We start from the raw sequence: 144,179 nt of genomic DNA on the forward strand, positions 1-144,179 counted from the left end.
AAATGGAGGTACGTGGACCTGCTAGTTTACAAACTCTGCTCGTGACAAACGTGCACTGTAAACTAACTCTAACGTTACTACATCGGCACAGTGACATTGTTGGTTGTCAAGTATCAGAATAACGGTCCCAAAGTATCTGTCACAAAAATGTAACGTGAAATAATCCAAATGTTTTCAGTGCCATCAGCTGTGCTCCTCTGTTATGTATTACGTCAGACAAAACTCTTCACAAGAGTGTAACTATAAGACAATAATATTTTGTGATGTAATTTTGAATTACAATTTCCTCAGTTTCAATAATTTGGACAACATAACTCACAATATCGTCACTTCACAATAAGAACCTAATAGAAGTTGATAAACAACAGTGTTGAATATTAGAATGTGAAGCTGTATCCTGTCTCATTGGATAAGAAAGTGTAATGTTCTTGTGTTTTGTTTACCTTTTTGTCGTATACAGAAGAACATGCTGGACTTTGTGTTTGCGGTGGACGACCCGGTGACGTGGCACACCATGAATCTGCTGCAGAATCGCAAACACTACTCCATCCTCAAGCTGCTGGGCCCCACTGCGATCAGCTCCGTACAAAGTGAACACGGGGCCTCTGTATACTACAACACACTGGTGCCTGTGGATGGAAAGGTACTTACATTTACACTCAAGTCTCCTCGTGTTTTTCTCAGGCAGTCATAGTTTCTCACGCTGTATTTGCTTCTCACGTTCATTTTTATTAATTGTCAGATTTTAGTGTTTGTTTCGAACAATACTATCATTATTAGCAGACGTAATGTACCGATAGCTGCTGAGTTTGAGGCTGGACAGACATTGTCTTAACATCATAAAAGGTTTGGGTAGCGGTAATTCACTACATCTCTGGCTAAGATTATTTCATTGTTTTTGTCTGACTACACTTGATTAACTACATACTTTAATGACCTTCTCCTATTCTTCTCAGATAATCAAATATGGTGTGATCAGTACAGAGTCTCTCATAGATGACCTGATGCACTGGAAGACCATGTATGTTGCTGGACGCCTTCACAAACCAGTAAGTCTCATGAATAACTGTTTTGGATCAATCAGAAAAAACTGAGCTGATTATTTTATTGTACAAAATTGTTTGGACACTAAACTATTGGACACACTCTCCATTCCAAAGTTATTTAAGATAGGTTGAAACAGTGGAATGCATTATTTATTTTTCTAAAAGACTACAGGACAGTCTTGTTGCACAATCTTGGGACTTTAAAAATGGACTACCTAGTCAGTTTAATCTTCAGGTTGCACAAATGTACACATTCATGCTTGTGTGTGTTCATGCGTGTTCCCACGCAGGTGAAGATGCTGCTGCAGAATGAGAACAGAAAGCTCCGAGCTGCTCTGGTGGCCAACCTGAAGAGTGCTGTGACGGCCTCCTTCCTCATGTTGCCGGAGAGCTTCACCGAGGAAGACCTCTTCCTGCAGATAGCTGGTCTTTCTTATGCCGGTAACTCACCCACACAACTCTAAAAGCCAGATGAAGAATAAACACGTACACGTATATAAGGTGCACGCATGCTTGGACACAAATGTACTGAATCAGTTGTAGTAATTGCACCGAGATGAGTTGTAGGTTTAGATATGAAAATAATTCCCCTTTTTCTCCTAATTACACACACTGAATTCATGTTAAACCCAACAAATGTTTTCCTGCTAACAATGTGCTATTAAACAAGGGGAGTGTTGCTATGTAGGTTCCCTACAGAAGCAGATGGTCATGAATAATGTGCTAATGAGTGTTGTATCACATTTTGCACTGGGAACTGAACACCAGAAGGAGTTTAATATCTCGGTGTGTAATACTGAGTCCTATTTATATCCTTGTGCTACTGCAACACCTGGATTTTCCTCTCTTGGGATCAATAAAAGCGTGAATCATCTCATCTTACTACAGCAAAGATGAAAAACTGTAAAGCAAATATAATACGCTTCAGGGAAAACATTGCGTCTGTGCCTCTTCAGGGGATTTTCGAATGGTGATCGGAGAAGATAAATCTAAGGTGGCCAATCTCGTCAAGGACAACATTCAGCACTTCCGGATTCTGTACAGCAACCTCCTGCGGGACTGCCCTCAAGTGGTCTACAAACCTCAACACGGGAAGCTGGAGGTACACACGCGGCACACTTAAATGCTCCAAACACGACACACTTGTATTGTCTTACTTGATGTGTGAGCAACACTAGAGCGCACTGTGTGCTGTATATACAGTTTTTCCTTGTCACTCATGTGTCATTTACCTGTGTGTCTCAAAAAATCCATGGGTATCAATGTGAGAAATCGCTCTTGATGTTTCATTCCTCTTAAGCAAAGTTTGTGGATCTACAAGGCGTCTGCGGTATAAAGGTGTACTCTACTTCTGCCTTGGCCAAATACATCTGTAATTCTGAATGTAATACCTTGAAGCTCTTTCATGAAAACGGTGACAGAAATGTAAAAAAAAAAAACTTACCGATTACCATAACTGCCTTAAAATGCGTGTCTTGTACTGCCTTTGAAAAAAGATGTTCCATGTGTCGTGCCTTGTCAGTGAAACTGGCAAACACATGTTTAAAGTAACAGGAGCACAGCTTTGGCCTGATGAGCACACAGTGTGCTCACAGCCTTGGTAGTAAACCTTAGATGGGGTGTGACTGACCTGGCACTGTTACCTCCTTTAATACATTATCGACTACCTCAACATGTGTCTCTGTTTGCATATTTAATGGTTTAATATATAATCCTCTTTCATGTTTACTGTGGTAAGGTTGTTCATCTTCTTTTTGTATTATTACTACTATTAAATGTCTCCACCACTTCCTGTTATTATACCAAGGAAACACTCGTCACACCATCCTGGAATAACAGGAATAAGTGATTCGGAGGGTTTTTATGTGTGTGAGTGACACACTTTGCAGTGAACAGTGCTTTGGGGGAATTATGCGCCGTTAGTGTTGCATATGGGAAATACACTTGCGCCCTTGTACGTCGTTAGACTGTGCGGTAGAAGTCCCACATGCACGAACCAGCTCCTTCGTACAGCGACAAGAAGTTTCCAACTTAGTCGTTGCGAGGCTGTAATTAGTGTTTTTAAATGTTGACTGTTTAAAGTCAATATAGTTTCACCCACTCCAATACTTTCTTCTACACATCATAGTTGTATTATCTTGAGATAGATTTATACAGGCTCCTAACAACAATGCACTCTGTTTATTGGACTACATTAGTGTCACATGAGACCTGTGGATGCGATAGTGCTGCTCAGCCCACTCTAGGCATCGCTGTTCATTTATTCTCCTTTGTGCGCCTGCAGGTGGACAAAAGCCCCGAGGGCCAGTTCATCCAGCTGATGGCGTTGCCCCGGACCCTCCAGCAGAGGATCACAAAGCTGGTCGATCCTCCGGGGAAAAACCGAGACGTGGAGGAGATTCTGCTGCAGGTCGCTCAGGACCCAGACTGTGGAGCTGTCGTTCAACAAGGTTCGGACTGACGGGCGGGTTCAGTGATGTAGAACAGGAGGACAGGAAAAGTCATCACTCTCATTAAAATTCATTCATTAAAATTCACTCGGTGCGATCTGAAATAAAGAGCACGTTGGTTTTACAGATCACGGCTGACGTTGTGTAGGGTGAATAATAATGATGGTAGAATTATGCAGCAAATGAGTAAAGTTAGGAATAAATTATACCATATTGTCAAAAGACGACCCATCGGTTCATCAAAATCAAACATGTAGCACAGCTAGTAAATGGCAATTATTTATTTTTTTGTGATTGTGTCCACAAGTAGCATATCACAAAATCATATTTCAGAGTGATGAGATGTTAGCTGTTGTATAATTGCATGTTTGCGCATGTTTTTGTTCCTCCTCAGGTATTTCATCTATTGTGAAATCCTCCAGTATAACACAGAGTATCAAAGGCATTGCTACAGCAGGTGGGCACTCTTTGTTTCTTCATTGTATATTTGGGGAAAAATCCTACATTCTTCACTGTCAGGTTTTGTTAGTAAATGCTGATTTGGCGCTCATACGTTATCCTGTTTTTGCCAAGAGGTACAGAGGAAGATTGATACCACTCTCTGTATGGTAACTGCACGGCCAATTAACTTATTTCATGGCCTGTACGCGTTGTGCGTGTCTTTGGATAAACTAGTTCTTAAACCTTCCACTGTGTATTAACTACTGTTTGAGTGCAGAAATAATGTTCTTCTAATATTCAGTTAACTGTTTCTTCCTCCCCAGGCTTGTGGAAGACGGTGTCGTACAGCTCCAAGAAGCTGAGGAAGATGTGGAAGGGTTGGAGGAGGAAGCCGTCTGTCTCTCAGATGTCCTGATCCTGTCGGTTTACCAGGAATCCGTCTTTCTCTAGAAACTGTCAGCCAGACAACAGACATCCATCCTTTGATTTTTACCCTGACACACTGTGGCTGGACGAATCACGCACTCCCCTCCTGGTTGAATCACTGAGCAGGCGTAGGTCTGTGTTTGAATAGTGTAGAACCGTCTGTACAACTGCCCTTTGTCATGCGATTCATAAAAGTTGTAGAGAAAGGGTGACATTTCACGAGCCTGACTAAATTACGGCTGACATTTAATGGTACTACAGACTGGACCTTTCTGCATAATGACTACAGTGACTGGCTGGGGAACTGGCTATCGCTCTAGAGCCACGGCACTGGATCGGTGTGAGCACAGCATGCAGGAAGGTTCACAAGTATAGAAAAGACTTTGGTGTCTTCTGTCATCTTTTGACCGCGAGTGTGCATTTTCCATGTGAACGGTCAGATGACGGGCATGGAGATTGACAATGATATTTCTGAGAGAGCCCTTTATTGAACTCACAGATGTGGACTGGTGTTGCATGTTTTACACACACACACACACACACACACACACTTCTTATCCCCTTTTGAATGTCCCCAAGATCTCCAATCTTTGTTCTCTTGACATTTTACCAGCAGTTTTGATGTTTGTACTATAATTATGACAGTGTTCATGAAATAAAAGATAGGCTCACATTTATTTTATGATAAAAATGTTGCTCATTATGAACAGTGCACCTGTTGTAAGCAGGTAAACTGTAATTGATTCTTGCTGTAATGTTATTTACTTACAAGGGTGGGTTGGGATTGATAAACATTTGAATACAACAGCATCCATGATGACTTTGTTTTCAGTTGTATGATTTTCTTTTCATATAGTTGAAGTCACATTACTCGATTTTTTTTTTCTTTGCTGATTGTTATACCAGAGGAGACTGTTTGTGTCACTATTGGGCCTTTTAATTCAGATTGCCTGGCTTTACTAACTGAACCGACTTTATTCATAAGATATGACACCTCAGCTTTTTTACAAAATGTAACTACATCTATTATCACACATATTAGATTATCTCTCTTGTTGATACTATTCAGGAGGATTAATGAAGAACAAACGTGACTAAGTTATTCTAATATTTGTATTACTTTATAGTATTAACAGTGAATTGTGATATTCATAAGCTTTTTTTCACTGCCAATATTTTGAGGTTATAGCAGGTAAAGCACAGGTGTAATTAATGACATTACTAATGTAATTCCATTTACTCTCAGTTCTGTGGTCCTGGTGCTGTGCCATTGGCTCAGTACATAAAGGCTCTAAATGTGTGTAGAATTTTGCCGTACAAAATAAGGTTAATCATATCACTTTCTGTTTTACTAAAACAAGAATACATTTGAATGTAGTCAGTGCTGTCACTCAGATATACTGGTCCTTCACACTGCAGTCAGTAGTGAAATTACCAGTTACTTCCTTTTACTGTCACCTGTTTTTGTTCGCTACTACATCATGAGTCACGCTTGAAAATGACTTCAGTTACCTCATGAATAATTTAAAGGTATAGACTCACAATGACTTGTGTGATTTGTTCTGTACTTCTCTTTTTCACTGGTAATCACTGGCATTTTTAAAACAATATGTACTTCAGGACAGTTTTCTGACCCCACATACATTTCATTGGCCAGATTCAGGTTTTAACATTTGTGCAATCCACACATAATCCCACCACAACTGAGATAAGTACGTTTACAGTTCTACATATCGGAGGGAAATCTTGTATTTTTCCTCCGCTACATTCGTCTGACAGCTATAGATATTGGTCCCGTTGCAAGTTAAGGTTCTAAATACAATACAAACGATCATTTTACAAAACATAATGCATGAGTGCAGATTACACTACCTAACAGTGTACAAAGCAGCAAAAAATTAGCTTCACTACAACATAAAACGCTGAACACTGATGCATTGGTAACAAATCCAGTCAATCTGCCTGCTTTATATACACACCACTATAATGTAATGTATTATAAATACGCAAGGCACTTAGAAATGACTGTTTAGCTGCATGTATCTTAAATGTTTATATGCTGCTTATGAATGCTAAGTAATGGACTGGTGTCAGTGTAAACCTTTATACAATATATTTAATATGGACCTTTATTAGGTTTAACAACTAATGGGGTCACACATACACATTAAACATTGAGGGTTAACTGCCTTGCACAAAGGCACTTATAAAGTATCTGTTGAGGGCGGGAGCTCTCCTTAATCACCTACTAATAATGTTTCACCAGCTCGGAGTAGTAAAGCCTGTGACAGCAGCCCTGACTCTCAGGAGGATGTGATGCAATGGGTCATTATCATAATATATGCTGATATCATCGCTTCGGTCCTCCACCAATCAGCGCGCTTCACTTTCACCACCTGCTAGGAACTGAATTCCATCATTCCAGGCATTCCTGCCCTCCTCCTCCCTCCCTCCCTCCCTCCCTCCTCCTCCTCCTCTTCCTCGTTTAGCCTACAACCAAGTTTGTCCCGACAGCTCTGCTACTATTGTGTTGCCTCGTATGCGGCACCGTTTGACCGCGGCTTCTGTTTTGCGTCTCTGTGGGATATACCCTGTATCTTGTGTTTGTTTTTTTTGTCTGTGTGGACATTATCATACTGGAGGATACCAAGGTGGCGCTTGAAGGAGGTATGTGTGCTGCTAAACATGAAGTTGCGTCTGACTGAAATTGTTTCGCGTTTGTAGGATGAGAGTGCGCTCTTTTTTTTCGTCTTCCCCTGAGAGTCAGTTGTTGCGAAACACCTAGTCCGCATGTAAACGAAAGGCAGCGATGTAAACACGCGCATACGACCGCACTGGAGTAACATCCGCGTCGTTATATGAGATTTCATTCAGGATCGTGAAGCGGCTCTGGCGGCTTCACACGTCCCCAAACTTTCTCGCGTCTGGAGACCCGCTCGAGCCGCACGCTTTCTTCCTCGTTTGGGGACATTTAGTTGTGCGACTACTGTGAGTGTGGTGGAAAGAAGTGAAACGTAATCACTTTTATTTAAGTAGCAATGCGTTTCTTTGGTATTTTGCCTGGACACCTCTTAAAGGGCAGACGAGGAAGAACTGAGTCACGCTGATATAAATACACCACTGGTGAGAATAAAAGTGGACGCACTTGCCACCACCACCACTACAACTACCACTACTACTACTACTACTGCTACTACTAATAATAATCGGTTTCATTATTGCCCCAGTTGGTCCCAAAAAGCGTGTCGCTGTTCCACGTACACAACGTTGTGTTGTGACGAGCGAAAGGACAACAAACCTGACGTGTTTGCAGTTTGGTCTGAAGATTCAGAAAGTGTTTTGTTTTTTAATGACAATCGTCCTTAAAGCGCTGTTTTCCTTGAGGAATGAGGAGAAATGAGGGAACGGTATCTCAGGAATGCAGAAAGAGGGAAGAGAAGCGCGCTGGAGAGTTTCTCTTTTTCCCCACAAATACCTCGCATAGTAAAGCCACACTGAAGGCTCGATACTGGAGGACACAACCCCCCAACATGCTAAAAGTGCAAAATGCTCTGTAGTCAAAATATCACAGGAAGGTCACAATTAATACAGCAAACTAGAGGACAATAACAGTGAAGAAGTATTCCTACCATTTTTTTAAAGAACAACCCTACAAGTTTAAAATACTACAATACAAGTACAAGTCCTGCATTCAACCTTTAATAAAAGTACAGAAGTATTATTGGCAAAGTGCAATAGATATCAAAATTACTCGTTCAGAATGGCCCCTACTACACTCTTATTGATTAATTGAAAAAATAACAAGTAAAAATAATTGTTATTTGTGGCCCTCATATAATATCCGATATTCGTACATGTAAATCAAGGAAGACTGTATTCTGCTGAGACAAAGTTCCTTTTTAGCTGCTTGCATTCAGAAGACGATATCAAACACCGATGCACCGAAAAGTTTGGCATATATTCAACTTTTATTTCCAGACACATAAGTCCATATTGTAACAGAAAACAAATACAACAACAACAAAAAACAATGCAGTACGCCAAAGTCACCCGTGGTTAAAAAAAACATACTGACATTTGTTCCAATGTTTCCAAAAACAAGAAGAATACCTGGTGTCACACTGTTGGCTCAGTTAAGGCCTTTATGCTTACATTTTCTGATTACATGTCTATGTATGAATACATTTTATGATTACATTTCATGTAGTGTATAAATGTTTAACATTTTTAATATAACTACGCTATTGATGAAAGTCTCATTTTGGGGTCCGTACCAAAACTGGAGTTCTGGTGTTGGCAGATTTCAAATGTTACCGCTTTATGGGAACAATCGTGATTTCCTTTGCGATTGTGGCGACAGAGCTGTGGAACTCTGAATGACTTGGCATCTATCAAATATTAACTTAGTTGTTGTATTGAAAGCCGCTCTCATGCTCAGCACAGTGCCCCCCCCCCCCCCCCCCCCCCCCATCCTCTGTCCCACAGGCGTCCAAGCATGGAGACACCACTGGATGTCCTGTCAAGAGCCGCATCATTTGTCCATGCCAGTGAAGAAGAGAGTAAGTTTCATCAGACTTCCAGCTCCTTCTTGTGTTTGTGTGACAGCAGTTTTGCTCCCACCCTCTCTGTCTTGCTGTTAAAAGGTGCCCTGTGGACAAATGATTTCAACGGTTAGAGTCGCCGTTAAACATCGACGAGGTGCAACGATATGTTGAGCCGTAAGCCTCGGCCCTGTTTTCTACCGTGAGACAATGGCAGTCTTTGTGCGTTGCAAGCTTGCAGCAGCAGACACACAGGCAAATAAGACCAACCGCACTCAACTGCCATCAGCGCTGCTTTCTTTAACTTGGCCCGCTTGCTTGTGTTAACCTGCTTTCCCTGGAATCAGGGTGGGGTGGATCTACGTCTCATTATCTGGCTCCACCACCATGTCAGTGTCTTTCCGTCTCAGCCTATCACTGTCTGTCTCTAACTTTATGTCCGTGTTGCTGTCGTCTTGGTAACTCTCCATCTTTCATTCTCCTCTTGGTCTCCCTGCCTCCGTCTTCTTCTTCCGCCTTTTCCCTCTCTCCTCCTCTAATCATGTCTGAGGACTTTCTGGAGGCCTCTCCTCAGCCAGCAGAGGGGCTGCCACTGATGATTGATCTGCACTGTTTGGAGCTGGATGTTTAGTTTGTTGTTTTTATAGTATTCCCTTCTGCAGTTTAGCAGATCGTGTGTCATGTATTTAATAATTGCTCCTAACCTAATTTGTTGCTGTAGAGGAAAAACAAGCAGGTGGATTTTTTTCATTTTCTATTATCTGAATTTGTTTGTGTGTGAAGGAATTTGAAGCTCCTCAATCATCGGGGAGCATACATATTTTAAATGAAAGCCAAATAATGAATGGACTCAATTAAGAGAAATGTTATAATTTGGTAGAAGTGCAAGCTCCATCCATGTCAGTTGGAGTTTTTCAAGCCTCTTATTTAAAGTCTTTTCAGAGAAGCATGCTAATTGATCAACGTAGAATATTCAGTGTATATACACAGGAACATTTGAGATAATCACTCGTGTTCATTGGTGTACTGAGAGAACAAGAATATTTAGAAAGAGCTTCAGCTGTAACGTCTCCCATGTCACCCGGTTTGTTCCCACAATGCTTCGGCTTAAGTGAGCTTGAATATCAGCTTCCTCGCACTAGGAGCCCTCCTACCCTCCTCCCCTCCTTCCTCGCACTAGGAGCCCTCCTACCCTCCTCCCCTCCTCCCTCGCTCCCCTGCAGTGTTTTTTTTTTTTTTCCCTTTGCGCTGATGTCAGTTTTTGTTGCGGGTCGTGCATGGCCTCTTTGTTCAGAGACAATGCACTCGACCTGCTTCCACAAAGGTGCAGGAGAAATGGGTGAGCCAGACAACCTACTACGCTGGTCAGCCAACCAGGCCAACATGCAGCTGAGTCATTAACCTCTGCCTACTTGTTTGCATTTATGACGAGCCTTCGCACTGCCTGTGTGCAGCACTTGATGCCAGAGCACAGAACAGGGAGAGGCTCGGATCTGCCTTCACAACAGCCGCTCTAACTCAGGAGGACCAAGTGGGGCTCGTCAGGGCCGGTGCTGTAGTTCACAACCTCGAGAGCTTAAAATGAAAAGCCCTGTTCAATGTATTTAAACCACACTCCTGCAGATAACACGTCTCTGTTGGAAATGAATTTCTCAGGAAATTACACAAATTTTGTCTTGATGGAAATGGAATTACGGTTCATGAATAATGTATTAGTCCAAGGTTGCTCTGTTTAGTGGAAAATATACTATAGTAATATCCCAAAATACAATTGTTGGCCGTGGCCCAGATTAATTAAGGCTGCTTGAATATGAGTGCTTATCTAAAGAAAAAAAACTGTCTATGTAAAATTTGGACTTTGTAAAACCTTTGGGTTTTTCTCTGCTTTCACTCACACACACACACACACACACATACAATGCTTGTGATGACAACATCCCCCCTTACTTTTACCGCACAGTCTGATACTTTCACTAAAATCTCTTTAAAACTGTGGCGTCTAACCAACCACTATAATCCAGATGAGGAACGAGAGTACGCGATATAAATGTTTATCATTGTTATTTTTATGCACACACAGGATATAAGCGTTAGCAAACTTTGTTATTTTCTAGATTGATATGAACGTAACAAATAAGTTACGTTCCCTCCACTTCTGGAACCACACATTACTTACACGCACATGCACACGGCTGTGCCAGTAAGGCTGATCCTTGCTGTCAGTGAGTTTGAAACAAGCTGCATGTGAACAACACTAATCACAGGTCTTAAACCAAATAGTCCTGACCCTGAATATACAGTAATTACTCAGGCACTGAAGAAGCGGTGAAGTAATCTGTGCCTTTTATATTTAATGGTGAATGTCGGGGGAAAGCTACTTGCTGTCACCCGTCCATAGCAATTTTGGTGGCTACTTGGAAGATGTTACAGTGCGCTCCACCCTTCCTGGAAGCAAACCTGTATATGAGATCAACCTTAAACAGTCTGGATTGCACTACAGGCCCAGCTCCAAGGACAGATTGACATAACTATTTTGTTTGTAGCTCAGTTTTTTTCTAGATTCTAGCAATTTTTTAGTGTCATTTCTCTGGTTTTAGTGTGGCTTTAGCGACATTGCCAGTCAGCAGGCTCTGTCAATGCTTGTTGGGTCTAGGACGATGGATCAAAGCCAGTCTTTTTAAAGAGGACCAGTGGTTTAGGTCCCGATTGAAGAGATGGAATATGGATATTTAGTTTCTGACAGGAACCAACCAACCACAACAAAAGAAGAACTTTTGTTGTGGTTGGCTGAGATCTGCACAGTGCCCTCTGCTCTACTTCTGCACACGCACAGATACACACATGCTGTTCTCTGAAATCCTGCTTGTTTGTTTTCGAGAAAACACAAAAACACACTTTGACAGAATACCCCGTTCATTGTTATAGTTTCCATGGTTTGTTCAAACACCCCAGTCTTTTCCAAGCTCTTGGTGAAGGGAAGCAGTCCATTAAAACCGACCCTTCTATAATGTTCTCTCTAATTCTTGCGCTGAATATTCTGTAGATTGTGGACAAAATCATTCAAATTAAAATAAATAATAACCTTACAGTATTATATATTCTGATACAACAACATCACAAACTTCAGCAGCGAAAATCAACTGAGCTGATTCAACATCAGTAACAACAAAGAATGAATATTCTGATCTTAAATGTATCGAATTGATTGCAAGGCTGTGTTTTACTGTGTGATTTGTCCATTTGTTCCAGTTATTTTGTCCATTTCCAGTACAAATATCAGGTCTTGGGTTGGTTTGAGTATATCTGGTCGTTGCTTACTCGTAAATACTTGATCCCCCCCGTCTAAATCTGCTCAACGCCGTGTTGAAATTGAGCTAGATTATTTTCTTTCAGGAATAGACAGCTGGGTAATCTGATTTACCATTGATTACTTGCTAATGTGGTATTGATCAAAATGAGGCAGAGGTGGCACCACAGCCATTATATTTTGTTTAGCCATGCTAGTGGCATTGATGAATCCTATTGACGTAGGCGATCACCTGATATTTAATATAGTGTTATTTTTTGTTGTCGTCCAATAATACTTTGTGTATAGTGGTAAAATGTTAGCATGCTAACAAGCTTAACTGAGATAGTGATGTTTGGTTAACATCATGCCTGCTAATCATCAGCGCGTTAGCATTAGTCAAAGCAGCACTGTGCCTAAGTGCAGCCTTGCAGAGCCGTTAGCGTGGCAGTTATTTTTATAGGAATATAAATTCACACGTGCGACAGGCGCTCGGCTCTGCTTATTGCAAGCGACGGTTATGACTGAGCAACTGTGACTTCCATCGCTTTGATCTTCGTTTTGTTGGATGGCCTACTGAGGGCAACATGTGGACAGCGTTGTAGTGTCTGTGTTGATCTCTTTTATGTTTATTGAATAGATTTCATGAAATCTGATTTTGAATTGACAGGTGGGCGAGCTGTAATTCAATCTGGTCAATTTGATCATGGAGTCCTAGCCTGTGAGTGTCTTCAGCTGTATATAAATGAACTACTGCAAGCTTAGTTAATCATTTAAAACTTTTTAAGGGTGGCGTGTTAGTCCGCTCAGTAGGCGAGCAGTCGAAACTAGTCGAAGCTTGTCGATGCTCGGTGGTGTATAGACACATCAACACTGAAGGGGAAATTGGAGAGCTTGCATCACTTTGTCTAAACCTCGCTGGAGGCAAACAGTATTCTCAGTGGGAGGTAATTTGACCGAGGAGGACTCATGCTTGTGAGTGGGTTGGGTTGTCGGGTTGTTGGGTGTGTGTGTGGAGTTTTTCCAGCAAGGAGTGGGTTTGCCCTCCAGCCTGTCCACGTTTTTGACAGATATTCCTCTGTACTTCCTGTGTGATATGATACAGGTGTTAAGCAGCTAGTCATAAATGTGTAAGCATACAGATGGGGAGCAGATACCTCCATTTCTGTAACTCATCTTCCCTGCAGAGAGCTTAAATTCAAACACATGATGTGGTCTTTGGATGTTTTAGTAACCCAGTCAGTCACATCAAAATGATCCTTTTTGCAGGACTGTTAAAGCCATAGGCTGTATACAACATGGGAAAAGTCTCCGTGATGTCACCCACAGGTTTCTGAAGAGCCGCTTTGAAGCTCAAAGTCGGCGGTTCCGGCCGTCGCCATCTTGGCAGTGACAACACAGCCTAATTCCCAGCCTCTTCAAAAAATGGGCAAAGAGGTGGATCATCGATGAAGCCGAGGCGTGCCCCTGCCACTCAATTATAGATAACTTTAACATAAGATAACTTATTTTGTACCAGGCTGTAAACATATGTATTTCTGCTGCAAAGTTGGGCATTTTAACAACTTGCTTCTTTTCTCAGCACCTGAGGTTGCGGCTTTGTTAAAACCAGTACAAGCAAGTGTGAGTGGGTTCAACATGTAGGGTAAATAAACAATGTTTTAGAGATAGTTCCTGGAGGACCTGCTGGTTGTTTTGGCAACCTCATGATGACAACAAAACTCCTCGAAGTCACTGCTGCCAACCCAAAAATAGCCGGGCACATCATCTTGTGTAAAACTACAACTTGTAGTGTTTTTTGCATAAATTAAACGATTAGTTTGTGAGCTTTGGAGGTGCTGTCAGGGCGGACTCTTTAACCTTTGGACGGAGGTAGGCTAGCTGTTTCCGGTCTTAATGCTAAGCTAAACCAAGCTAACTGCCCTCTGGCTGTTGCTCCATGTATACTCCATAGATATAAAAGTGGTATCAATCTCAGCAACTAAGCGGCCACAGTGCTACTTTTACTACTTCAATACATTTAAAAGTAGAGACTATAAATATATAACCAAATAATTAAAGCCAAGTGACCCATTCAGAAGTAATTTCCCATGTCTAGGCCCAGAGTTTGAGAAGGGACTCTTCACACAGTACATCATTTTTAGTAAAGCTCGAAACCTCCCTAATGTCCTGCACCAATGTCACTGATTCCTGAGGAGGAATCTCCAGCTCCAATTGTTTCTTAATCAATTTAAAAATGCTTTGCACCAGGCAGCTGATTGATAAATAAATAATAAAAGGTAGTAATTTGACCTGTCGACAGCAGGTCCCTCCTCACCTGCGATGGTACTCCCACAGTACAGCTGTACTACAGCCCAGTGTTTTTATTCTCTTCTCAGAATCTTGGTGGTTTTACTGGAGCACCACTGATGCATTTGAAACACGTAATTAGACACGGTGCTGCTTCCACCACTGAACAAACAGCCTGGTCTCATTCCTAGGTCATTGAATACCAAATCTTTGTCACGCCCCTCAGCATCTGATACCGACGCACAAGACACCCTTTAGTGTCTGTATGAGAAGTACCGGGCTTTCAACTAACTCCAACGTAAACCCATCCGCGGAAATATTAGACGCTCAGAGAAACTGCTGCGGCCCTCCATGATGTTAATGTCTATATCTTGACTCGTATCCGATTAAAAGTTCATGGTAGAAGTCTGCAGCAAATGTAACATAGATAATACAAAGGAAATAGTTGAGGACAATGTGGAGCACACTGTCATTTTGTGTGTGTGTGTGTGTGTGTGTGTGTGTGTGTGTGTGTGTGTGTGTGTGTGTGTGTGTGTGTGTGTGTGTGTGTGTGTGTGTGTGTGTGTGTGTGTGTGTGTGTGTGTGTGTGTGTGTGTGTGTGTGTGTGTGTGTGTGTGTTTTACGGCCAAGGTTTTACGGCCTATTTTACTGTCGGTGACCGTTGCATTGATGAATGGAGTACTATGATGTCATTAATTGTTAACAGTGTTTGAGCTATCGCCTGCTATCGGTGTGTGAGTGTCTGTTGGGGGGGGGGGGGGTCAACGAGTCTGCAGTAGATGACTCTTGGTTATCAGCAAAAGTTTTATGAGTGCGATAACGATGTCATGATGACTGGGTCAAAGTGATGTACAGACAACGTGCAGGGTAACGCTCGTTAAACTTTAACGGTGACTTCATTGTTACATTCCTGCTCGTTTTCTCTCATAAGTGTCTAATCTCTTTTTTTGTGTCACCACAGAAGACTTACAAGATGTGAGGTATTACTGTAGGAATCTTGCCCTTGACTGAGGCACTGGCCTCAAAACAGGAGTCGGTGCACTGTGGGTGCTCCTAAATGGTTGGGTTGGGTCAAATGATAAAGCATAACTGGGGCTGCACTGTAGTTAATTAACCATGCTGTAGCACTGTGATGGACAGAGTTGACAAACATCTGCCATAGTGTAATAAAAAATGAGGGAAGAAGAGCTTTTATCTGACAGCAATAAAACACTCAGCAGGAGCTCCTGATGCATTGATAGGCAGAATACTGTTTACCCCCCCCCTCCCCAAAAAAAACCAAGGCACACTGCTTTATTATGTAATGATCCGATAGTATGGTGGACCCAAATGCGAGACACTGACAAGAGGTAGGTGAAGTTGTTGACGATTTATTGTCAGACCACAGTGAAGGAAGGTGGGGTGGAGTGGAAGTGATGGTGGAAGACGGACTGCAGGCAAAAGTTCTTAAAGAAAACATGGAAGCTACTGAAGCGTGAACCCGCACAGTAACTGAGACGATGATCTGGTGAGGAGTAGGCGTAAAGCCAGAGTTGATATACTGTAAAGTTGATGAGTAGATTGCTGACAGGTGTGTGCAGAGCAGAGCGATGTGACGAGCTGATTGATGGCAGGTGTGCAGGTAGACTGGGCGGAGATAGACGGCAGGACAGTTTTTGTAAACCATGGCTAGATGACATTTTGCACCTCAAACTTCCTCAGGGTCAAACTAATTTACTTTAACGAAGCAGCATGTCTATTCATATTTGTAGTAGTTTGTTTTTGTTTACTTGTTGCTCAGTTCCAGTCAACATTCAATTTGATGTTTGTAAGAATATATTCAATTCAGCAGCAGCTTTTTTTTCTTTCTGTTTTATTGTTGGTAAGTGTTTTTACAATTTGGCAAATGACAGAACAAATTGCTTTAACAAATCCAACTACTATAATAGTGTGTATGTTTAGTTTCTATAAAAAAGAATAGGGATTAGGGCTGTTAAATGCATCAGTCACTCTCGGGTCGGGTTGTCTGTGCTGCTCATTAGACAATCGTGCTTCTCAAAGCGAGCTTGGTTTGAATGTAAAATATGTATAAATAAATCTGTTCATTGCTTCTCATTCAAGATGAATAAAAAGCTGGTTGTGGGAAGTGACGGCTTCCCAGTCACTCCTCCTTACAATCAGTCTATCTGTTGTTGTCTTACCCTCCTCCCACATTCATATCTTTGTGCCTAGTCTAGCTCTGCAGTTTAACACACACACACACACACACACTGCTTTGCTATCGTCATGGTTTATTGGGCGGCCATTCAGAATGAAGGGCCAAGGGGCCACCTTGGTCACAGGGTCAAAGGGTCACAAGGTTAAATACAATCCAACCTTGTTTTTCAAGCATTTGCTGTTTTCTTCCACATGGATATTTATATACCAGTAATCATGTTTCCCTCTTTGCTGGTTTTTGTCGCAACAAGCCAACAGGTTTTTGCACTTTGTCTGATTTCTAAAATAGTTTTGTGTAGCTTTAAAAAAAAAAAAAATTAGATTCTCAATTTCAAAATACAGTACAAAACAATCCACCCTGCCCTCCCCCGCTGGCTGTTTTATATATAAAGATAAAAGAGTGTATACAAAGATAGGTGGATATCTGGTCATCCACCACACTGTACAGGTCAAATCTTTAGCCACTACCTTAATAGATGGAGCTTCTCACTCCCACCTGTACATCAAAATACCTGAGTAAAACATGTGTTCAGGGTCCTCACCTGACAAAAGTGATTGCTTGCATTTGGGCTTGCATATGGCTACTTTTCTTAATATTGTCTAAAATGTTAAATAACTCATGTACCACTTTTGCCCTCAGTAAATTCCATGCTTGCTGGTCCCAAACCAGCTCTGCTGTGTTAGTGAGGGAACTTTTTCTCAGAGCTGTGCTGACCACACATACTTTGCATGCCTCTCTTTTTGATAGCATTCACCATAGTTACTGAGAATTAAATGAAACGGGATCGCAAAGCCATTCACACAGTTAACCTTTTTCAGTGCTAAAAAAGTGTTCCTGCTGAGACAGACTGAGCTTCAGTGAAACCAGTTGATTTGATTAATGACTCAGAGAGTTGTATTTATCCCATATGTGCAGGTATTGAGAAGGAAGAAGTTAGCACACAACATGAAAAGAGATTTAGGGTATAAATTCTCAAGGTAATTTTGTCCCAAATGCCGTTGGAGAAGAGGTCTGATATTCTGTGAACATACTCCTCTCAGAAAAGTATGTATTTGTAGTCTCGGCATCCAGAGATAAAGGTTTGTTGACGACATCTGAGCATGCCGAGGCTGTAATCCAGGCACAGATGCAGAACATGAGTGTGGTAATGGCACAGAGCCTGCTGTCCCACGTAGGATCTGTCTTAGCCAATAACCCCCTGGGGTCAGATTGTTAGCGCTTAATTGTTAACATGACAAGAATGTTATCACAGGGTCCCATTGGCCTATGAAAGCATGGATCATTCTCCAATACCAGAAATAAGATCTGTTTCATGTTATGTATTTCAAATTGCTTGATCTTCATTCAGTTATTAACAAAACAGACATTGACCAGACTCGCATTTTCATGTCAAAGTTATACAACATAATTTTCCCAAGTTTTATTTCATGAATGTTCTGTTCAAACAGGAGTCACTGCTGCGTAGAATAAATACGTTGCGCCTTTCCTGTTGCCATACGAGACATCTGAGTCTCTGCTGTTCTGAAAAATTTTGCATCTCACAATCGAGTCCGAGTTGTGTTCCAGGCAGTTGCATACTGTGTAATAACACACCGTAGATATCTAACCTCACAAATCGCCCGAGTGTGAGAGCGCAGCCACCGTCTGCCTCGTGTTTGTTTTGTTTGTGTTGTAAACAAAATTTGGCAGGCGAGCTATAGGAGGGAGGGGGATGCGGAAAGAGATGGAGAGAGGAAAAGGGATTTGGAGGAAAGAAGAGGTTCAGGATGGACGTTTAGATATTGCATTGTGAGAGAAGAGATTTGTTAAATCGACAATGAGTGCAGATTAAAGAGCAGATAACACAACGGTGGTAAATGACAAACCGCTTCACTTTCACAATATCACCTGTTAACATTGTTTCGGTGGAGTAACCTGATATTTCCTCCTCTGAGTGTTTTATTCAAACACTCCCATGAACTTTGTGCTGCTGTGTAATTTTGCCTCTGAATACGGTGAAGATAATGTAAATGTCTTCACAGAAAGATGACAATTTGGTTCTTCGTCTGGTGGCTTTTAAAAAGCAGGGACATTTAAATGTAAAATCTGATTAAACCGTCCAGGATTTGTAAAAATGTTGTCTTCAAGAAGGTTAAAGATTACCCCGCGCATCATGACTTGTAATACAGGTCTTTCCTACTCGGGTGTTTTGAAGACATTCTATATGTAACCAAACCTTTTATAGCCTCAAGGTTTGTGTAAAAGTAACAGTTATGTAACCGCCCTGATAACAAGAGCTGAGACAAGAAATTTCCGAGGGGATAAACGTCTTCAATGCATTATGTCACCATGTAAACAAAGCCTGTAATAGTGTGGCGGTATTTCAACAGAAGGAATCAAGGATTTGACCTTTGATCTCTGCCAGTGTATAAGTTGTTCTTCCACTCTGGCTTGTTAAGAATCGTGTTTATAATAAAGTCTCAGGCCAACTTGAGGAACCTACAACAACGTTTTTCCTCTTTCATTCATTTTCAACAAGCCATAAAGATAGTTTAGTTATGTAAACAAATGGAAAGACTGAATTCTAGGAAAGGAAGCAGGAAAAGGTGAGAAAAACGGAAGCAAGTTGGGCTTTCGTTACACTCTACCATCATCCTATGGTCTTTTATTTGCTCAGTGTTTGTGTCACAACAGCGGAGCGTGTTAATGAAGCATTAGAATGAATCACCACCTGGCATGTGTGCTGTTGTTATCCAGACACACCCCGCTCCCTGGAGAGGCCCAGGCCTGTTCAGAGAGACACACAACACCGCAGAGGATTTGGTAGGTGTGGTAGCACCTTGGCATGATATATTAGATAAATAAATAAATAAGACATGCAGGAAGTAACGAAGATAATGACAGGGAGGCAGGAACTCTGTGCTGTAGATGAAGGGCAGTTGTATACCCACACCGCTAAATGAAACATGGGTGAATGGGTGAGTGCATTAATGGATCCTATATCCATTTCATTTTTAAACTAAATAAAACGCTGCTAATCAAGTGCTCCAGAGTAGAAATCAAACTATATTACCACGGTGCAACTCAAGCAGATTATTTTGTAAGGGCTTCAATTACGCGGATACTTTTCTAACAGCGGCTATCCCTATAGCTGCAGCCGGGCATCACAATAGATTATCTGCCCCACAGCGAGCTCTTTACCTTTCAGTCATGCTGACGAAGGCAAGATGTGGAAACGGTGGTGAGGAAAGATTATTACCACTGCAGGCCATGTTATTTGTACCAACTTGTCCCTATGGAAGAAAGGTGGAATTTCACCAACTTGTTGTGTAACCATTAATCTCCTTAGTATACTTATTCAATCTTTCAGCATGCAAGCCAGAACAAAGACACTGTGTTCAACACTGTTTCTTCCCTTTTTTTTAATGTACATTTGAAGTCAAGTGTTTGTGATAGTTGCAAGACAAATGAGCACGTTGACGCAAATGCAGTCACAGGGAAACACATTATGCGTCTGGTAACCAGCAGCAAGACTGAACTAAGCTGATGTACAGAGGTCTGGCGGACATATGCGGGCACTAGTCTGTTACTGACTGTCTTTCATCCTTCTCTCCAGTAAAGAGAATGACTTCTTGTTTTCAACATGTTGAACATGAAGACGTTTAGTGACTAGTGCCACCTGAACCAGTTAAGCCGTCTTATCACAGTTTTGTTGTTTACACTTCCTGAAAGGTTGGGACATCGACCAATCTTCGTAAAGCCTTTGCCAATTTTATTTAGACTTGCCAGAACAAATTCGTGTATGTTCTCACGCGCAGTACAATGTGAATTGTGCAACAACTTTCAGCCTACTTTTTTCGATGCACTGCTTTGAGTTCAGCCCCTCTGAGTTGGTTGTAATCTGCAGCACCAGCTGTAGTAGAAGCAGTCCCACTGAATGGCCTCTCTGTCTGCACTGAGCCTCGTTGTGTGTGTGAAACTGGAAACAATGGGTATCCAATGAGACAGGAGCCGTGTTCCTTAGTTCTGAGCTGCCGTTAGAGGGGGAGGACTGGAGGGGAGAGGCCTTTTGTTTATGTGCTTGTGAGTGTATGAGAGAGGAAGGGGGAGGCGTTAGAGATAGGTAGGGTATAGATATATGGGTGTTCGGGCACACATTCTGTCTTTGTTTGTTTTGTTGTTGTGGCCTGTGTGTAGACGAGAGACCAGGCGGGTAAAACCCTCCGTATAATTAGTCTGTTAATCCAGTTTTGAGCCGTGTTAGAAGTTCGGAGATGCATGTTTTAGTGAGACCGAGGCCAGCGAGGCAGCCACAACTTTCCCTCTGACTTTGTCCCCTTAAATGTAGTCTACAGAGCTTTTAGCCTGCATGGACCCCTTGATATAAAAGTACATCCAACTGCCTGAAACCCTTTTCTCCTGCTTTGGGTTTCTCGTGATTTATTATCACTATATCTTATTCTTTCTTTGATACATTTGCTCACAGGTATTAAAGAGCTTTGGGTGCAAGACTGAATGAAGGCACGGCAATACAGAACTTTCTGAGTCATTTCAATTGCTTTGAGGAGTATTCCATTTTTACTTCAAAGCTGGGTCTTACCTATTAAGAATGCAGTACTTTGTAAGTGATTATTATGTTGTCTGAGCTTTTCTAACGTCTCTCATTTCCCCGGTCTGTGTGTTTTGTGGGTATGTGTCACACGAAAGCACACGCATGGAAAATGCGTGTGTGTGTACAAACCCATGCTCTAAAGCTCAGCCACACCCTGCTCATTATGTTCTCACCCAGAGGAAGCTGTCCACACAAACCATGTAATATTCACATTATATGCATCTTTGGTGAGGCCACCTATTTCCTCTTTTCATCCCGTTTGCCTCCTGCTTTATCCACATCGGTCCCCTTCATTGAAGACAGAACCTGGGAGTAGCCTTTCTTAAGCACCAGAGGGCAGGAGAGAACCACGCTGAGACTGAGGATAGTTACTGGGCCTGGGTAACTTTTCACATGTACATGGAAGTTTACCCTCCACTTATAAGGCAACTATAGGCAATTTAAACACGTTTGTTGTCATTTTGCACATAGCATATATAAATCGACATTGTTTTTCCTTTTAACATGTTTAACTTAATGTCCTTATACTCTACCAGAGGGGTAATCTTGGTATAAATAATCATCCAACCTTAATCTAATATTATATTCTGTTGAAAGACTCCTGACAATTAAAAAAACAAAACAATGTAGATTGAGGGAAACCACCATCTTTGTCAAAAAAAGAAAAAAAAGATTACAAGCAAACGTTTTCCCTTCCCTCTCTTTTCATCTAACCTTTTATTTTTCTCACCTTCACGCTCTGATGTCTTCAAATATTCGCTAAAATATTTTTTTATATACTTCTCTGCTATCACTATATTAGTCCTGCAGGGACTCACACCCCGTGATAAAGTTATACTAATCTCCTCAGTTATCACTTCTATATTCCTAGAGGGACTTCATGCAGCACCTCAATAACCGTCCCTTTTTAATATTCTGTGTCAAAACTACAGCATTTGGTCTTTATTATAGGCCACTCTTTTGTTATACCTCCCTGCAAAGTTAACATGGGATGGCTGCAGCGCTTTGGGTGTCCGGATGTGTTTGGAGAGACTGATCTTGCACGTAAAACTTCCCTGATATTTGAGGCGCTCCAGGGATTTATGGAGCATGCCCAGTGCGCTCCTCTCTGCTCCAGAGCAAACCGCTGGTGCAGCGCAGGAGTCATACCGAGCATAGCCTGCGTGTCAGTGCAGTCGACTTACAGCTGGCTGTGAGGACAACTGACGCTACTCTTCTGTTGCTCTTTTATCGCCGCGATACATTTGACCCATATTTTCTTTTCTTTTTTTTGAAAAAGTATCCTTGGCTCGCTGTCAATACTCTTCGGGTTTAATTGTATTAAAGTGGTTTCTCGAAAACAAAAGTTGGAGGCTGGGCCTTTAGCTTTTTGACCGTCGCTTGAGAGTTGAAGAAGGAAGAAAAAGAAAAAAAAAAGCTGGTCTTTTTTTTTTTTTGGGGGGGTAACAACTCGATAAATGCTTCTAACGAAAATGGACCTGTTGAACTACCAGTACCTGGACAAAATGAACAACAACATTGGCATTCTCTGCTACGAAGGTAAAGTGAACGGTTTGGCCGGTTTATTTAAAAAAAATAATACTCTGAGTTAACCGTTAGCGACGTGGTGGAGCGAAGTTTTCACTCAACTCACCGAAGCTTAACGTTTAGCTGTTACTTTCCACGAGCCCTGCAGAGAGAAGTTGTTGCTTTCAACACATGTTGATTAATTTAGCTTGTAACGACTTATGAATATGGAGTTAAATGAGTTATAACCCTTTCAAACTGTTTGAACTTGGTGCTAACATGCTATTGGAAACATTAACTTATATTTCCCATGGAGCGTAGTTTTACCCGTTAGCAACGTAATTGCATGGCTCTCCTCCTATGGCTGGTTCCCACTATATTACTCACGGTAGTTGCTCAGTTATTCTGAGTTTTTACTGTCTATTATTCATATCAAGCTCTTGCATTCCTAACGTTGTGATATATCTGATTAAATGTGTGGTTTTAGCTGCATCAGGATGTGACAATATCTCGCGTATTGACACGGTGTGTGTAGTGATTTGACCCAGTTGTCTATTAGATAAGGGCTGGTATTTATCTTTCTCTTCTTTGCTCTTGTCTTTTTTTTTAGCATGAGCAGTGTATAATTTATTGTTATGTCATGAACACACAGAGCAGAAGCTCATTAGCAAAGTGACAGACTATTGGAGTAGTGTAACTCTTGTCCTGCAGTCAGTGCTCCCATGTATGTAAAATATTCTTTTTGGGGGATTAATACAAGTTGTGTCCTCTGGTCCTGATTTCTATCACAACATGCAGGAATCAACTCCAGCACTGAAAAGAAAACGAGTCTACTCAAGTCAGCTTTTTGTCATGAACTGCAACAAATGCACAGGAGCTAGTAACAACTGTTAGGATTGTTCATTACAGACTGATCAGCAGGCTTTCTTTTCATCTCCTCCCTCCCTCTCTGCTGCTGTGCCACAGTTAGCAGCTCTTCTCTACATGTAACAAATCATGAACTTTTAATAGCTCTGCTATTAAGACTGTGCGACTGAAAACCAGTTTTGCAGATTTGAGGGAGGGTCACAGAGGCAGTTTGGCAGGTGGCCAAGTGCCATTTTATAGGAGCAAGTAGAAGAAACATGTTTTTTTTAAGTGGTTGAGCATGTGATTAATGGTGTCTGTCAACAGAGCTGTACTGTTGTCTGTTTCACTGCTTTGTGGTGGGGGGGGGGGGAGTGTTGTGTTGTGTTGCAATTCCTGTTTGACCCAAAATGATTGCTCTTTTAGGCATGTGACTTTTCAAGTTTTGAGAAAGATCATTCTTCAGTGCAGTGATGGTGCAGCAGATATGAGGGGTTGAAGTCAATCAGAAGGGTTTTCTGTATCACTGCAAATCATCTTTCTCAGGTGTAATCCTGTCTTTCTCAGTGAAGTGAATATGGGAGGATGCTACTTTATTTTAGTGGTGTTTCTATACTTTTATATCCTCTGGGTGTCTCATGTAGGTGATGTGTTTGGACACAATGCTTTATTTCTACCTTAAGCTCATCTCTACATGATTAGCCCATCTACTGTATTGGTTCTTCTGTTTGTTTTTTATTGTGTGCGAGTGTTTTTTTTAGCTGACTGAGCCAAAAACTGACTCCATCACGTGCCCCGCGATAAGAAAACAAAGATAAATCAAGAGGGAAAAGAGCCAACCCTGGAAAAAAAGAGTGAAAGAAAAGCCGTTCATGTTCAAACATGTCGAGCCAAGAAGGGGGTTGGATGAGCTTTGTGATATTGTGGGTGTGCTGACTTGTTGTTGTATGCATGAGCACACATACTCACAATACATTCCCCGTCAAATAAATGCTCATATATACTGGTACTTCCTTTTGTTTTCTGAAATCTTCACAGTGTTGTCATCATCGACATTTATTCGCAAGTGCAGTTTAGGGATGCACTGATCAAGTACTTTTGATTCGCCGATACCGAGTACCAATATGAGTACTTAATAATACCGTTACAGTTCTAAAAGTAACTTTGAAAACATGTTTTAGTTTCATTAGATGTTCTTTGCTTTCTGATTTATAACAAATTCAATATACAACATGATGCTGGTGCTGACATTTTAACATTCAACATGGTGCTTTCATGATACAAACAGAGTTAGCTGTTGCTGACTTTGGGGCTAACCCCCTTCACCATGATCATCAGCTGGCTGACATGCAAGACACGGGAACTTAACTTGGGTCTCCTCACGACAAACGCACTGTGCACATACTGCACTGCTACTGTAGTGACCATGAGTCCCGTGCTTCAGCTGCTGACTGATGTGAAACGTTACGACATGAATTCAGAAAAAACATACACAACATTACCAATACTCTGTGTCCATAGTGAGTATCCATCACGTCCAATGAGTTTTATAACAAACAACCGCCACATCGTGTTAAAAACTAACGGTGACACCTGCGATTAGTGGCATGGACTTAAATAATTGGCTTTATCAAACCACCACCTAGTGCTTTGAGGCTTATTACACTTAAACACAAATCCTCCTCTGATCAAGTCTTCTGTGTGTTCATACAGTTTGTGACAAAATACTAATTAGTTTGAGCATCGGGTCAATTCTTGGAATGATGTGAAATGGAATACAGCAAGCATCTAAAAGCAAGAAGCCTTTCATCGACGCCTGTTCTTCTGGGGCTGATGCGTAGACGGTCAGTTATTATAAAGACATTGATCCACACTGTGACTCTTCTTGTGCATGAATGCAAAATTGAACAACATTAAGAATCAGACATTGGTGTGTGTATAGGCGACAGTTGAAAGAAAGGTTGGTCGTAAATCCAGGTGTTACTTTGGTTATGGACACACCCATTCTGACATTGATTTGACTGACAAAGTTAAGTTTAAAAACCAAACTGTGACTCTCAACCTTATCCTGTGTGCCCTTTAGCGCCCAGTATATCATACATTATTACATTGTTGTGACAGTAATTGACGAAGGAAGTCCATTGATATAATAATAAGACGTGCGTCATTCCAAACAATTGCTCCAATCTCACAGCAGCTGATTGCTCTCATTTAATTTCAAACTATTGTATTTCCCAACCACATTATACTGTGATGTCGACTTACATATTTGAAAATGGCTGATTTTAGCCAGCTGGGTAATTGATTTGGATATATATATATATATATATATATATATATATACATATTAGGATCTGTGTAATGTTTTCTCTTTCTCTGTCAGTCTGTCTGTTCATGCGTCTCTCTCTCTCTCCAGCTCTCCCTTTCTCTTTCTGTAAAGCTGCTATCAGTTGTAGGCCTGCAGGGTGGGAGGGGTGCCGGGGAATGCTGACTGTCGCTTTTTGCTGCTGAGCGCTGGGAAATAAACAAGGTTGAAAACCTCCTTAAGGCCATCTACTTTTGTAAACGTCTCCTCCTCTTTGTCTGTCTGTCTTGCTCTCCTTTTCTCTTGTCTGTCAGAGATCAAACCAATCTGACATCCGGTTTAAAAGTTCAGCTCACACAGACAAGAGCTTTTTTTTTCTTTCTCTATGTCCTTTTTAAGGGTTTAAAAGCCTAAAACCTGAATGGACTTAGAAAAATACAGGCAACCCAGAGGGCCAAGTTCAGGTTACAGAGAAACTGAGCCAAAAATAACCGAGTTGCTGCTTTGCAGAGAGAGAGAGAGAGAGAAGAAGAGGGCATGCTCCGACTCATCCTTTTTTAAGTACCTCAAGGGGAAACAGGAGAGAGGGAGAAAATGAGAGGGAAATGAAGAGATAGAGGGGTTGACCTCTTTTTGTAATCCAATCTCATCCTGATTCCAAGCTGTTTGAAGTTCTGTCAAGAAAAACAGGCTTTGATCACATGGACCTGGTGAGCTGAGAGGGCAGAGAGTGGAGTCTTACTTCTGTGCTGCAGCTCTACTTCCACTGATTGTCTGCTCATTGAACAAAACAAATGGCGTTTTATCCAGTGTCCTTTATCTAATGAACAAATATGTATACCAGATAGAGTCCTTTCTCGGTTTGGCGTTTTGTGCTTCTACCTATTTCTACAGTTTATTTTGCATGCTGCTGTGTGCACATATCATCAGGTTACAATGATATGTTTACATTTTACTATTAAAATTCTGTATTGGTGGAAGAGGCATGACTTACACAGGTTAGTTTTTTTTTTTTTTTAAGTAAATCTATACACTCAGTTTCCAGTTTATTAGGGATCCTTAGCTAGAACTAATGCCGTCATCTCTGAATGTAGGATTCATTGCAAGGCTGCAGTAGTTTTAGACAGGAGCACCTAACTGGTACCTGAGTGTACTGTTGCTCAGGTTAACTGTTGCGCAGCAGTTAGGTCTTCAGTGTTTGACTCTAAACGGCCAGATGTCCCGTTTGTTCTCAGGGATTCTCCCCTTGTTGAGCACTTCACTCCTGAACCTCTAACAAGCCGCTATGGGTCCTGGATCCTGATTGGACCGTGTGGTGTCACAGTCTCCCTTCTTTTTATTGCCAGCCCTCTGTCCTGCCAAAAAGAATGATGTCACCCTTGTTGCCATGGTACACTGCAGGGCTAGCAGGAACATGCTAGGGGGAGGGGGGGAGCTGCTGCTGTGTTTGGGAGGCCGTGCTCAAACTAAACATACATAGAGGAACAGTGGAGGAATAGAGCACACCAGCACAAAGCATTTTCATTGTGTGTGTGACTTAATGATACAGTTGTTTACGACCGCATGCACCCAAAAAGTCCCTGTTGTCTCTCCTCCAAAAGAACTCTGTCCACTCTAGTTTACAGGAAACTTCCTCGAGTGATTTACAACATGAATGCAGTGAACAAACAGTGCAGTATTGAGCTGCTAGCAGTGTTTAAAGTATCACTTTTGTTGGGAAATAAACACCATTTATTTAGATCCTCACAATCTATTATTACTACGTTGTGCCTTTTGGTTTATTCATGAATGCCTGTCCAAATTGTAAGTCGAGTCATTTGTAATAATAGCAGAATGAGCACAAACATTAAACATTGATGTGTGTTAATCCTCCCAACGCTTGAAGAATAACAGCATTTGTAATATTAAATTAGTTTAAAATTAAACGGGGGAAAAAACACTTGGTGTTGCTAAAAAGTATGAGAGCAGTTGTGGAGAAAAGTGCCTGTAGGAATGGGTTTCTTTTACTCTGGGCTTTATGTTTTGTTTGGGGAAAGTCAGACGGATGCATGAGGTTGAAGCAGTGGAAAGTCCCCGAGCTGAGACGGAGCCAGTGGTAGTTTTCCTGATTCTCTCTTGCTCTTACTCCCACTCACCCACGGCTCTGTAGGCCTCCTGTACCGGGACAAGACTGCAGGTTAGCAGAGAGAAATAGTTCACACACCACATTTAAACGTATGCAGAAGCCATCCACAACTATTTCCTCCAAAACATTGCTAAACCAGATACTCCAGTTTGTGCCAGAGGTTTGCGCCTCACTCAGCAAACTGTACAAGTCAACACAAATTCAGAAGTTTGAGCAGGAACACAGCATGTATGGTAACGCTGTCATGAAGTAGTGTTTGTGGTCAGCGTGTTTAAAGTGGCAATAAAACAGTTGCTTTCTACTTGAAAATACTATAATTTTGACTAATTACCATAATTGTACACCCATGGCTAAGCACCTTTTTTTTGGAAGTGTAAGCATGTCAGTTGACAGGAACCAGTTCATACTCGGTCATGTTTTGAAATGACCAAAAGTATTCAAACTTAATTGTACTGTTGAAAGTGTTTTGATTGTGCTGGTGCTACACTTTCCATTAAGAATATCTTCCTCTACGCTTTGAACTCTAATAGAGGTTCAACATCACTAAATACTCTCTCCCTCTCTTGTATCTTGTCTCCTCTTCTCAGGTGAAGCCGCTTTGAGGGGGGACCCCAGACTCCAGTCCCTGTCTCTGTCCTCTTCCTCCTCCTCCTCCTCCTCTTCGTCCTCGTCCTCCTCATCGTCCTCTTCCCTCTCCAACCACAGGACGGGTCCTCCTCCCATCAGCCCCACCAAGAGGAAGCTGAGTGGGGACCAGGGGGACAGCGACATGGACGACAACGAGCACGTGGCGAAGATGAGCCGACTGTTTGCCGCTCAGCTGTGAGTACAAAACACTGAGAAACACTTTCTAACAGACGCCATTATAGGCTCGGAAGATATGACGAGATTATCGTTCAACACAATGTTGGTTGGTCGTGATAACGGTCCTCACGTGTCCACGATAACGGAGCGTAATCCATTACACAATGCCTGTAATTCATTTTGCAACATAACATAGCCATGGTTATGGCAACATCCCAACATCCTTAATCACTGCACCCTTCTCTTTTCTGTCTGTCTCTCTCTCTCACACACACACACACACACACACACACACACACTATGTGGCCATTGAAGAGGCCCCCTTGCTGCCGAGAAGCTACATACACACTGCCGCTACCGTGTATGCCAGGGTTTCTGTTGGCCATGTGTTTTGCGGGCTCCTTGCTTGTTGAAGCTGTGCACAGACAGACAGGCTTTCTCAGAAGTCCCAGTTTGGACTCCAGGGTGCTATGCCAGGTTTAGCTGGCTCCACGCTGTTCTTCTTATAGCCACACGTCTCTGGAAGCTTGGAAACTGGGACTGCACAACAGAAAGATTACTCACATCTATAACGTTCCCACATTCCCACTTCCAGAGATTCCGGGGATTCTGGAGCACTTACTGGCTGTGAAGGGACCTGTCTCAGTTCTTCTCAGTCATGGGACTCCAGCCATTGCTATTTCTTGTGGAGGCAGGCAAGGAGATGTTAGGTGGAGCTGTGCAGTTTAAAGTAATAATAATTATATACAAGTAATGTTATGAAGTCATGTTGTTTTTGCTGCCCAGTCACGTTTATTGTACTGCTTTTCTTATTATTAGGATTCTATTATATCCACTGTTGCTGTTATCATCAGGAGTGATCATCTTCTATGTACATGTATCATTTCTGTCCTATGTATTGACTCAATTATAATTGTCTTGTGTTCATTCTGTACACAACATGTATTGCTTTCCTGTCCATCATGGGAGAGGAATCCCTCGTTCCGTATCCGATGTTGGGGTCCAAGGACAGATGATCTCATGTCTTCTGAGGCTCAGCTTGTGATTTGTGGTATTGGGCTATACAAATATAATTGAATTGTTGCTTCGCAGTCCACACGGCTGTGAAATGACACAATGGAACACAATGCTGGATATACTTGAAGCCCTGGATTAAGAGTGGAGCACAGTGACTGGCAGTGTGTTGTGTGGTTAAGCGTGTGTAAACACGCATGTGTCGTACATACTGTCATGTGTTCACGCTTGCACAAACACCTGCTGCACATTAAGCAAATAGTTTGATTGAAATCACTGTTGAAAACCAAATTCTTCTGAGTGACAAACACTTGCCACATTTAGATTGTAAAGGTAACTTTTAAGTGACTGGTTATAAATCTATCTGCTCACTGGCCTGTGTCCGGGTGCAGGGATTTATTTTTGTTTCACAGATATAACTCTCTTGACTTCTCGTGGCACAGGGGGAAGGGTCTCTGTTCCTTCATCTTGTGACCGTCTGGGCTCGCATATCAGAGGATTAGCTCGTGTGTGTCTTGACATTTGTGCCGAGTCATCTTGTTTTTCTGTTGTGAATGTGTCAGTGGCGGGAGAATTAACATTGTTCTCTTCAACCAGGCAGTGAATCGATCTGACCACTTGGTGTTTTATTCCGTTGTTTGTCACTCTCTGTGAGATATTCGTTTTTTTTATGCACATTGCGGTTAACGTCTGCTTACGTTGATAAGCAAAAAAGCTCCGACTCGTGTGTCCACGAGTCGGATTTTATTATGTAAGTTGCTCTGCCGTAGTACAATGGGACTTATTGTCATATCAGCTTTCGGTTAGTGTCGGAACTCCTCGCCGCAGCTTCTAAATGCAACCACTCTGTGGAGTTACACTTCGGTTTAAGACTTTTCAAACTGCTTATTGTACCATGATCATTTCCTAGAAGTAACACATAATAAGCCTCAATCCCCTTGTTTAATCTTCACTTTAATTATGACCGTGGAGTTATTTGACTCTAGGGCCTGCAGGTTAATCTCTACCCAAGAAAAGTCAATTGCTAGTTGACTTGCTGCAACTTGAAGTTAAATCCGGTGCCTTCATCAAGATATACATCTTTGAAACCCATTTCCCTTCGGGCCATCCTAGAGGTATATTTATTGTTATCATTTGATTTGAGGTTTCTCTGAGGGCATTCTTTCCCTGGTAAAGATAGCTGCTCAGTGAAACCTTCAGTAAGTCAGCTTGAACTATTGTGTTTGTCCATAAAAACAGCGATTACACCAAAGTGGAGAGAATGATGGGTGGGTGTTACAAAACACAGTCGAGCTTAAAATAGTGAGTGTTTTATAGAAAACATTGAAGGGGACTTCACACTCAACTCACCTTTATTTAAAATGCATGAGCTTCCTGCTTCATTTAACTCATCCGTCAATCGTAGGAATTAAGTTTAATTTGAAAAGGTTGGACTTGTTTCTTGGGGAGGGGAAGACGCTAGACAGAAAACAAGAAAATGAGCACTGTACACACACACACACACACACACACGCACTCAATTAAAATGTCCAGAGATGGTTATCTGACACCCTTCTAGCTGTTGGATTCTGCGGGCTGCTTCTATCTGTGTAGCTTGTTTTTTAGTCTGCACTGATTGCTCTTCTCAGTGTTGCCTATTCCTGCATGTTTAGGGGCTTTTGTGTTCATTCCTCCTCTTAAACAAAAAAACACATTTTCTCTGTTATGCTTTAGCGGCAGTTTTCCTGTGCACTGACTGCTTCGGTTGCTATATAATGTGTGTTGTTGTCGAGCTGCTTGTAGTATATAGCTATATTTTGGGTGTCAGGTGTCTGTCACGCAGACAGACACCTGACACCTTAGACGTGAGGTGGGGCTATGAAGGAGGAAGCTCGGGTTTCTGTTGTTGTCCAATCACAACAGGCTGAAGTCAGGGGGAGGCACAGGCTGTGGTGAGAGGAAACAACATTCTGAACCGACTCAATCTTTCTTTTTCATGTGGGGCAGTATTAACAGGCGCGATAAATTAGCGGATTTTCTCTTTTGTCAACAGCCTGTGTATTTAAGGATGTGGTTGTGAGTGTATTTCTCTCAGCCGTCTTAGTGTTTTAACAGTGAAGTCACTATTGCCTTACAGAAAAGTTTATGGCATGGTAAATTCTGCAGATAAAAGTCAGCAGCAGGATATGTGGATGTGATCTCCCTGTTTGTGCTGACTCTGCATGCGTTTGTGCAGGTATGCACATGTGTCGTACTGTGAACTGTCCGTGCGTGTGCGTGTGTGTGTGTGTGTGGTGAGAGGGCTCCTTGTCAGGCAGCAGGGGCTACTTTCTCATTTTCTCTGAGGAGTAGGAGGAGTCTGGAACAAAGAAGCCTTATCCTGTCCACTGGAGCCTGTGGGCTGGAAGCTTGCTGCTGCCTGCTCGCCTGCTCGCCTACCCGCCGCTCCGCAGTTGTAGACCCGCCAGTATAAAAGTCCTCATGCTCAGCTGTTTTATTCCTCCTTAAGAATAAGAGCCAGTCACAGAGCAAGGTTAAGGCTTTGTAATTGGGGAATAGAACTGCAGGGAAGTGTATTTGCAGCAGCCCGGTTACATGTGACTCAGTGGGCACTGGGTTTGTTGATTTCCTCAGGGAACTATATCAGAATTAAGAATTTATTGTAATATTGTGAATTATTTTGTTTAACTTACCAATGACGCATACTAACTGACCCTTTAATAAGTCCCGCCCCTTGAACGTTGACTGTCGGATTATAGTGTAGCATCGGCTGCTTGGTTTTGGGAATGGTTAAACGTTGTGCCTGGGGCACGTGTAATAGTGATACTTGGGTATGTCAGCACATAATAACTCGCATAAGCACTTCTATGCTAGCTACTGAAGGTAAACTGGATGTATATACATGCTGCTTTGGCTTTTTAATAGTGAATAACGATAAAGGCTCAATTCAATTTAGTCAGTTTGCTGCAGTAAGTACTGTAGCACACAGACACTGCAGCTGCTTTCTACTGGGAACTTCATCAGCAAGTTGTTCTCATGGAAGTTTCCCCATAGGCCAAGTAGGGGGAAAATCAGAGAGGTGGAGTTAGTGTGTGTGTGTGTGTGTGTGTGTGTGTGTGTGTGTGTGTGTGTGTGTGTGTGTGTGTGTGAGAGAGAGCCCAAGCCAGGTGAAGTCATTATTACCCCCTTGTTTTACATGTGTGTGCATTAGAGAAAAGGAGGATGTGGTGTTTTTTCTTCTTCTGTGTGTGCACATGTGTTCTCATGTTGTTTTCTTTGCCACCTTGTTGTGGTTGTTCCCATATCCGATCTGTCCCAGCTTTGATAACAAAGGATGTTCTTCAGTTTTCTTTCTCTGCAGGCCGTTAACTGTCAAATATGTGCTTGATTCCTATCAGTATTCATGCATTAGTGGAAGTCTGAAAGATTTAAAACGGCTGTGTAAAGAGATGTTTGAAAATGATGCAAAGGTTTATGTATTAAGTGTAATACACATTCTGTGAAGGTGAGTTTACCTTGGGGGTTTGACGTTTCTATTTTAAAGGATACAGATATTGCTAACCTAGGCATAGTCCTGCTGCTAACTAAAACATGGACTAAGCAGAGTAAAATGTGTAGAGATGTTTGTATACTTTATATACATAGCCTGGTACGCCCTGTGGCTCACTGAGTGTGTGTGTGTGTGAGAGTGTGTGTGTGTGTGTGTGTGTGTATCCATTTTGTGGGTTTGTACAGACCTCGCAGCGCTTGGGCCTGGTTGTAACCTGTGGTTGAGCCTTCATCCTCCTCTACTTTTTTTTCTTTTTGGTCGTCGTCTCCTCTTTACGCCCTGATTCTTCCCAGATGTTTCCTGTGTGTCTCTCTCTCTCTCTCTCTCTCTCGCTCTGTTCTTGCTCTTTATTTATTTCTTAAAGGAGTCCGATATGAACCTCTGCCCAACCAAAGATTTATTGTGAGGTTTTAGAACACAATTATGAGAAAAGTCGTAGAACTTTTGTAGCTCCTGTATGTTTGCCTCAAAGTAGAATATAGCTAACTCACTAAATTGGCAGTCTGCTATAGAGCTAAACCTGGAATACAAAACCATACTTTTAAAGCCTTCAAATTCTTATGTTTATATTTGTTTTAATTTCATTTTCCACTTTGGCAATTAGGCAAGTTGGCTTATGCAAAGCTGTGAGAACAAATGACAAGTATTCCGATTCTAAGTCATTCAAACACGTGATCACAGTCCTGATCTCTAACTTGAGGTTACCTTGAAGACAGAGCGTCATGTGAATGGTTCCTTTACAGGCTGACGGATCTGACCGCTTCAGGATGTATGACTATCGTTTATGTGTTGAGGTCTGGACTCTCTGGGTTTCTAAATGAAAGCCCACAACAGTGACTGACTACAGCTAATGACCAGGCTACACATAACACAGGCTCTAGTGAAGTAGAATCACATGGATATCTACTCTCTACAAGCTCACTTGTTTTTTTTAAATTTATTTTTATTTTTATAATTAAGTGATTTCCCACATAGCTCTAGTAGGCACCGAGTCCCAGAGTTCACTACTTTTCCAAGTCCCTCTCTCCATCTCTTCCCACTCTTCTAGCTCTTATCCTGTCCTCTAGCCCCAGACCTGGCAACCCTCTCTCTTCAGCTCTCGCCCCTCTTACCACCCCCGTACCCGTGTCTCATGTGTAGCCCTCACCCCTCTCTCCCCAGCTGCGACCCCCGGCGATAATTGAGAGGTGAGTAAGAGGGACAAAGACACAGGGGTATGTTTTGAATGCCTGATCCCTGGCATGACATGCGGTCCCCGGGTTTTTGGTGGGCAATCAGGCGAGTGGAAGGCGGGGGCGGCGGTGGACTCGACAGCGAGACATTCATTGGTCGGATTTGTTGATCCCGTTCACTGGCTCCTGCAGAGGCCCCTCTTGTGTGAGGATGTGGGCATGCCTGCTCTTTGGCAATGATTAAAGTTTGGGACAACTTCCATAACCCAACTCGAGACCCAGCTGGTCGAGAGGGGGAGTGCTTTATTACTATTGCCTCTTAGCTAATCTGCTGCTGATTGTTTACATCTGAAGATAACCAAGTTATACAGGAGGACTTTGGTTTGGGGAATCTTATTCAATATATTCATTATTATGACCTGATGTTATGTGATTAACTCCACAATGCAGTTACTCTTTGGCTATTTGATAAATAACAGAAAACTGATGCCACTGTGGGGAAACACAAGAGCTTGTCGTCCAGGGTTTATGAAAACGCTGCCAAGTCTCCTTCTTTAACCCTCAGGAAGTTTGCTGCCGATTGTGAGAGAAAGAAAGAAAAGAGAGAGAGAGGGGGGCGGGTGGGGGGGGGTTCTGCTAATGTAGGCGCTCGGCACAAACGAAGGAAACTACTGACCTCACTCTTTCTTATAGTAGAGGTCCGGCCCATTCACATGCAGCTCTCCTCAGCTCTTCCTCTCTCCCGCTCTGTATTCTGCAGAGACTATTTGTTTGTGGAGGACGCTGCTGTGGGCTCCAGATGCTTGACCCGGCAGTCAGGTTGCCTGGTCACATGGATTTACAACTGTTTGCCTGAACTTGTTGTTTTGCATCCGAACAAAAACCTTAAAGGCCCGCTTTGACTTTTTTCACTCTCGGGTCTGTTTTGTATTCTCATTCAAGACTTTCTTCTGCAGAAATGCCTCCATTCCCTGTGTCTGGTGGAGAATAAAGGAGAAAGAGAGAATCTCATGTTTGAGTGCAGCTTATTTATAGTAAATGTCATACTTTTGTTTTCCCCCCCAATTGAGGCTTCTGTGTCTAATAGTGTATATATTTCAGTGGAGGAAGGAGGAAGGCAGGCAGTATTCATTTGGGCTGTGGAGTTGGAGAGAAAAGAAGAGATGGCGAGAGGAGAGTAAATCCTGCTCCCTGTAACTGGGCCTCAAATTGTAGGAGGAGACTGGAGCTGCACTAAGGCTGTAATACACAGTTGAATACACACACACACACACAGACCACATTTGACGCACTGCAAAAAACAATTGCTACCTGTTAAACTGCAAGCAAGTGTGCGCAGTATCAAGCACCGCCACTTCACTACACACTGAATCAAACGTTTCATCATCGGAGCTGGAAAAAAAAAAAAGAGGCCAAAACCTGTGTCGTGTCAAACTGTCGTTACTTCAGCCTCTTATCCTTATCGCTGTTTTTTCAACGATTAAAATATGAGCTCACGGTTTGCAGAGAACAGAGGAATCTCGCTGTGGTGAGAACTGATTCTCTTTCATGTGGAAAGTGTGTGGCCAGCCTACCTGCTTTCACCGTTGGTACTCAGTCCGCGGTAGTGAGTACGGACGCTGTGTTGTGGAACAGAAGAGTAAACAAACACACAAAGATGGAAGTCTACTCGTCTACTTCAGCAGATTAAGTCAAGTGTTGAGATGCAGTTTAGAGATAACTGCTGCATTAGCCCGGTCCATGTTTTCCTCAGACAGCACTGAGTGCAGCTGGCAGAGATCATGTTTGTCTCTGAGAGCTTTGTGCCCCTCTGTGCAGGGTTACGTTTGGAGTCCATCCATGTTGGATGAAGTTAGGAAAGTGTTCCTTCCTCGGCTTCACAGCAAAAAGGGTGTGTGCGTGTGTGTGTGTGTGTGTGTGTGTGTGTGCGTGTGTGTGTGTGACTTATCATGTGTGAGTTGAGGTTGGTATTAATAGCTTCTGCTGCTCCTGCAGTGTTTGACACAGAGCCCCATTTACAATTGCTCTTTTGTTTGTCTTCCCTCATCTCTCTCTCTGAGCCCCTCTGTATATGAATTCATCTCTCCACCGCTCATCCTTTTTCTATCACGACACAGTTTTCGATAACTTTGGATCAGGTGCCCTGTAATCCATGAAGTAGAGATCAATGCGCTAAACATTGAGATAGTGAGATAGCTAAATAGCAAATATGTTATCTATTTGGCAAAGTTTTCTTTTCTTGCTTAAAATCTGTCTTGTTACTGAATTCAGAGAAGGTGTATCACTATTGGACTCCACCCCAAAAATAAACACACGACCCAATCTTTGCCTCTCTCCCCTCTGTTCCCCAGGAAGCCTAATGGAGACTACCGCAGCTCTCCCATGTCTAAGGACCGGAGCCGGAGCCCCATCGAGCGAGTGGTGGTGCCCAGCACTCTGGGAGTTCACGGCAACCACCTGTACAGCCACGCCCACCACCACCACCACCACCACCACCACCTCGCCAGCTTAGCGGGCATGGACCAGCCGCTGGCGCTCACCAAGAACAGCATGGTGGAATCTGCACGCAGCAGCAGCACAGCAGCTATGGCCTCAGTGCCACACACAGTCAGCGCCGTGGAGCGCCAGCAGGTAACCTGCACTTCCTGTATTATCCGGTTCTAGCACCGAATACATCGTTTGCAAATTGTTGGGTAAAACCTCAACTTGTTAGGTTGTGATGTGGGACAATGTGCTTTCAATAGCCAGTCTCCTTGGATGGTGGAGAGTACTAATGTCCCATTTGGTTTATTTGCCAAAACAGTTGTAAAACCCTGGTGGTCAATAAATCACTCGCTCTCCCTCAAGCTTTAAATCTCCCTTTAGTCTTTCTAAACATGAATGCTCTTTTTATTCACTCTTAACACAATTGTTTGTGTTGTTTTTGGTGATTCCTAAATCACAACTTTGTGTTTCAGAATCGCCCTTCAGTGATCACATGCGCCCCAGCCAACAACCGCAACTGCAACCTGTCTCACTGTCCAGTCTCCCACAACGGCTGTGCAAGCCTCGCTAACAACTTCAGGAGAATCAACAGTGAGCGCACACATGCACAGACAGACACATGACATCGTAGCTTTTTATACTCTAGTGCAGGGGTCACCAACCTTTTTTAAACTGAGAGCTACTTCAAGGGTACCGAGTAGTACGAAGGGCTACTTATTTGATACAAACTTCCTGAATAACAAAGTTGCACAGATCACCTTAATAATAATAATATATGTGAAGAGACTGTTTGATCACATGTCAGTTAATTATTCCTCACAATAATTATTAATAATTATTTCCACAACTATGATGGTATAGCTACACATACATATTTAAACATGCAACTTTTATTTCTGTTAATCTGTTTCAACATTTGAAAGTCAGAGGTATCACATCTCTGATATTTTTGTATCATCACACGATCAAAGCCGGTTACTTTTGCACATAGCGCCTGCTGGTGAATGATCCAGTGGTAATGTAGACATTTTGCGAAGTCTGGGTCACCTTTGCATTGCGCAATGAAGCCTGCATGCCGGCCCGTCATCGCGGGAGCCCCGTCTGTTGTCACCGACACCAGCTTTTCCAATGGTACCTTTTTCTCCACGAAGAAACTAGTAAAAAGTCTCGTCTATAGCCGAGCGTCTTCGGGCGCCCGCGTTCAAACCTCTAGTCTGGGCCTTTTCGGTCGGATTGCCCCGCGGCCTGTTCCGAGGATTTACGGACCTGACGACGGGGTGCGCTCGCGGCGCGCGTCTGGCGCCAACGGGAAGCGCCCGCCATTCGGAACCTGAAAACCTAGTGCGGCGGCCTCGTCCTGGCTGTCCGCCGTGCGCCTCCGGGTACCCAACTCTGTTATGACAAGAAATATTGTCATTTTAAAATCTACACTAATGCAAGCGTTTTTGATTAAAAAAGAACAGCAACTACAATTTTAGACGGAGCTCCATGGTGACTAGTGCTATTTTTAGAAAATGACTTGCGGGCGACTCACGTGGTCCGTGTTGGCTACCTCTGCTCTAGTGTATTTGCTTTTGTTTATGGTAGAAGGAGCAGTGATAGATGAACTTATCTCGGTAAATAATTGGTACTAATTGTTACCAAGTAACCTTTACTGGGCACGAAAAATGAGTTTCCCATGCAGTGCAGTTTGTGGGAAACTTCTCTGTGAGCGCAAATCATCCTCCAGAGAAAACACAACCGCTCATACTCTCAAACTCAGACTGACTTCTATAACTAGTGTTTTCTTTCTCAGAAGCCTCGATGTGGTTCCTTCACTACCTCGTCTGTTATCTCTGTGCTGTAAAAGTCCCCGGAGGCCTCAGCCAAACACACGTCTGCTTTATTCACGTCGGTCATGTTTTCTGTGGGTCAATAACTCAACTGTGGCCATTTTTTATGATCCCAGTGAAATCCCTGTGATCTCATTGAGGTTAACAGTGATATTTAAAACGGTGATTTAATATAAAAAAAACTGCAATAAAAAAGTGAAGTAGATGTCAGTTAGTATTTTTCCATTGACCTAAAATGCACACTACCAATGTTTGAACCGATGCTAGGCAATAAAGTGCCCGCTGAACTTTATATAAGTGTGTTTTAGAGATGTTTCTCTTTTTTTATTATGGGAAATATATACACTCTCTCTCTCTTTCCTCTCTGTTGTAGCCAACACGGCCTGTGACCCGGTGATCGAGGAGCATTTCCGCCGCAGTCTTGGGAAGAACTACAAGGAGCCCGAGCCCACCGCCACCAACTCCGTGTCCATCACCGGCTCGGTGGACGACCACTTCGCCAAGGCCCTGGGCGAGACCTGGCTGCAGATCAAAAACAAGGGGAGTCCCTCGTCGTCGGGCAGCAGCCCAAACTCCTCCCCTGACAGTCACATGGTCAATCACAACCACTCCCCTTCTGTGGTCTCCTGAAGGAAGAAGGGTTTAAGAGGGGATCGCCCCTCTTTCCCCCGGCCCCTCCCAATCATCCCGGCTCTAACACACACTTTGGTCTATCACCAGCATCCCAGAGGGAATGCCTGCATACTGGTCTGCTAAAAACATGTAAAACCCTCAAGCCTGTTCTCTCTCTCTCTCGCTCTCTCTGTGCACTCACAGAGGATCAACGAAGCAATAACAACATGGTCCCCCCCGTCCCCGTCCCCCCCCCCCCCCCGTCCTCCGGTATGGTAATACCAGACAATAATCAGTAATGAGCGATGAGGGTTCGACTTTAGAGACTCAATAATTCATCATCCCTGCATGTCAAGCTTGGAGCTGAGCACCGGGTCTGTAGTTATATGTACATAAAGAGAGAGAGGAAAGGCGCTATTTTAATTATTAATTTTCTTCTTTTTCATTTTTTTTTTGGGTTTGTTTCTTTAACAGTAGTTTTGTGTACTGCTTCTGCATTATGAGATGTCCGATATTTGAAAGAAAAGATAAGTGAGAAACACAAACCACCTGACTGTGCTACCAAAGAAACCTCAGACACAGATGTTTTCAGTGCCCACCTCCGAAAGAAAACAACGAAAAAGCGTCTTGTAATCTCCCTCCGTTTGTACCTTCCTTCCTTCTCGGTCCTGTGTACGTGTGCTGGTGGTTTTATTACTGTGTACCCTTGGTGTGATCTGCACTGCTGCCGTAGAGGTTAAAGGGTGGCATGTCAACATTGTAATCTGGCACTGCCCACACTGGGGCTGATACAGCTGATTTTGACCCAGCTTTAGTTGGAACTTCTATTAGATCCCATTAACTGTAATGTCACATCTACCAGAAAAGTACAAGCCACATTACTATGTATTCTTTTTGGAAAAATGGAAACAAATCATACCGGTAAAAAAAAAAAAAGAAGTTAGAGATGTGCTGAGTAACACAGATTTGGATGCCATGTGTTCCGGTATACAGTGGATTCTGTCACATCGCTGCACGTTGGTCAGTGCAGCTGTCAACGACAAACAAAGTGCCACCGTCGGCTGTAAACTACTTAAATGTTGCATTTGATATTTACAAGCACAGTCAGGTTATCAGATCAGCCCCCCCGTGGTGTCGATAGACATCACGGCCATTATGAGAAGAGATGAGCGCTGAACACACAGCTGCACGACCTGCAGTGTGTTGCTGAACAATGTGCTTTGATGTCTCTCACAGGATTAACTGCTGACAGCGATGAGAGGAGAGATGACTCTGCATGTCACTTTGTGGTTGAAAAAAAAAAAAGGTCTGGTTTCTGGACCGGGGGGGAGAAGATCATTCAGATCTCTCGTGTCTCTTTGAACACAGGTGTTGTAATTATATTTGGCTTACACCCCGCTACCCCCCGCCCCCCCTACACACTGTGGTTGGGTAGATTTCTGAAGGGTAAACTGATGCGTTTACAGATGCATGTGTTTTTTGTGTGTGTGTTTTTATTTTTTTTCTAATAGCTGGTATCTATTAATGTTTTTAAGCAGCATTTCAATCTTAACTACTTTTCCATTTGGACGTTAGTTGTTACTTTTTTCGTTGTCAGTAACAGACATAGACACTATACACTCACTGCTGGGTCAGTTGTACTCCGTATTATTATTATTATTATTATTATTACAATTTTGTATTTTTGTTTTCCATTAATATCGGTATGGTAACAGACTATAGTGGGACAGCCTCCGGACAGGCTCTGTTTAACAATGAGAGCTGCGCTTCTCCAAACCATCTCGGCACGGTGAGCGATGAGCAGAGCGGCGGTCGCTTCAGTGTCCGGGTGGCTCCGGGACACGCAGCCGGTAACGGTTTTCTTAAGATGTTGATTCATCGGTGGTACAGGATGCTACAACCGTCAGCACGACCGCGCTGGGACGTCAACACGGCAGAGATTAGTCGACGGGGCCTTGTTCTCCTTCAAAGCATCTCAAGTGGTCTTTATTCTTATGAATCTTCTTAAAATATCCATCTTGGCACCAGCCGTAACACACATTCTTAACCCCCCCCCTCCCCCCCTGTGTGATGTCACAGCTCTCTCAACCTTCATCGGTTGACGTTTGGTGTCCTGACTTTTTTTTGTACTTCAACGCTTTCTTTTGTGAACAACATTGTATTGTTGCTGCGGTTAAGCTTGACTGCTACAGTCTGAGAACATGTTAAAGAGCCTGCGCCACGGCGGCATACATTCCTCCTATAGGGACCTTTGTACAGGCCTCTCACACACTCCGTATCTCAGTACCAACAGACGGCACTAATCACCAGTCGGGGCTGATTGTCCCAGAGTTCCCTGCTAACAGGGTTGTGTGTCTTTTCCGGAATTACAATGTGTCCTTTTTGCTTTTCTTTGCATCAAGCAAACTGGCCATAAATTCATACCATATGATTAATGCGGGGAAAAAAACAAACAGTTCTGCTATAAATACTTACATTTGAAAGGACATTGGGAGCGTAGAACAGTGATGTGAGTCATTCTGTATCTACAGTACAGAATCACTTAACGTCTGAGCTGAGTCTGAAAGGTTCATGTTTAGCTTGTGATGGACGTACTCGCACCTGATACAAATGACCTAAACCAGAGTCCTTTAAATGGAACGCAGTCCGTGTTCTAGAACGTCCACACATTCCATCCTCATCTGAACACACGCGTGACCGATCCAGAACTGTTTTTTCAATCAAAACACAACTGCCAGTGAATTAATTCCCAGAACGAACAAGTACTCTCAGTTTCAATGTGCTTTCTGTGAAAGGTTCAGAGTGGTTTGAATAGTGATTCTCAGCAGGCAGGTTTGGGGGAGCAGAGCCTCAGGAGCTGAGCTTCTCTCTATTGGCAGTGCCCCCCCCCTCCCCCCCTCTCTCAGATTCAGTTTGATGTAATAAGCAAAAAAGAAACGGGGGGGAAAAGAGCTCGGTGTCCAGAGGATTTAGTTATTCTTCTTCTTTCTCATTATCATTTCACTACCACCCTGTAGGTAGGCGGCTCTCTTTCTGCTTCGGCAAACACTCCCTACACCCTGTAGGGAGATCACTTCAAATGGAAAAAAAAAAAAAAAATACTTTTTTATAATAAGTAACTATAAGACCATCATTACGCTGTGCGTAACGAATGTACAGAGAAAAAAAAATCGTAGGTATTTTTTTGAGGAACAATTAATTTGTTAATGATATGTAGCTATTTAATTGTTGTTTTTCCCCTGTCCTTATATTGTAATCATTGCATTTTCTTTTTTGTGAAAAAAAAAAAAAAGTTGATCTTTTTTGTTGATAGAGTTTGTCTTGTCAGAGTAAAGGTTCAAGTGCAGGAACACAGTACACGTATGAAACCACAGTAAGCCACTGGTGTGTTGGTGACAATCGCTACTTCCATTGGTCCCCAGTGTTCCGCAGTCATGCAACTCGTCTTTGTGTCGCTTGTGAGACATCTGAACAAAGGAGGTTGTCCTTTCACAGACCTCTGGAGCAAGTAGCAAAGGTTTGCATTAGTGGAACATAATCATTTCGCCACTAGCCCAGTGAGTCCTGCCGGCCTTTCCCAGATCATTTCCACTTAACTATTAAAATTAGAATAAAAACCAACATTAGTCGTGGGCTAGCAGGCAGGTAAACGTCCCACCACCGCTTGTAAGATTTATAAAAGATTGGTTTTGAAGGTCTTTTGATGACTGTTCTTGGTCTACAGATGGGAACTGAACTACAAGTAGAACCATCGGTCCATAAACACAGAGCACCAAAGCTGAACGGACAAAAACCTGACGGCATCTTTCCGTGCTCACGTTCCTCTGCTTCCTCACCGAGGCCGAGATCAAAGCAGCAAAACGAGCTTTGTGTCGTCGCCCTTGTATCTGATGCAGCTGTTCCCATCTGTGGAGGCCATTTTTGCATCTGTAATAAAGTAAACATGAAACTTGTGCAGATGAATCGAAGAGGAGTTGGTCTTTACTCTGACTGTATCTCATTTTCCAGGTCCTTTTTTGAAGTGGAAGTAGCATGTACTTAGTGGTAGTAATACTCTGAACTGTTAAAGAAAATTGTATCAAAACAGTCAATTTGTGGCTCTGTGTCTCCTCCTACTAAAAAGGTTTTGGCAGGCCACCTTTTTTGTACGTAAAGTAGCCTTGATGAACAATAAAGTGCTTTTAAACCACTGTGACTGCGTGGGCCTCTGTTACTGTGCTGGTGTGTTCTGGTTAAGACGGAGATGCTAGAAATGGGTTTTGGGAAGATGCAGAGACATTAAGTGTATGAAAGGATGGATCCTGAATTCCACATAAACTACTGTATTCAAAGCAATATAAAGCTCACACATGTAAAAATAATTAACAAAGAGACATTTTATTCCAGTCTTTGGTTAAATACTTACAGAAGAGTAAATAGCTGAGAATAGCCAGAATTATGAAAGTCTCGACTCGATCCCATGAGTCAAATATTTTAACTTCAATCTCTAATCCTTTAACTAATCTCAGATCGCTTTTTTTTTTCACACCACATTCATCATCTTCCATAAATATCCAAGCAGCTGTTGAAACATTTCATTACACTGACACTGTTGTACATTAGTTCAGACAAATAGCACAGGGCAGAGTAGGAAAAACAACATGAATTAAACAAACAAGCGCGTGCTCCGACAAAAACGAACCATGAAGACCTTCAGTTTGTCCATAAGGCTCTTTTTTAGATTAAACCGTGCAGTTTCAGGCTCAAGGCTTGTTTACAGTAACAGTCAATCGTTTCCATATCAGAAGCCACAGTAACATCTGTGTGCCGGTTTCATACTTTCAAATCAACAAAGCTGCTTTTAGCATTAACTGTACTGAACGCATCACAGTCGCCAGTAAACAGAACGGGAGATGGATGGATTTGCCGAGTTGTCCACTGCGTTTTTTTGTCATTTCCTAATTTATCTGCAGCACGCTGAATGAGCGGGCAGATGTAAGTTAGTTATCGTCTTGCCAAAGGACTCAGCAAACCCATTACATGTGTTGGTGGAGAGACTGTGGGAGGGGTTGAACCTGTGACCATTCAGTGAGGCCTTTCCAGACAAAAATGCACTGTTTGGTTTACACATCATGAGGTGATGGGAAGAGGTACATTAAACACAACAGCTTCATACGCACAATGTGGAAAATCAACAATCAACTGTACTTGTTTCTAACTTTACTGTGAAAAACTGAATATTTGGGCAGTAAAAGAAATATGATTATTTTGCTGTTTGTTGTTACTATATTATTATTATTTGTATTGCTGGTCTGTTCTGAAGACGTCTTTGTAATGTGGTTGGTTTTGATAACTTGAGTTGTACGTGTGTGTGTGTGTGTGTGTGTGTGTGTGTGTGTGTGTGTGTCTACTGTCGCCTGCAAAGCCCTGAACTCCTCTGATACCAACTAAAGAAAACAAACCAAAACAGAAACGGAAGGGTTGGAGTGTTCAGTCCGTCAGAGGCTCGAGGGTGTCTTCCTTCCAGTCCTTCAGATGCTCTCATCATCGCTCAAATCCCAAATCTAATGAGAAAAAGAAGCAACAGAAAAAGAAACAATTAACAAGTCATTATTTTGTCTACCGAACAATGTTCGACTAAACAGTCCTAACTCAAGGTCCAGTTGCTGTTGTTTTCTGGGGCGTTCAGCTGCGTGTTACAGCCTTCGGTGGAGTTTTCTCCGTTGAGAATGTGAGCAGGTGGACCTTAAAGGTGCCCTGTGTGAATGTAAACAAACCAACGTCACGTTTACGTTCAGTGTTTCTCACCACAACACATGAATGTGTCCTTGAGCTCGATTAAGCGTGTCGAGAGTATTTCCTTCCCCATAAAGCATCTGCAAAGCCAACTTTTTAAATGCGTTAAAACGTGCCTCGTTTCTTCTAGCATGCCGTCTTCTTCGCTGACTTTGCAGCACTGCTTTTTGCGCATTACCGCCACAAACTGTCCATCAGTGGAATAGCATGAAACTGCAGTTATGTCCCGTGTTCCTGCGCAATACAAACCGAATGGGCTCGGAAAAACACACACAGGTCCATAGCGCTAGTGGCTGTCAAACAATCTGCAGGGTACCTTCAAGATTATTTTGTCAAACTACTACTTTAAGGTCAAGAATGAACTTAAAGTCATGCTTAATGTCCAGGTCTCATATATGCAGTGTACTGATGCATGAAGGATGCATGTAAACATACATTGAGTAACTAGAACTATACAGTGAACCCCCGGTACACTGTAATCCAATCCAATGCAGAGCAACAGCCACTGATTCAGGTCAAAGGGTGTGAACCGCAGAGTGACTGCACTCGTTTGATACACTTCTACTATAATAGGCACCAATGTTTTCATCCAATTGAAAATAATTACTCACAATCACTGCTAAGAAGTTGCTTACCAGGAAGTGGACAGCAGCATGTGTGACACACACACACACACACACACACACGCACACGCCCTCCTTTTCACTACTGCGTCAGTAAACAACAGTGGCCTTCTCATGGCAGCAGATTCCTCACATTCTCTCACTGTGAGACGTAATTCACATACCTCTAACACTGTCTGGAATGTACACACACACACATGGCTCTGAGTGTGTACACACGTACACACACACACACACAGATACACAGTTTGACACATGCATGCTGCATTCCTTCGAATGTGCTGCCCCTTCCCTTTCTTTGTGTGCAGTGAGCAGCAGCAGGGACTACTGTGACTACACATATGCAGACCCAGTGTAATATAATATAATAATAAGTGTATTATTGGGAGCTTTAACAGAACCCATATCTGAAAGAACCTTTATAAACGGGGTCATTTTCTCTTTGACAGACCTTTACGGGGAACATCTGAAATCATGAGAGAAAAAGTCACAAAACATCTAAACAAATAGCCCAAAGTAACTGCAACCGACGATTATTTTCATTATCAATTAATATGCTGATTATTTGCTTGATTAATTGAGTAATAATTTGGTCAGTAAAATGTCCATCCCAATTTTCCAGAGCACAAAGTGATGACTTCAAATGTCTTGTTTCGTCTGACCAACAGTCCAGAACCAGAAGTTATAAAAAATAACAAACAGCAAACTTTCATATTTGGGAACCTAAACGATTAGAAAATTATCAAAATAGTTGGTGATTCATTTCAGACACTCTGCTTATTGATTTATTGAGTAATTGGTCAGGTCCACAGCGCTAATTGTTTCAGCTCTACACCAAAGTGATGATTTCACACATATATTTACATAGGTTTCCATTCTTTAGAGGAATTCTCCAACATTAGCACTTAATGACATTTTGTTCCTGGAGACTTCCCAGAAAATGATAAATAGTAAATGGTAAATAACAGACTTGTTTTTCTGACTGATTTCACTGACCCTTCCTCTGTTTGTGAAGAGAGGCTACACACACACGTAGTCTACACACACACATGTAGTCTACACACACACATGTAGTCTACACAGTACATGCTGCAGGCTGAGGCCCCACAGTAAATTAAAGTGAAATCTGCTCAGAGTACAGAACACATCATTCATCAACAACACACATCAAGAGCTCTCAGTTATTCATACTGTGGATCCAGATGTGGCAGGTTCATGTGAATCAATGTAATACATCAATTCAAAACAAACAGTACAAAACCTCACTGAATGTCAGCCGTATCAGAGATGGACCTATTATGAGTTGTGAAAAGACAGAGTGCTCTGGGATGATGCATTAAGGCAACACATCTTTCTTAGAAAAGGCTACAAAAACCACTCATCACTGATGTGTCGGGGCCGAACCCGCTCCTTGAGTTGGAGTAAAAGAAGGTGTCAGTACTCTGAACATGTGGTTTGTTATCTTTTATCTCACTACAGTACATGATGAAAATATGCGTAAATTCATTAGCAACAAAGAAGAAAGCTGCGAATAGCTGTTTTTGAAATACAGTCACTTTCCTTTGAAGTTGAAACTATAATGTTCGACGTATGGTTACAGGAATAGTTTTGGGAAATACGCTCATTCACTTTCTTTCCAAAAGCGAAATGAGCGAGTCGACGCCACTCTTATTTGTACCTACAGAGCTAAAGCCAGGAGTTGATTAGCCTAGCTTAGCATAACGACTGGAAGCAGGTGCAACACCTAGCGTGGTCCTTTCCAAAGTAAAAAAAAAAACACCTTCTGACACTTCTAAAGCGTTACGTTTGTTTAAAATAAGTACTAGAAAATGCCGTCAACAGTTCATCCATCCTTTTGTTATTTTGTTATTTTGATTCTATTTTAACAAGGACGTTTTTGTTTTGGCTTTGTTATGGTTGTAGTCAGAAGCTTACATGTATGTCACTCTGGGTTCACCAGGGAGGCACGCTAAAAACCACTAAGGGTGCTCATGGTCATTGTGCCAGTACTTTCCCCCACGAGGGAACTCGAAAGTCAAAAAGTTGTGTAACCTGTTCTGCAGCACGTTAACCTGAACGATCTACTGCGCACAGGCTAAAACTGAGCGTTGTTTTCGTGCCATTGTAACTTCAGCAGGCCGTCTTTTTTTCTTTTCTTCCAGAGTGCGGATGGAGAGTTGCGGGGTTGCAGTGTGGAGAATGAGGGACAAATTCATATCAAAGCTGGACGTTCGGCATTTCTGCTCCACTGCTGCTGGGGAGCGAGCATCAAAAAGGACGGCAAGAAAGAGCTCTTTGAAACGGAGCGACACTGGAGCCCCTCGCTGGACGGCTGCCAACGCCGCACTGATTGCCTGTGTGTCTGTGTGTCTGTGTCTGTGTGTGTTTTGAGGAGTCTTTTGTGCAAAATGAAAGGGAAGGAGGGGGGGGGGGGGAAGAGACCTTATGTAACGTGAATAGCAAACTGAAGCCAACTACTTTACTACACTCCTTCAATCACGGCTGAGTACTCAGGATTTTTATCAGGTTTTATCAACCTTTGTTGTTGCAATGCAGCAGCAGAGTTCTGTTGAGGCGAGATGATGGACTGTGACTTCTTATACGACAGTTTTTTTTTATGAAATACAATAAAACAACTTATTAGATAGCATTTTTTATGACATACTATACAATTACTTTTTATGACGTTTTGGTGACGTACTATACTTTGGAATCGACATAAACTATGATTTTGTTTTACATGACATTTGTTTAAGAAGACTCGCATCTTGAAGATCTGTGAATTTGTGATTTTTCAACACTGCAATAACTAAAAACAATAATCGACAAATTCAAAAACAATGAAAGTAATTGTTTGTTGCAACCCTAGCTTGATATCGCAACTGGCTGACCGCACACCACACACACACACGTAAACAAACAGACACACACCATGACAGCATCCCAAAGGCATTGGCAGCCGCACAATCAACGACAAACATCTTTAACTTTGAAGCAGCCTTATCGCCTCAGGACCTTGAGTCACTGCAGGTTGAAAAAGAGGATTGCTGGATGTCTCATTAAAGTCCTACAGTAAGCTGCATGTAATCATTGTGTGAATGTGTTTGTAATCAGTTGGGCTCCGGCTGATATGACAACTATAATCCAGGCTAGCTAGTTAAAAACAAGGCTGTGATCTGATCAGATTGAGCAGCTTTTAGCTGGAAGCTTGAAGGCCGTGAAGTGAGCCAACTCTCTGCAGTCGCTGATTATTGTTCCCCCACAACACATACAACACATACAACACATACAACACATACAACACATACAACACATACAGCCGCAGCACGAGTGTCTTAAGCAGGATTTATCATTCTGCGGGACTGGCTCAAAGCTTCTCGAAAAGTAACGCCACAACTACAATACGTTTGCACTCCGACGTCACCGTTTATCTAGAAGCAACTTCTTAGGTGATTTCGATGACATTGCCTTCTTCAGGCAGAAGGATTGTTTGTTTTCCTCAGGGTTTGAGATACTGAGCCCTCTTACAGGAATACTTCCTAAGTGCGGGTGGCCCCAGCGGGAATCCAGCCTCTAAAGCCGTTCAACCAGGCAGCGCTACACAACCACGGATGGGCTTTGATATTAAACACACATCTGCTTTACATATTACGACTGACACCAAAGCACAAAGAGCAGAGTTAAGCTTTCATCACGGAGACTGGCTCCATCTGATGTGCAATTAGTGGACCACACAGAGCGACGTGGTTTATGGCTGCTGGATACAGCAGTGACTGTGTGTGCTGCTGGTTGAGAAGAAGACAAAGACGAAATCCATTTTAACTACGTTTCTGTTTCCTTCTTGTGATTTTTAGTTCATGTGGGTTTTTACAAGGCTGAGGAGACTTGGTGGATTGTGACCCCACTGCTCACGGGACAGATGCGGCATCTTTTCAGACATGGAAACGTGACCTCGATGCCTCCTTCTGTTTGTTAAAGCGAGGGCTTTTTGTCATTTAGAAGGTGTGCAAATGACATAAACATTAAAGAAGAGAGTTTTTACTCCTTAATCAATAACTACGTTAGCCCTGGAGAAACTCGTTTGTCTTTTTACAGTGAATGTCCCGATACATTTTCCCTTCAACGTCATCCTTTGGAGAATTTTACTGCTTATTTTATAAAGTCAGACAGTGACAAGCACAGAATGAACAGATTTTTAGTTGACAAGACATTAAATTCACATTTGTTTTATCCTGTTTGTAAAGTGTGTTGCTGGACATTCATTCATTTATCCATTCAGTTGACATGAATATACTGTAAGGAGGTAGTGTTGTACTGTGTCTTTTGAGCAGCACTGCAAAGGTAAAACATAACTGTCACAAACCGCTGACATGACAAGAATCTCCTCAACAACTTCAAATTTGGCTATTTTTTCCATCATAATAATTCCTCAGATGAAGAAAACAACATTTAATCTCACCTGCTACCACAGCATTGAATGCTACCACAGTTATTATGTGGTAGCATTCAATGCAGATCTTACCAGGTCTGAAGTAGTGACACTGCCTTTGTGACTTCTAAATCAAAATGGTCCGTCACATTTACGGTACATTATGAGCACCGTGTCTGAAAACAGTTTTAATCAGCGCTGCAGTGAACACGGAGTCACTGTGTTTGGAGCAAGTCCAGAAACCGTTGATTCTTAATATCACAAATTGAAGTTTTGGCAGATAGCTCTTCTTCTTCATATGCAGTATTAACAAATGTGTCTCAAGAGACACAAGAAATAATGCATGCAAATCATAATTTAAAAAATGAGGGATCTTAGAAAACCACCATCTGAACCTTCAAAAGCCCAAACTGTTTGAACTTGTTCTCTCTAGTCTAGGAGTTACACCTGATGAATATCAGCATGTTTGAACATCAGCACTGGGCATCTTCACAAGTGGTTTCAAGCTATGGAAATTCTTGTTTCCTCTAACAAATGATCTTACATCTGTTAGCCGGGGGGGGGGGGGGGGTGCATTTAATGATTAATGTTAATGAGGGGGGGGGGGTACGTCCCCTTTCATCCCTCCTCATAAGCCCCCCTGAGGGCAGGTTTCACACCCAGAAGAGGGAAGAAGCTTCAACAAAGCTACAATCAAAGAGAGATGAACTTGTTCGGAAGTCAATAGCTACACTAGTTTAGAGGTGTTCTGTGCTCAGAGCAGTTTGGTGGTTGCAAAACCCTTTTACACTTCAGATCTCATCTCCCTTCACATGACCATACAAGTCAAGAGAAAAGATTGGTTTCTTTCTACATCTATCTTTTCCTTCACAGCCTCCTCCTTTGTTTTTCCTCTCGTCTCTTTTTCGTTCTTTCCCTCTGCCCTGTCTGACTACAATCCACTCATCATGGACACTATGTAGGAAACACACGGATCTGGAAATTATACCTAAACAAGAAAAACAGTAGCAGGTATGTGTGTTGACCAAATAACGGTGAAATTACAACCACTCATCCCCATCGGTACACCACATACACACACCCACAGACACACACAACACACACACACACTGTGGATTCAGTTCACATAATGTAGTTTGGGTGTAGCCCCTCTGAGGATTCAGTTTTTCGGTATGGAGGAGTATTCATTATAGGAGTATTCATCGTTAGCATATCTGAGGATGCTAACAAGCTAAACTAAGATGGCACACAGGATACCTTCTAAAAATCGAACATGCTAGCATTATCACTGTTAGCATGTTAGCGTGCTGATGTTAGCTCAAAGCACAGCTGAGCTGAGCTTAAGTACGGCCTCAAAGTGTTGCTAGCATGGCCGTAGTCTCTTAATGTCGTTTGACTGTACTTGTAGGCTACAGCGCAACACATACAGCACATTTATACGATGGTCTTCTGCTTATTACCGAGAATAACTGTCAAGTTATTAGAAGGCAGCAGGAGTGAGCTGCCCCAGATACAACCCATCACACAACACCCTGTCCAGCTGAAGCAGCCCCTGTCACCAGGATTGAAGTGCTGCATGTTATCTAGGTACACATGAGGCTTGGCAAGAGTTTCTGTATGTGGCTCCACAAAACAGCAGATCTCAGTGGTCCATTTCTATCTCAGTAAGGGTGCAAACATTAGCTGTGTTGGGCCTCCAGGCTCAGCAGATTTACTAATTTATATAATGTCTTTGGCATCCTCCATGTGCGCCCCGGTGCTGTCATCTCTACTGAGCTCTTAAAAATATTACATCATGTGTGAGATGGATCTCTGGTTGTTAGTAGTATGTAGATTCTTCTGTTCATCTTCTGAAGTGCACGGAGGCTGTGCAGTAGTCTATTAGTAACTAAAGAAGAGGATATACCGTGAATTTGTATCCAATTTATTTTATTTATTTAACCTTTATTTAACCAGGTAAAATCAATTGAGAACCAATTCTCATTTTCAATGATGACCTGGCAATAGGCATCCATGTGCGTGTGAAGGTTTTAATGCTGCCGTTAGCACATTAAAACTGACACTTATCTTAAGCCAATATCTGCATCAGGCTGTTAAAATAAGATTTACATGGTCATAACGTTTTGGGTCATGAGAGAACAGTCATTTTGTTTTTGTGGGTTGTACAACAGGCTGGCAACAAGTCTTATTAAAAGTCCTTAATTATTCAGTAGCCTTCCATTGCTGATCTATTATGGTTCCTGCACAAATTACAGGAAAACTTTGCAAGAAAATGTAATTGGTTAAATAAATATCCAGACTTTATCTTGGTCTGGGAAGGCAGTGTGTCATGTTCCTGTAAAAAGATCAACTAGGATTAAGAGTGTTAAACCCCATTATGTCTTCCAGTAACACACTTAAATGATAACACACACACACACAGATGCTGATGAGTGCATGTGCATACCCACTCTCAGCAGAGAAAATGACCTCATGCGGCCCAACGTAACTGCTGCTGTAGCACGCTGCATTCCCAACTACATTCCTGAATTCCCCTCAGACATTCCTGCACAATGTGGCGGGAATATGCAGCGTGGCGGTTTCACTGGCGGAGAGGCGGTTTAAAGTGGAGAGAAAAAGGTAAAAAGGTCAAATCGCTTACAAAGTCAGGAAAACAACAGAGGCCAGAGTCTCTGTGTCTCACACTTCCGAGTGCCTCGTAGTGAAGGTGAGAGAGAAACAGACTGGCACACAGCAAGAGAGACAGCGAGAGAATGAAATACTAAAATGAATCATTTGGCCCCTGTGTGGAGGCATCCGCATGTATTGTTTCTTCACTCTCTCTCCCTTTAATTTGTCACTTGTCTGTCTTTGTGTTGCAAAAATAAGCACGGAGCATTCGTGTATTTAGGGTTTCAAAATGATCTCTAAAAGCATGTCGCCATGTGACAGCTGGATGCTATGGGTCATATTTTAGTTGCATACGTACAACGGGGAAGGTTTGCCATATATTCACACTTGTACTGTGCAGGCACTTGACTTAGTTTCTGGGTGGCACATTTAGCCACATCCAGTCTGCCTGAGGTTGGGCGGGGTTGATGTAAATTGAGCTTTTTTTTTTTTTTTGAAAATGAAGTTGTAAATGTGTCTTGCTCATAACTCATAACAATGAACACAAGCCTTTAATCCCAAATAAATCAGGCGGTAGAATAGGCAGATTAAAATAGCAGATGCTAATCTTATGTGTGAGATGTGTAGTTCACTGCAGTAAAGGGAAGGGCACGGTACAGTGAAATACAAATAGGATCAAATTAAAATAAGAAGACGTCAAGATGCAAAACTACTCTACCAGAGCACACGAATGGTGGATCAACCAGCTTTATTGCAACCCTTTGCAATAAGTGTTGCATGTGGGAGTTTATGTTATGTTATGTAATCCTAACATAAACACTGCTATTTTAGAGATGGAGTCCACAATAGAGCACGACCAAACTGATGCAACTTCATTTGATTCAATGCAATTTCTTCCAGAAGCAGATCAGGGGCGATGGGCTTTCATAACTCACGAGCACTTTTTTTCCCTTTGTGGAAATCCCACTAAAGACATCAATTTGACTTTTCCTTACTGTTTTTGATGACTACCACAACTTGTGGTTTATTTCATCCAACTTTTTCATCCACGATATGACTAATCTGTCAAATATTCCCATTGGGAGAAGGGCCGTCATGTGCTCTGTTTGCTGCTTTTTCAGGCCTTTATTTTCTACTCATTGCCACTTCAGGCTATCCGAAGCCATCCAACAGTAAAAACATGCTACTGAAGGACTCTAAAGCTTCTAATGCCTTGTTTAATAAAGTAATGTCTCCAGGCAGCGTATACAATTCCACACAATAAGCAGAGCTTTGGCTAATATTGCTTGGCAGTAAAAACACCCGTTTGATAAAGTAGTTCCAGATGCGTCAGTGAATACAAGATGTTGGGACTGTGTGAGATCCAGATTCAAAGCTCTACTTTTGTCCGATTTGGAAATTGAGGTCGTCACCTAAAACAGATTACAGCACTTGAGATTGTTTAAGTCTAAACATCCTACACGCAAAAAACTATTTCCACCAACATACACAGATTTTAGATTCTTGACAGTCAGTCTGGGGCGCATGTATTGTCAAGCAACAATTTGAAATTTAAGGAAATACTCCGTCGTTCTTGGTCCAATCAGCCGCCCAAAACATAACCACTATACGATTGGTTCAACAATCGTAATGTGTGGCCTCGCTGAAGAGCAGTGTCTATATTTTCTCTGCAGTCAAACTACTATACAAGTGATCCTGTGGAGCCTAAAATTGCATTTTATGTTTTTATTCCTGCCAAAAAAACATTGTAATCTGAGTTGGACAACTCAAGGCCTGAATAACTCAAACCTCTACGTAACATAGCCGTAAAGTTTAGCTTTTTTTTCAAATCTAAACCTTTTCCACATCGAATGTCTCCCTCGTGCTACAGTATATCTGGACTGAGATCACACAGATTAAGGTAGCTTTTTTTTCCCCTCCTGTTGAATTATGATTTTCTCCTCTTCCATTTCCTGCAGCGATCCGCTGCGTTCTCTCTCGTGTCCTCTTTGTTCCAGGCCTACGGCTCTCAGGGGTTGGATTAGTCCATGCGTTTGTGCGGATGTGTATGTGTGTGTGAGTGTGTGTGCGCATGAGGACACATTGTATTCACTGAGACCGGAAAAGGAAGAGGAGATGGGTGGAAACAGGAAGAGGAGGGTCACCAACTAACTAACCTGCAGTCTCAGCAGCACATGTCCTGTCCTCTGGGTTTGACACCAAACTGACCAACTAGACCCACAGCCAAGAAGAAGAAAAAATTGAATTTAAAAAATAAATAAACAGTTTTAGAAAGTTACAGAAATTTCCGAACACATCCTCCTCTAATCTCATGTGGGACAGGAGTCGGGGGAAGTTTCCGAAGAATCCCTTGAAGGGATAAACCAACAGAAAGATATATTTAAAGGTTTAGTGTGCAGGATCTGGAGGCATCTAGAGTTGCAGATTGCAACAAACTGATACTTCTCCCGTGAGCCAAGCAAGTAGAAGTACAGCGGCCGACACGAAAACGCAAAAAAGCAAACGGCCCGATCTTGACACAGTGTTTGGTTTGTCCATTCAGGGCTACTGTAGAAACGTGCAAGACATGCGTAGAGAAGAGGCGTCGTAGGGAAAGTGAAGGATAACATGGGTGGGAGTGAAGGTGGTTTGACGAAAGAGGAAAGAGCCGGTTTGGAGGAGCCCTGGTGGGAACAGAGTTAGTGTGTAGGTCCCAGCTGAGGTCACGTCCCCCGGCTGCGTTTTCATGAACTCCCGAGTCTCAGGGTAATCAAACAAAGCACCGGCACTCGACCCAGATAGCAAACCTTGCAATCAAACCTCATAACAGAGACACACCAAACCAGGAAGTGATGCGCCATCCTCCCGTCTTTTCTCATTCCCATTTCATAATAAAGGACGCTCGTCATATACTTTCAGGGAACTTTACTCTAGGACTCTGCTACCACCACCACCTCCCCGTTCTCCCTCTCAGAGTCATAAAGGCCAGCTACAACAACAAACGGAGTCTCTCTCGGCTGGGTGTGGTGGCCTGCAGAGCAACAGCTGGGTCCTGTTGTTTCTCCTGAGACCCAGACTGACTGCTCACCCTCTTTTTCAGGACAGCTCTCCCTCCGTGTCCTTAGCTTGTTCTTAAATGTTAAAACTTTTTTTGTTTTTGCTCACTCAGCATTGCTGTCATTTCTAGGTACTCTTATCTGAACTCTTCACGGATTATATTAGAATGAATCCCTCGTATTTCAGGTATTGCTCTTAAACTGTCTTACATCAACACTCTTCTTCTCTCTCAAAGGTTTGGATTCTCTCTTGTTCTGCTTTTCCGTTTAATCTCTCACTTAATCCGTCAGTCCCCATCCTCCCTCTTCCTCTCTCCCGCTGTATCACAGCCTGGCCCCTATTTCCCTCTGACACATTTCCTGTATGCTAGAGAAGGTCATCAACACATATTCAGTCATACGTCACACGAGTCATAAAAGTGTTTCATAACACAAAATAAAGTTTCTCATTCTTAAAACACAAAATTATCAAAATGCTGAAACATAGTGTAGACATGCAGCTTTGAATCCTTTTTTCAAATAACACAAGAATGAAGGAATGACAGTTTTTAATCATCTTCTCTTGTTTATGACGATAATTCGCATCACAATTGCTGTAAAGGATAAAATAAAGGTTCTTAACAGTTTGACGCCTCCATTTAGTTCAGTTCCCTCTGGAGAGGCATTACCCTGTGTGTGTGTGTGTGTGTGTGTGTGTGTGTGTGTGTGTGCGTGTGCGCAACCAGTATAAACTCTACCTAATGAACTGTTTTGAGCGTGCAACTAACCAAATGGCAATAACAGATCAACTTCAGAGGCTGTGTGTGTGTGTGTGTGTGTGTGTGTGTGTGTGTTGCCAGTTCAGACCTGCCCTAGGTTTAATTAACTGTGAGTCAAAGCCAACTCACGTGTGGTCAGAAGAGCAATCAAACACTAGTCGGGCCCCATGAGCACACGTAAAACACATGCACGCACGTAGGCATGCATGCACACACACACACATACAAACACACACACGCATACACTCGCACACATGTAAAGAAACACCCTTCAGGGGAATAAACATTATGAAATTAAAACAGTTTCCCGCTTTGTTTTTTTCCTGTTGTTTTAGAAGACCTCAGTTCGAATCAGGACAACTTACAAATCATATTAAAATGAATCAACAATCTTCATGAAGCAACAAGCCCTGACACGCACACACACACACACAGATCAAGACAGTAAAGTGCCTAGTAAACCACAGTGGAGGCAATCTTTTGATCTGATGCTAAGAGCACCAGGCAGTCACAGTCTTTCATTATAAAGACGTCTTCACTCTGAGAATCAATCACTCACAACAACTTCTTTCTTTACAAAACAAAGCAAACTTTTATTTAACACATGAATGTTAAAACTGTGACGGATCATTTTTGACAATCGAATTCTTGATCGAACAAACCAAAAATGTTTTCAAAGCACACAGTCATCAGCTTTTGGACTTGGGAGCCATGACGCTCATGTGGCTACACACAGATGTTCGTGAATAGTCAATAATAATAACATGTTTTGTTTTAGCTTAATTTGAATGAGTCACTACAGTGATTCGGTTTTTAAATTAAAATTAGGCCAGAGGAAATGATGCCAGTCACAAATGTTTGTTCAAGAACAAAAGTGTAGTTAATCAGAATAATGGGGGCACAGACACACACACACACGTGTGTGCGTACATGTACACATATTATTTATGTTTGCGTGTCTGTGTGAGTAATTATCTGAACCAGAGGCTTGATACTATCACCGTCTTCCATGTGCTGGACAGAACAGCATCAGGGGAAAAAGATAAGAACTGGCATTGTGGCCAGATGTACATAAATGTGTGTGTGTGTGTGTATTTCCTTTTCAGGCCAGAGAGCTCCAGGGCAGATTACCTGCGACTAGCCAGGAAGGCTAGAATCAGGATTTACAAGAATCAGACATGTGCACGCACGCACTGACACACACACACACACACACACACACACACACACACACACACACACACACACACACACACACACACACACACACACACACACACACACACACACACACACACACACACACACACACACACACACACACACACACACCTCAGTCTTTGATGCAGCTGGAGAATCTTTCTGTATCAAAGAACCAGAATCAGAGGAATAAACAGCCCTGCACTCATACAAGAATCATATAAATACTTACTTATTTCGCATGTTTAGATGCTTGTGTTTATTTATCCATTATTAAAAGGAAAGGCATTTTAAGATGAAGTAGCTGCGATAGATTGTCTTAAACAGTCACAACTAGTGAAGAGTGAGGTACCATTGTGTTGCTTTATATTTAGGCTGCTGAGTGGGGTCCTCGGCCATCACTTACTGCATGTGCTCAGCTGACTCACATACAACAAGTGAATGTTAGTTTGCATTAGTTTGGAGGCAACAATAGAGCATTAACAGGACACGGTCCTGAGATTTCAATGAAATGACTTATCAACTCCCCAACTGTATACAGAGGGATGCAGGCGCCACATTTAAGCTCCACAATGAAGTCAGGCAGGTAAACATGCTTCAAATCCAGCATTGGTCTCTTTGAACTATCTTAACTAACTTTTTTTCAGTCATTAAATTGTATCCTAGAGGATTAAATTCCATCCTATGTGTAATGGACAATTTCATGTGTGCAAGTGCACATTTCAGGTCGACTACTTTGAAACATGAACACTGTATTTCTATCATTTTACTCGTTTTATTTTCATTATTTATTGAGATAAATAATAAAATGATTGTCAGCTTGTTGCAAAAACGGTTGTCTGGTGTTTCGGAATCTGATTAGCCTTAAAAAAGTGATCTGTTTCTGAAACTGGGCTCCCTGGATCACACTTCATTCCTGTAAACACCTTTCCCTCAACAACATGCATTTTTGTTTTGTTTTGGCTGAACACCCAGTAAGTCATGAGAAACAGGTAATAGGTAATAGGCAAACAACAACAAAATAGGATTTTTGTCTTATTCTCCCCGTTTCCAAAAGAGTGAATGATTTTGTTGTTTTCTGCATTTCAAAGCCAAGCTAAGAACAAGAAATGGTGACAACAGAAAACAACATCCATGGGCTCTCACTATCAGATAAATGTTTACTGAGAAAATCTGGGATATTAGTGAGTCTTTCAAAGGGGCTGTTTTTGTTAACAAGGTAAACGTGACCCTGTGTGAAGGCCTAATTGAAACGAGACAAACATATTATTTTTCAAAATAGAGGTGGCGATGTGGCAATGTTTATCTGTTGATCTCATATATCATAATGCCCATGTTAAAGAACAGTAGCAAAACATTCCGTATGATGTGTGAGTGAGTGCGTGAGTGAGTGAGTGAGTGAAAGCCCACTTTAAAAGTGCAAAGCCGATACAGATACAGAAATAGTCGTCAAAAGCTACCGAAGAGGAAGAGTAGGAGCTAAACGGGGACGACTAGACTACTACTCAGTCTGTTCGTCTGTCTGTCCGTCCATGCACACAGCCAGCTGCCAGGCCAGAAGAAGGCATCACTGTGGACTGACTGGCGCCGGGGAGGAGCGACCCCTTATAGGAGCAGGGCCGCTCTAAGTTTTCCCACATAGTGAAGGAAAAGTTGGCTTTATGGGTCCTATTTATGACTTGTGAAAATAACTCTCCCAAGATTAATGATTGTTAATTCTGAATGGGCCCCTTTGGGCTCAAGAAGCGAGACAGCTGTCCTGGGTGCCATGCATCCACTTTGCCCCCCACCTACAGTCCACCTCCTCACCGGCTCCAGCCCTGTGTACGAGTGTAGTATTAATATACAGCCCACTAAAGTAGTATCCCCTCAGCAGTGGAGTAATGTGCAGGCCAAAGAGGTTCACATCTTATCACCTGCTATATTTCACACTATACCCTCTTCATCTATATAATCTACGTTACATACCATATGGAAAAGTATTAAATATAACAGCCCAAAAGAGAGTTACACATAGTTTTTGGCTTCTTATGGTGACTAAGAACTGTATATTTAATATGAGTTATTTTCTGTATGTATCCTGGGTATTTATATTTGACTGGTATTCTGCTTGAGATAGCACCTTCTCATAAGGGGAACACTGAGCAGCTATGCTCGACTCATATTACCTCAGCTACAGAAACAGAAAGGAGGGGGGGGGGGGGGGGGGTATTAAAGGAATGATGACATAGCTGACCCACCTGACCAAAGTGCTGGATGCAAATGTGCCCTGAGACAGAATGTGTGTTCTTTAACAGACTATCATTCCCCACCATAATCCAGAAGCTATTTAAACTATATAGGATTCTTATATGACGGTGAACAAATGCAATAAAGTTTGTGTACATGTAGTTTGGGTGGACACTCTGATGCTGGACTGCACAAAAGAAAGTTACTGTTCATGAAAAATGATAGTATCTACTATGATTACCAATATGCACTGTGCAGTAAATACAGAATCGGATACATATTTCACACAAAATGTCTCCAAAACCATCATTTGTAACCTGGGAGGACACCATGAGAGGGTAGTTAAACGCAGTGGACTCAAGAGTCAGGACAGTTGTCAGGTAAATAATTATTCATAAATACAACAGGAATCTTCACTACCAAATATACTCACATCCGTAAGGGAGAAAAAGGTTAGGAAGGTGAGCAAGCAAGGTTAAAAGTCAAGCCACAGACTGACTTAAAGCTTCTGAATTTATCCCGTAAAGAACTGTGGAGATTTAGACCAACTATAGCACTGAACATGTGTGTGCATGTGTGAGAGAGACAGCACTCCAGAAGGAGAGAGAGAGAGAGAGAGAGAGACTCTGTACAGAGAGGAAGCATAGGAGGTGTGATGGGTCTTTACATAGCTGACATACATCCCTAAAAGTAGACCACACATTTATAATTAGCAGTGCAATAGATGTCAGGCAGGCATAGCTGGCATACATGTGGGACATTAATGCACACATGCTTAGTACCGGAGATACATGATGACACTGGCATAAGTGTGTGTTTGTGTACTTTACGTTTGTCATTAATAGGGATACCAGAAATGTAGTGGTCAATACCAATACTAGTGAAACTCCACGATTCTCCATATCCATTAGACACCGAGGTAAGAAAACTAAACAGAAGAATAAATCCATGTACGTCAACATACACCCCTTTATTATCGTTTGCATACTGTTTTTATGTGAATTTATCATTACTCTCTGATGATCAGCCTCATATTCCTCGCCTAAAGACAAGATTACATTTGAACACATCATTATAATGTCATAATGTACCTTCGCCTCGCACTCATTTTTACTGAATGGAGCTTGAACACATCATAATGTAACTAAATGCAACATCCGTTTCCAAGGGGACATTATATTTATTGTTTTATCAAAGCAATCGTAGATATTCATGTATTCATTTAATTGATATAACACAGATAAACGCATGAAGTCCTAATATTGACTTTGAAACATGAACATTTTGCCTTTATAAATGGCCTGAATAAATAAAAATAAAATAAATGAATTATCAACTATTTCTGTTGGTCAACTAACTAATAAACTTGGTTTTTGCAGTATCTGTAATACATGTAACCGGGTGGGAGGGCTGGACCATATTCTGTCATCACATTTGATTTAATAGAACTTTTTAAAACACTCTTGAGTGTAAGATTGCAAAGAATAAAAGGGTGTGACTTTCATACAAACAGACATTAAACTGGATGTTTTGAAAACATGGCAACACAAAAAAAAAAACGTGAAATAAATGGAAGAAAATGGAACTTGAAATATACAACCATTCAGGGACAAGGGTTGAAGAGGGTCAATTGCGCCTGATTTGAAATTTGTAACGGATACAACTTTTTGAAATGTCTCTCATTCTCTCTCTCACCGGAGCGTGTGCAGTGTGCTAATGAAAAAGCAGACCTAATATGTTTCCACGAGTCCATCTGGTAATAATCGCAGCATGTAGCAACCGTAGCTGTGTTTGGATAAAGCTCTGACATCCATGGGGCCCTCTGACGCTCAAGTGTGTGTTTATGTGGGGGTGAGAAAGAGAGAGAGGAGGAGAAAGGAGGGGAAAGTGTGGTGAGAGTCTGTGATACTGTGTGTGTGTGTGTGTGTGTGCATACATGCTCCCACTTGTGTGTTTCCCAAGCTGCTGGGTGAGGAGCCAACATAACTACATCAACTTTATCATCAGCACAGTGTTGTACGTAGACCAGAGCGTGGGTGGATGGGTAACCTCTGCTCCTTCGGGCCATTAGCATGACTCAAGGTGATGATTAGTGGCCTCTGATGGCGCACAGACTGCTATCAAACGCACAGATCTGAAGTAACAGAGTTGTCTATATTATACCGCACGCTGCCTCTGTGTACTGCGGTCAGGCAAAAAAAAAAAAGAGGAGCTTGTCAAGACCCAGGATTTTCTTTTATCAAGACTTATCATGCTTGGAAGTGGAGTGTGGTTCAACTCAGTGCATAGCCTAGTAAAAAAAAAAAAAAAAAAAAGATTTAGCTTATAATTGGCGGAGAGATTGCCCTGGAACTAACTCACCATGTACACGATACTCCCAACTGTAAATGTCACTTATTGAACTGTTCTTGAGCAAGACACTGATCTCATGAAAAGTTGTCCTGGATATCTGGAGTGTCATCTACAAAACAAATTGGGGGGCCCAGACCCCCAAGGACCTCATGGACCTGGAAACTTCCAGGAAGGTCTCGTATTATTAATTAGGGATTGAGGTAATTCAACAAGGATTTCATTTCAAAATGCAACATTGAGATGATGATGTTGAACAAAGACAGGTTACACCCTCAACAAGTAAAATCCACAATATACACCCTCTCTGTGTGACCCAGTTCTGCACTGGGGACCAAACCATGTGTCAACTACATAAGGGGTTCTGGTCATGAGCTTGACACCCATTGTATAAGTTTACAATAATAATTTTAAGTGAATCACTTTGCAGAATATGTAATTAGTGAAAAAACTCATGTCACAAGATCAAACCAAAGAAGAAAAAACTCGTGTGACAAGTGACACATTCTTCTTCTAAGTTCAACGCAAACGTCTTCATCTTGTGACTTACTGGCAGCGCTCAGTCGGCGTAGGTGGAAGGGAGTGGAACGAGAGCTGTGCAGAAAGGCCCTTTGTGCTGAGAGGGTCACGCATTCTCTGTATACGGGACATTCACAATGAGGCAGACTCGTGTGTGCGGAAACACACGCACGCACGCGAGCAGAAGGATCGCTTACTGAAAATGATGAAAGGAATGTGTCACATGAAGAGTGACCAGTGACGGAGGGCTTCCTTTGATATCACGTGATGGTACAAGCAGGGTACAACTGGGTAGTGACTCATTTTATTTACTTAAAACTTGGGACTTGAAACTTTGTCTATAATTGTATCTATCCTACTTCAACCCTTATAACCGTTTCTTTCATATATATTGGTTAGTTTTAACGTTGTCCTATAATTGTTTTCACTCTATGTGAAGCACCTTGAGAATTCATTATTATCATTGTTAAATTATTTTAAAAAACATCATTTTTTAGTGGTAGGGGGTTTTCTGAAGGCTGTTTCTTTTCTTCCTAAAAGAACTGGGAACAACAAATACAAAACTTGAGCTATGGCTGTTTATGATTTAATGTGAGGTACTGCAGAGCCACTAAGTAGTATTTTAACTTAAACAATTTAAGATTATAATGTATCATTTCTCTTACTACAATTTCTGGATGTTTCAGTTGTACTAAAGAAAAGGCACCACATCATTTGTATGTGGAGGTTTTCATACTGTGCATAGCCCTTTTATATTCTGCTAATAATATTAAAAGGCTCTCAGATGTTGTAGGGAGAAAATCCATGTCCTTTGATCTCTATCCTCTTACATAATACGGATCCGCCTGACCCCTTTCTGTGCCTGTATGGACGAATATATACGCCATTTTATATAATTTCACCTGCCAAGCCAAAGACAGCGGGTGGCTGCGTCAGAGGAGATGAACAACATCCTGCACAGACTGTCATTTCCTCTCAGGCTCTTTGAGTGTTTTGTGTGTGTGTGTGTGTGTGTGTTGATTCAGGAAGGCTAACCAGCCAACACAACACCCTTTTCTGACATGCTAACACGTATCTACACTGGTTTAACATTTGTTTAAATGCTTCGCAAACTGGACTGTGTTCAGTTCAGGTAACCCGTCGTTGAACGTGCAATAGGGACTCATCTGGAAGGGCCAATGTGTGCCATCTGACCTGGTTGAACTGAAGGGACACTACTTAGCTTTGGTGAACAGGCGTTTCTATTATAAATGGTCAATTTGGTAAATGTTAATAATGCTTAACTGCATTTAACCGACAACATGACTTGTCAAAAGTAAAGTAAAGAAAAGAAACCGCGTATAAGCCGAGACATGTGGCACGCAAAAGGCTCAATAAAATATGTTTATAGAATATGTTCCTGAAAAGATTTGAGGCGAGAGATACGCAATGCAGTCACAGAATCTTGATTTATATTTGATCAGCGCTGCCTACTTTGATGGTTTTATCTGAATTTGTTCGGCAATTTCAGATAAAACAGCGAATGGTCAGTCAACCCGCCGAGCCGTATCATCAACACGCCACTGGATCTCCAGAGAAAGCAAATAGGACAAGTCGTCCTCACAAACATCAACAGATTTGGTGTATCTCCACCATCAGACGATCTGCCGAGCACTTGGTTTGAAGTATACTGAGGCTGAGGGGAGTGACAGTGGATGCAACAGTTGCAAGGACTGCTGTCGGGAAACTGGCCGTACCAAATTGTAGAGTAAAAGTGGTGAAAAACACAGTACAAGGACAGATCATGCCATGAATATTTAAAAATGGTTTGTCATGTTTGCCTTTCTTAACCACTCATGACATGTTGCATACTTACCTTTAAAATACATGTAACTAATTTGCCAGACGCCAGACTCGTAGTACATTTTCCACTCTGCCAAAGTTTAAAATCCCAATCGGACTGATCTCACAAAGAAGCCATCCACACTGATCTGCTCACACACACACACACACACACACACATGCACGCACGCACGCACACGCTTTCAGTTAGTCTAAACTTTTACCGAACTTGAACTCCCCTAAAACGCTGTGGTGACTGCATAAGAAGTAGTTCTCAGGTTACAAACTCGCCCAAAATAGGCCATAAGTACATAGTACTGCTATCTGGTGACGTAGATTATAGTTTAGAATGGCTACACACACTTGAACATGCAATGACACACACAGATACACACAATCTGTAAAGAATTCAGCACCATGCTTTAGGGAAAGACGTGAGCATGGGTAAAAATAACAACTTAATATGCAAATAAAGTCATTTAAATCCACTAAAATCCACGCACAAACATTTTGTAAAACATAACCAATTCTTTTGTGTTTCCTAATCAGACGATAGGCTGACAGACGCACTTAAAATCACAGACCTACAGTATGTCTAACTTCTAAAGAAGAACCTTCTTAAAGCAACAAGTCATTAAATAAGCCACTGGAAGCCATGAGCATCATCCACTGATGACTCATAGCTGTATACAACTCCAATACATAAAAAGGTATCCCACAAGGACCCTTTAAACCCCTCATTTTTACATTGAGAATTATCATTATTTCGGGCCGGTACTTCTTAAAATATGGGACAAGATCCGAAATGAGCCACAGGCCCGTTTCTAGTGGGATCCCGCATGAAATAAGTAATAATATGCTTTCAGGAGCGGGAGAAGAGCCTCTGCGCTTTCCTGGAATAGGAAAAAAAACAAAAAAACTTGAAGGGACGTCCTCCAAGTGCAGTAGTTTTTGGAGTAGCTAATCTGTGTACAGGAAACAGGCGCTAAGACTTTCGGCGCTAGTGGGCTGAGCAATCAAAACAATCTCTCTATCTTCTGATTGAGGAGAAAGGGACCTGAGCCAGACACTTCAACACACTCCATCAAGGGAGAGGGCGGGTTGAATAGAGAAGGAAGGAACAATCGATAGAGAGAATGATAGAGAATGAGGTAAAGATTGATAGAGGGAATCAGGGAACGAGAGTGAAAAGGACAAATATATATATATTCTTCTTTGCCAGCTCCTACTTTCTTTCTCTTTAATCTCCTGTCCTATTTTGCTTTCCGTTTGTTTTTCTCCTCGTCTTTTCGAACTCCACTGCCTTTCTCTTATCTACACTCTTTTCCCTCCTTTCCGTCGTGCGTCCTTGCATTTTCTCTTCTAGCCTCCTCCATCTGTGTGTTATGAGTAGGAGTTGTGGAGAAAGTACGTGGGATTTTCCCACAGCTCGGCATGACCAGACCCAACCCCTCCCTCCCTCCCTCCCTCGTCCTGTCTCATGTCAAGAGGGGAGTCTTGAGGAAAACCACCCATATTCCACCACCAAGTATTCTGCATGTTTGTTGGAACGTTTTGCCCCTCGTTGCTCCGTAGACATCAACTGTGTGCTGCTACGGCAACAGAATAATTACAACGGGACAAAAATATCTCTGCCTTTGAGTTAAAACAGTGTAGCTCCTATTAAAACATTTCATTCAACAAATCTCACGAATGAAACTTCAGTTTCCACAAGAGGAGCTGATAAATCTCAGCTCAATGGTAAGCTCCATCTAGCCATCCATTTTCTGTCCCTTATTCGGGTCCAGGTCACGGCTCCAGCAGGGTAAGCAAGAACACCCAGAAGTCCTTCTCCCCAGCCATGACGTCTGACTTCTCCTGAGACATTCCCAGGCGAGGCAGGATATTGAAACCTCTTAACGTACATTGCAGATGCTGCACCGATTCACCTGTCGTTCTTTGTCTTCCCCTCACGTGTGAACGTGCTTGACTTATTGCCTAAAATACTCACTTACTCCAGTTACACAAATACCAAATGCTGTTTAGCTATGGTCCCATATTCTCACAGTACCCCCTAGAAGACACCCAGAGAACTCCATCATAAGCCTTCACACGACACAACATTACTCCTGCTCAATGAGTGAGTTTCCACATTCTGATGCAACCACATTTCCTACATAAAGGTCTCCCAAGAAGGCACAGCACAGCCTCTGCTCCAGAGCCTTCAACATCTCAGAGCAAATTTCATCCTCTGCAGTGCTTTTTTAAAATTATTTATTAGGGATCTTTCCAAGAAAGATGGCCAGGTATTCCACCCCCGAGTCCTCCGCCTCCTTCACAAAGTGCACATTCGGTCAGGTTTAGAAGTCGCTGAAAGCGTTTCTTCCACAGTATCCCAGCTCAAGGCCGGCAGCTTCTGACCTCCTGAACCGACCGTAAAAAAACATAAAGTTGTCAGATAGATAAACACGAAGACGATTTTTCTCTTGTAAAACTGGGTTAAGAGAAAAATCAAACACCAACTCCAAGGCTTCACACTTGTGCATGCATCAAGTGTGACATTGTGCTTTTATCAATGTACATGTCGACGCTGCGGCCTTTGTCTCTGACTGCAGCAGGCTTTTGTGTGTGTGTGTGTGTGTGTCTGTACCCGTTTGTGGTGTATAAGAGTGTGATTTACCTCTGCAGCCTGAGTCTCCTGGTGCAACAGTGTCAGCCCCGTCAGGTCCTCCAGGAAAGAGTGGGATGAATTAAAGACGTTGGACAGGAAGTTGAAACCTTCCCTCTCATAGCTGTCCAGGACCTGGACGAAATAAACAACATGAACAAAGAACAATTTCCAGTGATTGAACAGGAAATGTAATGTCTATTGGTAGGTTAATAATAAATCCATTCTGATTGAAACATTTCCACTGCAGGTAGTTATAGAACTGTACCGATTCCTTGCTGCATATTGAATATCAAATTGCTGCTCCTGTGATTTACATTGCTACTTTTTATTTAATCAATGTGTAGACAACAGTGGACCAGCGTAAACAGCAATTTTGAAATGATGTGGAACCAACAGAGTACTTGACAAAATTGACAAAAAGGGAGAAAAATAAGTCGCTGTGTGTGTGTGTGTGTGTGTGTGCGTGTGTGTGTGCGTGTGTGTGTGTGTGTGTGTGTGTGTGAATGTGTGTGTGTGTGTGTGTGTGTTACTGAGGCGCCTGCCTACAAACACAATACATTTACACAACAGCAAGTTGTAGACCTTAATGGAGGACGGTTGAATGCTGGGGAAGTAATTTCCCTGAAAGGTCTGATTCAAGTCTCAAGGGAAGAGAAGCTTAAAGCGAACATAAATTAATTTCTTCACCTTTAACTGCACTGTCAAGTAAAACATTGCGTAATGTCCAAGACACTTCTAAAAGTTCAGTGCTTGGTGAAAGTCCCTTTTAGAGTCTGATGTGTACACATTGAGTTGAGGGCTGAGTCATGCTAATGCATCAGGACGTGTTCACTTGAATCAAAAACATTAGGAGAAATTGTCTCTCAAAAGTAGATAAAAATAATCTTTTAATGGTATGAAATAAAAGTGCGCTCTTGTCCGTATAGGCACAACCTCTGAAACACCGGAACTCAGTGTTTACCTTGATCTCCTACCAGCACTGACTTCAAATACCCACACCTTCTTTCCAACACACACACACACACACACACACACACACACACACACACACACACACACACACACACACACACACACACACACACACACACACACACACACACACACACACACACACACACACACACACACACACACACACACACACACACACACACACACACCCTCTGCCCTCTCGACTACCTTCCTAAGCTTGGCCAAGCCTTTCATGGACGCCCACAGACCCTCCTCTGCAGGTGTAGGGTTACCTCTGCCTCAGACATCAACACACTGTGAGCATCAACATCTGTGCATGCGTGCGAGTGCATGCGCGCGTGTGCGTGTGTGTGTGTGTTCGCAGACTGACATGGCGTCTAGTCGTGGAGCCAGACACACCACACACAATGCACACTGACGTGTCCCTCGTTCGTCTTTTCAACCTCTCCTTTCTTTCCTTCCCTCTCTTTTATTTCTTTGATTCTCCACTTCCATCCATGGGATCCGTTACATGAGACGCCAACGGCCAAAACACACTTTGTTGAAATATAGATGCCCACGACACAGAAAGCAACTTGATAACTGCGATGATCTTGTGATAAAGTTGACAAAGTCACTACGTGTAATGCACACAGACACAGAGTTACACACACACACACAACACACCAATATCCTCAATATCCTTCACTCATATCAATAGTAGACAAGATCAAGACAAAAGACTTTGACAGAAAACAGTCACATGGAAAAAAAGTCACAAATTCAGCCAACTCAAATGAGATGGGGTTGTGAATTTTGACCATTTAATTGTACCTACATCAAATGCTTTATGTATTTAGGGATTCTCAATTTTACAAAACTGAGTGTTTGGCACTTTTACAGCTGCAACTTGATGAAACAACAGAAATAATTTGTAGAACAATTTTCTTTCGAGAGGTTACAAAGCTTGATAGCGGACTGAAGCATCTAATATCTGACCAATTCAAACCGCGCTGTGCCAAAATCACTGTGGGGAATATGTCGTAAAAACATAAACATAATGTAAACACAGAGAACGGAAGAGACTTGAAACGTTTACTAGATTCCGTTGCCGTTAATCAGGCGCTGGCGGGTTTCAGTAGTGACAGCACAACGGAATCATCAACATCTGGATTAGATGGTGTGCTGCACATCTGTATACTAACGTGTACATGTGCACTTGTCCTAAAGCTTCCTTCCTTATAGAGCCATATAAATCTCAACCCTCTGGCTGTATTTTACAGTGGTGACTATTTCTTTTTGAAGTTGTTAGTGGATCCATACTGTGCGGATGCTCACTGAAAGTATCCGACACTATAGGCTAAGTGTGTGTGTGTGTGTGTGTGTGTGTGTGTGTGTGTGTGTGTGTGTGTGTGTGTGTGTGTGTGGCATCCTTAAACATATCAAACATACACTGGGTGGTCATGGTGGCTCAGAGGGGTTTTAACTAATGTTGTGAACATGAAAAACGGAGTTGACTGCTGTATTTCAAAGTACAGGTCAGTTCAAATCAATGACCGATACATAATCAATGAAATGCTCAGAGGTTCTTGGTTCGTGCTTTTGCCGTGATGTGACACTTACTGAACACGATGAGTAAACAGTTCCTGGTGATTCAACGGTTTTGACTTCCCATCGTTAACTTGTAAAGTCAACACGCTAGGTTAGACACTTGCCTTGAAAACGCACAACCTCCATACTGACTCACTGAGTAACCACTGAGGCCTCATGGTATGTCGGTACCAGCACACTTTACAGGAAGCACATCCCATAACGTGTGTGTATAGTTGGAGCTATGCGATTGCTGTACAATGCATGCGTGTCGGTGATATAAAACATGAAGTTATTTATTCTAGAATTAGTTATGACATTTCCAGAAATTGCATTTAGTGTGGAAGTGGTTGCTAGTAAGAATGTAAATATAAATAAAATATTCAGTGTAGTGATGCAAATCCTGTATATTTTAGTTTGTTTCAAGGGTTTTCATCTTTGGCATGAAGGATTTTGACATCCACAAGTCCTTAATGGGATCGGTGCTGGATACTAAATTCCACCCAAATACATTAAAAGTTGTAATCTTTACAATCTGTGACATGAGGACGGTTTATTTTAAGTATAAGTATAAAACAGTTATACCACTCTAGTTATTCAGAAGGAAGAAATGCATTACCAGAGAAACCCTGAGCTACGTTGTTACTTTGCACTACACATCTAAAAAAAAAAGAAACTTCTTTTGCCATTAATAATGGTAGCATGTGGCATATTTGGTGGTGTTAGTACCAGTCGTTGTAGTAAGAGGTCTCTGGCATGGTTTAAGACCACGTCAGCTGAGATTTACTCTATAGTGTGTAGTTTTATTGGCTTGCAGCCCCAGAAAGAGTTGGCACACACACACACACACACACACACACACACACACACACACACACACACACACACACACACACACACACACACACACACACACACACACACACACACACACACACACACACACACACACACACACACACACACACACAAAAAAAAGCCCCAACTCTACAGGAACTGCTCCAGCCCAGACAGGGCCTGAATTGTTTTGTTTCCATAGTGACCTGGCAGCACACAGCTGACTGCGGCAGGAATACACGCACACGCACACACACACATATATAAGACAAAGACAGACACACAATCCTGTTACAGTGAATGGGCAGGGAGGGAGAACAGGAAGGGAGAGAAGGTAAGACAGAGGAGAGGAAAAGAGGGGAACTGAAGTAGACTAGTAGAAATGAAGAAAATGAAAGGTAGAAGAGCAAATGCAAAAAAAAAAAAGGGGAAAATGTGTGTGGGTGGGATTAACGGAATCAAAACACAGTCACCAATTTCACTACATAACCTTTATCCCTGCCTCAGCAGAGGATCGTCTTTCCTAACTCATGTTGTTCATTGTTCCCGACTACACAGGCTTCACCTCAATCCCCATCAAACCCCATGAACCCTCCAAACAGACCAAATAATCCCATCAGTCACACAGAAACATGACACCTTAAGATCGAGTGGAACTTTATACTTATTTTCTCAAAAGCAGCGTAGGTGGAGAAAAACTCAAGCAAAGCCAACTAGCCCCCCCGCCCCCCCTCCCCCCTCCCTCTTGGTTTCTCCCTGTGTCTCTCTCGCTCTGTCTTCACATGAAAGTGATGGATCTGGGGCTTTATGACCTCTTTATAGACACAAAGACTGCATTGAGATCAGGGGAGAACGAGAGAGAGAGAGAGAGAGAGAGAGAGAACCAGCCCTCCACTCATCACAACACCCTTTCTTCAGCAGTGCACTTTATCCCCCCCAATCATCTTGCTCTAGCCTCTTTTTTAAAACTTTCTCCCTCTCTAACTTGTGCCCCTCTCCTGGTCTCACACTAATGTACACTAACCAATCACATAGCTGGACACAGTGACCACAGGGCCACCTGGCGCAATGATTGGCCAGTTGACTGTGGACCAATGACAACGTGTTAAAAAGACACAAGGGCAATCTCTCCCCCCCTGCTTGGCTGATTTGGGGATATGTGGACCCTTCAAAAACCCATCTTTACACACGCGCACACACACACACACTGCAGTGGTGGGAGCTAATTCCACTCATACGACAGTCACTGACATCAATGTGCAACTGCTGCCTGATTGTTACCATATGGTTTTACCAGCTTTTCCCTGTGTGTGTGTGTGTGTGTGTGTGTGTGTGTGTGTGTGTTCAGTATTCCTCAAGGGGTAACATTTCAAAACAGCTCCAGTGACTTAGAAATGGGAGGGATGGGAATCCCCCATCTCTGCTAAGTCTGCAATTTGTGCTTTAAAACAATGTTGTTACATAGTAAAATAATCTGATCTGATAAGTAAATCAGAGCCTGCTTATCTGCAACTACGCGGCAATCTTTCTTATATATTGTCTAAACACTGTCTTGTTAGTAAACTGGATTTGAAGACACTAGTCAGTTACAATCCATGCTACTTACAATGGGTGAGCAGGCAGTGCATTTGTCGAAGGCCATGCTTGCAGGCAGGACATTGTCGAACCTTGAAAGAAAGCCTCGGATCTGTGGATGAGAAATCAACACGTCAAAAACTGACATGAAACAGAGGAGCAAAATAGCACAACAGGAGTCCAAAGAGACACACTCCATGAAAACACACGATAACTCAAGAGAAAAAAGAGCAGTGTATGAGTTTACTGAATGTTAAATGTGCCTTTTGGACAGAAAGTATTCAGTTTGTGAGAATAAAGTACCTTTGATGACTATATTCTTTGTAAGTAAAGTACATTGAACAGTAGAGAAGTAGTAAAACATTAAAGCTGGGGTTTGAAGATTTTGGAGGCAGTTTGACTTTTTATGGTTTCTACATTTTAAAATCATGCCAAGAGCGCCCTCTGGTGCCAGAGAGACTACAGCCTTTCTCAGTGAAACACTGAGTGCCTTTCAATATGCCAACATGTGTCCTTGATTGCTGTCCTCGCCTCCTTTCCTCGCATCTTAATCCCGCCTTATGAGAGATGCAAGCGGGGGAGGCGAGTAAGAGACACGAGAAGAGAGAAATCCGCCATTTGAAAGAGAAGTCAATTAAATACGATGTGTGGCACAGCTGCATCATCTGTCCATTGTTTTGTAACAGCACCTCATTTTATGATCTCTGTCAGACGAGCATAACTGTGTTCATGACAATTCATATATTTACTATTAATTACACTCACGATGTGGCAGGATGTGAAGAATGCTCAGATGCCATATTGAACTTTATGTTGTTATTGATTGAATAACAGCAGCTGTTTGCATTTGTAAGCATCGAGTCATGATTATAGCAGTTGAGGTGGATGTAGCCTACAATCAATATAAAAACAGAAGTAATATCAAGGTGAAATGTCAGTAAGGAATGCAGTTAGAACAGTGTCTTACGAGGGTGCTACACAACAGGGGAAAGGCAGAGTCCTGCCATGGGTTGAGATTATTCCAGCCATGTGAAACACCTTTTCACCACATCTCTCACGCCTGAAAGCTTTAATTCCATTCTATTTATAACTACAGTAATTATGGCTAATTACCTTGATTACAGTCTAAAGAACCCTCCACACACACACACACACACACACACACACACACACACACACACACACACACACACACACACACACACACACACACACACACACACACACACACACACACACACACACACACACACACACACACACACACACACACAAAACTCTTTTGTGACAAATGTTGAAATCACCACATCAATATATTCTTTCCATCGCTTACACGTCCTCTCTTATACCCACATCCTCCTGATTTCTTAATAAAAGCTTCACCCATTACGTTTTCTGGTGACGCACGTAGACCACAGCCTCAAGTGACTTTCTGGCTATACTTATTATTGTTAGTGAAACTGACAAATAGTTTGATTCTTTACGGGTTCTTGGATGGGATATTTGGATGCAAACTCTATGACATCTTCATGCCCTCCCCCATTTCAGCTGCCCCTTTCGAGGCCAAATGTGCATTAGCCAAGGCTGTGTGGTAAAGTCAGGCAATCGGGTTCAGATGTACATCTCTCCATCTGTGACTGATAATATAATACAATGTGGTACCGTGCTTCTTGCAAGATGTTTCAATTTAGTCAAACAGCTTCAGCCGGAGGCTCATTTCATTTTGCTCATTTCTTCTTGTCTTTTATATCTTTCCATCTATGTGCCGACTATTTCAACTGGAACGGCACATTCAAGGATGTCCAATAAAAAGGCAGGGATGGATTGAAATATTACCTGCAGTAACAGGCTCTATAAATATAACATGAATGGTGAGAGGACACCTGGGGAGACAGACATGTCCAGTGGATGAATTAACAAATGGAGGGGAGAGTGCATGAGTGAGTCAGACCAATGGGTGAGTGTGGGCAAGTAAGATGGACTTGAACTGACTAGCAGCTCTACATAAAACTGCAAAGCCTTTATAGCATCGTATATATGATAGCATACAACTTTGTCAGTTTACAATTAAATAAATTACGGAAAATAAAGATATTTACACCCAGGTTAATACAGTTACACATATGACACAAACAAAACACATTCAAACTGCTATGACAATTTTACATATCACATTATGTCCTCCTTTATATTGAGTTAAGGAGTCCAGTATAGTGAACAAATAAAATGTGTTTCCAGCTAGTGTCTGTCGACAATTTATAAAAATGTAATTTTGCTATTTTGGTCGTTTCTGTAAATGACAGATGTCCGTCTGTCCTGGTGCCATTATGTTTGCTCATGTGGTATATTTTCAGGCCTTGCACGATACAGCGAAGACCCCAAGTGTAGTTGTCTTAGATGAAAACCAGATGTGCAGGAGACCAGGGGCAGAAGGGTGGATGTGTAGAATGAGGAGGCCACATACATTCTCTTACGTTCCGCCCAGATGTAAACATGACATGTACCCTATATAAAGATGAAGCGAGCGCCCTAGAAGGAGGGACTTTCGGATTCGACTTGAGACCTCCGGACGATCTAGACGTCCGTAATGGCATGTGTTGCTTGTTTGTAATAAACTTTATTATACCAGCAAGAACAGTGTCCACGGAGCATCCTTCATCATCACTTCAACAGAACTGCCGCATGCAAGACACGACACTCACTAAGGGGGTTTTGGGGGAAGATTTTCTTTTTCCAAATGAAGGGTCTAAAGATAGAGGGTCTTTTTAATGCCCTTTGTGATTTTGGGCTATATGAGTAAAAGGTTTACAGCACTCCAAAATGTCCTGTATTGGCGGGTTGTCATTCAGACACTTGTAAATAAAAACGACATCATGCAGTTTCTGTAAAGCACCATAAGCTGTCACTGTGGCACCACGGAAAAAAGAGCGTGCCGCTTCAAACTACATCTGCAGGGTGTTGTATTGGCAGTAGACAGCTGGAGGGACAGGCATCCCAGGCATAATATATACAAAACTGGACGCACACACACACAACCGTGCAATCATTTACACCCGTGTGCATATCGTCTACCCCGCATTTCTCTCTCTCTTTGGTCATCATTGCCTTATTCCCTCACCATCACCCTCTCTCTCTCTCTCTCTACAGAAACACACACACACACACGCACAGCAACACATTTGCATTCCACTTTTCTCTGGATTATTTGGTTGAAATACCACGAGCGGTGGAGGTGTCAAGCAAATGGCAGAAATTCAGATTCTTGGGGTGATGAATACTGATAAAGATGCAAATGGGGTGGGTGAGATACTTGAGTATGTGACAACAGTCAGTAAGAAAAAGGGCACAGCTTGGAAAGCTGCAGAACATTCTTGGGAAAATATTATTTTAAAGACAGGCTTGAAACTAGTGTTTCAATAGAGATGCCCTTCAGGTCTTGTCAACTAAGAAATTGTGTATTGATTTTTTTGATTGGTTTTTGTTCCTTAGTAATCACACTTCACTGACCTCATACTACTATTCACACATTGTTTTTTCTGTCAAACCAACTAATAGATTAGTTAGACTATTAGACCTTAGACTATTGGGAATGTGTAAAGTGAATTGACCTTTAAAATGAGAGATCTATAAAAAAAAAAAAAAAAGACAGTAGCCACTCCACAGAACTGTCGGTGGCTTATATCCCTCAAAAATCTCACAAAAACGATGGAAAGACCATAGAAATATGACTACACAAATTAACTCCCCATTCTTCTCCATAATCTCCAGGAAGTATTAGCTAGCCAACTTACTGACTATCACTATGTATCGACTCAACTCCACTGCTCCTTGACCCATGAAACTGAATTAATTTTGTTCTGCACAACAGCAGCACTTTAACTCTAGTTATGATATGTTATGGTGAGCCACAGGGCTATATCCTTGGCCCATTCTACTTTGGAGCATCGTAATTCATAAAAGACAGAAAATGATCCATTCCCATATATAATACACAAAGACATGCATAGCTGCAGTGCATATTATAAAATGTCTTCATCTCACAGTTTGGTCTTGTTTATGGTCAGACAAGCTCAATCTTCTCTTAATTGTTGACATTTTAGGGTAAGTAGAGTCTCATTCATCAGTTCATTAAGAATCTTGTTAAACACATCAAGTGACCATTAAAATGACAATAATAGAACCTACTATGTACAGAAATACAAAACTACAGTTGTTAATATAATATGTCAATCCCTTTAAGCATTTTGAACGGTCAGAGAGGTGTTTATTCAGCTAAAAGGTGTATCAAAGTGTATGCTATTGTTTAAAATTACTTTCATGTGTTATTATTGGTTAAATAGTCCATTTTATTGCAGTTACCGGTCTGTATGGCCACTGCTTTCATATTTGTTTGTTAAGGACTTTGCAAAATTAACAATTTTCGAAAAGTAATGCATTCAATTTGACCTTTAATAATATTCAGACTGGATTGACACTGTCAGAGAGTTATCTCCATAAACGTAGAATTTGTAGCAGATCAGTTGTAGTAGATTGCATGAACTTGTAATTGTGTAACTACTGCAGAAGCCAGGTATGTTCAGCACTATTTTGAAGACGCACATGTGAATTTTCAGTACAAGTACACAAGAACAGAAAGAAATGTGCCACTTAAGATTTTAAGGCTTATAATTATGCATAGATATGCGAACAGAGGGCAGGCTGATGGAGGTAAATGGACAAACAGCATAGATTGTCTTCAGTATAAAACAACATGCATGTGAGCGAGTTTGAGCGTCTGACCTGATGTGGCACTAGACCCAGAGAGGTGGGAGGTTCATTCATTCTGTCGTCACTGCTGCTTGCCACTGCGTAGCCTCTGAGGGAGGAGAGAGAGGGGGAGGAAATTAAATACTTTTAAAAAATTGACTGAAAGAGGGGGAAAAAAAAGTGTTAAATCCCCACAATATTACACATTATATGTCAGGTACGAGCCTAACACAACAACAAATAACCCTAATGCGTGACGCTAATTAGTTTTATTATACAGGGTTGTAGCAAATCTAGACAGAAAATGTAATGTCACAAGACTGTGAATTTGGCAGCCTCTATTGAGAACTAAGAGATTCCATTTGCTTGAACATTTTAAAAGTGAGATCTGAGAGCCACTGCTTTCCAGTAAATCTAGCCAGGTTTAAAAGATTTGACTCTCCGTGGATAACAATGACGAAAACATCAAGTCTCACACTGAGCTCAGTTTAGTTCTGCACGTTTTAAATGTCTGTCAAACTGCTGCAACATGAATCCTTGTGTGACAATCTTGTAAAGCCCATGGTTGTTCATATGAACGCTGGCATGAAGGCCTTCAAAGGGAGAAAGAGATGGCGGAAATGAAGTTTAAAAGAAAGAAAATAAACAGCTATGACGTGAAAAACAAGGACACAGAGAGGGCAGATGCAATCGAGGGAGATCTTGTTGTAAAGGAAGGAGTTACACAACCATAGAGGTACAGAGTTTACATTAAAACTCTCTTTCTCTTCTTTGCTTTCTAAGCTCTTTATCCAGGAAAGTCAGAGCAGCTCTGTAACGGCTTATAACATCTCAAAACACTCCGAGAGAAAATGTCTGTCTTATCAGGCCCAGCAAGCAGCCACTTTAGTACGACTTTCAACCAAACAGGCACACACAATTACATTTCCACAAAGACACATCTGTGCACACTTAATAAGCACGAAAACATCCCCTTCAGTGTGTGAAAAATTATAAGAACTTTTAAGAGTCAAAAATATCGAGCGAGTACAGATTGGCAAGAAAACGTGAGAGCTGACTGAATTACAGTGTTCGAGCTTTTGAGGAATAAAAGTGAGAGATGGATTATAAGTTGCAACAACACTTCTGCAGCGATCACAAGTTCTTGGGCTGAAGTACAGCTAATTCGTGGTGTTGTGCTACAACCAAATTAAAGGCACTATCTGCGGTGCAGTAAGACCTCAGCTTCAGGGTTGCTCTATCAAAAAGCAAAAGTAAGCAAGCAAAGTTTACTGACAGTTGAGGAGCCACGGCATCAAAAGGCACAATCTCCTTTAGCTTTAACCCTGGAGTGAGGTACCCAACACACTGAGGCTCACTGAGGTAGGTGAAGGTTTTTGCAAGGATCTTTTATTGGATTCTGATTTTTTATGTGTTTTAATTGGAAAAATCATCCCGGCAATAGGATAAGCCAGGCTGAGGCTCACCATAAAGGATCAGAGCTGTTTTCATGTTTTCTTGATGACATGAAACGTTCTTTTTGTGCATAACATCGATTTAACAATGGAGCCGTCATTAGAGATAACCTTAAATCCAAGTGCAACATATTCCTTTGTTCAATCAATTTAATTAGTTCTTTCTATTTCTTATAATTGGCCTACATAACTGGTGCAAGTCTGCTGTGCTTACCCTTCACTGTGCTGCAGAATGGACACCATCATCTCCACAGCCAGGGCTCCAGCAATCATGGCCAGGCCTGGTCTGCTCACTGTGCACTGCTGATCCAGAGTCCGATCCCTGGTCGACTGTTTACAAAAAAAAATAAAAAATGAGAGTTACTTCTGAAATAAGGAAGGAAGAGAAGATGATTAACACTAATCAAATGTGTTTTAGAAGGTATAAAATGATTCCATTTTACTCCGAATGGGTCAAGATGATGCTGTTATCCAAAGTGACGTAGGTTGAGTGAGCAATTAATGACTAAATTGCTTGATCGCAGACTATTTGCCACACAATGACTGGTTTGGTAGGAATCCTTTTAGTTAAGTGGCATTTAATGTTGCCATACTATTTTCATAATTGGGCCCATTTATATCTGTAGTAAATTACATGACACTTCTAATAGTTGTCTGGATATTGGCCGGATCAACCAAGCAACAGATGGAAACACGGATGGATGGACCAGCTAAGCGAGATCCATAGAGCTACACCGTGAGCATGGCTACAAACACTGAAGTGTTTGTTATAACAGCTGATCAATGACACTGTAGTGACAGACTGTGTGTGTTTCACAATAAGTTGAATATGTACCATTTTGCTTCAATTCAAAACAACTTGTATACGTATTATATTATCTCGAACTTTCTATCCATTCATTCAGCAAACTCAACGTTTGTGAGAGGAAGCTGTGCCTCTAATTCAAATGTTAACATCACTAAAACCTGTGACAGCAGGATGGAGCCATATGGCATTTTTAGGAGAGCTGAATAGCAGTTTTCATGTTGCCTTCAACAGCAGATTGATTGCTTTCATAAATATCAAAAGGTCATGAAGGGAGAAAAAGACCAACAAGAGAGAAACAAAGAGTGAGAAACAAAGAGTGTCACAAAGGGTACAACAATGGACACAAGACACACAATGGAAATGGCGAGAAAAAACAAAGGCTGTGTCATACATCTCCCTCCTTCTTTTAGAACATGATTAAACACAGCATTTCAAAATGCTACAATTTTTTCAGCCTATGACAATGATCATAAAATCCCATAAAAGAATCACATAAACCATACAATTTAAACCTGCATCAATATGTTTATAAGTATTTTTTCATCAGTTGGGGGCAACGGAACAAATGTTAAACACAACATTCCCATATTATCAACTTCTAAAGTTGATATTGCGGAAGTGTTAGCACACGGCAACATTAGCATTCATTTTGAGTTTCTGGGCAACTGACAAATAAAAGTGCAATATTCACTCTCTTTTGAGCTCTGTTTTGGTCTCCAAGAAAATATCTGACTCTTACCTGCTGAATACTACATGCATAGTTGTGTTATAACTGTAGGGTCATGATAATGAGCAACACCTTTACCTAGTCACTTGGCCCATAAAATAAAATAAGCTTTAAAAAATGAGTGTTGGTTGAAGAAAACATATCTAAGAACCCTAATTGCTTTGTGTTTATTCTTAAATATTTTACCCTTTTGGCAGTGTGTTTGTTTTAAGTGCATTACGTGAGTTAATGAGTTGAGCGCATGTTTGTGTTTTCCTCACATCGCCTGGTGCCACGACATCATTGCAGAAGTAGCAGCCCAGCTTGTGCCCTGGGATGTTGGAGAACAGAGAGGATGCTGGGACAGAGGGCGCGGTGCCGGCCGATGTGGAGGACGAAGAGGAAGCAGAAGAACAGGAAGTGGAGGAGTCTGCTGCTGCAGAAACACCCTGACTGACGGGGGCCGTCTTCAGGCCGTGGCGCATCACGACAAATGTGTCAAAGCCTAGAGCGGCGTTAACCACCAGCTGGAGAGTGAAAGACAGCAATTATGGTGAATCATGACAACAAAAATGTTTTTAAAAAGCAGTGGCAAAGACTTTGGCTTCATCCATTCCTCCTAAACACAAACACAGCACATTTCAACCAAATCAAATTTGCTAAATGGCTCATTTTACACAAACAAAAAGCTTGTAATGGGTTGAATCATTAAAAAAAGTAATGACATAAAACATTAATAGGCTCTTTACAATGTTGAAAGCATCTAGAGTAGGAAATAAATTGTGATGCCAATTTGCGGTGAAGTCTAAAACAGCTCCACAGCACAAATGGCCAAATACCCTCTCAGCTGAGCAGGCCATCAAGAAAACCTAATCAGCAGTCCGAGAAAACTTTCAAGTGCTTATAGCAGTACAGAAGCTGCATGGGTGAGACCACTGGAGGTTTTAAAAAGTAATGACACAACGTTCAATAATAGTCTGAAGTTGCCTGGCAACTAATAGAATTCCAGCTGGTAAACAGAAGATGTGGCCAACATTATTGACCAAATTCAATTTACTGGAAGATAATTGAAACGGTTTCCAAATTTAAAAGTTCCAGCTTAAAGTAAAACAAAAACAAGACACAAATGTCTCCGGCCACAGTCTTGTCTCTACTCGGTCCATTGGATCCTTTAAGCAAACAGATATGTGGATTCCTTTAACTAGCCTCAGTACTACCATTGAAATAATGTACATAAAACATGTTTATATTTGAGATCACAGTGCAACATTGATGCAACACACCAGACATTTGTCTGCAATTAATGTCGTTTTTTTGAATAACTGCCTCAGTGGTTTTGGCTTGTGGTACATTATAAGACAATTTCCCCATTTAAAAATCCAGTAAACAGAAAACACTGGCATTTGATTTATTGTTCACATAGAAAATGTGTGCAGCGTTAGTGACCCCACACGTTGGACCCCGGCCCCGCTGGTCAGCGACAGTGTGGCCGTTCTGTTCTTCCTACCTTCCTCTTGCTGGCAGCTATCACTGTAGGCAGCCAGCGGCTCTCCCTCGTGTCCATGAGTAAGAAGACCACATCGTGTTCTGAAATGAGCTTCTCCAGCTGCTCGACATCCGTCTGGGCCTGGGAAAGAGTGGCCTCGGAGAAATTCACTGGATGACCGGGCATGGGGATGCTCATATTGTGACCCTCTGCATTCTGCAGGAGGACACAGAGAGAGGCGGAGAAAAAACATTTGAGGAACTAGTAAGTTTTGTATCCAATTTTCTTGTACAATGATTTTTGGTTTTCATTTTGCAGTGCATCTGCAAGCATGAAAATGTGATATCGGAATTATAATTATGAAGTGCATCACACATAGATTTCAATTTGACTGAAACATTACAAATCAACATTTTCTGGACATCCAAATTCTAAACTTCGGAGATATTAGGAAGTCATTTTATGTTCCTTGCCTCTAGATGGTGCACATCAGCTGCTGCCTTCCTGCAGATGCAACATGGGTATATGCAAGAAACACTTAATTCAATGCTTTCTAAAACGAGCCCCGACATAAAATATTTCCAACAGTGTATAAGGTGCAATGACTTGTGTTTCAGCGCCATCTTAACATACTTGACACAACAGAAAAATCCTGAAAATTTAAAAAATAGTTTTAATAAATTATCAGTTGCTGTATGAGAAGCCAGATGTTTAAAACTTAACAAACTAAACTAAATAAGTCTTTTTGTGCTTTCTGCTGAGTGACATTCTAATCTAGACGGATAAGTGAGGGCAAAGCACAGGCAGATTGTGCTTCTTCACATCATCGCCACAGCTGGCCCGAGGCCAGTGTGTGTGTGTATTTGACTCTCCTGTATACGTCGATGGTATGGAAGCATGAAAAGGAAACCCTGAATTGCCATTTCCAATTCCATAAAAACTCTTCTACGCCTTATATTATCCATTGCCAAGCGTATTACTGTGACTTGCTCCAGGCAATGCAGGCTTGACAGCAAGGCAAATGGAAATGTCAAGAGAGATTTTACAATCAAGAGACGGACAGAAAAGGTCAAAAAAAGAGGTGCGAGATCTTAACAAGCAGAAATGCCACTTTTACCAAATCAGTGGATCTACTGCCTTCGCTCTCCATGTGTCGAGAGTGGGAGCTGTTAACCGAGTTTTGAATTTACATTTCACTTTGACGCAAGTGTTGCTAAGTGTTAATGAGGTTATTTCAGGCTGCAGAGATGAGAATAATATTCTAACTTTCCTCCAAGACAGACAAACAGAAATCATTCCGACTGTGGAAAAATCCTTTCCTGAATAGATAAACAGCATTTCATGACAATCCAACAATGCCACTGTTGATATCTTCAACCAGCTCCAACCTCACTGTTGACAAAATTTAAAAGGAGAAAAAAAAGAGCCAACACCACAAACTCTCCTGAAAATGTCAAGTGACAGTATTTGTCTGCAGATAAAATATGAATTCAACTTAGGACCTTTTCAACATTGTGACCTTGTGTGAACCGACTCCTCTCGGTTCAGCTGGTGCATTTCTGTGCTCTCTGTGCTCGTATTTCTTTCTATCTTTCACACTGGCACCTGGTGCCTCTGTGTTTGTAGGAAAACAAGCCGGTAAGAGAGAGAAGAAAGCACACACCCACACTGATAAAAATAGGAGGTCAGCTATGGATGCAGCTAGTATAGGAGGTGGACAAACAAGATGTCTAGACAGACAGCAGATGTCATGAAAACACATCAACAGTCAAGCCTTTGCTCTTTATTTTCTTTTTTATTCCCACAACAATAAGAGGGAATCAGAAAATGACAGTATCAGACAGAGAGACTGGGAAATAAAAGTTGATGACATGTCAATTAAGGGGGAATATGTCTATTGCACAAAATTAAGTTGAATTCTTAATTTTTTGCATTTTTATTCCCGAGTGATGTACTGTACTCTCTCACATTTCCAGGGCCCTAAAAGTCCTTCAAATTAAACTATTTGAGAGAAAAACAAAATCACTTTTGGTTGAACTGCTTCCTTTAAGGGGTCCCAAAAAGGCTGTGAACCACTGAGCTGGGGGACCTAATAACTGCTTACCAGATACAAAGGGCTGTAACTTTGCCATCTCAGGGCAGGTAAAATGAAAGTGAATCATCCTCTAATGAACTGCCTACATCTTCTTGCATAACTAAACATGCACTCATCAGCACACTGGTACACACATGATTCACATCATGAATACGCATCCGGTCTTTGTTATAAGAGATGGTCGCTTTCACAACAAAACAGAGCCCTGCTGGGACTGTTAGGCTGCTTTTTCATTTAGTAAGACAGCACAATATCTTCCTCGGAGCACCCACTCGTTAATTAACAAAGTAATGAAACTGCCTGCATTAATATGCAAACACAACTCTTCATTTTCTGCATGGTTTGGCCATCACATCTCAGACATGGCCAATCAAATAGGAATACGATTATACGGATATATGAGCATAAATAAAAATCGAATTAAATTGTCAACGCAGTTGTACAGCAGTGAAGTCTGCTGCACGAATGTGAAAAAACAACAGAAGCACACAACTTATCAACGCTAGGAATAAAAACTAAAAACAGACGACAGATTTCTGATGCTAATATATCAGAATTCCAGAGGGCAAATGATGGATGACCTCACATACAAAGAGGGATCACATTCCGCATCATATTTTGATTTTAAGTACCCACCACACCGGGAAAGATTTTGGTGAGTCGATCAACAGCTGCCATGGCTTTGAACTTCCCTCCTCCGAGACAGTCTTCAAACTCATAGAGCGGCTGCCGAACTGGATTGGAGTACGAGATCTTCGCATTGTCTACAAATGTGATGCGTCTCACTCCCCATCCCTGGAGAACCAAAGAGAAACATGTTTCATCATTTTAAATCACATCGTTTTAAAATAGTTAAACTCTATTCTTTGCCATGAACATTGTCCTCAGCAGCACTTTGTAAGCAGCTTCAGTGACAATGAGTGGGAGGTTGTTTACCCAGTGTGCGTTTCTAAATTAATACTTACAATTCCACTTTCATTTAGAAATAATGGACTCATCAGTATGCAGGTAGTACAACCTCAAGGTATTCTAGCTGTTGTTCATTAGTACCACTCTCTGTTAACACAACGTCTAGCCACAATATCAGTTACATTAGACCGGGCTGGCATTAACTGACCGGGTGTCTAAAGTTCCCTCGGACCAGTAACTGACGAGCACAAAAAGAAGAATAGACATGACAGGCAGCAATACTCTGTCAGCACTATATTGTAGTCAGTTAGTTAAAGTTCAATTTCATACATTGTATTCTAGCTAGCAGGTGGTGGTGTATGAAATATATCTCAAAACCTTCAGAGAACCAGCTTTTTGGATGTGTTCACTGAAAAGCACATTCATTTGATGCTGGGGGGAACAGACTTACAGTAAACACAGAGAGCGACAGTAGGTTCTTATGTAAATTAGCATTATGTTGTTCTGAGTGTTATTGGATAAACTTCACGGGAAATCTGTGGATGAAATCAGAGGCTCCTGAATTATACTGTTATGAAGCTAAACAAATATGCCTGCTTTTGACAAGTTGATCATTTAAGGTTATTAGAAAGCACTACATTATAACAAACATCAGAGGGGACACATTTTTGTGTTTCTGCTCTGTAGATGGAAATACATTCCAAAATAACTTCTTTGAGAATCTGAGGCAAATTTATTGAAAGTATAAAGCAAATTTCATGGTTTGTGGTTTGTTCCGAAGACGAGCTTTAAAAAAATGATTGTACGACTTCAGATGAATTTGGTTGATGTCTTTCTGTCCCATCTGTCCTGGAAAGGAACAGCACAGATGACAGCCATCAATGAACTTGATCCTTATGAGCCATGTACAACACCGACTAGGGAAATCTGCGGAACATGTTGATTACTCTGTCAACAGTTGCTAGCGCTTCTCTGATAATCAACTGAGCTTGTATTTGCCAAGACATTAAATAGCTCATCAGAATCCTGACTAAGCGGTCACTGATTGCTCTCTGTGAATGTCAACGGTAACCATATGTACAATAATATGACAATCTAACGAGAACAACAACCAGATATCAGTTGAGGTATTGCGTCACAGACTGCTTTGGCTGCTAGGTGCACAAATGTCGCCAGGTAATGAAGTGCAAAAGCTAGCTCACCAATAGGAGATTCTGGATGTGTTTTCTGGAGAACAGACTATTTCTCCAATGTTAATATCCTTTTCTTTTGTTTTTTTTATGACGCTTCATTTGTAACACTTCATAGATTCTGATGAGTATGGAGGCACATTGCTGTCAAACGTCTGGTACTAGTAGAGTAATTACAAGACAGGAACCTGCTAATTACACATAGATTAACAGCAAAGATCACACTACACTCCTAATACCTTTTTGGTCATGTACAATTTTACATAATTTGCTAAGTACTAAAAACACAGCGTCTAATTCCTGTCTTTTTGTCCGTGTATCCTTCCATCCTTACCATCAGAGTCCTGGCTACATTGCAGCCCAGAGTCCCAGCTCCCAGTAGAAGACACTTAGTGGAGACCACCTTGTCCAGGTCCAGGGAAGGAACCAGCCTCCATCTCATCAGCTTCAGATTCAGGTCCACCGATGACTCTGCAAGTCTGCAGACAATCAATGGAGACAACTGAAGACACTCTTTGTTCACAGAGTGCAAACTTACGGTGACAGTTGTTTTAAAGCAACAGATGGCAGAGCATGCATTACTGCAGTAACGCTGAGAAGAATTACATTAGTCTTGATTGTGGAGGTGTGGTGGAACATTTGTAAGAAACCAAACCAGTCCCTGAACATAAAGCACCAAATACTTTCATTAGATTCGATTATCTACTTTGCCCAATGCAGTTTAATCATATCCTTTTTTATATTTATTGTTGAAATGTGTTTTGGTCTGGAGGTTAACACAGTCCAGTTAAACCCTTACACCTAAACACCGTGTTTATTACCTTTTAGGGTCCATGCATTCACTGAGGTTGACCATCCTGGGTCCCATGGCCCCTTTAGGGTTCTTCTCCCAACCTACACTCTTGGGACATGCTGTGAAAAAAACACATCAACAGTGTCAAATAAGCATAAAATGCCCTTGCTACAAAAGTGAGAGATGTGGAAACGGTTTTCAGAAAAACAATGAAACATTGAAACTTTAAAAGTGCTCATTCTCACAAATTACAAAAAGGCAGTTTCTCACCTACCACTACAGTGGTATCACTGTTCAGCTTTGGCTGCTAGGTGCACAAATGTCACCAGGTAATGAAGTGCAAAAAAACAGTGAAAGTTGTCTGGACGTGAGCAAGTTAAATAGCCCGCGTGGTTTAAATACAGTTTAATATGTGAATGTTAAATTATCATGAAGTTTATTTCTCTATTCTGAAGAGCAAAACTCTTTTTGGTTGTGGCAAAAACTGAGCCTGGTGTATCTGAAAAATTGGGCTGAGCTAGATTGATTAATCTGTTTTCCAAATTAGTCCATGCAAAACAAAACAGAACAGACGAATCCATTTTTGTTGCATGAATACATATTCTGTGAGTTAATTAAAAGCCACAATGTGCTGAAGAGGTAGACTCGGTAAACAAAGACACTTCTTCTGAACTCAACAAAAACCATCATCACCTTTCCCGTCCTGCTATTATAATTTAAATTACCTTCATCCCTCATTCAACAGATACAACGAATAATGAAGGAGCTGTGTGAGATTAGTGCGAAGCAGAATGTCTCAGTGGAAAGTAGGCGAGCACTGATGGCTCAGTTACAATATGCACACGCATGCATTCAGATGAACAAGGACAAATGCACATGCAGACACAGACATGAGACATACCAACACACGCACATGTTACGTGGACAGATACAACCACAAGCACACAAAAAAAGAAAGGAAATGACCTGAGTTGAGGGGAAGCTCAGGCAGTTTTATCTGGAAGATGACACCGTGCTGTATGGAGCGGCTTCCTTGCAGAGTTCGGTCCCTGAAACACAGCACCTCCACTGTGTCCAGCTTAGAGCCCCTGACACAAACACACAAATCAAGAGGAGACGATGCAAATTAACACACACACACACACACACACACACACACACACACACACACACACACACACACACACACACACACACACACACACACACACACACACACACACACACACACACACACACACACACACACACACACACATAAAATGTACAGATTGCACACTATAAAGTGTATGATTGAAGTAAAAAAAATATGGGACTATCAAAATATCACAAATACAATTGGAATACGCTCTCTCTCTAAAACAAGAACCAACAGACGGGATCAACACGTATCCACACACTAACACATTTCCCTATCATGGTACTAAATGACCACAGTCACGTTACACAATCAAACTCCAGCGGTACAACTGAATAAGCGAGACATTGCGGCTACATTGTAACTCTATCTTTACCAATCTCAGCCAGTATCAACAGTTTATGTTTAACACTGAAAGAGTAGTCAAGCACAAGATTGATGAGGTTTGTGTTCGACAAAAAAACTGCCTCTGACTACAGAGCTGAGCGCTAAACTTTCTTAAGGCATTTGCTGCTGTTAAGCCACTGGCATCACAGGATATACTATTGCTAAACTGGCCTACATGGGATTTCCTTGTTTAAAACGGAACAATAATTATGCAATAAAAATCCTTCTGAAATAGCGAGACAGGTGCCAGCAGAAACTAAGCTCTCTGGGGAGAAGTGACTGATTGTGGACCTGAAATGTAGCACTGAAACGTGCAGCACCAAACGCAGTGATATTTAACTGATATTCTCAGACGATGGTGCAATACGATGATGTAACAATGTTTTCATTCGAAATTATTAAGATCAATTTGAAAGATTATTAGTTACATGCAGCTAGAGTACAGAACAGCCTTCATGCGGATTTGAGGTTTGCACCTCCACTATTCATCCATTTTTAACAAATAAACTGAAAACAAATGTGTTTAGTTGAGCTGGGAATTCACTTTTGCTTCCTTGTCCTTGGTATACATATTATGTTATCTGTCTGTGTGTATCTTTTAGAGTTTCATCACTCTGTAAAGCAAATAAAAGCACTTCTTTGGGACATTGTTTTCTACTAATAAACCTGATCAAAATCAACAATAGAAGATAAGATAAGATAATCCTTTATTAGTCCCGCAGTGGGGTAATTTACAGGATCACAGCAGCAAAGTGGAGAGTGCACACAAGGTACATGGTAAAACAAGAGCAGCAAGTATTATAAATAAGTAATAAACAGTAAAGAATATCAAGTAAAAAAAGTACAAAAATCCACAATAACTAAATATAACTAAAAATAAAAGTTATTATATATACATTTTTTTATTGCAGTGTAATCATTGCACCGATTTTGTTTGGTGTTGTTAGTGTTGTGTGGTCTACTGGGAGCACAGCTGGTTGTGCAGCCTGACAGCGGCAGGAAGGAAGGAGCTGCGCTACCTCTCCTTCACACACCGGGGGTGAATCAGCCGGTGGCTGAAGGAGCTGCACAGAGCAACACATGCCTAATACCTAAGAAGCCCAGCAGCACATGCTTTAGAAATGGTATGCACTAATAGTTAATAATATTGATTTGTCATAAACGGCAAATACATACAAAAACTCCGGTATGGTAAAACTGGACACAAGGCTGAAAGAAAGACTTTTGGGTTAAATAGTCCAGGGAAACATCTCCTGACCTGGTTTGCAACAAGATAAGGAACAACGATAACATGGGAACCTCTCGAAGCACAGCCTTGTTTGAAATCAAGAATGAATTAGATCTGTAAGTAAGAGGCTGAGTTTGTTGCAAACAGGAAACTATTTTAGGTCCTGTAGATAGTTAAGTTCTTCCATCCTTGGCTAACAGTTTCGTTTCTACTTTCCTAATATTGCATCAGTCTTTTCAAGTTGGTTGCTTTTCGCTACAGTACTTGGTTTTGAAGACATTGCACAAGATAAACTCTTGATTGCTAAATTATAGCTGACATGGGATTCAAATTACTGAGAGGCACCTGCAGAGTGAGTCACTTGTTTTTAATCTTTGTGTAAATATTTGAATACGCTCAGACCTTGATTCTTAGATTTATTACTAAACATTTAATCCAACGATTTGCCCCAATTCCTCACTGGTATGTGCTGAAATATTTCCTCTGTAAATATTTCTTTGAAATATATCTCAGCAAAGCACACACAAGCTTCCACATAACACCCTCATCTCTGCAACAACTCGAGTCAGTACATTGTACGAGCATTTTATGAGCTCTTACATTGAAATGCTTTGAGTATAAGCAGAAGTTATTTTAATTTACAAAACAAGAAGCCTCGCATGCGTTATTTACTTGCATGTAATACGCAATTTTACATAATTCCCTCCCATTTACCTGCTACCAGACCCCTCCTTCAACTTATGAATGGCAGAACAGAGACATTTTCCTACTGTTCAAAACCTCAAATACATGGTGGCAGAAATGTATAACATCAACAACAGCCTAAAGTATTATGAAATATATATATTGATAATATACAGTAGGTTTGCAAAGGAGCATTCAGTGGCTAGCTTAATACTTTCTTTACTAAGTTTCAGGAGTTGAGTGTTTACACAAGATAGCCAATGGTGTCTACAGACAGCAGCTGCTGTGTGTGTCATAGATGGGCCTGACGCGGGTTAACAAACCATTGATGTTCACTTGAATGTAGCAACTGCATTATCAGATTCCCAAAAAACGGATGTATCCATTTGGAAAGGGTGCAACAATCACTAGCGCAGTCCCTGACGCACACGTGTATTGTATGTCATGGGGTTTTGGGGAAGAAAATCCCTTTTTGAGTAATATTGGAAGTCCTTCGGTGGATAGAGTATTCTTGGCAGCAAGCACTGAAGTTCTCACACTGAAATGTCTGCAGACGAGGATGACTAGTTCACAAAATAAATTAAGTGGAAAGTCTGACTTCTGTTTTAACACCAATATGTGAGCAACGTGTAAGATATTGAGAAAAATGGACCAAGTTTATCATGAATATTTACAGCTTCGTAGACAAGTATTGCAATCTTAACAGCAGCAGTCGTGTTCTGCAAGCCAGTGCTGCCATCTATAAATCTTAGCTAAACTCTAACAACACCACTGTGGCTAAGCAGCAGCCAAACAGTTGTTTTTCACTATGACAGAAAAGCTTTGATTTTAGCGACACCATTAAATTTGGATTTGCATCTTTCCTGGCACCGATGCTTATATGACCTGCTCCCTACACTTCAGAGTCAGGAAATGAGTTAAGCAGAGATTTCCTGTCTTTCACTCTGCTGCTTGGTGCCTAAATTAAGTAGTCAGTGTAAGCTGAAAAACATTCATAGAAATTTGCAAAGACGGCATGTGTTTTAAGGACCCACATTGAGTCCTCTAGAGAACTTCCTCATCTCTTAACGGCACATTAACACACACACACACACACACACACACACACACACACACACACACACACACACACACACACACACACACACACACACACACACACACACACACACACACACACACACACACACACACACAAGTAAGGCTTACCATTGGCTGGCTAAGAGGACCAGCAGATTTCTCAAAGGCCAGCCCGGATGTTGAGACAGAGTACACGGATCATAGACGCCCACAGTAACCTAGAAAAACCAAACAAGGTGTGTTTACATTACCAAAGTGTGTGCGTGTGTTCGAGAGGGACTGTAATATTAATAAAAATAGATATAATCTGATAGAGATAAGACACAAAAAGTACTGTCCTGCACTTTGTGTACTGAACAATCCCTTTTATTGGACTCAATCAAACTATTCTCACGGAAAATAGTTTCCATCTGTTGCTTTCTTTAAATGATTTCTTTAAACACACAAAACAAACTGAAGAATACCTTCTTTGTGTCAGTGATGAACGTGTCAAAGTCCTCGAGCGGAGCCATCTGAACGGTGTCAGCTGTGTACTTCATGAGGAAGTAAGGCTCAGCAGTGGTCCCTCTTTTGATACACAGGACGTCATAGGCCTCCTGCAAGGCTGTGATCTGAGACAGAAATAATTAGGAGTCAGCATGAATTATAGAAAGCTCTGTGCTATACATTACACCACCCACCATATTATATATATATATATATACACAGTAGATGCTGTATATTATATATATATATAGAGAGAGAGAGAGAGAGAGAGAGAGAGAGTTTTTAAAGGGTAATCATGAATAATATCTATCCATCCATGTATCCATCCTGAAAAAAGCAAGGTGCCCAGGACTCCCTGATCAGATGCCCAAAACTGGATCCTCAGGATGCAAAGGAGCAACTCCTTCCTGACACATACACATTACAATAACTTATAATGTATTATTGTATGGGAACACAAGAGGTTATCTGAAGCACAACATCTGCAATTGCTGAAATACTTACTGTAAATATAACTTAAGACCAAGGACGAAAGGATATTATAGCTCATTCCAAGGATAACTCTTTATCATTATGATTATGAACATATACACTGTAAATGCTTAGTGTGTCTACTCATTTATATTCTTGTCAGACTCTTGCAGTTGGCGTCACGCTGTTCATGAGTTATTCTGACACTTTTTTAATGAGGCTTTGTCGCTGCTTGGATCCACTGACCTGAGAAATAAGAATTCAGCTCACTTCATTTTACTATTCTATAACCAAGACAGTATTAGACCGAACGGAGCTGCATCCATCTCATCTTCAAAGAGGTTAGGAATGTTACGACGATCTTAGGAAAGAGGAAACTTAAATGGCAAAAATGGGAATAATATTCACATTTTTAGGTCAACTTCTGTCATAGAAACAGAAATCAGTAGTTCAACCGTACATTTTAGGTCTAGAATTTGTTATGAGCATCAACATTTGGGGGATACGAGTGTGTTGCGTTGAACTACACCTGAAGACTTCAAAACATTTAGAAAAGAGGAAGAAATACGGTAATACTAGAAAATATTCATTCCAGTGGTTGTGTAATGATCTTTAAAAAGCCAACCTGTTTTGCTGAGAAAACTTGCTCTAGGGCAGACGGCTGTTGGATGATCTTTATTCCCTCTGGGAAACAGAGTGCAGGGAAGCAGAACCAGTAGTAGAAATGGTACTTCTTCAAATCCTGAAAAAGGAATGTAAAAAAACAGTCACACACAACATTATTAATATACAAAACTAACACATTTATAAGATGCTGTTTATACGCACTGCAAAAGTCAGCAGAATGAATCTGCAGAGGATGGATGGGTCCTTTAGTGCTGCTCCAGACTGTATAGAATCCCATATCTACAAGACAACAGGAGAGGAAAAATCACAGTCATTAGATCATCTAATCGTCAGCTGCACAACTTAGTAACTTGCTGTCTAATTTAAGGAATTTCCCGACCATATGTCTCATGTGAATATGTGTGTGACCGAGAAGATTCCTACAGCATGAGTTTTACCTCCTTGGCCTCTTTCTCCAGCAGAGCCTTCTTATCAGTGGTCTTAAAGGCATCGAGGGTGTTGGTGTTATACAGCGTTCCAGTAGCTGGACAGCAACGGGCTGGTGTCGGTCCATCGCTGACAGCAAAACACATCGTACATTTGTATTAAATTGTACTGTCGGACTGTACTTGTTTCTTTTCAATGTGCATCAATTTGCTTTGTTGAAGGCTTCCACATAACAGGAAAGTGACAGCTGATCCAAACTTACTTCAACCCTACACTGAGCTGGCTGATACATTTTAAAGAAAGTTCATCCTTTCATTCTTCTATAGCAATGAAAACTTCACTCAACTTTTATAAACACTCTTTTACAACATGGACAACCAGTCATACCTTTCATTCATTACTTGTGTATTGTCTATTGTACTAAAAGACTTCTCAATCAATTTGAGAGTGGTATCAGGTTCCATATTGTTTGTCTGTTGGTGGTTGAACCCTTTCATCTACATTAGTACTATTCATTGCTTTTTTTGAAGACTAAATGACATGAGGAGAACCTAGGGTTAAAATATGGTTTATACAGGCAACATACTGCGTCAAACTTACACTTCAAATGCACTGAACTCCAACGTCAGGCGAGTGGACAAACCAAGTGGGTCGCCTACAGGACAGGAATGAAGAATAAAAGAGTTTTTGAAATCCCAACAAATTGGCCTTCACTGTTTTCATATATGTGACACTGCATAATTAACTTTAGTATCATATAACGTCTAGGACTGTCAAAAGAGCGAAAAAACCATCTGATCTCACCACTCACCGTTGTAGTAATACCCTTTAATAGATTTGGGGCTTTCGTCCAATCTGTAGTCGTTGAGTTTCTTCTGAGTGAGCTGATGCCAGAAGCCGGCCTCCAGAGCACTGCTGAAGGGAGCAAACTGCAGCTTGAGGTCTGGAGGGGAGGACGCCGCTTCACTGGTGTCAGATGCCATTACAACTTCACTAACAGGATGCGCTGCCAAGAACTGGAAGATGTGAAATTAAACAGCTGTAGGTCACAAAAGCTTATCACGTACAATCAGTTAAGAATACATTATAACTTATTAGCTGCTGCGCTTGTGACCTCTGATGGTGCTGTTTGATACACAACCCAGTAAACAGTAAAGGTATACACTTATTCAGAGAAACTAGTGAGTCAGTTCACCAATACGTCCATTAGTAAAGCACAAAACAAATAAGATGCATCAACCTGTGCAGTGGTTATGGGAAAGTGACTCTACTTATAGCGTGCATCTCTAAACATCTTCAACGGTCTTTGGCAAAATACAATAATGTTTAAAACATTCACAAAACGATTAAGATATAGGGTGTCATATGTTGTACAAATGGCAAAGCCTTTTGCAGCAAAGTTGTGATTCAGGGCTATGCAAATAAAACTGACTTGATTTAACAAACTGTATAATAACATAAGTCAACCCTAAACATGGCTATCTTTATACTGTCATTATGCTGGTGCATTTGTTTAGGCTCTGTGGTAACTAGTGATGAGCATTTATTACCTTTCCAGAATAAATTACTAATAGATTAATCTCATAATTTATATATAGATTAATCTGGATCCTCTTAACACATCTAATTGTTGTATATTTTGATAATTTGTTGGCTAATTCCACTGTTTATATGATCAAAAGATGCTAACTGAAGCCCTGCTAGTCCTGTGTTGTTTTAAATATTTCTTAGCACCAAGACCTCTAACCCTGGAACACTTTAATGGTCTCCTTTAGGACTTTTGAGGTTCATCTGTAAATTAACGCATGTTCTCAATCCATGTTCACTTGATCAGGACTTTTACACTTTTAACGCAGACCACACAGTGGAAGCAGTAGCTTTGACAGTTTAAACTGCCCTATCGGGTTTTAAACACGACGAGCATCTCTAACGAAATAATTCAAATGATAAAGCTTTATTTCAAACCAGATTAAATCTGGGATCACGTTAAACACACGTTCATCTGTCAAACTGTAACAAGCTGAGGGTTGTAGTTACGTGGATGTTTAAGGGTTTGTGGACTTACCAGAAATCCTTACTTCCTGGTCTGGTGGGTCATGTGATCGCGGGACTTGTCAACACAGCAGTGCAGTGTGGGTAAATAGCCAGCCAGTTTAGCTTAGCAGCTAAAGAAACCTATGTCTTACGGTGCGCGTGTCAGAGAGTAAAATATAAAGAACCAAAACAAAAACAAGAACAAGCTAACGACGAAGAACGACAAAACTGACAAAACTTTATACGTGCCGTTTCTTTTCATGACGGATTGCACGGATTTGTAGAGGGGTGCGAGCCTGCGAGGAGTAAGTGTGTCAGTTTGTAAACGTTAACGTTAAATCCGTAGAACCGGTTTAACGAGGTTCAGCAGGCTACGTCACAAACGAAACATCATTGTTCTCAATCGGGAAGACGTCCACATTGTCTGAAATAAAGGCAAAGGAGCTACAAGTTCATATTCATCCGAATGGTTATCGGGAAATCAAAAATTAGCTTCGCCTGGACACCGGAGTTAGTTAGGGGCCGTCTACAAACTGCACTACTGCTGGAACAAGGGAAAGTTTGAAGTCTTGTATACAGTCTATCATGGAAGTTGGAAGTTTTTTTTATTGCACATTATTGTTGAATAAAAACGATCTTATTTTTCCACACTACCAATAACAACATAACAGTGTCATGAAATAACAAACAATGGGCAAGGTAGATACAAAGCAAGACTAATGTTAAAAAACATATATAACAATGTGTAAAACATACAGGTTACAGGATTTTATCGTCAATTCTTCATCCCACACTGTCATCCTCCCCTCCCTCAGTCCCCTTACATGTATCAAGCCTAATGTCCCATACTGTAGCACCATACTATACCATGTTGCAATTGATACTCTGTTATACTGATGAATTATACTGTATTATGTTATACTATATTATTATTAGGCTACATTGCACCTTATACTACATCTTGTACCTCATACTCTTGTATACTATAATGTACTATGTCATATTATACTATGTTATGCAGATACTGTCTTATATGTCATACTATACTATGTTATGCAGATACTGTCTTACAGAACCATATACTATATTATATTTCTAAGTGTAATTACCTAACCACAGTATATAGTATCCTGGTGTACACTGTTTTCATATATACTAGACCCACAGCTATTATTCATACCATGTCACTTTACTTGGTAACTTGTCACTTACCTTTGCAACTTTGTGTTTAATTGCTCTTGTGTAGTTCAGTCTTGTATAGTGCATTCTTATATAGTTTGTGCATAATTTCTACTGTTATACTAGTTTTATATACCACTTTATTTATTGTTCTTATTTTTTATTTTTACTTCATTTTTTTTGTTTTTGTACTTATCGCCTCTGGGGATTAATAAAGGCTTATCTTGTCTTTTTGCAATCTTGAATGTAAGCTTCTCCAAATGGAGGATCTCGCCCACTTATTGCCACATGTCACATGAAGACTCAACATCAGACTTCCATAAATGCAAATTTTTCAGCCAATTCAGTACCAACATGAAACACTCAATGACACAAGGGAACATTACTGATAATGTGTTCTGGGCCCAACTGTCCCAAAATTCTACAACCTAAACCCAACCAAGATACACCCCACACAAGCCGGAAAACCCCCACTTGTCGATCGTCAACCACTCAAAACAAGGTTAATTTCCTTGAAGTGCTCACCATCTTGGCACAAAGGACAGACAAACATCATGTCCTGTGTTTTTTGATTCTGACCATCTGCACTCGTCCAGTGACTGCTGTGAAAGGACAGCTGACAACATGGGAAAGACCGAGTGACAGCTTGGAGAGACAGCTGACGGGAGGGAACATACCCCAATGGGGCCGTCATGGGCAGCTACCCATGGCAGCAGTCCCCAACGCTGGTTCAGTTAGTTGGAGACACTCGCTAAATGCTACGACAAGTAAACAAATGAACATACCCCTAGAGCCTGCGAGAGCGGGGGCGCAAGATGGCTCACAGACTGACAACACGGTAACAGACCCAGGAACGGAAACGACTATGCACAAAGAGAGCACGGCACATGAAACAACCACAACAGCAGCAGGACACTGTAGCAGGACACAGCTTCAGGTGTGCATTTGTGGTTGGGAGAAAGTAACATCAGCAATAGGCCTGAAGATCCACCAAGGGAGGAAAAAGTGCTTGAGAGAGCAAAGACATGGGCCTCGCATTGACCAGTACTTTTTACGAAGCAACCAGTCAAATCAGTCGAATGAAGCACAGCGACGGGACACAAACCAAAGTTCGCAGAGCATCAGCTAGAAAAGATGGGCGACATTATCTATAACTATGGAGAGGAGCGCTTTGGAGTGAGCAAAGTGAGCCAAGTCCAGGAGACAGCAAGAAATGGACAGGCTAGTCAGAGAAAGGAGACAGATGAAAAAGCTGTGGAAGAAAGCCTCTGACACAGAGAGAGAAGGCCTTGAACAACTGCAAGCGGACATCAAGAGCCGACTGGCAACTTGGCGAAGAGCAGAGAACTTGAGGAAACTCGTGAACCACTCAAAACAAGGTTAATTTCCTGGAAGTGCTCACCATCTTGGCACAAAGGACAGACAAACATCATGTCCTGTGTTTTTTGATTCTAAGATACCTGCTTTTTTAAAGGGCACCAACATATACTCCATAATAAACCATGGCTAAAGCTAAGATTTTGGAAACATGGAGGTCGTGAGATTTCTAATAAATCATCTCTTATTCATTATGTTGGAATATAACTGTTCAGTTTGTTTTTGCTTTAAATTGAGGCCTCGAATGCTGTTCCAAAGAGTTAGGGCCAACTTTGCATCTTACAATTTAAGCGTAGGCATACGTTTGAGTGGCAGGTGGAATTATGGATTATTGTTGTGAAATGACAGAACAAAGTGCTTAGGAATAGATTTACTACTCAAAGTGAGCCTCACGTAGGCATATGGGAACTGCTTTTCAATCAGCTTGATTGTGGTGCTCACAAGCTTGATGTTGACGCTGTTGTTTTACACGTCACACTAGCATGAGTGAATCCACGACTCGCCGTACAGAAGTTAGCATGCTATAGCGGTTGCAATGGCAATAGTACACATAGAAATGGCCACTTGATGACTATCCCATTACATTGATTTGAATGGGAATGTCTGTTCTACTCATATTCTACTTTTTCCCATAGTTGAAATGATCTAATGGTTTGTGGGGGGAGCCAACACTCAATTCAAATTTGAGGATATAAAGACTGAAGGTGAATGTTGTAGATATATTTGAGAAAAAAAAATGTAATTTGTGATTTTGGGCTATAGGAATAAACTTAACTGCAATGTATTGACGGAACCCAGCAATGCATTAAGAAATAAAGGTGTATGTAGCCAAGGCTGAATTACCAATTACCAAGGTGGGCAACCTCCCAGATGCCATAATCATATTGTCCTATTTGGAAGACGTCAAAATCTAGTTCAGCATACAATGAAGCTGCCATCTGTTGTGTGAAATAGATGAGAATTTAGCTGCCTAAGGGGCTCGACATCAAATTGTTCCCCAGGGCCCCCAGACAGGTTAATTCCGCCATCTATGAAGCATTGTTCATGTACATCATGGAGTAAATTCAACCACCGAAAGTATATGCCCATTTAGTATTGCCACATTTAGATTAGTAGAGTAGATGACTATTATCCCTCAAATCAGAGATATGCTCTGGTAGTCATAACCAGGAGCATTATTCAAAACAAAAGTGATCATTAGAGTGCTAGACCAAGACCTTTACTCTCTGTTGCCAGTAACTCTGAATGAATAAAATGGGCAGTTAGAATGTATCCTGACAGAAATATCCATATAATGAACATCAAATCATTCAGTGGCCACATGATCACTGTGGGACAGAATGTTAAGATACCTCAGTGGAAGATGACGAATGTATTTTCAGACCATTCTCCCCTCAAAAAAGTCTGTATAGGGCGACCCATATATACGTTTGTTTTTAAGTCGCCACTTCTAGTGGTCATAGTAATTATGACAGAAGGAAGTCAGGTGATGTAGTATAAAGAGCAACAAGGTCGACGCACGGAGGAGGCCGGGGTGGACAGACGGGTCACACAGGTGTTAGAAATGCTCCTAATTTTTATGATGAAAATACTTTATCAAAGTTAACAGCACAAATGCTACTACAGTCCCCAGCAGGAGGATTGTGTCTTTTCATCGTTGTCACCTTTTACACCAATGATGAGTTAAATCTGAAACATCATAGTTTTTCCTGAATACCAGCCTGGCACTAGCTCCATGTTTGTGACTGAGGTGTAATGTAGAGATGACGGGAGTGCAATCACACTTCTTCCCGCTCAGTTCCACCCACCACTGATTTATTTGATTTGGCTAAGCAGTGACTCAGAACCCGTCTGTGTTCACTGGACACAGGAAACATTATGGGTCTCTAGATTTTGCTGCAGTCATGGCATTATTCAGTGAAATACAATAATGGACACTTGATGTGAGAAACTTTTTGAAAATCTGAGCACTGATTTGACAGTGGTTACATGTTAATCGTAGAACCACTTAACTGTGTTTTTCACAACAGGATTGCAGGCGTAATTGTACTTCAATGCTTCGTCTCTAGAGCCTGATGGAGGCACTTTGTGTGTTTTTCCCAAATATTTATTGAATACAAATGCACTTACATGAAGCCTCAAATTAACGGTTGCTTTTCCACTGCATTGTGAAATAAAAATGATTTGGTGTTCTTTGGCTAATGACACAATGGGAGTCCTGAGGCATGAGCTACATCACATCATGAAATAGATGAGTGTCTTCAAGTGCAAATGGTTGCCGTGGAAACACATCACTGTTTTTGTTGAAAGTATATATTGTATTTGCTGATACACTCACCTATTCTACTTGAGGATAGTGAAGAGTTGACAAAGCACAAACAAACAAAAAAGACCAGAATATTTCTACAGATTATTATTAAGATGGTGATCTTAATGTGTTAAAACAATGCGTATTTTGAAACCTTGCATGTTTAAAAACGGTCAAAAGGATGAAATAAAGTAACAACCAAACGAACAGATCCCCTTGGGTAACAGCTCAGCCGACGCTTTGATTTGTGTTTTTTTCTGGACTGAAGTTAGAAAGGACAACTCATGCTCCACATCCTGGTCTAATGATGAGAAAAACAAAGTGACAAATGCACGTTTGTAAAAATGTTAGATTTATTGTATTATGTTACATCTCTGGTTCTGTACATTGATGGTGCAAAAATGAATACAAATAAATAGGATATTCTTTAAAAACACATTTTGGGACATAGTTTTCGTCCGCTCTGGACCAGAGCCAATATAGAGTCATGCTCCTCTTTACGAGGGTGAGAGATTACATTCTTTTGGTGTCTGGTCTGAGGAATAACATAGACAGAATAAATAACATTGAAGTTCGAACTGTTTCCTCAACTGTTGCCATGAGTCTAAATCGAAGGCCAGTAAGTTACAAAAATAAGATTTAGCACAAACCGAAGTAACTGACGTTCAAAATACATTTGCAGTTTTACACTTAAAAGCTCACCTATGCGAGGGTGTTGAAGACATTTAATTGATGCAACAGATGTTCCCTTCTTATCTGTCAATATCAGCAGCATTTAGACACCTATGATTGTGTTCTGCTTCTTTGCTCTGCCTGTCACAAATGAATGTTAAGAATATTTTTGAAGACTCGTTTGAAGTTCCCGTTGCAGAGCGGGTAAATAAAAGGGTTGAGAGTTGAGTTGATGTAACCTAACCATATGGTGAACATGTGAAGGTCGTGGTGCACGCACTCTTTGCAGAACGCCATGACCATGAAAGTTATGAAGTATGGTATCCAACACAACAAGAAAGCAGCGATTATAAAGCCCAGCTGCTTGGCTGCCTTGTGCTCTTTGTGGATCCTCAGGCTTTGGATGCGCTGACGTGATTGGTTGATAAATCTTTGCCACGTCTGTCTCAGAGTCACTGCATTAGCTGGGTTCAATTCTGCGTCTTCGACCCCTTCCTCAGTCCAGGGCGGAGGCTGACTGGGGTCGTAGTTGTTGTAGAGCACAGAAGTGTATCTCTGCACGTCTGAAACCTGACCGATATCACAGACACCACTCACTGACTTTGGCACTGTGACGTGACATTCGTTTAAAGACGCTTGAAGTTTGTTCTCATTATTCCCCTCTGAGCAAATTACGTCCTGTGGCACCGAAGATCGAAGACTCAGGGGAATCTCAACGTCTGGCTGCGTCTCCTCAGGAGACAACGTGCACCTTTTGACCTTTTTTGTCATCCTGAGGCGCCTTGTTGTAATGGCAAGCAATGACGTCTGCTGGCACTTGACTCCAATTTTTCTGTGAGATCTGGATGAAGCAGTTTTAGATTTATCGGAATCCTCAAGCGAATATGGCTGATCTAAAGTGTTCTGGTCCAACAAGCGGTTATTTTTAGATAGTGTTATTTGACCTTCAAAATCCCTCTTGGGTGATTTGGAGTCATTTTTCTCTGGCGTTTGGGCATTTTCCCCAAATGAGTCGGTGGGATGAATGATTCTCTCTCTGTCCCTGAGATGTTGCCTTACTGCCAAGTAGATGTGCGTGTAAAACCACATCATCAAAATTGAAGGTACATAGAAGTTGAAGACGGCAGTAATAACCTTAAACCACGTGACAAAGCGGAAATCAGTGTCACACTTGTTTTCCTCCTCAGGTTTAAGGTCTACATGAGTGAAAGACCTCCATCCTAAAATTGGAATAATCCACATCATTGACAGCAGCCAGGCTCCAGAAATCATCACACTGGCCTTTCCGCGTGTTCGATACTTTAGGTACTTAAACGGCTGTCTGACAGAGCGGTACCGGTCCAAACACAGGATAAACAAGCTGAAAATTGAGGCCGTGCTTGCCACGTAGTCCATGATGAGCCAAAATTGGCAGACAGCCCGTCCCAGTTTCCATTCGTCCTCCAACAAATACACCAGGTTTAGAGGCATAACAGTGGTCCCCACGATCAGATCTGCCACTGACAGGCTGACAATGTAGAGGTTCCCGACGGTGTGGAGGCTCTTCTCTCTCTTCACGGCGTAGAGGACCAGCAGGTTCATCATGATCGTGAGGAGAGAAAGGAATCCCAGGCAGACCCCCAGCAGGGCGTTGTGGAAGTGGCCGTGGAGGGTCAGCGTGTGATTGCTCCTCAGTGAGTCAGCATCGAGGAGGCCGCCCCAGCTGTTGTTGCTGTCATTGATAAAGTTGTTGGTGTTGAGGTGAAGAGGGTCTGAGGAAGGTGACAGACCAGATTCCATCATGGAAGGTGTGATGGTCACCTCTAGAGCCAGTCATATCATGGACAGTGTATCTTCTGTCGGCCAAAATATGTATGAAGCAGTAGGTTTAAATGAGGTGAGGGGCGTGTATTTACACAGTTTGGATCCAACACTTGTATGGCATAACAACCAGTGCACCTTTATGTTACAAAAGTAATCCTTTAAATACTGGCAAAGGTGTTCATCCATGTTGTCTTGATCGGCAGTCCATTTTTTTCATATAAATCCAAACTGTTAACACCTGGAAAACAAAAGAAAAAACATTATAATGTGTTACGTAGTTTCATCCCCCCTACATTTAACTCACTCATCACTCAAAAATGTGTTTTACTTATATTTGTTACTTTAATGTCTGAACTCCACTATGCAGAATGATTTGAGTACAGACACTAGAAGACTTTTCACATTCGTCTGTCCTCCCCTTAAATCTGAGTTCAAAAAATGTACATGACAATTGTGTGACCTATATGTTTGGAGGACAATCACGGCCCAATATTCAACTCACACAAGTGTGATGTGGAAACTGGAGACCTTCAGTGCACATACACTGAGAATGGACTTTTCAGTGAAATTGGAGACATCTCGTGTCCAACAGCTAAAGTTTTGACATGAAAACTATTTGTGTAGATTCTGAATATTTCAATGAGGAAGAAAGATGTAACTCTGGTGGAACAAGTATCAGACCTTTCACTGAAGTACAACTACAGATACATGAATTCAAAATCGGATGTAAATCTTTTTAATTGGATGTACAGTACAGGCTAAAGTCCCTCTTGCTCTTTCGCTGTCCAGCTGGCTGTCTTTCTCACACAAAGGGGATGTTGACAAATCCCATCAATGACACAGCAGTAGACAACGTGATTGGAGGAAAGGAGGCAATGAAATGCTGCTGGTGTTTAGAATCTGGTTTGAATCAGCAAAGCACAGCTAGATGTCTCCTATGAAAAATATATCAATATGCTGCTGGAAAATCGCATCACTTGTCTCGGCTGTTTGGGGTATTGATTTTTTTTAAGAAAAGACTAAAATAAGCCCGTTGCCATGGAGGCAGGGTGGCGTTTCTGTAGATGTAATGAATCTATGAATTGAAATATTCATTCAGCCTTTATTCTTTTACTCAGACCAAAGTATAAAACATTGCATAGTTTTCTTATTTTGTATTATCCAACATAAGATAATTATTGTTATTTTGCTAATAAGACCATCACATTAATATTGACTTTAAAAGTAACTTTAAAAAAACAGCTCATGTCTGGGTAAAAGCCACCCTGCTAAATGAATAAAATAAATTAAGAAGAAATTAAGAAACTTAAAGAATATGGACGTGAGGTTTGGCTTGTCACCAACAAGAAAAAAATGATCTAAATCTTAATAATTCAAGTCGGAGAGAGGGAGGAAGGAAACTCGTGTAGCTCATTGATTATGCAGAAATCCTTTAGAAACATCAGTTTCATTCCCAATCTATTTTCCTCTCTATTTATCCAGCGGATGTGACTATATCTTTTTTTAGCTGTATCTCCGTATTTCAGTGCATGCTTACTCACAGATGACACTCAGGAGGAGGAAGAAGAAAAAACACCAAGCTCACAAGTGCTTAGTGTGGGGGGGGGGGGGGGGAAACACTCAGGTTTTTTGTAGAGTATCTGCAGAAAAATGACTCATTCTAACTGGTTTGAATATATTTCTACAAATATGGATATGTTTTTATATTAAATGGGTCAACATTGGAAGAAGAAAGATGTCTTAGCTCTCATCAGTCCCCGTGTTTAAATATTGCCATATGGCACTATCCTGTGGATAAGGTATGATGGATGTTAATGTCTCCAATGCCTGCCAGGTTTAATTTGATCAGGTGGAGACACTGACAGGAGCATATTGCAACAGTCAAAGCTTCAAATTGGGGATACAGTCGGTTTTATGTCACATTTTGAACTAATTAAGGTGAAGGGAAAACTAAAACACCTGAACACACAGTATTGTGAATCTATACTTCATATTTTGAGCCTCACATAAGACACTTTAATTGAAGCCACCCAATTATATAGGCTCTCTGATGATTCATCATTCGCTTCCATAAATCTCTGTGGCTGTAAATGTGTAACTGTAGCTAAACATTTTTTTCTCACTGGGTTCCTATCTTCTGTGTTTACACAATAGCTGCCTTTGCAACACAAATATTTAGGAACCGTATATTACTCGCCGAATTCTTAATGGATAACAAAATCCAAAAAGGAGAAGAAAAAAAACATCCACAGAACCGCTGCGTGTTTTCTGCATTTGAGCAGCGCACTCCTTATCGCAGCAGAAAAGGACAGGATATTTATCCAGCGCTAATTATTCAACAAGATTATCTGTAATGACCACTGCTTGTCTGATTTCATTACAAAAGTTCGGGAACACAGATTCATCTTTTTGAGACCTGATGGAGCCTATTCATCGAAGTGAATAATGGCTCGCGTGTTAAACGCTTCAAGTCGTTGCGCACCACCTGTTGAGCCGCTGCATGAAACTTTTAGGCTCTCAGCGCAACAGAAAAACACATGCTCATTTAGCAAAAGGTGGATAATGAAATTGCCATTGTCGGCTGCCTCAAGTCTATCAATTAAAGTTAACGCAATATGGTGTAGATAGTTTCTGGACTTACCAACCAATGATGTAGCCTACTTGGATTTCCAGGAAGGTCTGTTTAATTCCAGCTTGCATTCCGGGTGATAATCACAAAACGAGTGAAGGACAGGTCTTGATATTGAACAGATAATCTCTCTCTCTCTCTCTCTCTCTCTCTCTCTCTCTCTCTCTCTCTCTCTCTCTCTCTCTCTCTCTCTCTCTCTCTCTCTCTCTCTCTCTCTCTTTGCCTTTGGAAGGATAGACTTTGGAGTTTACATGACATCCCGCTGAACAATGGCAGCTATCATGATCTTGTTACTGGAAAAGGTTTTCACTGATGGAGTTGCACGTTATGATTGGTGCATGAGTCAACATACCGTTGCACGCAGACTGTGGGGGGGGGGGGGGGGGGGGGGGGGGGGGGGGTAACTTCCTCAACGTCATGAACCCAGCGTTAACTAGAATTACTGTAATGGAAAAAATACCATTAGAAGTCATTCAATACTGATGTTTGAACAGTGTTGTAAAACACCTGTATTCAATATTTTCATATCATATTTACAGCTGAGCCATCCCATGGAAAGCCTGTATCAGAGAGAGTTGAGGGTGCAAGCTGTATAGGGGCGACTAAGGAGAGCAGTAGCAAGGGACCATGGCAACATCATAAATTACTCTCATCACTCAAGCTAGAATGATGAAACCCAGCACACAGTGTGCCAATCAAGTAGCAGTTGTCTGTGTTTATCTAAACACCAAAACACACTGCTGTTAGTGTCATCAAGTTCACTCAGCAAGCCTGATATTAAAACATTAAGCTAATTTGGGTTGCTGATACGTTTTATTTTGCATCTTGTTCCACGTGGTACCTGAAGAGACAACCTCTCCAGCTATGGCTCACCAGCTGTCACAGGGCAGCATATCCACCCACGCAAAGAGTGTCTCACCGTCTCCAGTGTGGGGATTTACGTACATAAGGATGACTGGTTTATCTTGGGTGCATGCCATCAGCCTGTTTAGAACTTCAGTCGTAGCTCAGCTTTAAAAAATCAAATAAAAAAATTAATAAATTGTGAGGTTTGAGGGTCAGAATATCAGAATAGCAAATATCAGTTCAGAAAAATCCAAGTAGCGATGTTAAACTAGTACAGAGAAAGTGAAAGTTTGGATGGAGGAAGGGTTGTAAATGTGATCCAACGTTTTTTTTTGCCGTTTGTTTTAAAGCTGTATTACAGCTGTTACTGATCCAGAAGCCATAACTATTTAAGTGTCAGCTTATATAACTTATATATAGTTATTGCTGCACTGAGCAAATGATTAACAGTTGAACAAAAGCCCATCGGAGCTATTGGAACTATCTGCCCTCTTTAAAGGTGCTGGTTTCACACTAGAAAGAGCTCTGACAAAATATCGAGCATGTTCGATAACATTTCACACTGTGGGGGGCTGAGGCTCCTAATTAGGCTGCTAATGGGCTGATTCTGAGAATTAGTCTTTGATTCATGTGGGCTCCTCTGGGCTTTGATCCATTGTGAAAAGGCTACTTAGCCAAAGGGAAATCTGATGTTTACGACCTGATGGAAGCATGCAACTGTGGAGGAAAGTTCATGACGTCAGAAAGATCAAGTTTCTTTTTATTGCAAGTACACATTTATGACGAGGTGCCAGGAGATACACATTTAAAGATTTCCAAAAGGTGAGCCTGATAGTCTCATGAAGAGTTATATCCAAGATCATGTTTCTTCCAGCAGGGTGGTCAAGAAATACAGACATTAGGAAATATAAACTTTGGCCTAATGGTGGTGTTACAAGATCGGTCAGAGACACTTTTGGGAGTGTTTTTTTGGATTGTATACCACTCTGGCCATAGTTAATATGTAGACAAAGCTCCACTCCTTAGCAGAGCATCAGGTTCAAAGTTCTAATTGTTCTCAACAATAAATTAACCTCACATGGTGGAAAAACCTCAGACAGACAGAGTGCTCCAGTACCTGACAACGTAAAGATTAACTTAAAATACACATATCTATTGCATTGCCAATAGCATTATTTGAATAACCATCAGTATTTTCTTCTTCTCTTTTCAGTATTTTTTAAAGCAAATACCATATTATCTTTGTTGTATACTGTATTTTCTCAGTTTTTATGTTGTATTGTTGTATACTGTATGTACTGTACTATATATGAGGACCAGTAGACAGAACAAATAAAGAGTGAATAATCACTTTCTAGAAGTAATAAAACATTTATGTTGTTTTTCAGGTTGGATATCTTTATATTTATAATTCAAACACAGTAGGCAAACAAGCATTTCACTGCAATGTTAAGTATCTGACAAATAAAAACCTTGAAACCAAATAATGCAGAGCAGCAAGCTTAGAGCAACTGCAGTTTCTCATAATTCTATCTTAGCCTATTTATTTGAAATCAGACTTAATCTTTCCATTATCTTGAGATAAGACACGTTTTGCTAAGCTTTGCCTGATCGAACCAAATGTGTAAAAACTCTGTAGTGCAAATTTAAAACATTACATTTTTAAACAAGGTATGAAAATGTTAGAACTCATTATTTTAAACATCATTTAAAATGAGAATATTTAAACAAACTGAGCATCATATATGAAGATAAATACATTTTAAAAAAGAGTATACATACGGTATAAATGCTGTCATAAATATTCACATGAACTGATTGATCAAGTTAAAATGTGGCAGAATCTTAATATACATCAGTGACAACACAACTTAAGTTTAATGATATTTATATTTTATGTTCCTGTGAGTAAAGTGAGAATGCGCTCTCACTAACTTGTAATTTTATAGTATTTTGTGTTATTCTGTTTCTTTATGCCGTCTCAATTAAAAAACAGTTTCCATAATCAACTTTAATCATTTGTTAAGTGAGTTGAACATGAAGCAACAGGTAGTTTTCAAATGAACAGTCCCTAACTGAACTTGACCTTTTTTTATTCAAATTACAAATTGTTTCAGCCAGTGTGCAACCAAACCTAATAACATCGACAGCAGAGTGAAGTTTTCACATCCTTTACTTTAGTAAAAGTATTAATACCACTCTTCATAATAATACTTCATTATAAGTCCTGCATAGAAATTGTTACTTAAGTAAAAGTACACAAGAAAGATTGAGAAAAATGGCTATGTTTTATCTCAATAGATTAATATTACTCGTTCCTCCTGTTACGGTGGGACAAATTACACCTTCAGGAGTCTAAAGTTTTGTGACCATAGCAAACCCCAAAAGTCACTCTGCCTTCAGCCTGAGAAAAGGCCAAAATTATTCAGAATATCAGCTTTTCTACATTCAAGCTGTGCTGTGAAGGCAACATATCATCAGCACATCAGCAGCTGCTGTGAGTCTCCCAGCAGACAGCCTGACCTGCAATAGAGACTCTGGGTTGCGTGCACAAAACAGGAAGTGTGAGCTGTAGTGGATGCATTAATTACGTAAAATGAATGACTGAAAATCACAGTCTTGGATGCACTAACACAAATATTTATGGATTACTGGGGCGAAAAAAATTGATAAAGTGTTACTACCATCCCTGTTTTCCCTTACATGAAAAGCTACAGATGAAGAGGTGATGAAAAGAAAGAAAGGAAGGAAGGAAGGCAAGGAGGGAGGGAGTGTAGAGTGAGAGGGAGAAAGGACGGATGAGATGAAAAGGTGGACGAAAGGTGTGCGTGTGTGTGTGTGTGTGTGTGTGTGTGTGTGTGTATGTGTTTGTGTTAGGACGAGGATAAAACAATGAGGAAATGGTAACCTACGTAAATTGAAAAAGAAGAAGTGTCCTTATAACCACAAGATTTATGGATATTGTTCTCCCACATCTCTTTGGAAAATCCCCTTTAAAAAAAAAAAAACACCATCAAGGTATGGCGGGTCGAGCTGCTCTGTGACCAATAACTAGACAGCTTGAATTATTATTAGTAATTAGTATTCATGAAAACAGGAAGCAAGCCATTGTTTACAAACAGCCTGATTGCTTTCTTCTCCTGTGGATAAATATTATAAATAAGTTAGTTGCTATAAGGAAAAGGACGCCAGGGATTTTATATGGGTTGATCAATATTTATATTCTATAATTCATACAAAATCGGTGTAAAATGTAGTCAAATTGATCCAAACAGACTGTGATATGAATGTGCATTAGTAGTAATCTGATTTATTTATTGTGTGTGTGTGTGTGTGTGTGTGTGTGTGTGCGCACACCTGTTTGTTGTAGCCGTGCATGCACAGTGCACATGGATGTGAGAATGTGTGTGTGAATGAGTGCGTCAGAGGTCTTCCTAATTTCATTAAGGTCAATTTGTATGGGAGCTCATAATAGCCTATAATTACAGAGTGTAAGGAAAGAAACAGACCAGTTACAGTTAAGCCAGAAGCTGCTAATGGAAGTCAATGACTGGTCACAGACATCACTTTTATCATTTATGCTCGTGATTTCCATAAATGACTTGCCGAACCTGAATATTTCTGTCCCTCTTGGGCCCCAGTTATAGGATTTGACCATCAACATTTATTGTGAGCATCAACATGCTTTAAACTTGGATATTTTCTATCAAACAAAACGCAATCTCAAATTTCTCCTTTGTGGCTCCTTTCCATAGTGATACTTAACCTTTTGTAAGCCAAGAGTGACATCTGCTGGCCAGGTCTGTACCTGCTGAAATAGTCCATGAAAGAGGCCTGGCAATGTCGCAATCATCTTGTGTGTGGCAATATGTGGGGGGATTTACGCGCTCACAAATAAATCAAAGCTCTTTTTAGTCCCTGGAATCCGCATAACCTTCAGTAAAGCCTTTTGTAAACTCAAGAACAGACATATAATCTCCACTATTAATCATCTCACTCGCCAGTAGATCAGTGTCTCTGAAAATGATAGGAGGAGAACATCTCTGGCTAATCTCCCATCACATGTGGGACTTACTCTGCTGTTAGTAGTGGGAGTTGACTTTGTAACCCTTTAGTTCAGCCTCTGTAAACAAACCCACCAAATGTCGACTCTTTGCGGTGAGCAGAAAGATGAACCTTAATAACAGCAGACTCCTTCACTTCATTTAAGAATATGTACAGCAGAAGGTGGAGGTGACCTTCATTTCTTCCATCCTCCTTTACTCCTCCTCATTTGTTCTTCCCTCCAGCCCTGTGTTCTTCTCTCTTCTCTTGCCACCTTTCAACACCTACTGTAGTGGGAACTACCACAGAGGCGGGTCTGAGTACTTTGCCAGGTGTTTATATGTCTGTGGACAGATTTTGTGACCTCAATAAGCGTCACAACCGTGCAAGATGCAAGTATAAAAAACTTTACAGGTGTGTAGTTGAGTTTAAAACAAGAGCTGGTTTGAACATGGGTGTGGTCCAAGCAAGGGCGACGGAAGTGGAGGGTGTAGGAAGGGGCCGTTGGCGCCCCCAATTTACGCCCCTGGTCAGATTTAGCGTTGAGGCTGGTGTGATCTCATCACAAGATGGTCTCTAGATTCATTCAAATTACAAATTGTCATGTTGTTTCAGCCAGTGTGCAACCAAACCTAATAACATTGACTCAAAGCAGACTGAGGCATGATGGAGACAGTATTGTATGTGTTATGTGTTAGTCAATCCATGTAAGCAGCATGCTTTTTTGCTTCTTTTTTTTTTGACATATAGGGCTGCAAGTTATGAATATTTTCATTACGGTTTAAACTGCTGATTATTTTGTCAATTAATTGTTTGGTTTGTAAAACATCCAGAAATTGTTACTCAGAGCCCAATGTGACATCTTACAATGTCTTGTCTCGTCCAATTGTCCAATCCTCCGCAGTTTTATATTCTGTTATATACGTTGGGGTAGTTTAATCTAGGCATCATGTTTTATGAGATCTTCAAATGTTTTGTGTGGAAAACATAATATTTGCTGTAGTGGAGTAAAAAGTAGAACATTTCCCTCTGACCTCTACTGTTCAAGTATAACGTGGCATGAAATGGGAATGCTCAAGTACACGTGGCCTCATTGGGGCTTGACAGATCAAGTGTTTCACTTGCATATGCGGCTAAAAATAAATATGTGCAAACTGTTTCTAGGAGCATGTGTGTGTGAATTCGGGGTGGGTGATATATCGAATATATCCACTTTATTCGAATATTGTACAGTACTTGAGTAGATACTTGGTGGGGAGCTTACTTTTCAACCAGAGGAATTGGTAAAAAAAAAAAAAAGCATCTGTCCTTCTGAAGTGTCCTTGAGCAACACACTTAATCCTCAGCAGCTCCAGTGATTTGGATTTACGGCTGTGCTGCATGAACCGAATCTCTTTAAAAAGAGAACTGCGTTAACATGTAATTTCCGGACTTAGTCATGTTATTTTGATGACACATTTATCTTCAGCATAAAAACCCACAAGGAAATGAGAGTATTTCAAAGCAGAAAACTACATTTCGTCGCTTCATTAAAATATATTTTTTAATTAAAATGTGCAGGATGAATGCACCAATTTCGAAATGAGTACAAAATGATAACAAAACATATTCTCTGGCACGTTGCGTCAGCCAGACAATTTGAATAGAGTCATCAATCCGCATTCCAGTTGACTTGATTTCAACATTTTGTCTGCACGTCAGCATTTCTCAAGCCGTACTGGATCTGATAAGTGCTTTTGACAGGCTGCATATCGGAGCCCTCTTCAGCGGCTGTCTTTTTGCCGTCGTTGAGAGGCCCAATTCATACGCCCTCTACATCATCTTCACTTTCCTTTTTATAAACCTCTCATCAGCCTCCCCCTCTCTCCCTTCACCCCGTCTCTCCCTCAAATCCCTCTTCTCTCCCCTCTTCCACTTCATTTTCTCCAATTTACTCCGCTTCCCCCACCTCCTCTCCTCTCGCTGCCTTCCTCCGTTCCTCAGTCTCTTGAGCATTTTGCAGTCACATAGTCAGGCATGTGAGGTGAAGGACTTATGCAATCTGCTCTCTTCACACAGTCTCTCATCTCTTTTTCTCTGTCTGTCTGTCTTGCTCTCCATGTCTGTCTTTCTTTTCAGAATGGTGCTAATTTGACAATAAAGTGGAGGCTACAGAAGTCAAATTCACCGTTTGTCCTTGTGTAGAAGAATCCTGATTGTGCTGTGTTGCTGTTTAACAAAGTAACCAGGTGCATATTGCTATTTGAATGACAATTTAAATTTTTGAATATTAAGAATTATATACACATGCAGACTCACTTCCTCTTATCCTTGTATGAAATATTACGCTAAAATACATTTTTACAGTTGAAAAATGTCTAAATATTGGGGAAAAAACCCAAACAAATGCGAAAGCTTTATCCGTCCTGAGTAAGCAGAAATAGGTGTGAGGTGTTAGCATACTGGATAATTCCATCCCACCGAGTAACCGGCAATGTGGAGGTAAGCAATATTCAGCCAAAGCCACCTGATAGATAGCAGAGAGGCTCATCATGCAACTCTATCCATATTGAAATTAAATTTATATTCCTCCAGTAGTACCTCAGAAAACCTTGGTCTGAATGACAACTGGCTGGGGACTTACGGTATTTCGGCACACGAGCTCCCAAATAAATACATATTTATATATTTTAGATACCGTATTTTCCGCACTATAAAGCGCACCGGATTATAAGGCGCACCTTCAATGAATGGCCTATTTTAGAACTGTTTTTATATATAGGGCGAACCGGATTATAAGGCGCATAGAATAGAATAGCGTCGTAAGCGTGTCTCTTCAAAGGTGCCATTTTGGGGTCTTTATACACACAAGTGGTGTTGGACTAGGAGTAAGCACAGTACCGGTGTTTACCGCGGTGCGGCTTTGTAGTTTACCAGTCGTACTGAAACATTTTGACAGAGCGCCGTGTACAACCAGTATGGATCAACCAATTAACCAATTGATCCATATATAAGGCGCTCCGGATTACAAGGCGCACTGTCGTTTTTTAAGAAAATTAAAGGCTTTTAAGTGCGCCTTATAGTGCGGAAAATACGGTAGTTTGAACGTGATATTCTGCAATGTGAGTAATAAAATAATTGCAAATAATTATGTAATGTATAGACTGCATTTACCTTTCATATTTTTTTTTGCCAGAAGCACTTTTTGGTTTGAGATGATTCGCCATCAAGACTAATTAAAAGACCAAATGTGGTGCAGATTTTAAAGTTACACCTTAAATATGATCAAAAACTCAAATAATAATGAATCATCAATTGAATTGCCTACAGTAGGACTTCTTAAAGTATAACTTTTCACATTAAGAAACACAACTTATTAGCACTTTATATTTGAAATGATTGCATGAGAGTCTATGAAGCCAGTGGTATGGTTGTTGGACCGAAGACCCTGGTCAGAGGCAATGCTACACTTTGATTGGCCGGTCTGCGTTCAAGGAGCAATACTAAGCAAAGTGTCAGTTTCTTCTGTTATTAATCAAAGTTCTATAGTAAAAAAAAGTTAACTGAAACGCTGATGTACCTTGCTATGTTCTGTCTGTATTCATATGAGAGATGAATCTGCCATGCTGGCAGAGTTACAACTTCAAAATGCAAATTTCTACTGAGCATCTGAGTCAGTTCTCGTTGTCCAAGACGGACTCTGCATAATGCGTGTGTGTGTGTGTGTGTGCCTGGTTGGTGGATTGACTTGAACCCTGGGGCAGTCCTGGAATAGACAGAGTCACTCATCTGTTTCTAATGAAGAATAATGCACTGCACTGCACGACAAAAACCATCACACACACACGCACACACACACAAACATGCGTACACACTGATTCACTCAGTCATGCATTGTACACAGACACATGATTACCTATAACACATGCAGGACCCTGCAGGCCCCATTAACAGTTTCTGCTTTAATAGCTCTCTCACAGTCTTCCAGAGCCACACACATACAGAGATTACACACAGAGCATATGCACAAAGTAACATCATTGTTTCATGTTTTGAGATCCTCTCCACATATATAAACATGTTAAAATAATTAGAAAAAAAACAGAAGCAACCATCTTCTAGTGACTCTTTTAATTAATTTTAATTATTTTGTTGTTGTGGATTTTCACTGTTGTGCGTGTCCACATCAAAGCAGAGAAACTTCTTAATTCGGTGGTGCTGATGGCACTCGCCTGCCGCTGACTTTTAAGTCATGCTAACGCTGGAAGTCTGAAATGTGTTTTCAAGCGAAGGGTCTGCAGTTCTGAGCTCAGTAGTACGCTGCATGTCAAACACCACTGATAAAGCCACATGTGATGAGCCTCTGGAGGGGAGGCACGATGTCACTGTGATACAGTGGAAACAACAGAGTGCAACTGGCATCATAGCTGCTTCTGCATGAAAACCCCAAATCTTATTTTCGAATCAAAGCATATGTAATAACAAACTGCATTCGTATGTAAATTTAGAAAGATGTGGGATTATTAAATTTTCTCAACAAATACATAACCATGTAACCTTAACATCAAATAGACAAAGCTCAAGTTAAAGTCACAGTTAGTAGGCAGATTTGGAAGATTCATTATGTATCTTCCAAGCATGTTTCGTCTCTTTTGATTTAGATCAAAATACATATTAGTCGAGGTGAATAATACATTACAAATAAGGCATGGAGGGAGGTTTGCCATGAACGCAGGGAATCATTTTGGATTTGCCCAAATAAGGTTTCAGGTTGAGGACCGAGTCATTTAAGGTCCCAGATTGCTGAGGAGTGGTTTCTGTAAATCATGGGACAGTTTGAGATGGAGAATCTATGCAAGTGTATCTGTTTGTTAATTGGCAAATTTTGAATATGCCCTATAAACATTGGCATTCAGCACAAGTACTTTTGATACATATTACAGTTCAAAAAATATTACATTTGTTTATTGGTAGCTTCTTAAACCTGATACATTCAGAACCCCCCACACACACTATTTTAGGGATAAGTACTGTGAGTGGAATAATGGCAAAGAAGCATCAGCACACAGTTCCCTCTGCCAGCTGTATGGTTACACTGTACAATTATTACAGTGTGTGTCACTGTTGATTTAATTTCGTGATGAAGGTAATGAGGAGGGTCAGGCATGGCAGGACTTAGCAGAGGGTTTATAGTCAAACATTAAAAACTCTGACCGGTAAAACAAGCTTATGTCATTCCAACTAAAGCACAGCAGAAAACTCTTAAAGTAAGGTCTAATGCACTAGTGCAAAGAGAACATGTAGAGAAGGAGAAGAGGCTTCATTTTGACTGGTTTTACGTCTAAAGCATCACCATTTCAACGTTTACTCGGTCTGTTTCTCTTACATTTTATTCTCTTCTCCCTTCCCTCCCTTTATTTTATTTGTCCCTTCCAGTCCTTCGTCTCAGTCTACTTCTTTCTTTTCTTCTTTCACCTTTTTACTCAAGACACAGTTTAAGAGGATTCCACTGATTTAGCAGTGTACTATATTATTGTACTTCTTTCTTGTCAAAACCAGGCATCTACATTACCCACAATGCAACTCGGCCACCGACAGGTACGTTGCTAATGCAGCCTTGAACCTCTGGCCTCTGCAGGCAGAGATGAGGAGCTGGAGGTCTGGTAACCTCTCTTCTTTTTAACACCACACCTCTAGATGTTTTTTCATTCTCAAACGCGTAGTCTTCAGACCCAACCAACGCTGACTCAAGTGATTCTATTTATCAGACTCTGCTTCTTTCAGATCTACACCACCTTTTTTAACAATATTGCATGACAGTTCCTCTTATGCCATGCATGCTCTCTGTCTCATGCTTTCACACTTTCTTTCAGAATCAAATGTATACAATTGCACAGTTTTGAGGTCCAATAACCTTCAGCGTCCATACTGCTCGTTTTTTTAGTCGCACAAATTTGTAAAGCTCAAGCGTCCTGGGGCTAAGAGACACAGGCACTACAGAGAGAGAGAGAGAGAGAGAGAGAGAGAGAAAGAGAGAGAGAGAGAGAGAGGGAGAGGCAGACGTTATCTGTGCAATTTCAAGCCCTGTCCGTCATGTGGCAGTGTGCAGCTTCTTAGGAGCTGCTGTCACAATGGAACAGAGCCAGTCAAAGTCAGCCTAATCCCTCACACATACACACACACACACACACACACACACACACACACACACACACACACACACACACACACACACACACACACTCTATGTCTGGTCTTTATCTCTGTGTGCAGCTTGAGCTTACAGCGTGCCTCCCCCCTGCGTTCTCCTGCTCCTCTCTCTTTGATGCCTCTCTGGAAACACAGGACCTGCTAATGGAGACAAGGAAAAGGCTTCTCACTGCACTTCCTTCTCGTCATTCAAGCCAATTCATTACAGTAACGTTTTAAAAAGGAGGGGGGGGGGGCACAAATGGGACAAATGTTGTACAATGACAGATGATCGTAACAAATTTTATTGATGTTTGAAGACTTGCAGAAGAAGACCGAGGAATTTTCTTTGTCTGCGTATATGTGAATAAAAAGTGATTATTGTTGGTGCCTTTATTGAGGAAGACAGTCTCTCCTTCTCTCACTCTCTCCTTCTGTGTCCTATTTTTCTTCTCTTATATGTTCACGAAGAAAAAACAACCCTCCTTCAAAGTGGTACTTTGTCTATTAATGTTGTGTACCTCTGACAAAAAATACTATTTTGTTTTTAAAAACGAGTTGTTCAAGCAAATACAGATTTCACTCAGTCCATGCTTGACCTTGGTTACAGCAGTTGAGTAAACGGTCTCACCACAAGGTCCATTTATTTGGTTGCTGTTGGGGAGCTTTCAGTCCTTTAATTCCAATGGTGAGCTATCTAATGCTACAACATGCGATGATATTTTCGATAATAGCTTGCTAACTTCGGGGAAGGTGCTTTGCTGTTTGCTGTGAACAAAGCGAAGTCCATAAATAAAGGGTTTTTAACATTGTGTCTGTACGAACTTGACTGGTCTGCACAGAGCCCCGACCTTATCCCCATCCAACACTCTGTTACTGACTGTGAAGCAGCCCTTATCACCCAACATCAGTGTCTGACCTCCTGTGGCTGCAAATCTCTGCAGACTGATACAACTACATATGGGTGTTCACATTTTTTGTCTGTGTAGTCTACCTACAGTATAAATCACTGTATTAAAGCTTGGGTAGTATAGGAGAAGCATAGGAGAAACCAGCAAGAGTAAGATAAAAAAAAACAATCCAACCGAACAACCCAGCCCAGTGGTGCCGGCTCTTTTCCAATAAAAAAGTAGCTATCAGCATTAGCTCCAAAAGTGGCTGAATCTAGTTAGAAAGTCACCAAGTCGGCAACACTGATCACCAGTCCCTTCAGACCACTCCCTTCAGGCCACTCCCCTAAAGTTATCATTATGAATTAATTCAGTGGTTCTCAAACTTTTTCTGTCGCGCCCCACTTTGGAGGAAGAAAAATGTTCATGCCCCACTGCCCCAACAAAATTGTAACAAAATGGTCCATGTTGAATTTTTTATTGAAATAACATTTTGTGACTCCTCCATCTGTGCTTTTTCAAATAATAGAATAAAGAAAATTGCAATCACTTTTAAGTAAACCAGATTGCTCCATCAGACAAAAACAAATAAAATATGCAATCACTTTGTTAGAATAATGCAAATAAAGTTATATCTGTGCAAAAAACAACTACAATTTGGCAAAAAATAGCTTCAGACATAAAACACAGACTGGTCTCTCCTCATCTCCTACCGCGTTCACTGTGAAACCCAGAGCAAGATAGGCGTCATCATATTTTCTTCTTGGCTGCTTGCTGTTCGTCTCGGATGCATCGCTTGCGGTTGCTTTTCTGTTCCCGCCTGCCAAATGTCTCTTCATTTTGAACACTAAGCCACACATGTGAGTCGCCAAGGATCATGGCCGTCGCGCATGCGCAAGCGTAACCTGTTAATGGCGTAACGTAAACATTTACACGAAAGTACAGGCATTTTGCCATGTATTTATTAATTACTTCTTAAAAAAAAAAAAAAAAAAAAAAATTAAATAAAAAATCTGCATTTCCCCCTGCGCCCCACCTGTAATACCACCGCGCCCAACTAGAGGGGCGCACCCCACAGTTTGAGAACCACTGAATTAATTAATGGATGTAAACCACAAACATGGCTATTGTTAGTACTCACAGCTGTTAAGCGAGCAGCTTGAAAAAGGACTCCAGTGACGCTCAATTAGTGCACGGGCAGAATGCACCCAGGCAGGCAGATACTGCCCGTCCAATCAATACATTACATTTATTAGAGTCCTGCAGCTGCCACATATAACAGATTTTTTCTTTTTTCATCAGAGCATTTGATTAATTGATAGCTGTCAGGATGTAAAGAGAATTTCAACAAATATAACACATTTTTCTCTCAAATACATCAACAACCCTGGCTTTAAACACATAAAGAAACAGCCTACCTACACATACATATTAATATATATATTTGGAGCCCAAAACATATCACATAATCCCCACCCATTTTCTGACAAATATACACATATCCATCTTTCCCGCACAAACACACTCTCTCTTCCTGTCACACTCTCAGAGTCAGTGATCCTTACTGTGCAATCAAATCCATCTTTGTTATACAGAGTGACAGTCTGATTTATAGTGTTTTGTTGTGTGTCAGTTCGAGCCCAGATCGTGGCTGAGAAAAAAAGAAGGAAACAATTATTACCTTTTATGGCTTTTTTTCCACATCAACAACGGCACCCTTGTGCTATTCAGCATAGAGCTCAGCATTAAATTAACTATTTATCAGAACAATGAAGAGGATGACGGATTTGAAATCATCTAAATGTGATTATGTCCTTGCGTTAACAAGGTAAACAAAACATCACAATTCAGCTGGATTGCGATGTGTTTGTAAACAAAGCTCAAGTTGCTTCATATTTTGCATCCTGTATGAGATATTCAGAAGTTTGACATAGCTTGATGTAGAGGTACGCTGCTAAAATGGATAAAATGTGTGAGGGGAGACCGCAGGGTAGTTAATCACTGAGAACTGCATGAGTTCAACATGAAAAATGAGTGGGAACAAAGACCCACTAATCGCTAATGCCAAGAAACAAAGCCACACCATGTGAAAGAAGACAACAACGTTTAATACATGGGAACAATTGAGAGTCGTGTGAAGAGTTTAAATTAGCTCCACCTTGACAAGCTACAACATTACAGATACAGGTTAATGTGTCAGTAATTGTTATACAATAGCACAATGTAGAATAATACAAGTATTACAATGGCCAGTCTGCTGCCGAATGTGCACTTTTAGATACTTATACATTTAAATCAGAACACTTAAGTATGATTTTGAATGCAGGACTTTTATTTGTGATGGATTATTCTTACAGTGAGGTATTTCTACTTCAGTAAAGCATCTCAATACTCCTCTCACCCAGTGATACTGCAATCCAAAATGTCCATAAAAGCCCCTCAGTCAGTGTACCATTCAAAACCTGTGTTACAGCTAAAGACGGACATCCATATTGATGTTTTTTAAGTTTTAGGAGAGGCTTCTTCAAACAACTTTGCTTCAGGGTGGCTTTCTCCCTGCATATCCAGGTGATGAGTCAGTGCCTGACATGCACAACACATTAGTTGGATGTGTTGTTATTTTCAAGGAAAGGACAATGAGATATGCTTTCTGCAGGCATACTTAATTTAAATGAAACAAGAACAGAAGTGACAGCTGTCACGCAACTCAGAGAGCAGAGGGGCATAACATTATGTCCTGACCTTATTACTTTTAAAATAGTGTGTTGGTCAGCGTGGCCTGAGGTCAGCGACCCCTTGAGCCCCCACTGAGGGAGGTGAAAGTGTCAAAGTGGAGAATAAAGGTCGAAAGACCTTAAAATGACCTCAGTTAGAGTTCAAAGCATGGCATTGTTTATGACACATTTACAGCACACTGACATGTGAGGGTGTGGACGTCAGGGTGAATGGTTGGTTGAACAAAAGCGTCTGAGACCATGTTTGTGTTGTGTCCTCTATTTGTTACATGAGAAACCTCATGATATCACACGCAAGTTTGCTGTACTTCATGGTGCCCTCTCTTCATACAACTGCAAACTGAGACAGAGCAAAGACATTTAAAATCTTTAATTTATCGGAAATGTCACATACATTTTTCAACATCGTTGACCCTTTGGATTTTGTGAGTCGAACATCATTTTGGGACACACTCGAGGGCTTGTTTACTGCTCGAGCTTTCAATCCTTCCCATATGAAAGTGAGAAATGTTCAATCAATCAATCAATCAATCAATCAATCAATCAATCAATCAATTGTGACTTAAAACCTCTGTTGGATCTTATAATCATGTATTGAGACATATGACATGCAACATATAACATACAATATAGGATGTTTTCTTTATTTCACATGAATGCCGTTATTTCATTTTTTCTTTGCTATTCTTTTGTTTTTTAACGGGAAGTATCTACATAAGAAACATATTTAACAATGCTACGAAATGCACATGCTGACAGCCCTTATTCTCTGTGCCTCAGTTTGAAACTGTAATCAGTGAAATCAGCTGCTTAAGTGTTGGCTGGAACGGAAACCAGCAGACTCTTGAGCCTCAATGGCACATGATTGAAAACCTTTGGTATTATGTTCAGTAGTGTATGCCTGCTTTTTTTTAACCTTAATAACCAGGCTGATATTTCTGGAAAGTGGCGCCGCACATTACTCAGCCGACGCAATATATGACACAAGTCACAGACTTGGCACCAAACTCATCATTGTTAGTCTGGTGACCAGCTGCTATATGTGTAACTGAAACGTGTAACAAAAATGACTCTCCCGATAATGATGACGTACTTTAAAATGACTGAAGTTCATGTCCACAAATCACATCCTCATCATAACGTTCACTAAAGGATTTGAATGACATTTAGAGACATTAAAAATACATTTCTTTAATGACTAGAATGTAACTGCATACTTACCTCAGAGATAAATAGGCTACCGCCTTTAGTTTTTCTTTTTACCTTATCATAAAATATGACATTCTTTAGTACTGCCTATAGAGCCATTGTGACAACCTGACAATTGCATGATCGGTCTGCGACCCACATGCTCAATATTCCCACACAGACAACTACTTTTCCTTAAATAAATGATGGCGATCTATTCATATAGTGTTATAATAATGCTGTCATTGGTGACCTACATTTGTGGGGATAAACCATTAATCATACAGCCTGAGAGGAGAGCAGCATCCTGCTACAAATCAAAGGAGGCCATTCAGCCGGGGTACCAGGGGAGCCTCTGTCTCTCTCTGGAACAATAATACACAATACTAAATGCTGGGCTTGTGGAAGGTAACCTCACAGAGGACTACAGGGATGTGTGTGCGTGTGTGTGTGTGTGTGTGTGTGTGGACTGTGGGTGTGTTGTGGTAGCCCGCTGGCCCCTTGGAAACACAAAGGACTTGTTTTGAAAGTGACAGATTAATTGCTGGTTTCAGCTCAACCCTAAATACACCGTAGTATCTGTGCCCATGGGTGGTAGAAGTCAGAGCTTCAAATTAATCAAACAGGAGCTGAGAAAGACAATGGAGACAAAAACAGCGACTGTAAGATCTGAATTCAAAAGACAAGGTTATATGTTAATAGGGGCAAATGTTAATATGAAAAGCTGAGTGAAGTAATGAGCATTTAAGTCCATTTTATCAGTTTTGTGTGTTTTAAACAAATTATCCCCTGGTCCCAAATCTGAGATGCTTCATAAAAATGCTGTTTTACCATGCTAGTAATGTCTATCTAGGTTGGTTAATCAATCCACCACTTTGGTCCAGACTGAAATATCTAAACAGCTTTCGAATGGATTCATGGTCCCCAGAGGACTAAAGCTTAATAATGCTTATTAGCTGTAGTAAAATCACTGTAAATCATGGCCTCTCATGGTTTATTGCTTTGAGGAAAAGGTTACTACACATACCAAGCAAAGCTTGTCCATCCAAGCAGCCAAATGCATAAAATGCATCTATAAGACAAAATAAAATAAAATAGAAGAAAAAAGAAATCGACTATAAACGAACACACTGTCAGCATCAGTAAGACTTTGTTTCATCGCAATCTTCCCTGATGGAAGCATATGTGGTCATGCCTCTGGGAGAGAATATTATCAAGTTAATGTAAAACTAACATCATTACGCCCGCCAAGCAGAACAGCTTAACAGCAGGGAGCCGTGTTCTCAATAACTACTCTCCCACTGTTTCTCGTTACAGATTATAAACTCTGTGTCAAGCAGCACTTCGTTTCATTTTGCCCTCCGTAAATGTGTATTCATCATCAATAGACAAACAGGGAACTTGTCGCATTGCTTGCACCAGGCTGTAGTGTTTTATAAGGAAATGTTAATTCGTTTATAGCTCTAAACCTTTGCATTTAAGTGTATATACTATATGTTTTAGCATAAAAGTAACATGTATGTGAAGATAGGCTGGCCAATATAACTGTAAAGAGATAGTAACACCAATTTTGTTTCACCTCATTTCATACCGTGTGTCTTCTATTCTCAGTTTTCCACTTTTCCTTTGGCCACTATGTGCTTGAACATAAATTTCCAAAACCTGTATTCCCTTTACACAGTTTGTTACTGTCAACCTCTTGGATAACTGAGTTACACCTGTATTTCACAAGTTACAATGTCCTCTATGAGAAAGATGTATTGGCTGGACGTGAATATAAGATCCAGTAATATCCCATACTGGATATCACATCTAGACATTTTACATTTGTTTTAAATCAACAAAATAGCGTTCCACATATATATGATAATTCCCTCCAACCGAGCCACTATCGCCAAAAGCTTCCAAAGCCAGACTTCCAGCTGAGGGGAGCGCTGATGTTAATGTGTGTTAAACAGCCAGGTTAGAGTATCCCATTAAGAATGGATGGATGAATAGTGAGGGATGGATGGAGGGGAGACTCAGGGTCATATTGTCCATCCTCTCTCTCTCTCCATGAGTCAGAGGCAGTCAGGCTAGTCTGGATCCTCTGGTCCACTGGAGACTGAATCAGTTCCAGTAGACTCCATGTAGTACAGTTCACAGACTGACACGTAGTAGATTTACAAATATCAGACGCTGCATTACTTGAGGGCAGTAGAATCAGTTACTCCAGTTTTCTAATGCTAACATAATGTTAAATATTAATCAGAATACATGCATGCAATAAATGACCTATATTGCTTTGTCTTAGGGTCTGAATGAGTATGGATGAGTGAGCCAAGAGCTGGTGGGGGGATTGAAGGGGGGGATTGTTGACCTTTCTGGAGGTGTAATGGACCCAGTTTAATGAGTACTTTGGAATGGGTCACTCAACAACCCAAATAACCTGACATTCAAGCAAAACCTACTTGATTAGCACAACAATTACTTGTAACTTAAATGTATGTATATCTCTTTAATTTATTATATTAATAGTACTGTGCGAAGTGACACAAATTCAGCCAGATCCCGGGTATCAACAAACTTTCTTTTGCAGCCGTTACACAGGTTGGACCCCCTGCGTAGTGGTCTCCTGGTGGAGGCAAGGATGCAAAAAAATAAGCGAAGAATAAACGAAAATACGAGTCTTTTTCTTGTTTCTGCCACTTTGCATTTAATCCAATCAACAAACTATCAAAATGTACCCTGTACCTTCAATGTGACAAGCCCTCGGGGCAGCTGTACTTCTTCATCCTCTCATGAGGGCAGACTGGACACTACAGTAACTCACTATTGCCTCTCGAGGTACAAGTTTACAAGACACGACGAGCTCGGGGCTAGCTGGATAGCATTCAGCAGATATCTCTGCAACACAATACATAGTTGTCTATGTCTTTAAAATAATGTCAACACTGTAGACCATTTCGCATTCTGTTGATAATGTTAGTTCATTTTTTGAATGTTTTATACTAACATTTTGGCCATATTTTACACATTGCATCTTTAATCTTCTTCTACAGTGCATCTATATTTTTTATCTGCCTCATTTTGTCCGCATAAACTAAACCAAAGATGCTCTGTTCACCTTCACTTAGCCTCTCCTTTTCTCCTCTTCTGTGTGTTTATATATCTATGTTTGTAACAATCCATTAGAGCAGCTTCAACTGAGGGAATTGTTGGTCCAGATGTAACGCTGATGCAACGTGATGTAACGCTGGTGGCAGACAGGAACCCAAATGCACGACACAGAGAAAGTCAATGTAATGAAAGTCTTGTCGGATTTACTCGAATAAAAAATAAAGTCAAATGAACCTGTATAAATACTACTGGATTGTTTAGTGGAAATGTGCAGCAGGTGAGTAAGTGGGTGGGGAAGGTTGAGGGGGTGAAAACGGTCAGTGGAAGGGGGTGGAATAGGATCTAGAATGACATGAGTTAGTAACAGAGTAACAGAATGAACGAATGAATCAGGCTGCAGAGAGGTGATATTTAAAAGATAAAGTTCTGTTACACTGTGATATGATATCAAAGGCTGAGATGCCTTGTAGAGGGACAATAACACAGCTCATCATATTGAATTAGCCCCATCTTTTCTATCTTACTGCTGCCACATACTAATGTATGCAAACAAAAAACACCAGAAAAGATGAATTGCTTCTAAATCAGACGTTCATTGGAAGAATCTGTTTCTCCATTTCTCATTTGTTTGAGTTTTTTCCTTTAATTTGCCACTCATCAGTTTATCTTCTGTAGATGTTTTTACATGTCATGTCATCACTTTTTGCTCTGCGTTGAGGTGACATGTTTGCATATTGGTTGATGTAGTGTAAGGAAGTGTATGGTAGGCACAGTGCTAATGAAGTGTACTAAAAATAGACGTCTGAGGATGAACTGGCCAAGACATGACTACTGTTTTAAATGTCATTGCAAAATTTGTCAGACATGCCTCATATTTTGGTGCCTCACCAGCACGTCTCATCCCATAATTACGAGTGAAAAGAGCATGGTCTGCTGTTGAGTCAGGACTGATTAACCACTTGTTGCCCGACTGCACGTCTGACCTGTAAGTCTCTACATAAGAAACTTTTAAATAAATAAATCAGGCTGCACTAACTTAAGGAGATGGTCTGCTCAGAGACCAACGGGACTCTTAGGTAACTCACAACATCATACAGTCTGAGATTATATCTGCCCTGACCAGAAAAGGTCAGGTTTCCAACTGGAAATATCTACACTACAATATGTGACAAACCGGCTCCATGTCATCACGTATATTAGCTCACAACTATAGTAGTTTCTGCCCACTGACCTAAACCAAACGTCCCGTGGGCCTGAAAGACTCAGCAGCCTGCAAACAAAAATAAGTGTAATGAGTCAACTGCATCATGAGATCGTTAAAATATACAGTGCTGCTATCTCAATGTGCCTCAGGCATCATGACTGATTTCATGATTATATCTGTGCATTGTATATTAGATAGTTTAATTGTCAATTATGATACAACTTTTTGATAATAGAAAAATTTAACAATTATCCAATGCTTTTCACCCCCTGGGGCCAAAACTATTGAGTCAAACTGACTGGGGTTCACTGATGTGTGTTGTTTGAATAAAACAGGCTTTTAATTGATTTTTCCTCCAGCGAGATCAAATTATGTTTGAAGAAGACTGCCGTTTGCGGTAGCACATTTTGGTATAAAGACACTTTTGTATTTAATGTATCACATTATCAACCTTGCTGTTACTGTTATCAGTATCAACATCCAGAATATATATATTTTGTCCGTTGTATGTAAGGATGTTAGACAAGATGACAAAACATTTCCATCCTGTCATGAACATAACTTGAACAACTGCGATGACATTTCTCCACATTTAAGTCATTTGAGGATCTCGGGGCTTTGCAGCCTGAAGAAACCCTTTGAAATGAAGGAAATGGCTTTTGTCACCTAACAATTCAACCAAACCCAAATCGTGTTCTTTGGATTAGAAAATAATTGAATCCTTGCCTGGTATGAACTTTAGTTACATTGAGCCGAACACACCACAAAGAACTCCTATCAAACATAATCTTAATTCTACACATGGGCAGGAACAGTGAAAAGAAGAATTTTGTTTTTGTGTATTTTGGGATGGAGGCTGTAACTGCAAGTGTACTGTTTTGGGAGACTCTTTGTCTTCCTGTAACTGTAAGCCTTTCAGCTTGGAAAAGGTTGCTGGCTTTGGTGTTTTTTTCTGAATTCAGCAACATTGGTTCAACGGGTCTAAAAATGGTGAAATTTGGAGTGTGTCTCTGTTTAGGGCAGCACACTGAGCTACCAAATGCACAGTTGCAATAAAGCCATCGTGATCCTCTCAGCTGTGTTTTTGATATAAAAATAGGTTTCAGCGGGGTTCACTAGTGCTCAAGAGGACAAGAGAAAGAACAAAAAAAGGGAAATAGAAAGAGATGGCTGAAACACCTCGACATAGCAAGCCTAAAGGAAATACAATTGGGGAAGATAATTAAAGTGGGGAAGGGTTGACAGAGCAACACAGCCTAATGAAATACCAGTATCTGCTTAGCTAATTTCTCTATATGGTATTATACATGTAAAGGTGGGAAAGAAGCAGCAGGAATAAGCCTCTGCTCATTGAAAATGCCATAAACTAGAAAATCAAAGACTTTATGATTTTCTAGCCATACAAACGTGTTTTTCGTTTGCTCTTTGGCTGTGTCAGAAATCCCTTTGTGTATGATGTGCTGCATTTACTGTCTGGCATTTTATTTGCACCCGAATTCTGGGTGTGTAATTGTCGCCATTATATAGTGTCCTCAAAAATTACATAACGAAACTATAAGTGTATACACTAGTTTATGCTAACAATCACACAATGCAATGCTCCACATTTTATAGATGGAAATAATCGTCTCCACAGTTGTCAGTGATGACGCTAAATGATTAGAAAATATCAGAAATCTCAATTTACTGCTCACCACTCTGAGTAAACTATTTCTTTTCTAGTTGTCTAGTGAATTAACAAATAGAGGGTGATTTTGGACACAGTCTGTATGTTGAGATTCTACGTTATACTTCATATGTTGAAGTTGATCTATCACTGGTGATGCCACAGAGACAGACAGTCATGCCATGGTTAATGGGACAGCTAGTCTGTACTTCTGTGAATGCTGTTACCTTGTTAACGTACTAATTCAATTTTACATTTGGTAACTATTTGTTATAGTGTCTCATCTTTTTTAAATTTATAATGACTATTTTTGAATTTGTTGTCCAGTGAAAACCTCAAAAACCAACGCCTGTCTTCTTCAACATTTATGGAAAGTGTGTTTAGCTCGCTGTTCACCTTCACACATGGTGAGGTGAACGGATGATTCTTTATTACTTTTACTTACTGATACATATCAAATATTGGCACTGCTTGAGTACTGTGCAGTGTTTACACTGAGGGTAATGTACCATTGTATCATTTAACGCCACAATGAATTAGTGAGCTGTAAACACCAGACAAAGAGAAAGACAAAGAACGTTGAGGTTTGAGGGTCTTTGAGCAGATGCTTTCTGGACAGCTTCTCTGTATTCATGGAGTGCAGTCTAGTTTTCTCCCTCAGCATATACAGCTAGAGCAGACGAAGGGGCTGAAGAAGAAGGCACAGTGATGCAGACCAGTATAGTCTAAAGGCATCATGGATCATCAGTTCCCAACGCTGCTGGGCCTTGTGCTTTTCTCCTAGCGCCACTCAGGGCATTCACTAACTTTATGAAAAGGACCATGGATTACAGCCCCCTGGTGCCCACTGCACTATGAAATGTAGTAAATGCTGAAGACTGAATGCTATGAGAGCTTTCTTTTCAAATACCCATCGCCCTCAGCTCCTCTTGCGTTATGCCTCAGTTCACCAAGAGCCCTAGAGCCTTACAAACTGTGACACAGTGACACAGAGACGACAAAAGACGGGTTTCTGTACGTTGTTTAGAAGACATGACATTGTCCAAATGTCAGTTTTTTTGGGAGTGGCCATATGTTTGATATATAGCTGTAGGCTTTTTAGACAATACCACCCAAAGAACAATTGAAAATATAGCTGCATTTGCAAAAATAATAATAGCTAAATGAAAAACAAAAATGTCAACAGCTAATAAAAAACAGAACTGCAGCAACAGGGAGATACCAACTTAGTTCGCCAGAAAAAAACATTGGCATTTTACATTTCTGCAAACCACAGGATGCGTTGAATATTGACGTTTTCGAACCAAAAATTTGTCTTAACGTGGGAATGGCTGGGCCGCCAGCTCACAGCTAATGGTACTAACAATGCTAACAGTGCTGCGAGAGATAACAATGTGTACCTAAAGGGCAACCAGAGGGTGGTTGCTACTCTTCCGCCACAACACTGTCTGTTGTCGTCGTTATTGGTTGTAAGCGTCGTATGAGAGCAGTGCTGAGCGGTGGCAAGAAGCTTACCAGTGTGACACGCTCACATGCAATAATAAACAGTAGGTGGACTGCCCAGCAATGTCAACAAAGCACAGAGAAGTCACTTGCTCTGCACAAAGGCAAAAATGTCCACATAAAAAAATTTAAATGAAATAATAATAAAAACTGTCCAAATTTAGCATATCCGTGGTTTACAGAAATGTACAATATCAACATTTTTTTCCTGGCGACTGGACTGTAGATACACACCTCTTCCATCAAGGACTCCATTAGATCACGAATGAATAGTCTATTTAGTAGCATCAGAACTCATGGGAAAAGAGATGTAAATTGATAATTGAGGCTAAAGGCGGAAGTGTGTACGATGCTGGTATTAACAATGATTGCAGCCACATGTCAAAACATGGTGGGTGTTTAACTGATCATACATGACTTTATAACAAATACTTAGATGATAAAATAGAGATAATGGGAACAGGGCATATCGATTATACAGTACTAGAAATATTGAAAAGAAAGAAGCCATGGGGACAAAGACACACAGTAGACCCCCTCGAAACACTACACATTTCAGAGGTAATTATCTGCAATCACAGTGGTTGCTACTACAGAGGGGCTGGGTGAACTGAAGATGGGGCTGAACCTCCTCCATTCAACCTCCCTCAAAGCTGTGACTGACCTTGAACCTGCCGTGTTCCCCGGTAATTTACTGGGGCCAGACTTACACAATAAATGCTGGGCTTCTGAAATAAAAGGAAGACAAGAGAAAGAGGACGTCTGATTGCTGGAGAGCCACCAAACACACACACACAGAATCCTGTGAAGCGTTTCAGTCTTTTTTGGATAACTTTCACAAATGAAAGACCACAGACACAGACAGTCCAAGCTACACTGTGAAATTGGTTGCTTCAGAAAATCAAGTCACGCCTTACAGTATGACAGTAAATTCGATGTCACCTGTTTGAACGTGCATTTAGTTTTCTTGAATAAAATGTCATTATGAATATCATCATGTGGCAGGCTAGTGAGCCGGGGCACCATGCAGCGATAATATATCAGGATGGTGTTTCGGTTGTTGAAGTTTAATAATAATAATAGTAATAATAATGCAAAGTCATTCTTTTGTATATATTATTTTTATTTTTTCCCCTTTTGACTCGAAAAGGCTGATCTCTGACATCAATTGACCAACTTCACCTAAATTTGTGCACGTAAACATACATGCATTGCTTAATGCGTTTAATGATTTATGTAACACCTCTGCACTATAAATGACCTCAGAATATGGGCAGTCGTCCAGATTTGCGCTAAGCAAGCTATAATTCACCCAGCCACTAAGGCAAGGAAGCTATTTGAGAACAATAATAACCCCGACCCCCAAAATGACCCCTTTCCAAACGAATGGTCACATTCGACACAAACACCTTGATTCACGGTTGTGAGGAGGAGGCAGTAGCGCCACCCAACAGATCGCTTCAACAAACACGGTGAGCAACTTTTACAAACAGGGTTCTCACAACATCCATTTTCAACCCTTATGTGTTTGAATTTTGTTTGTAAGAATAATAACTATAAGATTAACTGTAAAAAATAATATACTCAGTGTGCAGCAACTTCATGCATACAGTGTCATATGAACTTAAAGGAAAGCTTTTTCCTTAGACTCAAAACTCTCCCTGAATATTTGCCTTTTCATATTTTAACATCATGTTGCTACATTATACCTGTGTTAAGGTTAACATGATATGCACGATTTTTTATGACCTTGCGATCTATTCCATGTGAAACATATTTATGCATACTTTAAGGAACTGACTTATTTTGGAAAATGTATTGTTTTTTATTGGAAGTAAAATTATGTCTCATTTATTTCTCACTGACTAACAAACGCTGACGTTGCATTTCTATATATAAAACACTGCATCTGTAGGCACCAAATCAACAAATTATGATGATTGCATTATTAATATTTGGCAAATCATCAAATCATCAAAATACAAATGCCATATAAATCAAACACAAAGACTTTTGATTCATTCATTCTGTCTTTTGTGTAAATGTAAGAGGGCGTGCATTAGCACGAATTAGTGTTTGTGTGTATGAATATATCTGTGGTAGAAGGGGGGAGGGGATCATGAGAGTGCAGTGTGGGTATGCACACAGATTGTGCACCTTATTTGTGTCCTTCTTTGTGTTTGCACACGTTTGTAAATGCCTTTATTGGAAATACAACGTGTATTTCTTCATATACATGTTGCTATTTTCATTTAGTGCACTTGACCATGACTAATGGCACAATTAGTTCACTAGCTTGTTGGTCTGAAAATGCAATCTTATACACGTCACTTAACTTCTTCATGGCTAAAAAAGCTAAATGTTCCCCATCTCTACACATTTCAAACAGTGGAGATGAAACCACTTAACTTATCCTAAAAAGCAAGGAATAAAACACGTTGTTATAGTTAGACTTTTCAGCAGTGATCCAAAACCTTGCCTGTGACTACAATGAAAATGTGAAAATGTCTTTCAATGTGTCTGAATTACATCAGTTTCAATTCAGTTGAGCTGCACAAAATAGCCTGCGCCATTCATCTCCGCGTGAGAAATAAGCTATAGGTCATTACGCAGCTGCACCTTCTCACTGTGCTTTTCCTAATAGGAACATAGGACGAAATGGTTCAGAATCCCCCTGCTTGGTTGTCATGGAACGTCTCGCAACGTCTCCACAGCCCACGGCTTGCTTCCCTCTCTCTCTGTCTGTCTTGATCACTCTGACTTTCTCTCTCCCTGCCTTCCTTTTCCCTTTTGCTCTTTTCTCTCTCTCTCTCGCCTTGGCTAAGATAAATAGGATGTATTTAACTCTGATGTGAGAACATAATGTCTCCTGCTCAGTAGAAACTACATTTGTCAGTGCCACAGTGCTTTCTGCTCTGGGTGATTGTGCGTCATTGTCTTGCCGAGAGATATTCCTGCGGCAGACAAGGAAGCGAGGTCGGTGGGAGGGGGGGGGGGGGGGGGGGGGGGGGATTTTGTTCCATGTGGAAATAAAAATAATGTGTTGTTCTAGTATGTGTCACATGCAGTGGCCTGTATGATTAATTGTGCTATTAGCAGATGCAACCAGTTCCATGCTATTTGGGTCATGCTGATCCGTAACGTCTAACGTCCGGCAATGTCCAAAAGGCATTATAAACATACTTATAATGTGTTGTAATCTGCTTATAGCACTGTATAATTATAGTGTAAAAATATATTACATGAGGTCATCATAAAATATGTGAAAATGTTTCCAACAAAATAAGTAGTATGTCCATCAAGTGATACTGTATGTGCAGTCTTCAGCTGGCACTTCTGTTTTTTCCCCCAAAATATTTAGAAACTTTTGATGTGATCTGTATCCTGTAGTCTTTTGCCACACAGATAGTACTGCAATTTTCCTGTTTGAGGTGTTAAAGATCTTGAAATTCATTGGAATGCATGTAAATAGCACGTTGAGTATACGTAGCCTCCGCGGTTAATTTGGAGACGGACCACAGTAGCACCGTCACAAACTGCCTATATTCCCCCTATAAACTTTGAAAAGTTACTCTTGAAGTATGATTTCTGTATTCTGTATTCTAAAAATAGCACCCTCAGTGGGTTTCTTGTAAGGCTGCAGTAAAGTGCTCTCTTTGTAATCAGGACTCAGTTGATGGGCTCGCCTCACTGATGACGAGGCTTGTGAAAGCGCCTAGCGGGGAATTAACTGCTCACCTGCTTTGAGTTGTTCACTCCGTTGTCACACGGCCATCCTTCTCCCTACAACCCACAATCAGTTTCACCCTGTAAAAAAAAATCTCTAGAAAGTAAACAAGTGCACATTGTATCCCTTATGTGAGCACAGGCGAAGCCCTTCAATGAGCTCCATAATCCAGCCTAAACTATATATCGCACTCAGATCTAGTGTGAAGTCAGGAGTGCCAGAAGAAAAAGGTAAGAGGTTCCCACCTGTTCACATAAAACTACATATTAGGGCTACAAAAGATAACCTGTGATAGATTTCACACAGGCTCTGCCCTGATTGACCTGATAGTTTACAAAAAACACCTCGCCACAGCTGACTACCAGTTGTAGGCTGATCACTGGGGGACTTATCCTTGTTGCGTTGTACAACCCAGTCAAGCTATGTGAACCGCCACCACAATCGTCACATGTGAAGGAGTAATGGCGGAAACACTCTGTAACACCAGAAACATGATGGACCGCTCCACCTCTTGAACTAGGTGGACTTTTAGGGCTAGATAGATAGATGGGGGCATAATTAGGCAAGACGAAGATTGGAGGTAAGTGTTGTCTGGGAAAAAACCTCCAGGGGAGAGAAAGTCTCCCAGACATCAATGCATTTATTATAACGTTGGTTAATTAAAAGTTGCTTAGTTTCATCAAAACTGTGGTTCTGAATTGGATTATTTGATGTGCAAATTATTTAGTCAAATTCGTAAGCATTTGTCTGATTAGAGATTAGGCCTCTCTTTAAAAAGATGTATTGCTAGAAGTTGATTAACCCTCTTGCAAATACAAATTAGACAACAAATGAAAATGGCTTTTTCTTTCTTTTGGTGTTGTTATACAGTATAATGTCTTTCCACTTATGCACAACATGCTGTGACCCTGGAAGCAAATATTTAGACATGTAGATGTGAACCAAAGTGCATTCGGGCTGTGAAGCATCTCTTTGTGCCCAGAGCTCGCTACCTTCCCAAGCCTCCCAGTCATTCAAATGGTAAACTAGCAGAACCAACTCTTAATTCATTGGGCAGCATTAACAGTCCAGTCCAGCTCTCAGCACTCCAGCCTGACTCACTGTTTCCCACTACTTTCTCCAAACAGAGAAAGGGAAAGCATTTACCATGAGAAAAGAGACAGGGAGGACAGTTAGAGAGCTGGATGTGGCACGCTTAATCTGTAATCTGTCTCTGCCATTTTTCTTCCAAGCATGTCCTATTCAGTTTTTTTGTTGTTGTGTCCGTCTTGTTCTTCTCAGTTGCTCTCCCACCAGTAACCACAGTACTCAGCTTAAAGGTAGCACAAGTAAGAAAGTAGGAAAATAATATTTTAACCATGTTAAAAAACCAAAACAACTGAATGTCATTGTTTGCCTGATATAAATGATACGACATGTCAAGTCATAAAACTCTGTTTGAATACATTTTTTCCCTCAATCACAATATTTGGTACACATTATTGGTGTCCATGTCTGCAAAGATAGTTATAACAAAAAAGAATCACATACTTTAAAGATGACATTCAATTCACCTTACATTCACTATAAACCAGTTGAAATCTGGTCCTTATGTATATCATTTGGTTTTGTTTACTACATGTAGGTGTGGTCTCTCTAATACTCTGTATCTGCTTTCCTCAAAAGAGAAAGTCTTTTGGCATGCCAGTACGACATTCACATACAACACATTTTCAAAAACCAACACATTTGAAGAGAAACATAATAAATAAATAACCTAGCACTTGACTGGAAAACGTCGCCAGTGAACAAAATCGAGGCAGCAATAATGTTTCCTTCCAAATATATTTTATTCGTACATAACATTATTTATAGGAGACAGGAACGTTATCTGTCCTCTATGATCAAGCTTCTCTCAAAACAAGAAACAACAAGACAAAAACTTTATTCAGACTTCTTTTCAAGCCACTTTATCACTATTATAAATGTGTACAAGAACTACAATAAGTGCCAAAGTACGTCCCACGATTTCATGAAGGGTTGGGGGTCTTAAAGAACATCTGTCTACAAACATAAAGTGACTGCAGGAGATGTGCGTCTGGCATTCAACACCATGTTGAGCGGTGGAACCCATGTTAATATCCAACTGCCTCTCGAACATCCACCTAATTACATCTGATTTCGCTCAGCATGCCCCTCGGCAATGTTAGAATTGAAGCATAAAGCAAAGACAAGTGCATGTTCTGCTCCGGTGGCTCAGGTTATGTGGAATGGGAGAGAAAGAGAAGGAGCAGCAGGATGGGAGAGTCATGCAATCACTCAGTCATCTGCGCTTGATTTGCATAGTAACTGTAGCCTTTAGAAACCCATATAAATATCCCTTGCCTGCCACTTCCTGCCAAATTCTGCACACTAGCCTGAATTTGAATGATAATGGCTATGATGAGGAAAAAGTATCCAGTTGGGCTATTCTCGCTCTCGAAGGTTTATGTTATTGAAATTCTCTTTATGAGTTCATGATTTTTGGAATCTCGGTATAGGTTCATTTATGAGAAAGAAAAAAAAAACATTCAAACTTTTTTTTTTTTACTGAGATGACTATAGAAATCAATTTGCGAGTAGAAATCTGCTGCATTACAGTGGGTGTGTAGTTGGTCATGTGTTTGGATTTGTGATATAACTCTTTTTTTCTGTCTGTATTATATATATAGACTGTTACACGCCACCAAAACTTTGATAATACTGAGTGATGGGCTTGCATCTGAACTGTCATAGAAGTAATTATGCTGTAAATAACGTTTGTCCGTGTATGTTTGTGTGTTTGTGTGTGCCAGGGGGCTTGACAGTCGAGGGCAGGCAGGCATGACATCAGATTTCTTCCTCTCTGCATAAGTAGCATTAGGGAGAGAGAGCGAGAGAGAGAGAGAGAGAGAGAGAGAGAGAGAGAGAGAGAGAGAGAGAAAGGGAGAGAGTGTGGGGGGGGGGGGGGGTGCTGACATATGATGCATCCTTGGTTGGATGTTGTTCTGTTGAGCAATGAATCGTTGCACCGTAGAGGACATTCAGTCAAGGATACAGTTTTTTAGCATCTCTGTTTTTCCCCCTAATATGGGTTTTGTATACAAGGACACACACTCACTTAAAAGGCTGTAGGGTGGGGCCCTAAATGGTCTCGATTTCAGTGGAATATATTAATATATTGGCTCAAGTATTGTAGTCATGAGACTTGCTGCCCACCTGTTGCTGGCTTTCGTAAGAAAACGCACAGAAAAATGAGGGGTGACTTTTCGTACGATATCTTACGAACTGTTGTATGAGGATACATTGACTGTATATGTAGAGTTTAGCTGGCATCGTGACTCTTGGGATAGAAATATCAGTCGGTTGTTCTTTTGTCCAGACTGAATGGATTGTCAGATGGATTGTCCTGAAATGTGTCATAGTCACTCATGGTGCTCAGAGGATGAATCCTATTGACTTTGGCCGTCCCCTAGGTTGTCATCTAGAACCAGAAGCAGCTCAATCACTTTTCAAGTGAAATATCTCAATATTTACTTAATAAATTGGGACGTTTTGCACGGACACTTGTGATCTCTTAACTTTTCATCTACATCCTCAGGGCAAAATCCTAATTTGTACAACTTTGGTTCATCATTACAGGTGTCCTTTGTGTTTAATGCTAATTCGCAAATATTATCATGCAGAAGAATCAACATACTAAACTGAGCTTGTTAGCATGCTGATGTTAGCATTTGGCTCAACGCAACGCTGTGTCAAAGTATAGCCTCAAATTGACAATATCATAGCTATGGAGCTGATTGACTTATGCTTGAAAATAACTGGTTCATTAGACAAGCTGTCCAGTAACATCAGAAAGCCACCATGGTGCAGAGGCTCTGTGAAACTTCAAAAATAACATGTAATATCATGTAAATATTACAGTATGTTCCAACCCTTGTATCTTGCTGTGAGGTGGTGCTGTAACCTTTCCCGAAACCAAACACATGTGAATCACTAGTGATGGAAGACAGTGTTCCCACTGTGACGACTGTGGCTCAATCTCAAACAAGTAGCTTTCAGATTCATGGTACTGAACTCATTTCTCTCTTTTGGTTTCCCCCTTCCACCATAAACAGACATACTTTCCATGAAATGTTAGCCTCTTTGTCGGTTGTGTGGATATTACTCTTCAGAAAATGGTGTCAAGTACATGATGTTTCTTGAGAGACACAAGCTGATTAATAACCTGGCTAAGTTAGAGAGCACTGGGCTGATGAGGTGATGGCTCTTGACAGCAAAGGGAACACTAATTAAACCTTCTTCAATAGTGCGATAAGGTTTTCAGGCTCAGTGAGAACCTCCTGTTTCTGCTCATCATGAGGTTTTAGCACAGGCTGTCCTACCACATTATCTCAAAAACATTGTTTTTCTAGACCAAAAACATGAATAAAAACACAAATAAATAAGCTATATAAGAAGAACAAACATTTATTAATTGCTTGCCCAACGTTCCACGTTTTCTACCTTATCTCATTCATAGATGCAATAGGTGTTTCCTGGAATTGTGCATAGTCTTGTTCCATTTAGTTTTCTCTGCTTAAATGGAGAAGAGGATGCCTCACTTCTTCCAAGCCTTGAGATGCATCGCAGCGCCAGCACTCCTGCTACATTTGGGGATAAATGTGGCGTGGCAAAATACCTTAGAAATTGGAAGTGATAGGATGGGGTCATTGGTTGAGGCTCTGGCACGGCAATCACTCACACTACCTAAGAGAAGAGAAGAGAAAAATATGTGGGGAAGCGGCAGAGACTAAGTAAGGAGACTAAGAAAGCAAAGACAATGAGCGTTGAGCTCTGTTTGGGGCTCTTTCTCTTTTGTGCCAGGAGAAAAGAAGTTGTTTCCAGCTGGAAGTCACGCTCCCTGTTCTGTCACACAAGCCTCTTCTGTCTCCATTCATCACTAAAACACAGAGAGGGTCTGAGGAACACATTTGGTTCAAGCCCCAAACGGCTGCGTACCTGCACATGATAGAAAATGATTATAGTTGCTGCAGTGTACACCGATACACGTAACTGTCATCCTGGTGTTGCTTTTCGTGATCCAAATTTTTACTTCATTTTTGCTTCACAACAATTTCGCCACAATTTGACCACAGATGGTAGAAGGACAGTCAGATCCCGGGTTGTAACAGGACTGCCTCGAGGCTCTTTATCTTCACCTTTAACACGGCTAAAGCCTTGTGTTGACTTTAGGCCTTTTACCGGTTCAGTGTGCGACCTGTGTTGTTACAGAGACATGCTGTGTCTTCCTGTGCTGTGCAGTCAGACCAGCAGCAAAGAATGTCACCATCCGTTTAATTATTAGCCTAAGTGGTGGTGTGCAACGGCCACTGACCATTCTGGGATGTTTGTATCATGGTGACTGGTTCCACATCCTAGGACCGTGTCTCCTGAAGTGTTTCACAAGTAAAACTGCTGTTATATAAAAGGCAGGCGACTTCAGGGAATAGTTAGGTTGGTCCTGATTAAATGCACAGTGTGTCATTTCTGCAGTTAGGGATCTCTTAATCAAAACAATAACAAAAGAAGGACTTTGATGATGATGTGAAGTAGTCGGGGATGATGAGAGTTGTTGTTTTCATTGATAAACAACCGTCATTCCAGATGAAGATTTGTGTGATACGACTCAGATAGAAATCCCATTCGTGGATGAGATAATGTATTTAAGTACACATTTATTTCATTCTAATGAATCAGCCCCATGTAACGTTAGCCAACGTAACGTTGACTAACGTAACATTGACTAACGTAAAGTAAACTTGCTAATTTACCATTAGATGAGTCACCTACCCATACAGCGACTGTAGCTAACGTAGAGTGACTCGCCATCTTCCTTCCTCACTCTCTGACGGATCAGCTTGTGTTTCTCCGGAAGTTAGGGCAACAAGAAGGGGTCAAGGGGATATGAATTTATCAACGCCATTGACTACGTTTACATGCACACTAATATTACACTATTATTCTGAATATGACAATATTCAGAATTTCATATGGGTCATGTGAACAGCTTATTCCTTTTGGACATTCCGATATTACATGAGATGCAGGCCTATAAGAAAAACCCACAAATCTGGTCGGACGGAGATGCAAAAGGACATGCATAACCTTCCATTCATCTTTTCATCTTACCTTGAGTACGGTAAAGAATGTAGTCCTGAGTCTAATGTCCAATAACTGTAGTCATTTTTGCATATACACAAAAGTATATTGATATATAATAATAAGTAATACTTATTTTAAATGTAAAATGCATAGAGAGCAGTTTGCTAGATACTGTATAAAAAAACTCAAATACAGTATTCTGTCTGCAGAGCATATAGCCACCGTAACCTTTAGAAATGGCCGTAGATCGGCCGTAGATCGGCCCCCTCATCACAAACTGATTAAGGTCCTAGTCTCCCATCAGACATGACTGGTATTTATACAGATTAGTATTTTTGTAGAATTGACGTTAAATCAAATGACTTTGCCCTCTGCCTTGCTGTAATCAGAGGGATGTTCAGGTCGCGGCAGTGCTGAGGTCCTTTGACCACAGTGAGGCTGCACTATAGTATGGCACCACAAGATAATCGAAAACATCTATTGATTTGAATTAAGTCCGTATTGTGTGAGGGAGTGAACGGAGGTTAACTGAACGTCTTTAAAGCGATATTCTCTGTCACACTGTGCACCAATGTATTGGAATGACAGCAATGATGGTTTGTACTCCAGTGATGAATACAAGTTCTGTATCACTTGGAAGCCATTTCAGATGGGACAAATATGCGTCACTACCCTGTGTGTGTGTGTGTGTGTGTGTGTGTGTGTGTGTGTGTGTGTGTGTGTGTGTGTGTGTGGTTCAGGCAGGGCTTGGCAGGGTATGCCGTGCAGGCAATTAAAACTTCTCATTAATGCTTTGTTTGACAACACTCAAGCTAATCCCATCATATGGCAGGCAGTGATAAGGGCACTTTCTTTTCTCGGTGCCTGTCTGTCTGTCAGTCTGCTAGGAGCAGATATGCTATCAGTAGCCTGTTGTAGAGGTGAACAGAGGGAAAGCATGAGGGCTCAGTAATATTCTGATTCAGCTTTGGTCAGCAGGAGAAAAAGGGATCCTAGTTGAAGGAAAGGCGCGGCAGTGTACACTAGAAACTAGATAGCCTCTGAAAGTTTAGGTTCTGTGTAAAAGCTGCAGACATTTTAAAAAAAATGACAAAATATGTTACGTTGTTTGTCCATGCCCTCCAGATTGACACATGGAAGTGTTTTCTGATCTGACGCCCTTATCAGCAGGACAACATCTTTTTTCTGTCCCTTCCAAAACCGAGACAAATCCCTGTTAAAAAAAGAATCGTTTTATAACATGACATGGGTTAGGTTTGGGCATAAAACCGATTTGACTAGGTTAAGGGAAAGATTGTGATGCGGTTAATGTAACTATTTTGCTCATGTTAAAATACTACTTTATCAAGGTCATGCTTAACATAAAAACTATATTGACTGACTGTTGTTTTATAAGCAATGGATTTGTTGGCGTGTTGGCTGTCTGACTTTCCCCCCAAAACTCCCATTAATATACTCATCAAATATCATATGCTGTCTCCTATTGCAACGTCCATTGCATAACCTCACTGCACCATCACATGAAACAACTGTGGAAAACTACAGCCTTGCAGCTATAAGACAAGCAAACAGAGTATTTCTTTTTTTCTACTTTTCATGCCCCATCGTGCTGCGCATGTCAGCGCCCACTGATTGTGATGCGGTTGGAGAGTGTGCATGCAACTGGGAGCCTTGGCCAAGCTGGCAGGGAGGGAAACCGGATTACCATATCCACAGTGTGTGTGTGTGTTGTTGGGGCCCTCGAGCTGACTTCTGAGCTGTTACTACCTCTGCTAGACTGGAGCTGTCAGAGCTGCTCCGCTCATGTCTGTGTCATCACCACAACTGACACTTCTAGTGCCAGCGCATGCTCAGATGAGCAGACACAGACTTATATATATATATGCATACTCACAAGGACACGCTGAATCACATGCACGCATGCACACAGACTCACACATGCTCAAAAACACAGCGTCATCACCACTAAAGTACGACTGAGGATGTGTCTGACCAGGTATAAAGTCACCTTCTCTCTGTTTCTAAATTTATCTCACGCGCTCTCACACACACAAGCACAAACGTACACACGTACCATTCAATAACCTGCACCAGTGCTTTTCAATGCTTATGAATAACTAACTCTCAAAACTAAGAGATTCTTGGATACAAAGACACACCAGAGACATGGATCTGAGCACACACACCACAGTATTTTGTGTTAACAAACAGGCATGGTATTACTGGTTTAAGAAGGACACCCAAACATGGCAATAAACTATTTGTATTCATATTATTTGCTGAACGTCGTAGTATTTCACATGGTTAAAATCATCCATGGAATTTTTCATGTCTACTGTACTCCAACTAAACCTCGTCCCTTGTACTTGATAGCTATAGGTTTACATTTCTTCCTCTCAGTTCAACGGATATACCGTCCCCTCATTTTCTGAGGTGTCCAGCTATACCGTGCGTCAACTGAGCTACCAGCACCAGTGCTCACTAGATACGTGGTGTTATTCAGGGAAAATAGCTACAACGGCTGCACACACTCAATGTAGAAGATCCTACATAATATCTGTTGACTAATGCGGCTTTTGGAGGGACGTTATTATCAACACTTCCCGATCTCTGCTGTGCTGAGCTTGTATACGGTTGCAAGGAATGATGATGTCACTGCCAAGATGCCAATTATAAACTCTGTTATATTCTGCATTCACATAATCCGTTCCATGTGATTAGGCTCACTGAAATGTAGTAAAGCCTATGAGCTATAGTGCAGGAAGACAACTGGAGTCTGCTACTATGCTCTCACATGACACACAATACTTGCTGCATTTTATATCCAGCACGCATTAGAGCATGTATTTACGCTGTCATTGCTCTGCTCAGTCTTTTGATTTGCCAAACCCGCTGCTGCACTGCTCACCTGAAAACGCAACAGATAACTGTAGAGAGCCTTAAAATGTGCCTGAAAAGGTGTGACCTGGGTGTGTTTGGATAGGACAAAAACAATAATTCAAATCTTTCATTAATGTATCAAGTGTTAACAAACGTTTAGTAAAAAAGACCCAAAAGAGATTTATGTTTCAAAAACAAAGCTCATCATATGTTGAGATTACTGAGCCACCCTCTAAAAAATGAACACGCATGTAATCCAGACACGTAATTTTAAGACGTGCTATTTAATTAATGCTTTTTTTTTCGTTATTTAATTCATACTTTTCTCAAAATCTCATGTGCAACGTCAGGATTTTTATTTCATCGTTCCCTTTCCACAAACTCTTCGAAGTAAAGACGTCTACACATTCTGTACTTCTTTCCCGTTGTGCATTTAGTGATGATTTGGCTCTCTGGATCATAACAAATGTAGGATAACTACAGCATAACAGCAGGGAGATGGATGCTGCATTGTGACCGGGAGGGATTGGCTGTCAGCCAGGACGGCTATAGTGTCTGTGCTGGCACAGCTCTCAGTGCAGGTGTCACAAGGATATAACTGCAGCAAAAATGATATAGTCAGAAACTATAAGCTAAGTTTAAATAGAACATATCTTGCGGTGATGGAACTGATTGCATATTCATTTCCAATTACAGTATATAATAAATTGTGCATTAGCATGACACTGAGCAGGTTATTGTCATGCAAAACCATCTCACTCAACAATGCAAAAGGGAGGTTGGAAAAGCATTTCTATACCTTTTAAGTCAGCGCTTGTAGTTATTTGAAATAAAAATGGTGTTTGTAGTTTCCACAATTACGCTATTGTGTATTTTTACCATCGGCTGGTAAAATAAATATTTGTTGTGTGCGTTTAAAAATGAATGGACACATATATTCCCTATATCTCCAAGATTACATGACACAGATATTATAATCTATAGGTCTTTATTTACTTTTGCAGATAACATATATTGCAATCATGCTTTTTCATATAACACCATCTAAAGACATTTATTATATGTTTTTTACATAGAATATTTTACATTAGGCCCATAAAACAGCTAGAAATATACAAAACAATATTCTCTGACTAGACATTTCTATTACATTATTGTTATTGTTATTAATAATATCTTAATTATTACTCTACTCTGTTATTGTAATTATATATTTTTTTACAGTTGAGAGAGATATGTGCTTTAGTTTCTGAGATAATAATATTATTGCAGAAAACAGCAAATAATATCACTTTTTTTTGTTCAACATTTAGACAAAAGAAAAACTCAGGTTGTACCGACATTCACAGATACATGTATTACACAGTCCAGTTTACAACATCATTCAAGAGAGAAAACTGCAGTATGGTAACTTTATACAAAATTCACGGAACCCTTTGTCATTGCACATTTTAATTCACATATCTTTGAAAAAAGAACATAGATAAAAGAAAATAAACGGGACTGGTTCAACCTGATTCCTGTCGCATGTAGCTGCCACAGAAGCAAATTTTCTTGATCCTCCTTCATAGTAATACAGTGATATCTGTGGTCTGTCGCAAAGTCAGCTTCTACATAATATGTTTTTATATTGCCGAGCAAACTTGATATGTATTAATAGGTTTTTCTTTACCCTATGAAAAGGAGTAGTTTCAGTAGTGTTGGCCTACAGTACATAGCATTTGTCTATGTCCTGTTGTGTTAACAGTGCTTTTGCTGGCTTTGTCCGCTGACTGAGCCAAAGTTTATCTCTCCTTATCTGATATTGGAAATCTGCACCTAGCCACAGGATACAAACACAGTTTGGCTTCTACTAAAATGACTGATTGAAGGCCATCACAGTTCATTTACACTGAAATAAATGATGCTCGCTGAATAGCACACAGAAAAGAGAAAACAATTTGGATCAGCTTTCGAGTGTGCCCATGTACACACGCACACACGCACACACACAAACACATATATATATATATATATATATATATATATATATATATGGTTTGTGTGTTTATGTTTTGTTGACGCTTAAGGTAACATGTTGGAGTAATGGGTGGAAATGGCAAAACCTTGCTGATAGTTTTTTTTTTTTTTTTTTAAATATAGCATTAGCATTAATTGTTTCAGTGTATAATGGTAGTATCTGAGAGCTGAGAGAATTTGGTCACTTCCACCTTTGTTCCTGAGGAGTGGGTTACTAAATAGATATACAGGTAAACGGTTCCAGTCGGAAAAGTGGAGCTATCATAGAAATCCGTCATGCAGTCTCCAATGCAGCAGCCACTGCAGCTTATTCAATCTCACAGTTTAAAATATAGATTTGAATTAGCTTTGACTTATTGCAACACAACTCTGTGTTTCCACTTTACTGGTTTTACTGGTTGTCAGGAGAAGGAAATTCTACTCTTTCTAAATAATGTCAGGCATAAATATTGTACGCACAATGCAAATGTGGGATTTATGTGTTGGCTACTCGTTAGAGGTGGTAGTTTACAGATCCAAAAATTGTGCTTGTAATGTAATGGATGCTGTATTTGCTACGGTACTCTGTTGCTCTTCAGAGAGACAAAAGGAGTTGCTTGATTTAATCCATATATATTCAGCGGCTCAAATGTCTGCACCAATCCTTCTAACACGAGTATGATTTTGGTCCTTCTCACTCTCACATATAGAAAATGACCTAAAAATTATTCTACAAAAAAGATTCGGACAACATACAAAGTTATTGTTCTTTAGAAAACAAAGAAACAATTATAACAGTCTCTTGCTATGTATCCTATGTAAGTTATTTTTGCTGTTGTCACAAGTTTCAATCGAGCCAAAATAAAAACTGGACACTTCAAAATCCCACACTGCACTTGTGCTTTTCAAAGGTATAGCCCCAGA

The 144,179-nt window shown here is 41.0% G+C and overlaps 4 protein-coding genes across 6 annotated transcripts in view; 2 read left to right on the plus strand and 2 right to left on the minus strand.

Moving 5' to 3' along the window:
- tamm41 (TAM41 mitochondrial translocator assembly and maintenance homolog) overlaps window positions 1-5,173 on the plus strand; it is a 5,537-nt gene extending 364 nt beyond the window's left edge. Inside the window, exons 1-8 of the mRNA XM_076110859.1 lie at window positions 1-8; window positions 461-643; window positions 957-1,049; window positions 1,337-1,487; window positions 2,003-2,148; window positions 3,331-3,496; window positions 3,891-3,953; window positions 4,261-5,173. The exon at window positions 1-8 is cut by the window's left edge and continues 364 nt beyond it. Coding sequence (XP_075966974.1) covers window positions 1-8; window positions 461-643; window positions 957-1,049; window positions 1,337-1,487; window positions 2,003-2,148; window positions 3,331-3,496; window positions 3,891-3,953; window positions 4,261-4,352 — 902 coding nt within the window. The 3' untranslated portion in view covers window positions 4,353-5,173. The remainder of the gene's footprint in view (window positions 9-460; window positions 644-956; window positions 1,050-1,336; window positions 1,488-2,002; window positions 2,149-3,330; window positions 3,497-3,890; window positions 3,954-4,260) is intronic.
- Window positions 5,174-6,836: 1,663 nt separating this feature from the next.
- vgll4b (vestigial-like family member 4b) lies at window positions 6,837-43,686 on the plus strand. 3 transcript variants are annotated; one of them, XM_076111102.1, is made up of 6 exons: window positions 6,837-7,030; window positions 8,849-8,922; window positions 28,637-28,871; window positions 36,920-37,199; window positions 37,526-37,643; window positions 39,258-43,686. In XM_076111102.1, the coding sequence occupies exons 2-6, from the start codon at window positions 8,859-8,861 to the stop codon at window positions 39,512-39,514; spliced, it is 954 nt and encodes a 317-aa protein (XP_075967217.1). In that variant the 5' UTR covers window positions 6,837-7,030; window positions 8,849-8,858; the 3' UTR covers window positions 39,515-43,686. The 3 variants fall into 3 exon arrangements, with proteins under 3 accessions (XP_075967217.1, XP_075967218.1, XP_075967216.1); XM_076111103.1 differs by lacking the exon at window positions 6,837-7,030 and adding an exon at window positions 7,040-7,486; XM_076111101.1 differs by lacking the exons at window positions 6,837-7,030; window positions 8,849-8,922 and adding an exon at window positions 22,338-22,806.
- Window positions 43,687-43,854: 168 nt separating this feature from the next.
- On the minus strand, window positions 43,855-95,384 carry atg7 (ATG7 autophagy related 7 homolog (S. cerevisiae)). The gene is made up of 19 exons (XM_076111100.1): window positions 95,230-95,384; window positions 93,976-94,180; window positions 93,765-93,819; window positions 93,176-93,293; window positions 92,940-93,017; window positions 92,737-92,853; window positions 91,619-91,765; window positions 91,284-91,372; window positions 87,604-87,725; window positions 86,666-86,756; window positions 86,179-86,323; window positions 84,382-84,540; window positions 81,672-81,866; window positions 80,446-80,691; window positions 78,865-78,980; window positions 77,230-77,305; window positions 72,482-72,562; window positions 67,504-67,626; window positions 43,855-45,039 (listed from the first exon to the last, which is right to left on the minus strand). The coding sequence occupies exons 2-19, from the start codon at window positions 94,145-94,147 to the stop codon at window positions 45,007-45,009; spliced, it is 2,163 nt and encodes a 720-aa protein (XP_075967215.1). The 5' UTR covers window positions 94,148-94,180; window positions 95,230-95,384; the 3' UTR covers window positions 43,855-45,006.
- Window positions 95,385-100,878: 5,494 nt separating this feature from the next.
- On the minus strand, window positions 100,879-102,516 carry hrh1 (histamine receptor H1). The gene has a single exon (XM_076110489.1). The coding sequence runs from the start codon at window positions 102,514-102,516 to the stop codon at window positions 100,879-100,881; it is 1,638 nt and encodes a 545-aa protein (XP_075966604.1).
- Window positions 102,517-144,179: the final 41,663 nt, after the last annotated feature.

This window comes from Anarhichas minor, unplaced genomic scaffold, assembly GCF_050575085.1.
Source record: "Anarhichas minor isolate MPS153535 unplaced genomic scaffold, ASM5057508v1 ptg000043l, whole genome shotgun sequence".
Taxonomy (NCBI): Eukaryota; Metazoa; Chordata; class Actinopteri; order Perciformes; family Anarhichadidae; genus Anarhichas; species Anarhichas minor.

What these genes read in the sequence shown, in the direction of transcription:
- vgll4b (XM_076111101.1), top strand. Translation starts at nt 22,725, where the DNA reads ATGCTTCTAACGAAAATGGACCTGTTGAACTACCAGTACCTGGACAAA. An exon ending in GCGCCGTGGAGCGCCAGCAG is followed by an intron (nt 37,200 to 37,525) that starts GTAACCTGCACT and finishes TTTGTGTTTCAG; the next exon opens with AATCGCCCTTCAGTGATCAC. An exon ending in CAACTTCAGGAGAATCAACA is followed by an intron (nt 37,644 to 39,257) that starts GTGAGCGCACAC and finishes TCTCTGTTGTAG; the next exon opens with CCAACACGGCCTGTGACCCG.
- atg7 (XM_076111100.1), bottom strand. Translation starts at nt 94,147, where the DNA reads ATGGCATCTGACACCAGTGAAGCGGCGTCCTCCCCTCCAGACCTCAAG. An exon ending in GTCCTCTTAGCCAGCCAATG is followed by an intron (nt 87,726 to 91,283) that starts GTAAGCCTTACT and finishes TGTTTGTGTCAG; the next exon opens with GGGCTCTAAGCTGGACACAG. An exon ending in GCACTGCCTGCTCACCCATT is followed by an intron (nt 67,627 to 72,481) that starts GTAAGTAGCATG and finishes TATTTCGTCCAG; the next exon opens with GTCCTGGACAGCTATGAGAG.
- hrh1 (XM_076110489.1), bottom strand. Translation starts at nt 102,516, where the DNA reads ATGATGGAATCTGGTCTGTCACCTTCCTCAGACCCTCTTCACCTCAAC.